Genomic DNA, 144,179 nt, shown 5'->3' with positions numbered 1-144,179 from the left:
TTTTTTATAATTTCTATCATTTTCTAGTGAAAAAAATTAGTTCTCCAAAGCATCATCGTGTATGGCTCATCAACATTACATTACCATCTCCATCAATTTCTAGTCAACAAACAAAAAGAAAGTTCTAAGATATTCAATTGTTGTTTGAATCGATTCAATCTCGGTGCAAGACTAATCATAAAAGAATAGTAAGAAGGGACAGTTTTATCATGACAAGTTGTCAAATCCCTATTAGGGATTTGTATAGGTCGTCGATAGCATCTTAAGCTCGACGTCGATTTGAGTCAAAGAGCCTATGGATCGTGAGAGGTTATGCTTTCTTTCTATTGATCGAACATCTAAATTCGTCGTGATTATGTTCGCTAAGTGCAATCTTGTCGGCATTGGTCTCTAAACCTAGAGTGTTTATGCTCGCTAAGCGCAAGCTTTTTTATTTTATATGGCCTCAATATTCGTTGTGATAATGCTATGTTTTCTCGTTACTGTTGTCCTAACTTACTTGGTTATTTGCACCTAACATATTGGCTTCTTAAATACAAAATTCATGGTCTTCGTAATGAAAAATGTCCCACGAAGTTATTTTTCAAATCTATCAGATGTAGTAAACATACTGCAGAGTTTCAGATTTCAAGGGTTGTAGAATTTCTATATAAAATTGAATTAGAAGGAATGATTTTAATGGAGGTATAAAGGAATGTCGGGAACAATGAGAAACTTCTCTGCTTACATATTAGAAAAAATTCATTTTCAGGTATAATTCCATTCAACTCTCAAGTCTTCTGTTAATTGCAAATATAAACTTACCTCATAATCTCATGTCTGGTTCAACTCTTTCGAATTTGGATAATTGTAAAATCGTAAAATGTATTTGTGTCTCTATTAATCCGATGAAGATGATGACGAAAGTTTGGAGGAAGAGAGTGAGGATGAGAAAGAACACACCAATTTAGAGCGGAATAAGTTATTCGGATTATTTTTTTGAATTTACGAGTTAAATATACATTTGTGTCACCGAAATGGGTCTTTAACCCACCCATTGTTGGGAAAAATAAGCTAATTAACTTGTTCAGGAATATGAAGATAAACGATGCGAAAGTAAAAGTAGAGACACCAAGATTATTTAACGTGGCAAAAAAACCCCTCCAAGATAGAAGGTAAAAAACCACGGGACCTAGTCCAGAAATCTTCCACTATAATCAAATAATGGGTTACACAACTCTTCACCAAACCTATGGTGGATAAACTGAACAAAAAAACAAAGAAATAAAATCTCTTACTCCTTAGGATTTGAAAAAATCCTAGATTCCTAAAGGTTGAAGAAGATAACCACAAACTAAATTGCTTCACAAGATTAATAATCTTTTTTTCTTCAAACCAATATTCTGCTCTTTCAATCTCTCTTGAAAGAACCACTTCAGAAATCTCTCTTTCTCTGGCTTCTCTTTGTTCTGGAAGTTGTTTAATCTCTCTTATCTCTCTCTAACCTGAGAAGATATATCTGAGAGGATTCTCTTGTAACTCTCCCAACTGGGAGCTCCCAACTGGGAGGATACTCTCTAACCTGAAAGTATGATACTATCATTCGATTAGTATTCACTTCCATATTTCTGAACAATAAATCCAACCTAAGCTCTGGTACCACTTGTTACAAAAAGACGGGGGAGAGGTAAAAGTAGAAAACCTCATAACCGTGATAAGTCAAGGGGGAGATCAAAACCAAAGAAAGAAGTTAGATGTTTTGGTTGTGGAAAAATGGGTCATTACAAGAGTGATTGCAGGAAACCAAAGAAGGAAAATAAAAAGGATGATGAAAAACAAGATAATGTTGCGGCAGTTGCCTCATGTGATGACATTATCTTACTCTCAGGTTGTGGAGAGACTTGCTTAAGTATGACTGAGTCAGAACTAGAAACAACATGGTTAGTTGACTCAGGTGCTTCGTATCATGCTACTCCATGTAAGGATTTCTTTAACTCTTAAAGAACTGGTGACCTTGGCAAAGTTAGGATGGAAAACTTAGGTTTCTCAAAAATCGTAGGAATTGGAGAAGTGAAAATTGAGACGAGCACAGGGAGTACATTGATTCTGAAGAATGTGAGCCATATACCAGATCTTCGATATAACCTAATCTCTACCGGAGTATTAGATGATGAAGGGTACCACAGTCACTTTGGTGATGGAAAGTGGAAGCTCACAAAAGGGTCAATGGTGATAGCAAGGGGGAAGAAGTGTTGTACTTTATACAGGACTCAAGTAAAACTGTGTAAAGGAGAATTGAATGCAGTTAAAAAAGATTCTTCCACTGATCTTTGGTATAGAAGACTCGGGCACATGAACGAGAAAGGACTTCAAATCCTTACTAAACGACAAGACTTACCGAACATAAAAGGTATAAATTTAAACACTTGTTCTCATTGTTTAGTAGGAAAGCAACATAGAGTTTCCTTTCAAAGGAATGCATCTGAAAGAAAATCCAGTGTTTTGGAGCTCGTTTATTCTGACGTTTGTGGACCTTTAAAGATCAAAACACTTGGTGGTGCTTTGTATTTTGTTACTTTTATAGATGATGGTTCCAGGAAAGTTTAGGCATATGCCATAAAGACCTAAGATCAGGTACTTGCAATTTTCAAGAATTTCCACAACATGGTAGAACGGGAGACAGGAAAATCATTGAAGTGCATTCGCACTAACAATGGAGGAGAATACATCGGGTCGTTTGAAGAGTATTGCAAAACCCATGGTATTCGACATGAACAGACAGTTCCCAAAACTCCACAACAAAATGGTGTAGCAGAACGCATGAACCGCACTATTGTGGAGAGGATCAGATGTATGCTCTCAGAAGCAAAGCTGCCTAAAAGCTTCTGGGGTGAGACAATGCGTACTGCATGTTATCTGATCAATTTATCACCTTCAGCACCATTAGATGGAGATGTAGCTGAGAGAGTGTGGGCTGGGAAAGAAGTCAGTTATGGACACCTAAGGGTGTTTGGTTGCAGGGCTTTTGTGCATATACCTAAAGATCAAAGAACAAAGCTTGATGATAAAGCCAAGCAATGCATTTTTTTAGGGTATGCAGATGAGAAATTCGGGTACAGGTTATGCGATCCAGTCGATAAGAAGATTATTAGAAGTAGAGATGTGGTCTTTCTTGAAAATCATACTATTGAGGACTTAAGGAAAGTTGAGAAGCATGAGAATCATAGTAATGATCTCATTGATCTAGATCCACATATCTCTTCTAAGGTTATGCATGATAATGCAGGTGAAGAACAAAATCATGAAGATGAAGCTCATGAAGATGTTCCTATGGGTGATGATGTTGAGCAAGAAACGGAAGTTCAACATTAACCACCAGTTGAATTGAGAAGATCGACTAGAGAGAGAGCACCATCTACCAAGTATCCTCCACATGAGTATGTGATGGTTACAGATAGTGGAGAACCGCAGTGTTATGAAGAAGCCCTAGATGATGAACACAAGAAGGAGTGGTTGAAAGTTATGCAAGATGAGATTGAATCATTGCATAAGAACAACACTTTTAAGTTGGTTGAAAAACCTAAGAATAAGAAAATTCTTAAAAATAAGTGGGTTTTCAAAATCAAAACCGAAGAAAGAAATTCACAACCACGGTATAAGGCACGCCTAGTGGTGAAAGGATTTGAGCAGAAGAAGGGTATTGATTTTGATGAGATTTTCTCTCCGGTGGTGAAGATGTCCTCTATACGGTTAGTATTGGGATTGGCTGCAAGTATGAACCTAGAAATTGAACAACTAGATGTCAAGACCGCTTTCCTTCATGGTGACTTGGAGGAAGATGTGTATATGGAACAACCAACAGGGTTTGAAGTTAAAGGTAAGGAACACTTGGTTTGTAAGTTAGAGAAGAGTTTATATGGGCTGAAACAAGCACCAAGACAGTGGTATCAGAGCTCCAGGTTAGAGAGTTCTTTGGATTGTGATAACTTCGGTTATTGGTTTATTTGTGTTAGTGATGGAAAATATGGGTAGAATGATAAGTTTGAATGGTGCTAATTATCATCTATGGAAGGGTAAGCTGGAAGACTTTCTCTTTGTGAAGGAATTTCACGCTCCGGTGTTTCATGAGAAGAAACCCGATGAGAAGACTGAAGATCAGCGGGCGACTGAAGATCAGTGGGCATTGCTACATCGCCAAGTGTGTGGTTTGCTGAGGCAATGGATAGATGATAATGTGCTGCATGATATTGAGAATGAGACTAATGCTCGTTCGTTGTGGTTGGAGCTGGAGCAGTTATTTGCTTGGAAGACAGGAAATAATAAGATGTATATGATGAAAAAAAAATTGCTCGATTTGAAATATCTTCGAGGGATAGCGGGGCTGGTTGTTCAGGACTGCCGAGGAAAAGTGGAGATGGCTGTTTCCAGGGCTGTCAAGGGGACAACAGGGCTGGCTGTTTCTCCCACCTAGTCGGAGGGGGAGTTTGTTAGGTTTTCCTCCTAGTGGGGAAACCTAGTTGGGTTTGGATTAGGAAACCAAACCCGGACCTGAGTCGAGTTTCTTTGGGTCGGTTACTTATGACGGTGGAATTAGGATTAAGGGGAAGTCTATAAATACTACCTTAACCTAATTTAGATGTGTGTGAGGAGCACCAAAGGATGCAACACAATTAGAAACGCACAAGAGAAGAAGGGAGAGAAGGATGTTGCCGAGAAGAGCGGGGCAGAACTTTTTCAGCACGCGCAGTCTTCGTTGTTCGGAAAATCCGACGGTGAGTTCTTCTGCGATTAAGCTGAAATTTGGCAGAACTGTTCTTGACATATTCATCTAGTATTTGTACGGAGGGATAGTTGATTGATCGCCGGAATCCTAGTGAATTTAGGGTCGTTTTGGACTGCAAATTTCTGGGCTGTTTTGTTCTTTCTTGTGAGGGTTTCTCCGTGTTTCTTCGTGTTTGAGATTGATTCTTTTGGAATAGTCTGAGTCTCGGGTGGACGTAGTCTGTAACTACTTTTCTTATTATAGTTGATTTGGTTGGACTACGAGTCCCGTGGTTTTTACTTCTCACATTGAGGAGGTTTTCCACGTTAAAAATCGTTGTCTTATTTACTTTCAGTTCTTTGTTTATTGCTCCCACATATTCTTCTGTATTATCCTCGTAACTAACACAAAAGGGGGGAAAACTCTTATATTTCCGCTGCCCCTAAGTGTCCGTTTTTTCCCAACACCCATAACCTAAAATAAGCTTATAGTCCAAAATATGATTTAATTAAAAGTTCTTATAATGATACCAAATATGTCATTCCCACAACTATCAAAACTTAACCAATCTTCCAGCCAAAACTATCAGTTGAGAGTTTTCATCTCTGCAGACTATATCAATTCTAACCTTCTTCCCTTCCTCGAATCATTTATGTACTTTCATCTATATCACGTGTTGTCTTTCTCCTTTTCTTTTTTTTTGTTTCTTAAAGACTACCTTTTTCATATGAATAAGATACAACCTAAATAATGTATTCTTTACATTAAAATGAGATCTAACAGGGGAATAGTCAAGATTTAGATGTAACACATATTAAAACACGTAATTAGATATAACTCGAATAGTGCAATGACCAAGTCAACTACCATTGAGTGGTTTCCATCCTTAATAGGGCTTGAGTTTTAGTGTATAAATTTGTACATAATGAACTAATTACTTAATTTTTATGCGATACTAGTGAATATATTTATAAATAAATCAATTAAAATTCACAAGAGATTGCTTGGAAAATTTTGTCTTTTGGTATTTGATGATCTAAAAAATGGTCATTAGTTGACTACGGTTAATAAGTCAAGATGAGAACAAAAGCCCAACAGGTTAACCCTTACCAAATCGACAGGGAAGTTGAATCAGAAACAAGTTTGACACTCAAGTCCAGATTGGGGTTCAGTACGATCGTCTCCGGGACTTAACCCTGTTGTGGCTCAAATACTAGGTCTGCCCTTGGAATTTAGGAGAAGACAAATGAGGTACGCATAAGTGGGGTCGATACCTTAATCCAAAATATGGGGCTGATGTTTTACCAATTAATCTTGAATCCTATCAAAGATCCGAGTGGGTGAGGATCTTAAGTATATATTAAACTTGGGATACAAGAATCCTGCAAGGAGGAAACTCACCCTACAGATTCTACAAGATCAAAAACACGACCTATCCTAAATATGAGTATCATTGAATGAGGGAACTTTATCATATCCAAAGCCTATAAAAGGTAAAGTTTCGTCTCAAAGAAGACAACACAACGAGTAAGCCACAACTCATAAACTCGCGTTCAGTCAATACTCAATTATTAACTGCATGAGCAATTTAACTGTCGATCTTGAGCGACGGAGAGGTTTCTGAGTTCTTTGCAAGTTTCGTTCCCAAATTGAGAGGAGCAAAGCTACATTCATTTTAGCAGGCTCAACATCTTAACTGATACTAGAAGGACAAAGCTTACAGTTGTTCGCCCAAGTGGTTGATAGTGTTGACATAAACTCCAAAATCCTAGAGGTCCCAAGTTCGATTCTTAGAGGAGATGGAATCCATGGTTTATTGAACTTGAGTTATTAAAGGTACAAAGCATAAGTTTGTCGGGCTTAAGACCACTTTAATATGTTGTTGGGTTTTAGACCCCTTTCATTCGTAGTGTAACTTGGGTGGTTATCGTGCTTATTACATCTTGATGATGTGTCAATGCTACGTAATGACAAACATAAATCGTAGTCCATATTCAAAAAAATAAAGGACAAAATTTGATATCACCAATATCGACTTCAACTTTCAACCTGTCACTATGTCACTTCCCAACTTCATTCCACGTTAGGATTTATGTTCTTGCAAGAATATAACATTTTATGTATTATTGTGTTAGACATTTGTCATTTTAGTTGCTGATGATCCATAAAAGAAATAATAAAATCGTCTTTGTTATTGTTCGTATGATTCATCATTTTTTAACACAATAAGATTTAAATTTATTCTCTCCAATTTCATAACATATGTTACGGTCCAACCAAACTGAACTTAACATTTTATCACTGACAATCATATATCTCCTTCATTAACATTTAAAGAAATGACCAGTTTATAAATGCAATAATATTAGGGGTGGTTTTGGGCATCCCAATATACTAAGGGGAATACTTCAACAAAAAAAATATATATACTACGGGGAATAAAGATTTTGGTCATTTGAGTCTAAAAATCAGTATATTTCCTGTTACTGTTTAATCCTTATCTTCAACTTTACATCCGACTACCAACACTTCCGATCATCATTACCACCACTCTTTCTTTTCCTCCCCTCTCTCCTTGTTCGAACGAAGAGTAGCCCTTCGCTAGAAAAACCGATGTGGTTCGGGGAAATTTCCCCAAACTAGAGCACCCCGATCTAGCGTGGGGCTGTGGGCTTTTACCCCAAATCAGATCAGTTGTTCTGGTTTGTCCTTCACCGAGAGACAGAGAGAGAGAAAAAAAAAAAATGGTAGTACCGGTCGGAGGTGGGACACAAAGATTAAAAGATAAAAAATAACAAATTGATATTAAAGTTATCTCTTAACTCAAATATGATTGACCAAAGTCTGTATTATCCGTTCAATATTTTGGATGTTCTAAAACGGTGGTGGGATTAAAGACACATAAATCTTACAAACATCCACAAGGATTTGGCTCGTAAGCAGTCAGCTATTTTGACTCATAAGTCAGCCGATTAATTCACGAGGAAAGAAAGCAAGCGTTCAAAACGTGGTGAAGCTGGTGGGAGAAATATTTAGCTCCATCACCATGACCTTGGCCTTTGATCCCTATTTAAACACCTATTACCCATCTTATACTTCTCACAAGTAGATCTTCCTCTCTACTTGTTTCTCTTTCTAGTTGTTTTCCTTTGTATTCCTCCATTCACAAACCCTAGCCCAAAACTCCACCAGAAACCACATTTTCTATCCAATAACCACTTCATTTAGCGGGAAACCTCCCATCATCATCTCAAAAAGAGATGGGTAGCCTTAACACTGATGTTCTTGAAAATAATACAGCTTTTGGTGTTAACCCACTAGACCCAGAAGAGTTCAGGAAACAAGGTCATATGATCATTGATTTTCTAGCTGATTATTATAGAGATATCGAAAAATACCCCGTTCGATCCCAAGTTGAACCGGGTTATCTTAGTAAAAAACTTCCAGACTCTGCTCCATATAATCCGGAACCACTCGAAGCAATCCTTGAAGATGTGAAAAATGAAATTATTCCAGGATTAACACAATGGCAAAGTCCTAATTACTTTGCTTATTTCCCATCAAGTGGTTCAGTGGCTGGTTTCCTTGGTGAAATGTTGAGTACTGGTTTTAATGTTGTTGGATTCAATTGGATGTCATCACCAGCTGCTACTGAACTCGAAAGTATTGTCATGGATTGGTTCGGAAAACTTCTTAAGCTTCCTAAATCTTTCTTGTTTTCAGGTAATGGTGGTGGAGTTTTACAAGGAACTACTTGTGAAGCAATTTTATGTACACTAACTGCAGCCCGAGATCGTACTCTAAACAAAATAGGTCGTGAACACATCGGTAAGTTAGTAGTTTACGGGTCAGATCAGACTCATTGTGCACTACAAAAAGCAGCTCAAATAGCTGGCATTAACCCGAAGAATTTTCGTGCTGTGACAACTTTTAAATCCAATGCTTTTGGTTTAGCTGCGGATACCCTTAGAAGTGTAATTCTTGAAGATGTTGAAGCCGGTTTAATCCCACTGTTTGTATGTCCTACGGTTGGTACTACTTCATCTACTGCTGTCGATCCTATCGGGCCTATCTGTGAGGTTGCGAAAGAGTTCGGAATGTGGGTCCATATCGACGCGGCGTATGCGGGAAGTGCTTGTATTTGTCCTGAGTTTAGGCATTTCATTGATGGAGTGGAGAATGCAGATTCATTTAGTCTTAATGCACATAAATGGTTTTTTACAACTTTGGATTGTTGTTGCCTTTGGGTTAAGGACCCAAGTGCCCTAGTTAAGGCTCTAAGTACAAACCCTGAGTACTTGAGGAACAAAGCTACAGAGTCTAGGCAAGTAGTTGACTATAAAGATTGGCAAATTGCACTGAGTCGACGATTCCGATCTTTGAAGCTTTGGATGGTCTTACGTAGTTATGGTGTGGCTAATTTAAGGAACTTTTTGAGGAGTCATGTTAAGATGGCTAAACAATTCGAAAATCTTATTGCCATGGATAATAGATTTGAGATTGTTGTGCCTAGGACCTTTTCTATGGTCTGCTTTCGACTTTTGCCACCGATGAAAAAGAGGGTGTGTGTCAACGGGGTGTATGAAAACGGTGTAAATGGAGAAGCTCATGAGAATGCCGTGGTACATGAAGAAAATGAAGATCAATTAGCCATAGCAAACAAGCTTAACCAAGTTTATTTGGAGTCTGTTAATGCAACTGGCAAAGCTTATATGACTCATGCCGTAGTGGGTGGTGTTTATATGATACGTTTTGCAGTTGGTGCAACCTTAACCGAAGAACGTCATATTAACCTTGCGTGGAAGGTAATGCAAGAACATGCTGATATGATTCTCGATAAATATGATCTTCTGTGTTAATAAGTATAAACGGTGTAATTAATCGAATGACCCATGTAAGCTCAAAGCTTGAGGAGCGTAAAAGATGCAAGAGATCAGCATTGGAGAAATTGGACGAAAATATAATTACATGTTTATTTTGATTGGGGTACCTTAATTTTTCCTACTTCGGGCTTTGTTAAACTATTTATTCATATTGCAGTAATAAAATTTTCTTAGCACAAAATTTGTTCTATGGTTATGTGTAAAGTCATAATTTTAAGCTTTATCCATGGTCTAGTGTTTATTTATGTTTCTCTCTTCTCACATATTCTGACCAAATGCGATCGACCACGTCACTTTTTAATCTGTGATTAATTCTAAAATTCGAATTTTTAGCATTTTTCCAATTTTCTCGATCTAGATTTTTCTACTTTGTTAGGGTGATGATGATAGTGATGATGAAGTAGACCGAAAAGGTAAAACAAAGTATACCATGAAACCCTACTCCCCATAAATACTTGTTTAGTTTTAATGCTATTTGGCAAGACATGAGTGAAGAGACTAGAGAGAATATATATTGATTATTGATTAACTACTACAAATTCTTTATTTTCTCTCTTGCTCTTGTCTTTATTTTATTTTATTTTATTGGGGGACGGTTGATATCCCACTACACTATTAGCAGCCTCCCATACATATTATAGTTGTCACTGTTAGCTGTACCACCTACTTTTAGATCTTGCCCTTTTTTTTTAACTTATCGTTTACAGTATTATAAAAATGCCGAAAAGGTATCCATTTCGAAAATAATAAAACGAATTTGAATCCCGAGCGATTCAGCGATTAATCACACTATGCATTTTTTTGTTCTCTTAAGATATGCAAATTTTAAATTAAGATTGCATTTCAGGGTACATATTTGATTAATTTTGGACCGATTTAAATAATGCTTCGGTTGACATAGTACATCAAGTTACTTACATTGTTTCGAGTATTATATATTAGAACTTCAAGTTACACAACACTAATTAAGATTAGTGTTTGGATCATTTCTACTCAAAAATTGGTGGAAGATTTTGAATGGAAAAACAAATGTTGCTTTGTAATCAATCTTATGATGCCCATCTTCTTCTCTCTCTTCTAAGTAGTTTCCTTATCCCTCTTACATAAAAATTGCAAGAAATATCCTATTTGGCTAGACAAAATGTAACTTGAATGGCCTCACAAGGTCAACTTGCTGACAAGTGACATCATGCTAGCATCATGCATAAATTTAGTCTTGTCCGACCATTCGAACAATTTTTCATCTACCAAATAGGATCATTGTAAAAAGTGAACTAAAAAATTTAAAATCTTTAACCATTTAGAGGACGACGATGTTACACGGTGTAGAAATTGCTCAATGGGGGTGCATCCATGGGGGTGCATCCATTTTTCTTTTCTATTTTAATTCAACCCGTCGTTTATTTTCGTATTAACATGTGCTATGAAGAGACAGAATAACTTTTTCTTATTTATATTGCGTTTCACGTTTTGGCGTTTTCAATTTTACATAATTTTTCTTTTTAAAATTCAATATTTAGATCACATTTAGACAAAAATCGGTTTGATAGAAAACCTCTAACTATATATGTAAAAAACTAATTAATCTATCAATTGAGAAAATAAGATAATGAGAAAGAGTAATCTTATTTACTAACAACATTTGATTAGTTCATTATGATATACTCAATTTCACCCTTGTATAACTAACAATAGCTCGTGCATGAAAATGAGTTCACCCACGTGACCTGCATGGGGCATGAATTTAAGTGATTCTTAAAATTATTGTATTGACCAAACTGCCTATCCAAATGACATTAATACCCCTCCACTAACTTGAATTTACTCTATTTAAGCATTGGTATTGTGTCTTTTAGAATGGTAAGTTAGTAAAAGGACATGACTTAATTGTCAAAGTCATGAAAACCAGCGTGCTCTGCCAGGAAGTTGGCTAACTTCTCTTGCTCGGGCACACCAACGTGCTACCTCAATACTTTTGTTTATTTGTATAGGTACAAAACTTCTTGGCTTGGGCAATATTCCAAAAACTCGCCGATTTTATGGTGTTCTTTTTTTGTCTGTTCAAAATTGTGAATTAAATAATATTTTGGATCCAATTTAGACACCTATATGTGGTATATAATTAGGAGTGAGGAAGTTCCCACGGGATGCCCGTGCATTAGACACTTTTGACATACAATTATTTTTTTGTGAATCTTCATGGTGTGGTTGATTTGATTTATAAAATCAAGAAAGGGACATTTTGTGAGAATATTAGAGTTTACTGTTGTTGGATACCCTAAACAAATATTTGTTGAAGAAGTTTGGATGTTTTTTTTATGCACTATAGTCTTTATCGAGAAATATGAGTTTCATATGGATATTATAGTAATGAGGTACAAGTGAGATAGAAAATTTGGAAAAGTGTTCTGAGTAGTTTCTGATAATGTATGTGTTGTTGCTTAACACGTTGGCCAGTAATGTGAAAATAATAACTCTAGCATACGGTTGTTGATATGATATTCATATATCTATAGATCTCTACCAAGGCATTAATACATCATGAAGATGTGATGAGTACGATAACTGCCTAATTTAAACCATAACGAAAGATACCTAAAGCCCGACAACATGAAAGAGACCTAAATCCCGACAAATTTATTATATTATTTACTACATATATTGCCTAATTACATGGGATAAATCTTGATGGAAAACTTCTTCCACCGAGATTCGATTCCACGACCTCATGGGCTTAAGAGGGTGTCCAACCGCTACACCAAAGGGTGCTGGACAAAGGTAACCCTTACTACACAAGTACAGGAAAGAAATAATCTTATTCACAAAATAACTTATGAAGTTTGGAAACTACCTCTAATATTACTTCATTACCCCAAAGAGTTCGGAAACCTCTCCGACGCCCAAGATAGACAGATTCGCCTTTGCAGGTAAAGAATTGAGTACTGAATTAACCTTGAAGTTCTTGTATTCAACTTACCTTCTTAGAGTTGATTTGGTGCCATTTTATAGGCTATTTTAGATCTACTTTTGAAAGGCGGTGTGGATGAAGCAGTTTTGATCCACTGTTTAGGATTGAGACTACTCTTTAGTAGTTAGGAGATTTTGGGTTTCGTCTTTGAGTTTATCTCGTACTGGGATAACTAAAAGTTTCTTTGCTTTAAGATCCTTGATATATATCTTCCCGAGTTATTGGATCTTTAGGAGATGTTTCCTCCTTTCAAGACTCTTGAAGTCCAAGTTACTTATATACTTAAGATCTCGACCGACTAAGATCTTTAACCTTGCTTACGTGGACTTCCCTAGCCTTCTCGTGAATCCCAAGGCGGACCTTGGTTGCATATTAGGCAGGGCAAAGTTGAAGCTCCTAAGATGATCTTGCCAACCTCCCAATTCTAGGCTTAAGTGGTAGACTTCTTTGGTCTCAGCGGTTCTGTTTCTTGGAGACTAGTTGACCCAATGGACTTTTGGTTTTTTCTTGACTTATTGATGATAGTCAACTGATGTGCATTTTCTTTATCATCACTAGTCCCGCCACTCTTTAGCTAAAAGAAGAGAAACTAAAGAGTAGTAGTATTTAGAAGTCTTTCATGCTGCAATAAATTAGGCAAATAATTGAAGTTTTAAATATATCTGAACCAGGATTGTTCGTGAAGCCGGTTTTCCTTTGCGTGTTCGGGATTTCTGAGCTCTGTTTGTCAGGGCTTGCTTTGTCGGCTGCCTTTTCCAGAGCAGACCTAAGCCATGCCACGTGCCGATTGACGGGTGATATGCATTAACTCTTTGTCTTGGAGAGCGAGTTTCCATGTCTTCGTCTGATTTTCTAACGTGACGGATTTGAACTTCTAATCAAGCGTTTTCGGCGTTGATCTTTTGGGTAGTTGCCCACGCGCGGTATAGTGATCTTTTGGGGACTTTTACGCTAGTCTGGCGTTTGTTATAGTGAACTATTTAGCCTAACTAACATCCATGACATAAAGCATAAATAAGTAAGTAAATGCTCGCGAGAAAGTAAATCAAGCAGACATGGATCCTAGTATGGCCCCTAACCTAGAAGATTTAATCTCCTTGGTTTTCTTCTTGCTTCGCCTTTTGGTTCGTCTTAGATCGCCATCTTTGAACCTCCATTGATTTCTCCCACTCGCCTTTGGATTTCATCCTCGAGTTTCTTCAATGGACTCATAGACCCTAAACTCTAATTACAAGACTCTAACGATTCGCATATCGTATAAACTTGAAATTAAAATTAATTACAAAGCATGCACCCATCCGTGCTTAAAACAAGAATAAGAAATAAATCTATGGCCATACTAGTTTCCCGCATTCACATCACATGCATTCATATAATATATTAAGGCTAAGAATTATATATGCATGATTATCTTGGGAGACACTTTTGTCGACATCACATGTCACATTACGGACCTTAAGTCTAAATTCGAAGAATTCAACTAATGGTGCGTTCCGGTTTTATCTCTTATGATTTCTAAAATCAACTTCAAGAAAAACTCTGTTTCGGGTTTTGAAAGCCCGGGTCAATTTCGGGAAAAAATATTGCTTCGATTCTTATTGATTTCATAAATCAATTTAAAGAGAAATCTGTTTTTTGGCCTTCTGGATGGCCCGGATTAATTTTGGAACTATTTGGTTGGAATCGGAAGAAATTTTGGCAAAAACTCCCACTCGAATGATGGTCCCTTTTCGTGGTCCGAAAAGCCTCGAAAAAGCCCGTGACAAGTCCTAGACAAGTCCCGACCCAAGCCCACAAAAGGGCTCGGACAAGGTCCGGACATAGCACGGCCCATAGGGCCGGCATGTCCTGGCCGAGGCCTATCAAGGCCTGGTCTCGTCCTGACCGGAGCTAGGACGCTAGTCCATGTACCAGACGCGTCTGGTGTTGGACCGGACCAGCATTAGGTGTCTCGGACTAGTCCGAGACACCCAGAACCTCTCAGACGCGTATGGTCGAGAGCTCTGGACGCGTCCCAGGAAGCTACCATTGCAGCTTCTGGTCGCGTCTTAAGACGCGTCCAGATGCCTCCATTGCAGCTGATGGTCGGGTCCTAGACTCGACCTGGACGCGTCTCCAAGACGCGCCCTAGCTGCTCTAGACGCGTCTTAGACGCGTCCAGCAGCAATCTGGTTACAGCTGCTGGACGCATCTCCTGGACGCGTCTCAGCAGCTGCTCTAGACGCGTCCAGTGGACGCGACCAGCAGCTTCTGTCCGGTCAGGAAGCTTCCTGGCCGGACCCTAGGGTTTCCAAAACCCTAGTTTCCAAAATTTTTTTTTTTTGTGCAAATCTCTATTTGCTAACTTCCAATTTTTAAAACTCTTTCTAAATTTTGGAATCCTTTTAGAACACTTCTAAAATTTTTCAAAACTTTTACAAACTTTTAAATTTTCCAAATTTTGTTTTGGGAGTTTCCTAAAACTCAAAACACTTCTTTTAGAACACTTCTAAATTCCAAATTTTTGTTTTTTGGGAGTTTCCTAAAACTCAAAAACAACTCTTTTAATCAACCAATTTTGGATAAAATTCTAGGTTTTTGAAACTTTTCAAGAAACAATTTTGAAAACCAATTAAAAAATAATGAAATTCAATGTTTTGAAACACTTTCAATCATCAATTTTGATTTTTAATTTAAAAACTAGTTTAATCATATTCATTGTAATCAAATCATGAGTTTATAATACCTTTTAAAACACTTTTAAAAACCTTAATAAACTCAAACTATCAAGCATATCAAATATCAATTAGTTCAATTCTTAGCAAAAACTAGTTAATTGCAAGAAGCTCTGACGCCACTGAAGGGATTTATACCCTTATACTAGTGTTTATAGCGGATAACGACATCTAATGTCTAACACTAATATCCCCAAGATCATCATGCAAAACTAGTAATTAACTAATAAGAAGACAGTAGATTACCTTCATCGCTATTTCCTTCGAGCTAGTTGAATAGATTAAAGAAGACCAAGAACTTCAAACGTAGCTCCTCTACTTGGGACACCGGATAGTGTATTTAATCTCCCTCCTTGAAAGCTCGCTAGCACTCCAATGGTGATTTGATAATAAGAAGACCTTCTTCTTGCTTGACTAGAAGATAGCTTGGGAATTAGCTCACTTTCTCCTCTCTATTTGATGTGGTAGAGTAAGAAAGCTTAGAGAGAAATTCAACACCTTATTCTCTGCCCTAAGAGTGTTTATATAGAACCCTTATAAGAATCCACCTCCTTTTAGGTTTCCTAAAACACCTTTAGAATAAGATTTCGGGGAAATTGTCGAAAATAGCAACTATTGATATTTTCTCAATTTTCTAAGGAGGTGTCCAAACACCACGAAAATTGGCAGATATAATTATTATTATATCAGCAACTAACTCTCCATAATTCAGCCCAATCCGAGTCCTAGAAGTACCCGAATCGGTCTAGGCCCAAAACCCTTATTTCGGGCCTTTTTGCTATCTTTTGCCCAAATTCTATTTAGGCCTATGAGATATGTTTATGGGACATTCCCAATTTTATATCACACTCCCGCTAGTCATATCATCCGATTAAATACCCATTCTTATGTGTAACCGGATGTAGGATCCGATCGAAGTTAGCCGCGAATTACTTCGTAATTCGACCATCGTAGTTGGTTTCTAGCTAAACACTACGACCCCTAAATCAATCGGACTTGATGATCTTCTTCATCAATTATCCTATATTGCTCGCATTGCCATCTTGGTCGAAGGACATCTCCTCCAACTCCTTCACTTAGAACACTAGGAGACACCATAACCCAACAGTGACGTCAGAACGTCTTGCAGGAACCTAATTTTGGTCTAAGTTTTAGACTAAATTTGGACTTGTTTAGATAGATGAGTCTGAACTGAGTTTCGGGCATCAATTTTTTTAGTTTTGAATTGGATTTAAAAGTTATTCAAATTGATTTCAAGATTGGAATTTGGAAAAGGTTTCAAAAGGTTTCGATTTTGAAAAAGTTTCAAAAGAGATGATGAATTTCATAAAGTTAAGAAGTTTTGAAAAACTCAAATCAGGTTAAACAAAATCAAAACAGTAGGTGGAACAACAAAATGGAAAAAATAATTATAACCTTAAAGGTTCATGTCTTGCCAGGAAGCGTTTGGGACGTGTCCGAGCCACACACGCGCGTCTCAAACTTGGATTCTGAGACGTGTAAGACTCGGACTTCCCACACGCGTCTTGGAAACCTGAGTCTGTCTCGGACTTGGAATTTGAGACGCCTCCAGCACGAACTTCTCCAGATGTGTCTAGGGTGCGTCTAGGTTGTCCTAGTGCGACTCAGACTTGGAGTCTGAGATGCCAAACGAGCTCGGCACTGACCTGACGCGTTTAGAACGGACCAGGGCCAGTGACCAGCCTCCCAACCTAGGGTTGTTAAGCGTGTGTGGCCCATGCCAATGAGAGCCTGGCTTGGGTCAGAGCATGCTGGCCCATGCCTGAGCTATGCTTAGCATGTGCCAAGGCATGTCGGAGACAAGCCTATGGGCCTTGAACAAGGCTTGTCCTGGGCCATTCCAAGATCGGTCAAGGACCACGGGTCGAGATTTTTCGGGCCTTGACCCGAGTAGGAGTTTTTCCGTCTAAAATCTGATATTTCTCTCGGTTCCGCACGTATTTTCTGAAATTGACCCGGGTCATCCGACGACTTAAACGAAATTTTTCTTAAAATTGATATTGGAAATCGTTAAGGATAAAACCGAAACGCACCATTAGTCAAAATCCTTCGAATATAGACTTAAGGTTCGTTTAGCGTAGAGATGTCAAAAAAGTATTTCCCGGAGTTAATCATGCATAATTAATTATTATGAATATTATGCGGACGTATGTGATGTGAATGCGGAAACTAGTATGGTCATAGAAAGTTGTGTATCTTTCGTTCTTGTTTTAAGCACAAATGTGTGCATGATGTAATAATTTTAATTTCAAGTTTATACGATCTGCGTATCGAATAGGTCTTGTAATTAGATGTTAGGGTTTTTGAGTCCATTGAAGAAGTTCAAGGATGGGATCCTGATTCAGGTAGGAGAATTCAATGGAGGTTCGTGGATGGAGATCCAGGCGAACAAAGGCGAAACAAGAAGAATCCTGAGAAGATTAAATCTTTTCAGGCGAGGGGCCACGCTAGGATCCATATGTGTTTGATTTATTTTTCTTGTGCGCACTTACTTATTTATTTACTTTTATGTCGTGGATGGTTAAGTTTAAAAGTTCACTATAATACATGCCAGACAAAACGTAAACAGTTCGTAAAGGAAATCTTAGGACAATGTGCGTTGACCTAAGGCAGAGGTCTACTCGGCTATATAGTTCCACTCAACGGATCACCAAAATAGTTTTAGATAATCGAGGCAAAAGGATGGATCTAACGTAATACATATGATCCATCAATCGAGAGTCATAAGAGTGTGACCAGTGAATAAGTTCACTCACCCAAGACAACGGGGTTAAGGGAAGGGCCCTAATCCGCTTAACCTTGAAGAAATGGGATCTCAGAGTCACATTATTCAACTTATGTTCAATTCTCGAGGAGGATAAATTGCCCATGGACAACTTCCAAGATTGGGAGATGAATCTGGGAATGGTTCACAAATTCCACAAAGAAAGAAAGTGTCTTGGATACCCCAATTCCAAAGATAATTGCAACCTCGATGGTCGAGGAACAAGAGCAGGCCAAAATTATCCGAATGAACTCGGTTTTAATAACATGCCTTATGTTGGCAACCATGGAACCAAATCTTCAAAAGAGATTTTTGAAGATGGATGAGCACAATCATCCGACGACTGAGGGACATGTCCTGACAAAAATCGTGGATGAGGATGTACGGGACTTCCAAGACAATCCAGAAAGATATTGGAAAATCTGAATCATAGAAGGACCTTCTTTTGATTCAGAAAAACAAATGGTTTAAAGAAGGAGGAAATAAGCGATTATCCAAGAGGAATGACAATCAGTTGTCAAGACCATCGCTAAAGGCGCTTCTTCTGATTTTAAGTGTCTTTATTGCAATGGTCTCGGCCATTAGAAGAGAAGCTGCCCTAGGCACCTGGAGGACAAAAGGGAAAAAAATTATGAATTCCAACCAAGGTATCTATGTTATTGAAATTAATTCAGCAAATACGATTGTTTCACCCTCATGAGTATTTGATACCAGATTTGGAGCTCAAATAATTTCTGATGTGCAGGAGCTAAAGAGAATCAGATATTTGACTCAAATGGTCCTACAAGTAGCGAACAAAGCGAGGGTTGCTCAGTAGCTGTAGGGACTTATAGTCTCCTTAGAAACTGGTATAGTTTTAGAAATTTATAATTGTTATTATGTATCTTATATTTCTGAAAATATTATCTTTGTCTAAGTTTTGGACAAAGAAGGTTATCACGTATTAATAAAGAATCGATGTTGTTCTCTATACAAAGGTGAAATGTTTTATACTAGTGCTAAGTTGTGCAACGGTCTCTATATGTCGAACATAGAAAATGAAATATTTAACATAGATACAAAGATGCTACAATCAAATGATTCAAACCCAAGTTATCTCTGGCATTGTCGTTTAGGTCACATTAATCTAAAACGCATACAGAAGCTTCATGCAGATGGACTTCTAGAAACGTATGATTTTGGAATCGTACGACACATGTGAGTCATGCTTAATGGGAAAAATGACGACATCTTCCTTAAAGGGTGTGTTTGACATCTCCTATTTCCATGAAAATAAAAGAATTTCCATGAAAAATACACTACAAAAAGAGTTACTCCTATATAGGTATGTCCACCGTTTGATACGAAGTACAATTCCATGGCTTTAATTCCCTAAGCTAGGAATCTATTTCTATGAAATAATCCACTTTTAATTCCTTGCTCCCCCTAAGAATTAGTTCGCGTGAATAGTAAAAAATCAAAATAAAAATATTTTAATATATTTGGATACTTGAAACTTAATATTTGTCTCCATATATGTTCAGAATGACATTTTTACCTATAAAATTAAGAAAAATATATTTTTACTTATACATTGAGCAAATGACATTTTTGTCCTTCTTACAAATGAAATGTTTATAAAGTTGCCAAAGTGACATCTTGGCTTTATATAGCCAAAATTACATTTTTACCCTTTCATAATATCAAATTGACATTTAACCCTTATGTTGTCAAAATGACATTTTTACTCTCGTATAATATCAAAATGACATTTTTACCCTAATCTGGTCCGAATGACATTCTAACATTTATCTTGTAAAAATGACATGTCTACACTTGTACATTAAAATAACAATTTTACCCTTCTATATTAGGGTCTGTTTGATACGTGAGAAAGTGGAGTGAGAAAATTGATTTTCGTAAGAAAATCGGTTTTCCGCTGTTTGATAGAACTAAATACGCGAGAAAGTGGATTTCTATCGGAAAAAAGGTAAGAAAATAAGCTTAATTATTTTACCACCAAATAGGTGGTGAAACTGATTTCTCACCCTCAATTAGAGTTGCGCTCTCTCTCCTCATGCATCTTTTATTCAGGCCCGAACTCTATCTTTGTTCTCAAGTAAAACTGAGATCTAATCTCCCTCTTTCATCTTATTCCCACAAATCTCCTATGTCCAGATCTCTCATTTTGACTACATAAAGAGTAAATAAAAACTCTTAATTGAATATTATATTCGTAGAAGTTGGTTGTCAACTAAATAACAAAGTTTGTAATTTTACGGAATAATAAATGACTACCAAACGAAAGAACTCTTATTTCCGCGGAATAAATTACGTGGAAGACTTTCCATGGAACTCTTTTATTTTCATAGAATTATTTCTCTGATATCAAACACAACTTAAGGGAAAAGAAGAACGAGTCGGTGAACCATTGGAACTCATACATATAGACATGTGTGGACCAATGAACCAGTCAGAGGCAACTACTATTACTTCATCTCGTTCACTTAGGACTTCCCAAGCTATGTAACTAAGTTTCATAAAACATTATGTTGAATTTCAGATTTCAGTATAACTCCATGGACGGTCCTATTAGTGGAAAAATAGGTCGATTTCCCTATGAGAGAGACAGAACTTGAGTTCTTGTTTAAGCCAATGTGGTTCAGGCTTAAGGATGACGCAGGTGCATTGCAATAGAAAGAGGACATAATGACTATTTTCTCATGCATGGTGATGGGTACAGTCGAGGAAAAACCATCAAAATTAATCCATAAAATAATGCAGTCTCCCAGAGAGGCCTTCCAGTGCTCTCTTTAGCTACTACATCCCCTACCAATACTATGTACTCCAGGGTGGATACCTCTAACAGTGGTAAAAGGAAAGACATGAATGTTGGAAATATGGGGTAGATCAATGGAACTGTCGGGTAGAAAAGAACTTATTCACTGTGTCGTGGTATGGAGGCCACTGCCTTGAAAGTGATTTCGGAGTAACCGGGGTGCTAATTACTTGATTCCGATCACTCCCCACGGATTGACCACAGCTTACTTCCTCTGTCTGCACTAACAGAGACAGTAATGGAGATAACAGAACTCGAAAACTTGAACAATCAGAAAGAGGAAGATAGCCGATAATGAGTTGTGTTTTTCTCTCTTGATTTCGGCCAGTATATATAGCCTCTGAGAAAAACCCTAACCGCCTAGGAAACGTGGTAGAGAAGTTAAGGGAGTGGGAGATAAACTCGGAAACTGATTTAACCCTACGAAATCAGTTAGAGATATACTCAAATACTGATTAGGTTAATCTCGACGACTTAGTCAAAATCCGAGTTTAAGTCAAAATACTCTTCGTGGCAAAAGAGTCTTTTCACTATAAGCTCCCAAGCTCCCAAGCTCCCAAGCACCCAAGCACCCGAGCACCCAAGCACCCGAGCACCCAAGCACCCGAGCACCCGAGCACCCGAGCACACGGGCTCACGGGCACACGGGCTCACAGGCTCACGGGCTCACGGGCTCACGGCCCAAAGGCCCAAAGACCCATAAGCCCAAATAGCCCCAATAGCCCAAATATCCCAAATAGCCCAAATAGTCCAAATAGCCCAAATAGCCCAAATGGCCAAAGAGTCCAAATTGGTTAATAGCCCAAATGCCTCACATGTGTGCGCGCGCGTGTGGGAGCCTTCTCCACACCACCATGTGCTTTACAATGAGTTGTCAAGCAACTTATTATAAGACACCTTTAGTTTCACTAGTTGAGAGATGTGGGACATTAATTGTCTAGAGAAAGAGAGCTTTGAATGCCATCTTCCTTCTAGAGGTGGAGCCCACCCATGTGCCAACTAGAAGACAAATAGTCTTGACTAGTAGTGAGTGGGTGAGGCTCACTCTCAATTAATTATTAGATGGTAATGGGCCCAACCATGGAATCACCCAAATGGGCCCAACCATTGTATAAACCCAACAATCCCCCACAAGATGGCTATCAAAGACTTCTGACTGCTAAGCTGGAAGTGGGACATGTACTTAAGTGTTGAATATCTTTCGATTTGAATTGACACATAGTGGAGTGAGGCAACAACCAAAAATAAAACATCCAAGTGAAATTACTCTTGAACTTGGAGATTTCTGGCTGAGACCCCCACAACACATACGATACCCGGTGAGTTCTGCGTTCTCCGCGATTCGTTCATGTTCATTAAGTAGGCCCTGAACATACCTTGGGACTGGTGAGGTTTTTAAGAAGACTGTTGTCTGTCTTCCATAGAGGGCGGCCTTACACCCTCGGGCTCACGTAGGTGATCTCGGTGAGTCTACCTCATCGTAGGCTCTGATCCCTTACTCGGGTCTGAAATCATTAAGAACTTTGGAAAGTTCATCCTCATCATCAGCAGCAGCTAAACACCATATAGTCCGTCTCAATAGGACCACCATTACGGTAATGGATATATTAGTTATCGGTGTATTCATCAAGTCCGTCTCATTAAAACCACCACAAAGGGCTATGAATACATTAAGAGCCTTAGGCTCATCTTCAGGTCAAACTCTGACCCCTCAATGGAGCTCTGCTAGTTTTATTCTAGCTGACTCCGCTCCACGTCACAAGAATGGAAAATCAACACAGAGGCTTCAACCCCTCAATGGGTCTGCCAGATTCTGTTCTGACCTCACATAATCCAAGGCTATTACACCATTTTTCAGCATATGCTTAACTGCAGCATGCCTTATCCTGATGTGTCTCTTCTTGCTATTGAACACATTATTCTTTGCAACTGCAATGGCAGCCTGTGAGTCACAATGAAGGGAAATTGGTGTAGTTTCCCTTTCCCATTGTGGTATGTCTCCCAAGAGACTCCTCAACCACTCTGCTTCCTGACTTGCCAGTTCAAGAGCGATAAACTCAGACTTCATAGTGGAACGTGCTATGCATGTCTGTTTGGAAGACTTCCATGATACAGCACCTCCACCCAACACAAAAACATAACCACTAGTTGAACTGACTTCATCATTGTCAGTGACCCAGTTAGCATCACAGTAGCCTTCCAGCACTGCTGGGAACTTTCCATAATGCAAGCCTAGATCAATTGTGCCTCTTAAATACTTAAGCAGGCGATGAAGTGCTCTCCAGTGTTCCTCACTAGGGTTATGTGTATATCTGCTAAGTCTATTTACTGCGAACGCAATGTCAGGTCTGGTGTGATTCATCAGAAACATCACACTTCCTATGATCTTAGCATACTCGGATTGTGAGACGCCTGGTCCTCCATTCTTCACCAGAGTTGTGCTAGGGTCATAGGGGGTTCTCACAGGATTCACATCATAGGAGTTGAACTTTCTCAGTATCTGTTCAACATAATGAGGTTGACTTAGAGAGATGCCATCTCGGGTTCTCTTGATTTTGACCCCTAGTATAACATCTGCCTCTCCTAAGTCCTTCATCTCAAACTTAGATGACAGAAAGGTTTTTACCTCATTCACATCTTCTTCATTGGCACCAAAGATGAGCATGTCATCAACATACAGACATATGATGACATATCCAGACGTACACTGTTTAGAATATACACATGAGTCTGAGTTATTCATAGTGAAGTCATTGCTCAACATGGTATCATCGAATTTCTCATACCATTTCTTGGGTGCCTGTTTTAGACCATAGAGAGACTTCTTCAGTCTACATACCTTGCTCTCCTGACCAGGGATTACGAATCCCTCTGGTTGAGACATGTAAATCTCCTCATCTAGATCTCCATTCAAGAAGGCCGTTTTAACATCCATTTGATGTATTACCAGGTCATGCATGGCAGCCAACGCGATAAGAGACCTAATTGTGGTGATTTTAGTCACTAGAGAGTAGGTGTCGAAGTAGTCAAGTCCCTCTCTCTGTGTAAAGCCTCTGATCACCAGTCTGGCTTTATACTTATCTATGGTCCCATCTGGCCTAATCTTTTTCTTAAAGATCCACTTACTGCTAATGGATTTACACCCTTTAGGTAAGTCAGCCAGCTCCCACGTATGATTGACTAGGATAGAGTCTAACTCACTTTTTATGGCCTCTTTCCATAAGCTTGCATCTACTGAAGTTATGGCTTCATGATACGTCTTTGGATCAGTCTCAATTAAGAAACTAGATACAAACTGATCGTTAAGCCAGTCTGCACTTTCAGATAGAAAAGCAGTAATGAAATCGGGACCAAAGGTTTTCTCAATCCTACGTCTCTTACTTTTCCTAAGTTCTGTTCCATCTTCTACATCATCAGTGGAAGAGCTAGATGGAAGCATACTGTTAGGCACTTCTTCATGTGTGGGTAAGTTAGTAAGCGACGAATCATTCATGGGAATATTCAACAGGTAGTTTCAAAGGAAACTCATGTTCAAAGAATTCAGCATCTCTAGATTCTGTTATGGTTTCATCTTCCAATAACATGAATCTATTTGCTGCACTATTTTGAGCATAACCAATAAATACAGAATCAACTGTCTTTGGTCCGACACTGACTTTCCTAAAGTCAGGTATACCCACTTTGGCCAGACACCCCCACACTCTTAGAAATTTCAGATTAGGTGCATAACCTTTCCATAATTCGTAAGGTGTTTTGTCTAGCCCTTTGTGAGGTACTCTGTTGAGTATGTGGCAGGCAGATAAGATCGCCCCCCCCACAGTTCATCGGGTAATCCTGAGCTTAGAAGCATGGCGTTCATCATGTTTTTGAGTGTCCTATTTTTCCTCTCAGCAACACCATTCTGTTGTGGCGTATAAGGAGCACTAAATTCATGGATGATTCCATGTTTTTCACAGAAGGATTTAAGGGTGTTAGAGTTATACTCTCCTCCCCTGTCAGACCTAAACCTCTTTATTTTTCTGTCTAATTGGTTTTCTACTTCTGCCTTGTAATTCAGAAAAGCTTCTTCAGCTTCATCCTTAGACCTCAGGAGGTAAACTTTCGTGTACCTAGAGTAGTCATCTATGAAGGTAATGTAGTATCTCTTACCTCCTCTGCTAGCTAGGTTTCTGAAGTCAGCTAAGTCTGAGTGTACTAGTTCTAAAAGTTCTGTCGTTCTAATTGTGACATTCTTAAAGGACAGTTTCGCATGTTTAGCTTCTACACATATGGGACATCTAGTGTGATCATCAAGATCGTCTACACTGATGATTCCATTCTCTTTAAGTTTCTTAATAGAAGCGTAATTAACGTGTCCTAGTCTACCATGCCATAAATTAGAAGACTCAACGATATAAGCAGAACTAGAAGTGTTATTAATTTCTGAATCGACGTCCACTACAAAAAGCCCCCAACTCAGATATCCCTTCCCAACAAAGACCCCATTCTTAGAAATTACAATTTTATCAGACTCAAAGACTAATTTTAAACCAGCTTTGTTGAGAAGAGATCCCGAGATGAGATTCCTCCTTAGGGTGGGCACGTAGAGAACATCGTTTAGAGACAGATTCTTTCCAAAGGTGAGTTTCAGAAGAACCTTTCCTTTGCCATTGATTCCAGCTTTTGCAGAGTTGCCCATGTAGACGCTGGATCCATCGTTCATCTCCTCGAAGGTCTGAAACATCTCTCTGTTTGCACACATATGCCTGGAAGCTCCTGTGTCTAGCACTCATTCATGTTTTCTTTCCACCAAACAAGTCTCGGCTACTGCAGCAATGATCTCTTCAGGTTCAGCGATATTCAGTACAGCAACGTTTGAGCGTTGGTCCTTCCTCTGGTTGCACTGGTATGCCTTGTGTCCTGATTTTCCACAGACATAGCAGAGACCTTTCGATTTCTGGATCTTCGAGTTGGACTTGACTCCTCCAGTCTTACTCTTTCCAGACTTCTTCTTCTTCTTATTGGTTTTTGACCTGTCTTTGTTTCCAGAGGGAACAGATTCAACCAAGTTAGCAGTAGGGGAATTCAAAAAGAGGTTAGCAAACTTATCCTTGAGGCGATTTGCCTCTTCAATCCTTATGTGACTGATCAGCTCCTGAAGAGACATGTCCTTCTTCTTGTGCTTCAGATGGTTTCTGTAGTCACTCCAGGATTGAGGAAACTTTTCCAGCAGAACATTGGCTTGAAGGATTTCACACATCTTCATGCCTTCAGCAAGTATTTCAGCAACCAGGTTCTCATTGACATGAACCTGCTCCATGATTGAAGAGTCATCGTTGATTTGGAACTGTAACCACTTTCCCACGATGTACTTCTTCCTTCCAACATCGTCAGCTCCATATTTCTTTTAAAGGGTATCCCAGATATCCTTAGCAGATTTGTAGTTGACAAACAAGTCGAATAACTTGTTATCCATATGATTCAGCAGATGTCCTCGAACAATTTTGTTGTCTTTCTGTTGTTTGACAACATCACCATTCGAAGTAGAAGACCTATCCTTAACAGGGGTAATATCGATGTCGATTGAAGAACCAGTGGATAAATCTTCGAACAGAATATAATCGACTTCGAGTTGTTCGAAGAAGATAAGCAGCTTCTGTGTTTTCTCTCTTGATTTCGGCCAGTATATATAGCCTCTGAGAAAAACCCTAACCGCCTAGGAAACGTGGTAGAGAAGTTAAGGGAGTGGGAGATAAACTCGGAAACTGATTTAACCCTACGAAATCAGTTAGAGATATACTCAAATACTGATTAGGTTAATCTCGCCGACTTAGTCAAAATCCGAGTTTAAGTCAAAATACTCTTCGTGGCAAAATAGTCTTTTCACTATAAGCTCCCAAGCACCCGAGCACCCGAGCACCCGGGCACCCGAGCACCCGGGCTCACGGGCTCACGGGCACACGGGTTCACGGGTTCACGAGCTCACGGGCTCACGGCCCAAAGGCCCATAAGCCCAAATAGCCCCAATAGCCCAAATAGCCCAAATGGCCAAAGAGTCCAAATTGGTTAAAAGCCCAAATGCCTCACATGTGTGCGCGCGCCCGAATAGTCCAAATAGCACCCGGGCTCCCGGGCTCACGGGCACACGGGCTCACGGCCCAAAGGCCCATAAGCCCATAAGCCCAAATAGCCCCAATAGCCCCAATAGCCCAAATAGCCCAAATAGTCCAAATAGCCCAAATAGCCCAAATGGCCAAAGAGTCCAAATTGGTTAAAAGCCCAAATGCCTCACATGTGTGCGCGCGCGTGTGGGAGCCTTCTCTACACCACCATGAGCTTTACAATGAGTTGTCAAGCAACTTATTATAAGACACCTTTAGTTTCACTAGTTGAGAGATGTGGGACATTAATTTTCTAGAGAAAGAGAGTTTTGAATGTCATCTTCCTTCTAGAGGTGGAGCCCACCCATGTGCCAACTAGAAGACAAATAGTCTTGACTAGTAGTGAGTGGGTGAGGCTCACTCTCAATTAATTATTAGATGGTAATGGGCCCAACCATGGAATCACCCAAATGGGCCCAACCATTGTATAAACCCAACAATGAAGTGATTGGTAACTCCATCTGTCAGTTCCTCAACAAAAACCAAAATTTCATTTTTCAGGTCTACCCCAACAGCTGGCTGCAATGTGGATGCCTGAGCCCTTAGAATCCAATTTGATATTCCATTGATACTTGAGCACATTTCACTTCTTCAACACTTGGAGATTCAAATACTCCCACCTTCAGGTAGTCAGGAGACCATTTGCTCTTTTGATCTTAGGAGTTGGGATAGACTTCAATTTTCTTACTTGCCCAGTGATCTCTCTGCTGGGCCAGAGATTGGTTCTAAATTTTGGGCCTCAATTAGCTATATTTTCCCAACCTTGCTAGATTTAAGCCAGACCTCGGTTACCTGGCTACTAGTACTGTTTTCACATTTGGGCCAGTAATTCAGTCCTAGGCTTCACATTAATTCTTGACTTCGTCTATTCTGGCATAGGCCCAGTAATCACTCTGCTGGGCCAGATACTAGATATAAGTTTTCGGCCTGAATTAGTTATAGGGAATTGAATGCGCTCACCATATTTGTTATCTACACTCACATCAAATGTGTTTCTTGCTGAAGTTTAAGGAGATGTAGTCAACTAGTCATGATTCATGAAGGTGCATATAACAAAAAATAGTGAGTGTATATAAAATTTTCCTTAGTTATTATATTCATGCATCTTAATATAAATTGGGGTCAGACTTTAGTTACCTTTTAGCACTGTTCTACTTTGGGCCTGTTATTAACCCTGGGCCCAATTAAGCAGTTCCCTTGTGACTTTGTGAGTTGTGATTTCACCAATATCATTCCCTTAGTTTTCAGCACTCATTATATCACTCCGAAGCACCTACTCTCCTTAACAAAAAAACTCTGATAATGTTTTCCTTTCGCAAACCAGAACCATCAAAAAGAACCTTGAAAAACTTATAAAAGTTACAACCTATATACTACACCTAACAATAAAGCAGGTGGGTTAGCTATTTACTACAAAAGCACGTCTCCCTAGAGGTTTTTCGTGCCAACCATAATATTATTCACACTAGTATTGACATTAATAATTAATAATCTCAAAATTCATTTCAGTGGGCTTTTACGGTTGTCCTTATAAGTATAACAAAGTCGATCTTTTTTTTGTATTGAACAAACTCGATCCCTAGGAACAACTTGCCACCTTATACGAATCTATTCAAACTCCATGGACCATCATGGGTGATTATAACTGTATTCTTCGTCCTAATGAAAAATTGGGTGGTCGGGAAAGCCTCAATTCTCATACACCAAAAGTTTAAATCTTATTAATAGAATGGGTTTCACTAACCAAAGTTTCACCGGTTCCCCCTTTACTTGGCCTAACAGATAATTTACGGAGAATCTTATTCAGGATAGACTTGACAAAGCAATAGACAATAATGGGCTTACGCATTTCCCTGATTCGAATCTCACTCATTTTGAAGGAATAGGTTCAGATAATATCCTATCATTTTATCCAATATCTTCACAGCGGCTCCCCACCGTCAAACCCTTTAAATTCATTCTTACTTGGATGACACATTGATGGGCCTAAAAGGTTACCCTAAAAGGTCTACACCCGCAAGTGCACGGGTGTCAAGTTGTATTTTCTCGGTAAGACCGGTTCGTTCCTCAGAGACTAAGTCAAACTCAATTTAATCTTAAAACTATTGTGATTTTCAAAAGTGGTTTGATTGGTAATATGATTCAAAAAAAAAAAAAAAGAATAGCAAATATAACTCAAAAGAAAATAAATAAGTTGGTATTCAGAAAAGGGGAACCTAGGGTTTTTGAATCCATCCACATGATAATCCTAAAGACGATTTATTTGCCTTAATCAACTAAGTTCTTTGTTTTACTCGGGTTCTATTACATGAACGTTCTAGAAACCGGAAGATGTTGTCATTAAAATCAATAAGAACTTTAAAATATATGAAGATTTAATCTAAAAATTGACTTGCATATAAATCAAAACAATAACATTCTCATTACAGACTTCATCTAAAACCCTAGATAGAAAATTAGTTCTTCATGATAGAGGATGGAAGCTTAACTATATAGAAAAAGGAAAGAAAAGTAGAAAAGTTGGATTTCTTACTGATTTTGTAGCCAAACAGAGCCTTAAGGAAGTGATTTCCTTCTGTTTTTCCAAGAATTCTGCCAAACGCACCCTCTGGGAAAACGATTTTCTCGTCTTCCCGGAAATATTTTCCTCTCTGAGAAAATTATTTTCTCATCTTCTTCAACTCTGTTTCTTACTGTAACCTCCTGTTTCTCTCTTTCTATCTTACTTTAATCTTCTATCTATGTTATTTCTTGCTCTCTCACTAAACAGGAAACAAAAAGAAAGAGAAAATCGAAAATCAAATCAATTTAAAAAAAAAACCCGAGTTTCTGTTTTTCTCTCTCTCTCTACAAAACTCTCTTCTTAATCTCTCTGTCTCTTTCTCTATCTCTCACGAATAAAGAGAGTACAATCAAAAAGAAAAGAAAAACAGAAATACTAAAAAACCTCTCTCTCTCTCTCTACTGTTCTATTTCTCTCTTACAACCGAGATTCAACTCTCCCTCTCTCTCTACTGTTCTCTTCCCCAAAACTCCTCCTAAAACCGTGATGATACCTCTGTAAATAAAAGCCTCCTTTCTTCAGCCGACCTCTTCTCTTTTTATAGAGTTAAAGATCAATCGAATCTCTCCTCTAGCCGACCCCCAAATTCTTCTCTATCCCTTTCTGTTTTGATTTCCAGAATATTTCCTTCTCTCTCTCGGGTTTAACCAACAGAATCCTCCTCCATCTCTCTCTCTCTATCTTCCGGGTCCATCTCTCTTTCTGTTTTGATTCTCAATAAATATGTTCCTTAATCTCTCGGTTTCCCTCTCCAATTCAGTTTGAATATCAGTTTGAGAAGATAAGGGAGGAAGAGAGAATCACGTACGGGTTTGGCTGGTGAGAAAGGTCGATTCTGTGCTTCGCGGGACAGTTTAGTAAGTTGTATCCTTCCCTCCGATGTAGCCACGTGTTGTAAGCTAAGATCAGCCGCTAGATGTAGTTGAAAACGCGACAGGAGTACGACACACCTTAGAGCGTGGTGTAAGGAATAATGCACCCCGGAAGATCCAGAGGTACCATCGTGTCTGACCGAAAAGAGCCCTCACTCCATAGAATGCACGCCACGTGTTTCGGGATGTCCTTTAGTGACTTGATTTTGACTTAAACTTTGACCTTGAATATTTTCCTCAACCGGACTCCGATTCGACTTCCGTTTTCGCCCACGAACTCGTCACGGACCCCTCTTCTCATCTGAGCATCAATCTTGACCAAGAAGTCAGAATCAACAAATGACCAAAATGCCCCTAGTCTGCATTCTTTCCGACTTTATCCGTTTTGCACGCGTAACTCTGTAAAAAGGTACCTGAACATAAAAGAGAGTAATTCGTGAGAGTAACTGCTCTAGAGAGACTAACTTGTCTAAATTAAGAGACTTAGATGGGACATTTCCATGTCTCATCAAACATCCCCAAACTTAGATTTTGCTAGTCGTCGAGCAAAACAGAGAATGAAACTAAACCCATTTCACCACTTTCGTAGGGACCCACGATTGCACTTAGCACGTGCAACAAGCCGTTAAACCTCTAGGTTACCCAAGAGGACGAGTTTTGTCTCGTGAGGGTTTGCAGTGAATATACCCACAAAATTAAAAGATCAAAAATGCAAAAGGGTCTAAATATGATGTGGACTAAAAATGTTCATCCGGTAGATTTTCAAAAGTTAATAGACATGAAATCTAAGTCGACCAAACCATACAAATGCTAAAAATCCCTTCACTAGTAATCAAGACTCGAAGTGCACGTGACCAGCCAATATGAGTATCATTTCGGTTCTGAAAAGACAAGACCTCGATTACCGTCTCGATACATTTCGCCTCAACTACTGCCTCACGGTCATACACTCAAAAATCAAAGTCACTCAAGAATGGTTCACTCTGTGTTGGTATGAATATGAAGGAAAACTCAACACATGAAAAAGACGGACTAAAATTTTGTGGACGACTGATCTCAAAGAAGGAAACAACCACTAATATGGAGTGGGGAAGCTAACCAACTCTTCTCACCTGATCTACTATCTAACAATGCTTCCTTAGAGGTCAATAGACACTAATGATGATGTGACTAGAACACCTGAGAACTCAACGTCTTCAAAACTTCAAGAACTACTTCAAGGGACTCAAACTTATAAACATTTTTTTTTTCTTTCATTTTTCATTTTTCATTTTTTTTTTTTTTTTTTTTTTTTTTTTTTGCTACTGACTCTGGTAATAAAACTCAAGATACATAACATACTTTCTTCACATTATTCTTTCCTTGGGTAAAATTCTATTCACTTTGCTTCATGCCTTATTCTCAGGGTTTTAAATGATGATGGCGTTCTATCTTTCTCTAGTTGACACTGTTTTCAAGTTTCTGAGACTACAAGAGAAGGTTTGCATTCCTGAGGACATCCCTAGTGGTTGTAAAATTTGAACTCAAGAGATCAACTGAGTTCTAATGAATACTGCGAGGTTGAGTAGCTCTTCATTCTACTCAGAATTAGCTCAGAAGAGATCACTCGAAACAAAAAGAAAGGCTCAGAATCTCACATGGGTTAAGTCTCCACTAATGATCGATTAAGTTCTCTTAGAAAAGTCTATTCTTCACCTATCTAATACTCACATGGCTAGTGCACAGACAACTTCAAGACTCGAAATTCATGGAAAAACCTTTAACAAAAGCATAGTACAACCAACTAGACTTTTTAACTATTAACAAGCAAAAACAACTAGACTCACGTTTCCAATCCAAAAATTAAAAATTTTGAACCCTTTTGAATTTTTGAAATAAGGACTAAAAATTCAATCCCCCATCCCCAAACTTAAACCGAACATTGTCCTCAATGTTCTGAAGACTATGCAAAATAACAGGATTAGGGAAAGATGTTACCAGATTCAGAAGTCCTATGCATGGGTTGCCTCCCAGAAAGCGCTAAGTTTAACGTCTTCAGCCAGACGAAACTGATCATAACGGATCAGTTTTGATAGACAAGATCTTCGATAGGAACGTCCTCTGTATCGGTCAACATCTCTAAAAATGGTTTCAGCCATTGTCCATTCACTTTGGACACACTACCATTTCTGTCTTCAATGTCAACCGCACCATAAGGATACACAAACTTGACCGTGAAAGGCCCTGTCCATCTAGAACGGAGTTTACCAGGAAATAAATGCAAACGTGTGTTATATAATAAAACTTTCTGACCCGGTGAAAATGTTTTTCTTAAAATAATTTTATCATGCAACATTTTCATCTTATGTTTATATAACCTAGCACTCTCATATGCATCATTTCTCAACTCCTCCAACTCACTGAGTTGCAACTTTCTCTCTCTACCCGCCTTGTCAAGCGAAAAATTCAATTGCTTGATAGCCCAATATGCTCTATGCTCTAACTCAACGGGTAAATGGCATGCTCTGCCATACACTAGTCTATATGGAGACATTCCAATAGGGGTCTTAAACGCTGTACGGTAAGCCCAAAGTGCATCGGTTAGTCGTAAAGACCAATCCTTCCTATTGGTGTTAACCTCTTTCTCCAGAATGCGTTTAATCTCCCTATTCGACACCTCGACTTAACCACTAGTCTGTGGATGATATGGGGTAGACACTTTATGGGTAATACCATATTTATTCATAAAAAGCTCAAACTGCCTATTACAAAAGTGTGTTCCCCCATCACTAATAATTGCCTGCGGTGTACCAAAACGTGAAAGTATGTTTTCCTTTAAGAAAGTGATCACAACTTTGTGATCATTCGTTTTGCAAGCAACCGCCTCTATCCACTTAGACACATAGTCAACTGCCACTAGGATGTACAGATTTCCAAATGAATTTGGGAAGGGACCCATGAAATCGATGCCCCACACATCGAAGACCTCAACTACCAGAATAGGATTAAGGGGCATCATATTCCTACGTGAAATGCTTCCCAACTTTTGGCATCGTTCACATGCCAGACAATATGCATGGGTATCCTTAAATATAGACGGCCAGTAAAAACCACATTGTAGAATTTTGGCAGCCGTCTTTTTACTACTAAAATGCCCTCCACATGCATGATCATGACAAAAGGAGATGATTTTCAATTGTTCCTCATCAGGAACACATCTCCTAATGATCTGGTCGGGACAATACTTAAACAAGTATGGGTCGTCCCAGAAGAACCGTTTCACCTCGGATAAAAATTTATCACGATCTTGCTTGGTCCAGTGTTTGGGTATTTGACCAGTAGCAAGATAGTTCACTATATCAGCAAACCAAGGTAATCGGGAGACACTAAAGAGTTGCTCATCAGGAAAGCTCTCTCTCATGGGTAACTTGTCTTTGACAGACTCGACTACAAGTCTAGACAAGTGGTCTGCTACTAAATTTTTGGAACCCTTTTTGTCCCGAATTTCTATGTCAAATTCCTGTAGTAGCAGTATCCATCTAATCAGCCTAGGTTTTGCATCCTTTTTAGAAAGGAGATATTTTAATGCAGCATGATCAGAGAATATGATGACCTTAGACCCAACGAGATATGATCTGAACTTCTCTAAGGCATACACTACAGCTAACAACTCTTTTTCAGTGGTAGAGTAGTTTAGCTGTGCATCATTCAACGTCTTACTGGCATAGTATATAACGTGAAGAAGTTTATTCTCACGTTGACCTAACACGACTCCAATGGCATAATCAGATACATCACACATGATCTCAAATGGAGTACTCCAGTTGGGAGGTTGAACAATAGGGACAGATGTAAGCATAAGTTTTAGTTTTTCAAAGGCTTCTAAGCAAGGACCATCAAAGACAAATTTGTTCTCTTTTGCCAAAAGATTACAAAGAGGTCTAGATATCTTGCTGAAATCTTTGATAAACCGCCGATAAAATCCCGCATGTCCTAAGAACGATCGAATATCTTTGACCGTTTTAGGGATTGGGAGGCTCTTTATCAACTCAACTTTTGCTTTATCTACTTCAATGCCCTTTTCAGAAATGACATGCCCTAAGACTATTCCCGAGCGAACCATAAAGTGACATTTCTCCCAATTAAGAACTAAGTTCTTCTCTTTGCATCGTACCAACACGAGTGTGAGGTGATGCAGACATTGATCGAATGATGAGCCAAAGACTGAAAAATCATCCATAAAGACCTCGAGAAACCTCTCTACCATATCTGAAAATATGCTCATCATACATCTTTGAAAAGTGGCGGGTGCATTACACAACCCAAAAGGCATCCGACGATAAGCATAAGTTCCAAATGGACAGGTAAAAGTGGTTTTCTCTTGGTCTTCAGGGGCTATAGGAATCCGATTATAGCCAGAATAGCCATCTAAGAAACAGTAGTAGCTATGCCCAGCTAGTCTCTCTAACATCTGATCAATGAAAAGAAGAGGAAAATGGTATTTCCTCGTGACCGTGTTCAATTTCCTGTAGTCAACACAAACACGCCACCCAGTGGTCATCCTGGTGGGTATTAACTCATTTGCTTCGTTCTTGACTACAGTAATGCCTGATTTCTTGGGTACAGTTTGAACAGGACTGACCCAAGTACTATCTGAAATAGGGTATATGATACCCGCACCTAATAATTTCAGGACTGCAGCTCTAACTACCTCCTTCATGTGAGGGTTAAGTCTACGTTGCATTTCCCTTGACGGTTTAGCATCCTCCTCTAGGTAGATATGGTGCATGCAAACAGAAGGACTTATACCCTTTAAATCTGATATTGACCACCCTAAGGCCTCTTTGTGGTTTCTAAGGACATCTAACAGTCTACTCTCCTGTTCTTTTTCTAACTCAGAAGCAATAATGACAGGTAGAGTTTCAGATGGGCCTAGAAACGAATACTTTAAGTTGTCAGGCAAGGGTTTCAATTCTAAGGAAGGTGGTTTGTCTGTGGATGTAGACAACTCTGGGATAGATGGACCACTGGACTCATTGGTCGATGATAGTTGATTTGTCTCTAAAGTTGGCGAATCAATTGGCTTTGATAAAATGAGGGGTTCAACTTTCGCTTTCCACTTATCAGTATCCAGTAATGGGGTAGAATCCAGCAAAGCATTTACCTCATTAATACTTCCCTCCTCATCAAAGTCTAAGCCAAAATGAGCCAACAGTGTTTCTAAGGGATCCTCGGATAAAGTTTCAGGTAAAGAATCCTGAACAAACATATCTATCAGATTCAACTCGGTAAAATCCTCAACATCATCTGGAAAAGTCCAGCTTTATAGATGTTCATCTCTACAGTCATGTTTCCAAAAGACAATTTTAAGAGTCCACTCCTACAATATATGACAGCATCAGATGTAGCTAAGAATGGTCGTCCTAAAATGACGGGAATCTGACTCTGGGTATCATGAACAGGGTCGGTATCCAAGATGATGAAATCTACAGGAAAGATGAATTCACCAACTTTTATTAAAACATCTTCCACTATTCCACGTGGTCGTCTAATAGACCGATCCGCCAACTGGAGAACTACAGGAGTGGGTTTTATCTCTCCTAACCCTAACTGTAAGTACACCGAGTAAGGAAGAAGGTAAACACTAGCACCTAGATCTAATAATGCTCGTTCGATCTCATGTTCTCCTATGGTGCATGGTAATGTAGGACTTCCTGGGTCTTTGTACTTAGATGGAAGGGTTTGTTGGATAATAGAACTCACTTGATTAGTCAAGAAGACTTTCTTATGCACATTCATCTTACGCTTTCTAGTACATATGTCTTTAAGGAACTTAGCGTAAGATGGAATCTGTTTAATGGCATCTAATAATGGAATGTTAATACTAACCTGTTTGAACATTTCCATTATCTCCTCAAACTGAGACTTCTTCTTAGGTTCTACCAGACGCTGAGGATAAGGGGCTCTAGGAACATATGGCTCAGGCACAATGGGTAGGTTTTCAGACTCAGGAGCCTTCACAGGCTCTTTACTAGGGGTACTAGTTGGTAAGGTTGGTGGTTCAGAGTTTTGTTCATTATCTTCGGGAACTCCTACCTTATTGTCAATTGCCCTACCACTTCTAAGGGTGGTTACTGCATTGGCCTGGTCCATTTTACCCTTCGGGTTTGGCTCTGGTTGACTAGGAAATATACCCTGTTCTCTCTGCCTAAGGGCTTCTGTAAGTTGACCTACCTCGGTTCTTAGACTAGATATAGTCTGGTTGGTCTGTTGTGCAAACTCCATTTGGGCCTTAGCTAGCTGCTTCATGGTTTCCTCTAAAGACTCTTTGTTCTGAGAAGGATATTGGGTACTGGATTGACCCTGGTTTTGAGCATAAGGATTCCTAGGAGCATTAAACCTAGGAGGGTTTATTGAACTACTAATCTGGCCCTGACCCTGACCCTTTGACCAAGAAAAATTGGGGTGATTTCTCCAACCCGGATTATAAGTGTTCGAATAAGGATCATATTTCTGACGGTTATCTTGCCTAGAGTTTAGATAAAGAGCATTAGCATGCTCTTTCTCGTCAGGAACAAAAAATAGGGTACACTTATTTCCAGTATGAGATGGGTCTCCACAGACCGAGCACGGATAAGAGATGGATTCATTTCCAACACTCATGACTTGAGTGGGATCCTCCCTGAATGCTTTAGGCTGACCAAGTTCTAGGGCTTCTATCCTTCTCATCATGGCGGCGAGTTTAAGATTTGACTCATCAACTCTATAGATGCCAGCTTTATTCGTAGTAGGATTAGCCCTAGTAGGAGGTCCTCTAGAAGTTTCCCATTGCTGGGATTTCTCAGCTAGATGTTCTAGAAAAGCCATGCAATCATCGGCGGATTTATGAGTAAAACCGCCACCACAGAATGATTCTACCATGGATGTAGTTGGGTAATTTAGTCCGTCATAGAGAATCTGGACTAGTCTTATCTTTTCAAAACCATGGTGTGGACACTGTAGTAAGATTTCTTTAAATCTCTCAAGATATTTATAGAGAGATTCGTCTTCTTGCTGCACAAAACTGTTAAGACTTTGCCTTAAAGAGGTAGTTTTGTGTTTCGGGAAGAATTTCAGCAGGAATGCACTGCTCAATTCTTCCCATGTAGTAATGGAATGGGGTTGTAAGGCATACAACCAAGATTTTGCTTTCTCCTTCAGTGAGAAAGGGAACAACCTAAGTCTCAATATTTCGTCAGGCATATTGGGGAAATTCATAGTCCCACAGATTTCTTCGAAATCCCTAACATGGTAGTAGGGATTCTCGTTCTCAACCCCACGGAAAACAGGGAGCATTTGAATAGTGCTCGGTGTCAACTCGAATTGAGTCGTGCATTGGGGTAATTGTATGCATGACGGTTGACACGTTCTAGTGGGATTCATGTAATCCCTGAGTGTCATAGGCTGATTTCCATCCCTGGCTTGGTTTAGATTCTCACCCATAGTGTCACTCAAAGAGAGATTCGCTAAAAGATTACTTAAATGTGCTTCTCTACTGATGAAACGACCTCTCTTATCACGATATCTATTGGGCATACACTAGAGCCCAACGACCAAGGATATTCGAACCAAAGAATCACTACGAGGAACCTATAGGAAAGCAAACACAATCAGTCTGACTCCACCAAGGAACCTAAACAAAATCTAGACAATAGACAGGCTTGTCAGATTCCCCTAAAAAGCTAGACAGCTCCTACTTCGCCACAACACTTGAACTTTGACTGTTTATAAAGGTTACTCGATCAGAGTAGTCAGTAAACAATTTTCCAGGAAGACAACCAACGATGAACGTTGTGATAGCCGTCTTCCTTCGGCAAACGTTTCCTCTTCTCGAGGCGGCCTTTTTGACAAGAATTGTTTACAAACTTTCCTCTGAGAATGCCTAGATAAAAGTCAATTTCCCGAGTTGTTTTTGAAGGGTCTTATGAGCTCGATACCTTAGGGGCTGATGTCTAAATAATATTTTAGCTTTTAAGTGAGGTTTGGGTTCGTGAATGTTGTTACCTATGTAGGCAAGAGAACGGTGATGAAATCCGTTTCTTATCTTGTAACTGGGTTAGTGCCCTTACTAGAATGATTACACTAAACAGTTCGGTCACAACAATTAAGCACACGAATTCACACCAAAACCCACTGACAGGATATTCGTGGGTGTTCAAGAAATTTACCTCCCGTTCAAGACGGGCGATGACCTTTGTAGATGACCCGCGAGTGTTCCGACCCGAGGCTCCGTTTTGATTTTGGTTACAATTTAATTAAGCCCTCCAAATTAGGGTCAAAACTTTAAAACCAAAAAAATAAAAAGAAAGTCTCTCTCTCACCAAAAATAAAAATAAAAAATAACAAAAATTGTAAATTCTTCTTTTTGAGCTCCTCTCCTTGTTGCGTCTTCTCCTTTGCTCCTTATTGTTTTTCAACACCAAAAAACGGAAAAGCAAGTAAAAGTGTCCAAAAATATAAACTTACTAAAAATAGAAATAAAATTAGATTAAATTTAAACTAAGTCCCCGGCAGAGGCGCCAAAAACTTGATGGGCCTAAAAGGTCTACACCCGCAAGTGCACGGGTGTCAAGTTGTAATTTCTCGGTAAGACCGGTTCGTTCCTCAGAGACTAAGTCAAACTCAATTTAATCTTAAAACTATTGTGATTTTCAAAAGTGGTTTGATTGGTAATATGATTCAAAAAAAAAAAAAATAGCAAATATAACTCAAAAGAAAATAAATAAGTTGGTATTCAGAAAAGGGGAACCTAGGGTTTTTGAATCCATCCACATGACAATCCTAAAGACGATTTATTTGCCTTAATCAAATAAGTTCTTTGTTTTACTCGGGTTCTATTACATGAACGTTCTAGAAACCGGAAGATGTTGTCATTAAAATCAATAAGAACTTTAAAATATATGAAGATTTAATCTAAAAATTGACTTGCATATAAATCAAAACAATAACATTCTCATTACAGACTTCATCTAAAACCCTAGATAGAAAATTAGTTCTTCATGATAAAGGATGGAAGCTTAACTATATAGAAAAAGGAAAGAAAAGTAGAAAAGTTGGATTTCTTACTGATTTTGTAGCCAAACAGAGCCTTAAGGAAGTGATTTCCTTCTGTTTTTCCAAGAATTCTGCCAAACGCACCCTCTGGGAAAACGATTTTCTCGTCTTCCCGGAAATATTTTCCTCTCTGAGAAAATTATTTTCTCATCTTCTTCAACTCTGTTTCTTACTGTAACCTCCTGTTTCTCTCTTTCTATCTTACTTTAATCTCTCTATCTATGTTATTTCTTGCTCTCTCACTAAACAGGAAACAAAAAGAAAGAGAAAATCGAAAATCAAATCAATTTAAAAAAAAACCGAGTTTCTGTTTTTCTCTCTCTCTACAAAACTCTCTTCTTAATCTCTCTGTCTCTCTCTCTATCTCTCACGAATAAAGAGAGTACAATCAAAAAGAAAAGAAAAACAGAAATACTCAAAAACCTCTCTCTCTCTCTCTACTGTTCTATTTCTCTCTTACAACCGAGATTCAACTCTCCCTCTCTCTCTACTGTTCTCTTCCCCAAAACTCCTCCTAAAACCGTGATGATACCTCTGTAAATAAAAGCCTCCTTTCTTCAGCCGACCTCTTCTCTTTTTATAGAGTTAAAGATCAATCGAATCTCTCCTCTAGCCGACCCCCAAATTCTTCTCTATCCCTTTCTGTTTTGATTTCCAGAATATTTCCTTCTCTCTCTCGGGTTTAACCAACAGAATCCTCCTCCATCTCTCTCTCTCTATCTTCCAGGTCCATCTCTCTTTCTGTTTTGATTCTCAACAAATATGTTCCTCAATCTCTCGGTTTCCCTCTCCAATTCAGTTTGAATATCAGTTTGAGAAGATAAGGGAGGAAGAGAGAATCACGTACGGGTTTGGCTGGTGAGAAAGGTCGATTCTGTGCTTCGCGGGACAGTTTAATAAGTTGTATCCTTCCCTCCGATGTAGCCACGTGTTGTAAGCTAAGATCAGCCGCTAGATGTAGTTGAAAACGCGACAGGAGTACGACACACCTTAGAGCGTGGTGTAAGGAATAATGCACCCCGGAAGATCCAGAGGTACCATCGTGTCTGACCGAAAAGAGCCCTCACTCCATATTTTCTTCTCGAAAAATTTGCACCCGAAATTCAAGTGTATTATTTTTTGTCAACTCAAGGTGGTTCACGCTCTCTCTGAGAAGTACCTGGGAACCCAACTCTTTATAGATTCCGATAAAGCGAAGGCCCTCCATGACCTGATTGATCAGATCCACTCAAGACTTTTAAAGTGGCAAAATTACTTACAGTCACGAGCTGGTCGCACTGTGCTCATCTCGACCGTAGTCGCAGGCGTTTCCCGATAGCGGATACAATATTTTGGCATTCCTAACGGCATTTGTAGACGCATCCCGACTTCCCACAAGTCCTTCTGGTGGGGAAAGTCTAAATATTTTTGTACTATATCATGGGGAAATATCTGTCTTCCTATGAAAATGGGAGGACTAGATCTTCATAATCCATAATAACCAAGCTTTTTCTTGGAAAGTTGGCTTGACGGATGAAAACTAAACCCAATTCCACATGGGTGAAATTATTGAAAGCCGTGTATTTGCATAAATCTTCCATTCTCGATGCGGCAAAAAAAGAACACTCTTGGACTTGGAAAGCTATTAGTAAACAATTACATTAAATTAGCCCCGTAACTATTTGGGAAGTACATATGGGTCTTAGATAAATATGTGGAACGATAATTGGGTTACTAATAAGTCACCTCCATGTACAAAAACCTTTATTACTTTGATCTCACTACGATTTAACAACTAATAACTTATAACAACTAGTGGACCGATTTACTAAGAGACACATTTGATCATGACTTGCAACCTCATGAAATCCATAGATATCTATGACGAAGGATCAGACTCTCTTATGTGGATACTCATTAACTCTAGTAAATACACAGTAGGTTCATATTCATTTAGCGACTTCGAACACTTCAGGTGACCAAATCCCAGTTAACAGACAATTTATATGCCATATTAATACTATTCTTCGTATAAAATTGTTTCGTTGGAAATGCTGCTCAGACGCATTACCTGTGACGCCCCGTGTCCCAAAATAGACACGACCACGCCCCGGCAATTCACAGACGAGACTAAAATCCGGCAGAGTCTCCTCTGTAAATCGAACCGGTCGCACCTGCAAAACCTGTCATGCAAACCATACATTCGCATAAACAAGAATAAACTATTAAGCGTAAGCTAAACAAACTCAACTCAGTTTCGGGTCGAAACCCGAACCACAAACGTACAAACGCCTCATAAAACGCCGATACAACTTATATACAACTTTAAGTTTTACGTATATACATATTAGAGTTTGGTTTCTGCAATAAATACATAACTTGAAAATAACGAAAAACCATATAAAACGACAAAACTCCACTAGCCTCGTCAGACAAGATCACCGGCTGGAATACACACTCCGCCTCGAGGCTACAATCAAGAACCTGCACACTGACAACTGGTAGGGGGTCAGAATACTCACCGACACGAGTTATTCTGGTAGAAGACCAATCCAAAACCCATCACGTTTTCAAAAGTTCGTTTAATAAGTTGTAAACATCGTGACAAAACGAGTTATCAAACCATTTACCACATAAACTATATACAAAACATTTTCCTTAATCTATCAAGCAATAGCAGTGATTAGCTGCCCACCCATGGTGCGCTCCCAATAAGAGGAGAGTTCCTCAGGAGAACCTAGAGTGCGTTAGATAGTACCAACCCATTTATGGCACTAGCTAATGCACTACGTCTCCTCGAGAAAGAAACTTACCCCTAACCGGTAAGCCTCTCTCCCACTAAAGGACTCCGCAATCATTGAAGAGTTTACCTCATGATACATATATACCTTAAGTATCTAAATACGTTTTTCTGATTACCGAGTTCGAATAAGAGAGCCGTCCCACAATTACCATGGAAGGACCTGAACCTCATTCTCTTCGGTACCCTGTCATGCATCTAATGCGATCTTTTAAAATCAGTTTCATTCATTTATCAAAACCAATATTCATATTCGATTCATTATCTTATCAAACACGGAAGTGGAACAACCAAGAGTCATATCGCCACAAAGCAGAGGGATTCCCAATCAATGTCACCTCCCAGGCGAGCGGTAAGGGTGTACAGCCCTGAGCCTCGAGCTGGAGGCACGAGCACCAATGGCCAGCAAGTGAAGCACTCTACTCCCACAGGTCTCATGACTAGTGTCGCCCACCTCACCGGTCTCACACGGGTCACAACCGTGTCCACATGTCATCCTACCCTTAATGGCTATGTGCCCGTAGGTTGACATAATCCGCAGTCGGGTACATACAAGAAAATCCCCAGTAGTTCGCAATCATCGTAAAATCAGTTCGAAAACATTTCTCATATCCCATCAAAACATTTCAAGCATATTTCAGTTCATCACATAAATCGAGTTTCATGCTACCTAAACTCTAGTTATAATGGCGCATATATAACTATAGAATCTAGCATATTCATTATCTATAAAACCATGCTGGATAAAGGATTCAGAACCCCTACCTCAGTCCTTGCATCACCAAAGACCTCCCGCCTACCAGACGACCTAATTCCTCCTCATTCGCATACTCTGAGACAAGGAAGAATGACCAAAAATCGAACAGAAACATTAGGTTCTAAACGAAGAACCTTCGTACAATAAAGACAATATCAAAGAGAAAACGATGAAAACTTAAAACACGAAAACAATTAATAACGCTGGAAGACTTCGAATAATCGATTTGATCTCTAACTTTCATAGCCATGTCCACTAAATACTTGAAATGCATACCAACTGACCAACCGACCAACCAACTTTCCATAAATTCTATTTTTCATGTTAGAGTCTTCATAAGCTGACAAATCATATAATGAACTTTATAATATAAATCTATAACCGAAATTCTTCATTTATATGAAAAACGACAAAATTTGGATAACCATCTCTATTTCAATTCATTCCCAAAACTAGTCTAAATCTGAAATTTGAGTCGTAAAATAATTCGGCAGCACCTCGTCTACATATGGTCACCCCAAAATAGTCCATAACAATCAAAACATGATCCTGAACATAAATCATTAGAAGAAATCGAATAATAATTGTCTAAATAGCTCCAAATTTCGATCCCAAATGAAATTAGTGCAACTATACAGTTATCGAAATAACCATCCAATAATCATCAAATTTGGACGAAATTGGAAATTCTGAACAGATAGATATGTAGAACAAGTCGAATAGGATTACCTGGAAGAAATTTCATTAAATTCCGACGACCGAGCGCGAAGAAATGGACGAAATAAACTCAAGAACTATTCACGACCAAAACCCACTTTGCTTCTCTAAGGCTCGGTTCCTTTTTGAAATTGATTTTCAAATCCATTGTAAGTTTGGTTTATACCATGGAATGAGGTGGGGACGTGGGTACACATGCAGAGGGTTTCATTTTAAACAAAATTGAGTTGCCACACGTGGCCATATAAAGTGGCATGTTACTTAAATTATTTTTAAGTCCTTCATCTACATTCACCTCATAAAGAAGTCCATTATATCTATTTTCAATTAATTCAACCTCAATGAATTGCCATTTAACCCTCAATTTGATTTTTTTTTCTCCCTCCTATTTTTGATCCCACAACTGAATAAATTATATGGCTCCTACCAATCCGACAATGAAGAAAATTACCGAAAACAAAATGATAGCTAAACCATGTCCGATCTTTCCACGTCACCAATCAAAATTCATTAATTCTCGATATCCATCTAACAAATATTCCTCCAAACTCTAACCCCAATTGACATGATCGAACAGAGAAAGAAGAAAAATCTGATTTTGTTTCTTTCTTATGAAAAAGTCCCAATGAAACCTCAGTTTAGTCCCTGGTTTTGTCCCGATTGCAAAATACCCCCTAAGTTTTCCTCTTTGCTGATTTGGCCCTTCTTTTGACTTCACCCAATTGCCGAATAGTCCCTAAACCAACCTTTTAAAACATGGGATGCTACAATCCTCCCCCCTTAAATAAATTTCGTCCCCGAAATTTAGATCAGCTCACAAATTGTCCTAAAGTATCCCTCGAATTAAATCGTTTTCCTTTAACGACTTCTTAACCAGATCATATCACAACTCTTCTTTATCATTTCATACTATAATGGTGAACTTCTGACACCATAGATAGATTCTTCAAGAGCTTTGCTTGTTCCAGTAACTTCTGAGCTTAATCAGATAACAACATATCTTTCACCATCCTCACATTCTTCACGCATCTGAATCTTGGAACCTCTCTACAACCCTCATGTATCCTTCCTGAAGTTATGGTCACTCCATTGTGGTCATAATACTTCTTAAGTGGTTCAATCAGTAGCTTCTTCGTTACACGATGACATTTCTCACAATTCCGGTTCGCCTAGGGTAGCTACTCCTGGCAATGCCTTCATATGAGAATCACCTGCTCGAGTGACTTAGGCTCACAAATTTGCACCACTAGTCCATCGATATCGAACAAATTGACCACACATATAATCATTTCTGAAACTACTAACTCACTGCATCTAACCAAAGTCAATCTGGCTAAACTCTATAATATAAGAAAATACCGTTGCCCATAATATAATAGGATAAAGAAGGAAGACCTCCATAATCTATCTATAAGTATAAGTTGTCGTGGATCCCACATCCTCAAAAAATATCGTTCTCAATAATATAAGAAAATACCGTTGACTCGATAAAATAAGAAAATGAAGAATGAATACATCTATAATAAATTCAAGTCAATGTTGACGTTGACACTATAATCTCAAGAAAAATATAGTTGTTGTCGATAAGATGATAAAATGAAAATAGAAGACCACTAGAATATCTATACAAGTCGTAGATAAATCAATCCTCGGAAAATTCCACAATAACTTTATAACCCCCGATATTTCTAATACCCAACACCAACTCAATCTATATAACCTCTAATATCGAAACATTCCGTCAACCCAATAAAATCCAGACCCATACTTATCTGTAATCAAACTAAAACAATACACGCTCGAAACAACATGATTAAAGTCAACCTCAACTGTCTCTGAATGATCTGATCGAAGCTCATAAATGAAGGAATGTGTATAACTACCATGAGGTCTGCATTACCAAGTCTGACTCATTTCCTCATCTACTATTCTCTTAGATGCTTCCACAACATCGATATGTCGACTTGCCCAAAATTTACCTCTGAAACCTCTTAACCCTTGACTGTCCTCCCATAGCATCTTGTACAACATTGCAAGAAATCTACAACAATCTTAAACCATCCGTCGAGTCTTCCTTTAGCGAGTAAAACGAATCAAGAAACGAAAATTAAAAGAAACAAATACATATATAGGATCTTTTATTCTTGGTCGCTTTTAATCTTGAAGCTTTTAGACACCTAATCTTGTCCAATTTTTTCTTTCCCTAAAAAGTCTAGAGCAGTCAATGCTCTATACTATACACGACTTATCGGTTACCAGAACTAACTGTTCTGATTTGGGTCACCAGAACTAACTGTTCTGATATGGGTCACCAGAACTAACTGCTCTGATACCAACTGTGACGCCCCGTGTCCCAAAATAGACACGACCACGCCCCGGCAATTCACAGACGAGACTAAAATCCGGCAGAGTCTCCTCTGTAAATCGAACCGGTCGCACCTGCAAAACCTGTCATGCAAACCATACATTCGCATAAACAAAAATAAACTATTAAGCGGAAGCTAAACAAACTCAACTCAGTTTCGGGTCGAAACCCGAACCACAAACGTACAAACGCCTTATAAAACGCCGATACAACTTATATACAACTCTAAGTTTTACGTATATACATATTAGAGTTTGGTTTCTGCAATAAATATATAACTTGAAAACAACGTAAAACCATATAAAACGACAAAACTCCACTAGCCTCTTCAGACAAGATCACCGGCTGGAATACACACTCCGCCTCGAGGCTACAATCAAGAACCTGCACACTGACAACTGGTAGGGGGTCAGAATACTCACCGACACGAGTTATTCTGGTAGAAGACCAATCCAAAACCCATCACGTTTTCAAAAGTTCATTTAATAAGTTGTAAACATCGTGACAAAACGAGTTATCAAACCAGTTACCATATAAACTATATACAAAACATTTTCCTTAATCTATCAAGCAATAGCAGTGATTAGCTGCCCACCCATGGTGCGCTCCCAATAAGAGGAGAGTTCCTCAGGAGAACCTAGAGTGGGTTAGATAGTACCAGCCCATTTATGGCACTAGCTAATCCACTACGTCTCCTCGAGAAAGAAACTTACCCCTAGCCGGTAAGCCTCTCTCCCACTAAGGGACTCCGCAATCATTGAAGAGTTTACCTCATGATACATATATACCTTAAGTATCTAAATACGTTTTTCTGATCACCGAGTTCGAATAAGAGAGCCGTCCACCAATTACCATGGAAGGACCTGAACCTCATTCTCTTCGGTACCCTGTCATGCATCTAATGCGATCTTTTAAAATCAGTTTCATTCATTTATCAAAACCAATATTCATATTCGATTCATTATCTTATCAAACACGGAAGGGGAACAACCAAGAGTCATATCGCCACAAAGCAGAGGGATTCCCAATCAATGTCACCTCCTAGGCGAGCGGTCAGGGTGTACAGCCCTGAGCCTCGAGCTGGAGGCACGAGTACCAATGGCCAGCAAGTGAAGCACTCTACTCCCACAGGTCTCATGACTAGTGTCGCCCACCTCACCGGTCTCACACGGGTCACAACCGTGTCCACATGTCATCCTACCCTTAATGGCTACGTGCCCGTAGGTTGACATAATCCGCAGTCGGGTACATACAAGAAAATCCCCAGTAGTTCGCAATCATCGTAAAATCAGTTCGAAAACATTTCTCATATCCCATCAAAACATTTCAAGCATATTTCAGTTCATCACATAAATCGAGTTTCATGCTACCTAAAGTCTAGTTATAATGGCGCATATATAACTATAGAATCTAGCATATTCATTATCTATAAAACCATGCTGGATAAAGGATTCAGAACCCCTACCTCAGCCCTTGCATCACCAAAGACCTCCCGCCTACCAGACGACCTAATTCCTCCTCATTCGCATACTCTGAGACAAGGAAGAATGACCAAAAATCGAACAGAAACATTAGGTTCTAAACGAAGAACCTTCGTACAATAAAGACAATATCAAAGAGAAAACGATGAAAACTTAAAACACGAAAACAATTAATAACGCTGGAAGACTTCGAATAATCGATTTGATCTCTAACTTTCATAGCCATGTCCACTAAATACTTGAAATGCATACCAACTGACCAACCGACTTTCCATAAATTCTATTTTTCATGTTAGAGTCTTCATAAGCTGACAAATCATATAATGAACTTTATAATATAAATCTATAACCGAAATTGTTCATTTATATGAAATACGACAAAATTTGGATAACCATCTCTATTTCAATTCATTCCCAAAACTAGTCTAAATCTGAAATTTGAGTCGTAAAATAATTCGGCAGCACCTCGTCTACATATGGTCACCCCAAAATAGTCCATAACATTCTAAATATAATCCTGAACATAAATCATTAGAAGAAATCGAATAATAATTGTCTAAATAGCTCCAAATTTCGATCCCAAATGAAATTAGTGCAACTATACAGTTATCGAAATAACCATCCAATAACCATCCAATAACCATCCAATAACCATCCAATAACCATAAAATTTGGACGAAATTGGAAATTCTGAACAGATAGATTTGTAGAACAAGTCGAATAGGATTACCTGGAAGAAATTTCATTAAATTCCGACGACCGAGCGCGAAGAAATCGACGAAATAAACTCGAGAACTATTCACGACCAAAACCCACTTTGCTTCTCTAAGGCTCGGTTCCTTTTTGAAATTGATTTTCAGATCAATTGTAAGTTTGGTTTATACAATGGAATGAGGTGGGGACGTGTTTACACATGCAGAGGGTTTCATTTTAAACAAAATTGAGTTGCCACGTGGCCATATAAAGTGGCATGTTACTTAAATTATTTTTAAGTCCTTCATCTACATTCATCTCATAAACAAGTCCATTATATCTATTTTCAATTAATTCAACCTCAATGAATTGCCATTTAACCCTCAATTTGATTTTTTTCTCCCTCCTATTTTTGATCCCACAACTGAATAAATTATATGGCTCCTACCAATCCGACAATGAAGAAAATTACCGAAAACAAAATGATAGCTAAACCATGTCCGATCTTTCCACGTGACCAGTCAAAATTCATTAATTCTCGATATCCATCTAACAAATATTCCTCCAAACCCTAACCCCAATTGACATGATCGAACAGAGAAAGAAGAAAAATCTGATTTTGTTTCTTTCTTATGAAAAGTCCCAATGAAATCTCAGTTTAGTCCCTGGTTTTGTCCCGATTGCAAAATACCCCCTAAGTTTTCCTCTTTGCTGATTTGGCCCTTCTTTTGACTTCACCCAATTACCGAATAGTCCCTAAACCAACCTTTTAAAACACGGGATGCTACATTACCAGTCAAACAACGTATTAGAAAACTCATCACTAATCAGCTTACTTGCCCAAAGTGTAATGTAACAGAATACATTGAGCATGCACTAGTTCACAAATTACTTTTATCTCTTAATGGATTTTAGTGTGGGAAGGAAGACTCCAATGGAATTGATGACACTTCAATGAATATCCATTTTTATACGATCCTTTGGTTTATGTGGAAAGCTCGTTATGATCATTGTTTTCAATATACTATATTATCAACGAAGGAGGTATCAATCAAATTGTGGCATCATACCAGATACTATGAATACTCCACAACCCTCGAAATGGAGTTCACCAACATTTTTTTTATATTAGAATAAATATTGATGCATCATTCATCGATATCAATAAACATATTGGACTTCGCATCATTATTCATGATCACTTGGCTAAATTTATAGCAATTAAAACCTCAACATCTAAAGATGGATCAAGTGAACAAAGTGAAACAAAATCAATCTTTATAGGAGTTAGATGGCCAGTTGACCCTAATTAAATATATACCAATATCTAAAGTGACAATCAGAAGATCATTCAAAATTTAGAAGACAGCAGAAAAGAACTCTATTGACATGTTATCCCGTACATTCAGGAGATCAGAAAACACATTTCTTAATTCATTAGCATTACCTTCGCACATATCAACAGATTTTGAAACAACCCAGCAGACATTAGCAAAGTGGAGAAGGAAAAATAGAAGAACAAGGAGTTGGTCTGGTGTTCCAAATCCGATTGCTAATTAGTATTGTAATAAGACACTTTTACTTTAAATATCATTCCAACAAACAAAAAAACTTGGTATTCAAACTGAACCCATGCGTTTGCTCTCCAAATTCTTCTCCTTTTCATGTTCGATCATCCTTTGATTACACTTCCACAAGTAAACTTTGTTGGGCTCAAATTAATATTTCTGCTTCCCTTGACAAACAACTCAAATACTTCTCCATAGCAACAAGGGCCCACGATTCAGATATCGGAGCAAATCCAGTGCCAGCCTGTCTGAGGCTGAAAAAAAATACTTTTTCACCCAAAATTTTCACCCTCAGCTCAGCCTCAAAAATTCAACTCCAACTTGGGTCTCTCTTGAGTGGGGCCGAAAATTTGTGCATGTGGAAAACGCATGTGTGGTTTTTTGTGGGGGTGTGGATAACGTGTGTGATCTTATGGTATGAGCGAAACATGTATTTGAATTATTTTCGAAATAATCTTTTTCCAAAGTCGGAGAATTATGCGGAGACACGTTGATGGGATGTATTTTTAATTGTTAATGTATAGAGTTTAAAAAAACATTTAAAGTAATTAAAGTTTGTAAAAAAAATTTAAAAAGAGAAAAAAAAAATTTATCTGTTGGATTTGATCCAACGGTTAGGTTCACCCCCAACATGACCGTTGGGGTTCCTCAACAGTCACGTTGGGGAACTTCAGTCGACCCTAATCTTAGGGTCGACTGAAGTGGTCGGTTGGGGCTCAACCCCAACCGACCGTGACTGGAGTGCCTGGTTGAGGCCAAAAATTTGAATTTTTGGCCTCAGCCAGACCCGCATTGGATCTGCTTCATGGAATTATAAGTTAACGAAACTTCAAATAAACTTAAACTAGAAGCTGGGACATCGAAGGTGTTGGTTGTTTGTTTTTTTACTTTTCAAGTCTGAATTGGATGTCCATTCAGATGTTTGTTGTTTTATTTGGTGAGATCTGAATATTGGTTGAATTATTTAGATGTCTGAAATAACTGAAAAAAGACCCACTAATTTCAGACTTCAAAAGTCTGAAATGATAGTCCAACAACTGAAAAAGTCCAAATGACAATAATTTCCTTATAATATCTAAGAAATCACATCTCTATCTTCTTCATCATTTTCACAGTTCACTTCGTAACATCTCTGACCACCATCACCGTCGGCCACTACCAACCACGACGACGATGACCACCACCACCAAATCATCTATTATATGTCCCTCGTCAGATCTGCACCAAAAAAGTTGAAACCAAGAAGAAGAAGAAGAAGAATAAGGCTGCTAGAACAAGATCGATTCAAATCAGCCATTACCCAAAAAGCCTAGAAATTAACATCCTTGAAGAATTGATAGAAGAACTGGGTGTTATGTATTTTTCTTTGGGGGATTGAAGAAGATGACTATTATCCACCATTAAAACTTGCTACTTCTTATTGTTCTCCTCCTTATCTCTTTGTTAAGATATTTATTCCCCATAATATACAAGGAACAATATTGGTAATGCTAAAACTTATCCACCATTATCTAAGAGACATTATCGATCTATATATAGACCATTCATTATCTAACACTTTGTTTCTTAGAGACAATGGAAAGGAATTTTAGAGAGAGAAAGAGTAAAGATAGAAAATAGAACATGAGAGAGTTTTAGAGAGGGAGAAAGGGTAAAGATAAAAAAAAAGGATAGAAGGAAAAAACAAAAAAACAAAATTAAAGAATTTTCAGGGAACCACAAGATTTTTTATGTTCATCACCTTCTAAGGGTATTAATGTCAAAGTACAAATTCAGACATAATAATTCCGATGAGGAAAAACAAACATTCTAACCTGTGAAACATTAAGCATTCAGATTCAACCAATTCAAATTCAGACATAAAAAAAAAAACAAACAACACCTAAGTCGCCAAACAACTAAAGTCGTCTAAATTGATGGACCAGATTCAAAATTAAAGGTTATCAATTAGCCATATATTTGCTTTCCTTTTAATTTATTTTAGCTTCGAACATGACGACACACCAAAAATCATAGTCGAATAAGAAACTAAGTTTCTTTCAGGCATTTCATCGAACACCATCCCAACAAACATGAAATCCAAGATTTTTAATAAAAATTCCAAGGATAGTTTCACTCACAAGAAGTGACATCCCCGTTTAGCATGACTTCCGTGAATGGAACAAATAAACAAGCGGCTCTGAAATTAAATTCAAACAAAGGTATCATCTGGAGAAATTAGAGGATTTGAAAAAAATTATCAATGAAGAAAAACAACTTAAGAAAGTTGTCAATGAAGAAAACCAAGCAATAAGTGACCAGTTTATAGATCGAAGGTGAAGAATAAAAATCTTTGTAGAAGAATAAAGAGTAAAGGAGAAGTACCTCAAAAACCAGCAAAGCCGTAAATGATCCGAGAGAAAACGCTACAATATCTAACCAAGTCAGACACAATATTAATGTGAGAATAAACGACTAAGGCTTCGCGTCAATGAAAGGAAGATGCGTGTCCCACACATGGCAGAGAAAGTACCGTAGTCAGTTACCGAAAAGACAACTCAGAAAAGGCGTGACTAGAGAATCAGTCGCCTGACGTTAGAAAAATAAAAAATTAGGAACAAGATTCCTTCTTCAGAAGCAAAGGCATTAAAATCCGCTGCATGCGAACAAACACGTCGACAAGCTCTGGAAAGAATCTTCGGGGAGCATCCCTGTAAAGTAGCCCTAGAAAACATTAATATAAAAAGATTCAACAACGCAAAGAGCAACCGGGATATTTGCACAACCCATGTTCAGGTATGTCTAATACACGGAAAATTTATTTGCATAAGTTAATTGTGCATCATCATAATTACATATTAATTACTTGCCTACAATTATTTGTGGAAATCAAAGGAAAGACTTTTAAGTTCTTCTTCTCCAGTTTCTTCACAAAGAGCGAACCAACTCTCCCAATTTACGATTAAGTCACAACTCCATAACTATAGTTCACTCAATACTCAATAATTTTAACTGTAAGGGAAATCTTACTATCTTGAGCGTGAGAGAAGTTTTTGAGTTCCTTGTAGATTTCGCACCTAGATCGAGAGGAGCATAGCGGGTTCAACGTTGAAGTTTCATCATTCTGACTTATTCCAAAAAGATTAATTATGACATTAGCAAAAGTGTCTTCCTAAATATCATCTTGAATATCGCCCTTGATTCTTCGAGTTGTTGTTCTTTCGTGTCGTCAATGAGGAGATGGGGGAAGGAGTTCCTGTAAAGACACTCTGACGCTCAAGTTAGTTCAGTGGTGCAGGTTGAAAGTCAATTAATTAAAAGGTAAGGATCAGATCCCTTTTCAAGGTAAATTTGCATCGTTTATATAGGCTTGCATGGCGATGGTGAGTCACCCGCTTAAAGGAGTCACATGGCAAGGTTGTTAATACAATCTTTAAGACCATAGAGGATATAATCGTATCTTGAGATAAGGCAAGAGGATTTGATGCTATTTAGTCTTTCTCAGGAAGAGCAAAGCTCTAGGGGTCGGGTATACTCATACAAATATATGTTATAGGGATTAAGTTGCATATCAAACTCGAAGTCACCCTTCCTTTACCCTTAAGTAATGATATATAGATCTTAATGGGCCTAGGAGACTCGTTTCGACCTCCCATGTAGAGCTTAGGTGGCAGAGTTCTTCCGAATCCACCTCTCTGTTGGTTTCATTAAAGTTTTGCTTGTGCGTATTTAGGGATCTGCCACATGCAACCATTTCAGCAAGTTGAGTCCTTGACTGGTCAAGGCTGGCCAATATTTGGCGCATCACAACCCTTCGAAAGATCTAATTTATCTTGGCTCTAAATAGGCATACCAAGGGCAAGTTGTTAGCTCATTCGTGGTTGTCAAACTCATAATAGTTACGGAGTCATTGATGAATGTCTTTGGATTTAGAGACCCGTCATTGGTCTTCAAATTTGAAATCCCGTGGTCTCTCAGCTTTTAAATTTCTAAGCAGAAGGGTGGTGGAGTTAGCTTACCCCGACCGTGAGGTCTCCTTTTCTTGCATCTTTCTTTTCATTTCTTCTAACTTTTGCACCATCAGATTTTCGAAGTAGGGTCCTTCTTCTTCCTAATACGCTAATTCAACGATAGGAATTGGTGGAGCCCCGCGACCTTCGTCTCTGCAATATAGGGTGGTTCTTCGTGCTCTGTTCTGCGACCTTTTCAATTCTCTATCTTCCTCTTATCTTTTTGTTTTTATTTTTTTTTCTGTCGGAGTTGCTATGGCCTCCAAATGATTATCGTTGGTGACGAATCAAACAAAACAAATATCAGACGTAGCAAACAACCACCTTACAGTAGATTGAAGAGGTTCCCTCCTTGCCTCAGTTTTCTCTGATTCTCATCTGATCCAATTTTTGTAATTATTGAACACTGGACTGCATCACAAATAAAGCATTTGCATCTCGCTTATTTTCTTCCTTTAAACGAGTGATTCTTGCAAGCACATCTTCGTCTCTAGACATTGATGTTGTGTTCGAGTGGTCAAATGCAGTGTAAGGGTCGGATCATGATAAGGAATGTCGTATTGATGAATTAGTATGTATCAAATGTTCAAGGTTGATGAAGTGACTTCCCCTTCCTCTGATTCCAAAGGGGTGATCTTAGAAAGTGAATTCCTAGATATCCAAAAGAAATCAACTTGTCATCCTCGACTGAATGTCCCTTCTATTTCTGCAACGATGCCTTGAGCTGGGAAGAGGGTACCTCCAAAGATACTCTGACGCTCAAATTAGTTTAGTTTTGCGGGTTTAAGGAAGCAATTGAGTGAAGAAAACTCTCGTTCTGATGGGTCATGAAAATGTCCCATCTGAGTCGTTTAATTTAGCCGAGTTAGTTCGTTTCGAGTCTTTATTATAATAAAATGGTTAAAAATGAGAAAAAGATACACGGAGGGTATTTTGGTCATTTGGAGTCAATGGTATTCTGGGAACTTTGACCAAGGTCAGTGACGAGTGAAAAGTAGAGTCCGAGACGAGCTCGTAGGAGAAAACGGAAGTCAATTCGGAGTCCGGGAGAGCGAGATATGCATAGTCAAAGTTGAAGTCAAACAATGTAGACTGGTGGGACACTATTGGGCACCATTCTGGCTGGTGGGACACAACTAGGTGACGTGGCACGTCCTGAATGCACCCAACGGACAGCAGCATGTGGTCCCTCTTTTCTCCTTTTAAGCCCTCCGGAAATTAGTTTTATGCCCCTTCTTTTTGTCTCACTTTATGTTCAACCAATAAGAAATCATTCCTTGAGTAGAAAGCAACCCTAACTTCCTATTTTAACCCTCTTTCTCCGATTTTCTCCCAATTAACTCCTAAAACCCTAGTCATCAACCCATCTATAAATAAATCTCTACCTCTTTCATTTCTCTCTAGACTTAAAATCCTTCTCAAAAGGCTTCCTTCTCTAATTTCTAAGCCACTTCTCCTTCTATCTTCTAACCCTAAATCCATTTCTTCTACTATTTCTCTAGCCGCCTTCATCTATTCTCTACAATTTCTTTCTACTTCAAATTTCTCCTTCTAAACTTCTAATTTCTCCATAACTTTTTCTCTAGAATCTCTTCTTCTATCTCTCTTCTAAATTTCTCTTCTTTCATCTTCTAAAAAGCTATTATTTGGAGTTTTGGGTAATATTCTTGGAACATTTAGGGCTAATATTGGACATCAACATGGAGCCACAAGGAGCTATGGATCTAAATCTCATTTGGAGATTTCTTTTCATTATCTTTTGTAATTCCATTTACTTTAGAATTTCAATGAATATTACTTTAGATTTCATGAGTAGCTAATTTTGTACCTAGGGTTGTAGAGGAAACCCATACTTGGGCTTATTTTGAAATATTTGATTGATTAATGAATCCTTGTATTGAGCTTTAATGTCTATTAATTGTTATTTCATATAGATCTTATAATCTTGTCTTTGTTCATGCTTCGTAGTGAGATATTTCATGCTTTTATTAAGTTATTAGATGGGATATGCTTATTAGATGATGAATGATTATCAAGAAATGTAACTTTTATGTGACAATCAATTAAAATATAAATGATTTTGAAATGTGTTATTAAATAATATCTTCCGGAATCTAAATAGTTTATTATGTTAGATTTTGAGTTATATATGAAAAAATAAATTTATTGATTGAATGCATGTTTTAGATGGTCCATTTATGTGGTGGAATCAAGAACCCTAGATTTCTTTCCCATCTTGATTTCGGAGTTCGGAAGAGTGAGATATGCATAGTCAAAGTTGGAGTCAAACAATGTAGACTGGTGGGACACTGTTGGGCACCATTCTAGCTGGTGGGACACAACCAGGTGACGTGGCACGTCCTGAATGCACCCAACGGACAGCAGCATGTGGTCCCTCTTTTCTCCTTTTAAGCGCTCCGGAAGTTACTTTTATGCCCCTTCTTTTTTTCTCACTTTATGTTCAACCAATAAGAAATCATTTCTTGAGTAGAAAGCAACCCTAACTTCCTATTTTAACCTTCTTTCTCCCATTTTCTCCCAATTAACTCTTAAAACCCTAGTCATCAACCCATCTATAAATAAATCTCTACCTCTTTCATTTCTCTCTAGACTTGAAAACCCTCTCAATCCCTCTCCCCTCTTAGCCTCTCTCTCTCTTTTAGCCTCCATTCTTTTCTAACCTATCCCTTTCTCTCTACATCTTCTAAAACCCTAGCCTCCATTCTTTTCTTTTACTACCCATTCCACCATAATCAATCTCTCTCTTCTATTCTAATTTCTTCATCTCTTCTCTTCTAAAATCTTGTATCCTCTTATTTCTTTTCTAAATCTCATCTTATCTCTTCTTCCTCTAAAAAAGAAGCTACCATTGGAGTTTTGAGACAATATTATTGAAAACATTTGGAACATTTATTGGATATCAAAATGGAGGCAAATGGAGCAATGGATCTAGATCTCATTTGGTGATTTCTTGTCATTTATCTTTTGTAATTCCATTTACTTTATAAATTCAATGAATATTACTTTAGATTCCATGAGTAGCTAAATTTGTATCTAGGGTGTAGAGGAAGCCCATATTTGGGTTTATTTTGAGATATGTTATTGAGTAGTAAATCCTTTTATTGAGCTTCAATGTTTATTAGTTGTCATTTCATATTGATTCTATGATCTTTTCATCATTCATGCATTATAATTAGATATTTCATGCTTTTATTAGATTACTAGATGAGATATGCTTTTTAGATAATGAATGATAGTTTAGGATTCTAGATTTATATGATAGTCAATCAAATATATATGATTTTGAATTGAGTTATTAAAGAATATATTCCGAAATCTAAATAGTTTATTATGTTAGATTTTGAGTTATACATGACCCATCAAACATCCCCAAACTTAGATTTTGCTAGTCCTCGAGCAAAACAAAATAAAAGAAAAACCTAACTCACTTTCGGAGGAATCCCGGTTGCATTTAGCATATGCAACAAGCCGTTGAACCCCTAGGTTGCCCTAGTGGACGAGTGTGGTCTCGTGAGGGTTTCCAGAGAATATACCCACAAAATTCAAAAACATTTCAAAAATACAATAGGGTTCAAAAACACTCAAAGTCAACTAAGACAGACCAAAAATGTTTATCTCCTAGAAAATTTTAGCAAGCTAATAAGAATCAGTCAAAGTTAACAACACTATACAGACGTTAAAGATCTCTTCACTAGTAATCTAGACTCAAAGTGTACGTGACTAGCCACAATGAGAATCACTTCAGTTCCAAGCAGACAGACCCTTGATCCCTATCTTAATACATTTCGCCTCGACTTTAGCCTCACAGACATACGCTCTAAAAGATGAATCACTCAGAAATAGTTCGCTCGTATGTGTGAGTGTGATCACGACTATAGACTCAACACATAAAAAGGGGTGAGGACAATATTTTAGAACGAATGATCTACGAAAAGGAATATAACCACTAAATGGAATGGGGAAGCTCACTTACCCTTATCACCCACTCTACCTTCTAATAATGCTTCCTAAAGGTCAACGGATACAAGTGATGAGATGAATGGTGATGAGATCTCGAGAATGTCGACGTCTTCAACAGTTAGAGAACTTCAAGCAACTTCGATACTTAGCTTTTTGCTTCGAACACTTATTTTACATGACAAACTAAAGTTCACATGAACTTTTACACACACTTTCTGTTTCTCAGAGATTTTTCTCTTCATTTTTTCATTTTTTTTTTAACAACTACAAACAATGCAATACCAACACTAGTATTCTTAACAATCAACTTTTCTATTTTTCGTACTTTGCTTTCACATTTTTCTTCCTTTACTTTTCATGCCTTCATTCTCGGGGTGTCACATGATCAACGGATGGTGGAGTATCCGTCTTCCTAAAGTTGACACTATTATCGGGTTTCATGGACTACAAGAGTAAGGTTTATTCGCTATCCTGATGTCACTCCTAGTGGCTATGGAAGTTGAGCACACGAGATCAAATGAGCTCTTTTAACAAAGTTGCGAGGTTGAGTAGCTCTTCACTCTACTCAGAGTCAGCGCAGAAGAGTACGCTCAAAGGTAATAGAAAGGCTCAGAAATCTCACAAGGGTTAAGTCTCCACTAATGATTAATCTAGTTCTCTCAGAACCGTCTACCCTTCACTTCCATAATACTCACATGGCTAGTACATAGACGACCTCAAGACTCGAAATTCATGAAGAAACTTTTAACAACCGGATAGTACGATCAACTCGACCCTCTTGAATTTTCGAAATGAAGGACTTAGCAAAAGTTCTTCCCTGTCCCCAAACTTAAACCGAACATTGTCCTCAATGTTCTGAAGACTATGCCAAAATAAAAAGATGAGAGGAAAGATATTACCAAACTCCACTGTCCTATATCAGAAGCATGGGTTGCCTCCCAAGTAGCTCTAAGTTTATCGTCTTCAGCCAGACGATGACGAAAGAAAAAGAAAAGAAAAGTTACTGTAAACATACTGGATTAAGGGTTGATGACTCCCCATACAATAGTAATCGGAAGATTTGAGGGTCGACCCAAAAAATGAAGTATCCAGGAAGGTTTAATATGACAATTTAAGTGAGACTTTCAATTTGAACGGGTTATCCCCAAACTTAGACGAAGCTACAATCATTAAGTTTGTCACTACACCCGAAAGAGTATAGACCTGATCAAAAGGGTCTATGTATGAATGAAAAACTGGGTGTGGAACTGCAAAAACATCTAGGCCTATTCCCACTGGACCATATGCACAAAAATCTAGAGGACTCTCAGGGACAAATGAACTTATACTCTTTTGGTATGTTATAGACCACCCTATTGGTTTCTCCAAAGATGGAGACGACTCTGGGTTAGGCTGACTGGAGTCCTTTTCTGATGGGTGAGGTGTGTCTAAAGTTGACTCCAAATTTGGCTCTGAGATTATGAGGAGTTTAGCTTTAGCTTCCCACTTTGCAGTATCCAGCAATGGGGTTGAATCTAGTAAAAGATTTACCTCATTGATACTGCTCTCCTCATCAAAATCGAAGCCAAAATGGGCCAATAATGCTTCTAACGGATCATCTGCTAGAGTTTTTGGTAGCAATGGGACCATTTTTTTTGTTTTTATTATTTTTGAAAAGAGTAACGAAACTACGAAGATCCTAAGAAAAACACACACGCAAGCAAGCTGACTCAACCAAGCAACCTAGACACAATCTAGACGACTGGGTAGTCTTTTTCACCTAAAAATTGATCTAGACAGCTTCTATTTCTTTCCAAAGCTTGAACTATGATTCTTATAAGGAGTTACTCCGTCACAGTACAACGATCAAGAATTGTGCGTTTGGATCGTTCCCTCTTCCTGGGAAAACTCCAAATACTAATCAAGTTCGAGATTTGTCAAGAAGGTCCTATAAGCTCGTTACCCTTTGGCCAATTTCTGAATCAATTTTTAATTTTAAGTGAGGCTTGGGATCGCGCAATGTTGTTACCTAGATGGGCAAGAGAACGGTGATGAAATCCGACTCCTATCTTGTAATGGGTTAATGCCCTTACTAATATGATAATTAAACTAACAGTTCGACAATCAATTAGGCAAGCAAAAACATCACAAGTACCCACTTATAGGAGATTCGTAGGTGATCTAGAAGTTACCTCCCGTTCAAGACGGGCGACGACCTTTGTAGACGACCGGGCCACTCTTCCCGCAAGTGTGCGAACCCGAGGCTTCTTAGTTTTGGTTACAAAATTAAATGCCATCCAATTTAGGGTCAAAACAATGAAGGCCTTAAAACAAAACAAAAAATAAAGAAATACAAAAAAAAGTTATAACACTCTCTCACCAAAATATAAAAATAAAGTACTAAAATAACTAAAATTTAAAAATGACTTCTTTGATGTCCTCTTCCTTGATGCTCCTTCCCTTTAGCTCCTTACAAAAAGAAAAGAAAAGCAAGTCAAAGTAATCAAAAGAGAATAAAAATTAAAAAAAAACCAATTCAAGATTGAAAATAAAATTAAACTTATCCTCGGCAACGGCGCCAAAAACTTGATAGGCCTAAAAATAGGTCTATTCCCCAAGTGTAGGGGTCAAGTTATAGTATAATTAGTAAATCGAGAAATCATTCCAAGGGACAAGTAATTTTATCTAAATCTTAAATTAGCCCTCCATTCATTAATTTTGGTTTGATTTTGTGAAAGCTATTTTTAAAAGAAAACAAGAAAAGACTAAAGAATAATGAAATCAAGATGGGAAAGAAATCTAGGGTTCTTGATTCTTTAGTCTTTTCTTGTTTTCTTTTAAAAATAGTTTTCACAAAATCAAACCAAAATTAATGAATGGAGGGTTAATTTAAGATTTAGATAAAATTACTTGTCCCTTGGAACGATTTCCCGATTTACTACGTCCCACTAATAGGTAAAACCTATTATGCTTATAAAGGTTTGAAAGGAGTGATACAACACCGACTTAGATGATGTGGTGATAAGACAACTGATTGATGATAGCCATGTCGCATGGCTATTAGGAGAATAATCATTAACCATGTGTGTATCTTCTAAAAATAACAGTTTGCGTATGAAAAATATATATTTGGCACTACATGGTCCTCTGCCACTAACACCATACCTCTGCCACAACCCTACTTCCACAACCACCACCATAAGTTCCACCACCACACCTCAACCATCACCACCACCAACACCACTAACATACTTCCATCACCACCACAACCTAAACACCATATTTCAACCACCACTACGCATGCATCACCATACCTCCAGGACTCAACACCACAACCCCCACCACTGCACCACCATTACCAGTATCGCCACCACCTTTGCCACAAAGTAATCATGAAAATCATAAATAAATTATTTTAAATCAAGTATCGCCACCACCTTTGCCACCATCTTTTGCCTTTTTACTTGTAAGCAACTATTTGACCAAATCAAAAGTACTTCTACTATAAGTAAAATAACTTTTGCTTTTAGTTGTCAAACAACACCTAGTTATTCTTTCTCCTTAAGAATTGCTTCATAATATACCTAGAGAGCCATGTTGTTTCAATACATATGTACATGCATTTCTCTTGTTATAATGTACGTATGTATTGAAACAACTCACATCGACTTCATCACGACAAATGTTCAAAAATCTTTCGACATAACCCTTGTGCAAGAAAGAGAAAAGTGGAAGAGAAAGTCGGTCTCTTGACTCAAAACGGTGGTTGAAAATGTCGATTTGGGAGTGAGAAATGGATGGATGGATAGTACTTTAGGATAGGGGAGGAATTAGGAGGGGAGAGAGGGAGAGGGAGAGAGAGAGAGGGAGGGAGAGAGAGAGAGAGAGAGAGAGAGAGAGAGAGGGAGAGTTTGGTAAATGTGGTTGATGAACATTGACCGAATGGGCGTGTGTATGCCACTATAACATGTGCCTTTAAGTTGTATCTTCGTCCTTCTAACACTTCTTTAATTGTTCATTTTCTTTAGATATGGCCCTAATCCACGTTCACCGTTCTGCAACGTTAGCCGGCTCTGCATACATTGATAAGATTGATAGATATCAAAACGTTTTTTTATGTTCATCTACGAAAACTCTTACCTTTCATGAAATGATTTTTAATGCTTATAAAAGCAATCCAACCCATTAATTTTTGTGTGAAATTTACATAGACACTGAAAAATAGTCAATATCTTCATGTGAAATATACATACATTAGACAACAAGAAATTGTGTTAAGAAACCTTCATTTTACCAATGAGATACCCCCAAAGACATGAAAATGAAATCTCCAAGTCCTCAATTTCTACACCTTATCAACTCCCTAAATTCTTCATCACTACTCTTAAGCATCATTGCCAAAGGAACCTTAACTCCACTCTCTATTACTTCCTTATACCTAGGCTTTATTCTCTTCTCTAAACTAAAAGCAAAATACTGTGGAAACTCTTTTAATTCCTCCAACTTCCCTTCCATTTCCTCCACAAAATACCCATACTTTGGTTTGAAATTATTTTCAACACTAAAAGTAAACAACCCAGGGCACCTCAATACCATCCCAATGGCTTCCTCTTTTGAAAACCCTAAACTCTTCAAGTATTCCAATTTGGGTATCAATGTTTTTTCTACATTTGACACTAACAAAATTGGATCTTGATAAGCAATTGATTCTAAATCCTTGAACCCAAGTCTCTTCAAATAATATAATGCTGGTTTAAGTTGATCTTTCACACTACAAACTAATAGTCTAGGGCATTTATTGATTATCCTTCTATAATTCTGAGTTGGGACATTGAGATCTTGAGAGAGAAACTGAAAAACAGGGGAGAGATCATTTTTAATGTTGGAAGTGAGAACATTAGGGCACATACCAAATATTCTTCCCATATCTTTTTGATGGATGCCTTTAGATTGAAGGAAAGAGATGATTGAGTGAATGGAATCAAGAGTAGCTGTATGAAGTAGTGGGTTTGATGATATTGCTTTTCCTGAATCCACACCCATAATTTCAAGACAGAGAATTTTTTCTTTAAATTGATCTGATGAGATTGGGAGTTTTTGAAGAAGTAGAGTTTTGGGTTTTGTTGAGAGAGGATTGTTAAGATGGGTTTTTAATTGTTCTGGTTTGGAAGAATTGTTGTGATATAAGCAGATTGACTGAAGGGCTACTGACATGGTGTGGAGCTAGAGAGGGAAAGAGATTAGTTAGAGAGAGAGGGGAGGTTGTTTGGAGATTGGATTTGGATGTGATACCCTTTTTATCTGTTTTGTGGTTGTTACATGTGGAGAAATAGCATCAACTGATTGGTTATGTTGATTTTTCGGATACTCAATTGTGATATCTATTCTTTCTCCAATGTTTGAGCTCTAGCTTGTTCATACTTTTTTGTTGAAATGGTCTAGCTTTTTTTTTTTGTTAAGTTGTTCGGATCTCATTAATAAATCAAAGTGTTATTACAGTACAAAGGAATTAAAAAGAAAGGGATTCTACTCCAAGATTCAGATTTGTTCTTCTTCCTCGCTCGCTTCGCAAGCTTGTCTGCTGGCATATTAAATTTCCTGTTAATGTAATTAAATTTCACTCTATTAATCTTATCTTTTGTTTCATGGATTTTCTTGATGTGTACTCTCGATTGCCAATGAACCTCATGCTTGGGATTCTGCATATGACTAATGATATTAATGTTATCACTTTCTATTATGATGTCTTTATAATTATGTTCAGCCGCCCAGAGAAGGCCGTTAAGGATAGCAACTGCCTCCCCTTCTTCACTATTTCTGTTCCTGGATATAGACGTATGAGCTTCTATGAAATTTGCTCCATCATCATGAATAATTAAACTTGTACCTGTCATTTCATTAACGTTTATAAAAGATGCATCTACATTGATTTTCAACCAAGAATTTTTTGGGGGTTTCCATTTCGTTTGTATGGTTTTTTTGTTTTTATTATTGGATAGCGTATTCTTAGGGAATTTATGGATCATTTTGATGATATGGGAGAGATCAGTTATTTCATATTGAAAACAATGATCACATCTAGTTTTCCATATTATCCACAATATCGTGGATAGAAGGTTCTGATAAGCCGCTTCGCTAAATTGAGGGGTGTGTTCCCATGAAAAAATCCATTCTGTTAAGTTCACTATATTCTCCGATATAATGTTAAAATGGAACCAGATATTCTTAGCTAGAGGACAGTGTAAGAGTGCGTGTTCTATAGATTCTATTGCATTACAATTAGGGCAAATTAGGTTGTTATTGATAAATTTCCCGATTCTCTCCCTAACTGGGAGGGAATTAGTACAGATCTTCCATATAAAGATTTGAATTCTAGGTACATTAGGGAGGTTCCAGATAAACTTCCAATTGGGGTTAAAATTTATGGGGGAATTCATACTCGTACAGAGGTAGTTATACATGGATTTAACTGTGAATTTACCCGATTTTGTTAGTCTCCATATCCTCTGATCTTCTCCTTCCGTACAGATAGGAATAGCTTTTATAATATTTTGTGTCTGATGGTCAAAGATATTATTAAGAGTCACGTCATCCCATCTATTATTATTAATTAACTGTGCCACTTTCGTGATATGTGTGTTATTAGTATTATTATGCGAAAGATTATTATCTGGGATCCAGTTATCTGACCAAATATTAATTTGATTACCATTATGGACTTCCCAAGTCGTTAACTCTTCAATCTGATATTAATGTTTATTTATAGTCTTCCAAAGCCAAGAGTGATGGGCTTTTAATGGACCTGGGGACTCGGCACGAGGGAAATATTTGGCTTTCAGAAACCGAACCCACATAGCATTTGGTTCCGTTTTAAGTCTCCAGGCTAATTTACTGAGCATAGCTGTGTTATCTAGCTCGGTTCGATGAATACCCAAACCTCCCAAGGCTTTAGGAAGGCATATGGACGACCACGATTTCTTACATATGCCTCTAGACTTACCCCACCAGAACGACTTTTGAATAGTCGTAATGCTTTTGCTAATGCCTTTAGGAATGGCAAAACATTGCATTTGGTATCGGGGTACGGCGGCTGCTATTGTTGAGATAACAATAGTGCGCCCCGCTTGAGAAAGGAATGAAAAATTTCATTTCTCTAGTTTATTCTTAATCTGCTGGAGGATATCCATGAAAGCATTCTTCTTGTTAGCTCCACTAAAAAGATGCGCCCCTAAATATTTATCCGAAGGAGACGCGTATTTGACTTTCAGGGAACGCATTATCATACGCTTAAACTTCGGATGGGAGTTTTTTGGGTAGAAAATGTTAGACTTCTTATAATTAATCATTTGACCTGATGACTCGCAAAAAGCTTTAAGAATGCTTTTGAGTATGTGAATGTTGTCCAAGGAGTTCTGACCGAAGATGATGCAATCATCAGCAAATAGAAGATGGGAAATGGTAAGGTCCGTATTGTTGGTAGGGAACCCCTTAAAAGTCCCTTGATCCTGATTAGCTACTAACAATCTACTAAGACCCTCCATAGCTAAGATAAAGAGGAAAAGGGAAAGGGGGTCTCCTTGTCTAATACCTCTGGTCGGATGAAAAGTGCGCCCGGGATGACCGTTAATCAGCACTGCCATTGAGGAGGTAGTGATGCATGTATTAATCATCCTAATCCAATGTTCTGAGTATCCTAGTTTCCTCATAATGTCAGTTAAGAAATTCCACTCTATTCTATCAAAAACTTTGGACATATCAAGCTTCAATCCAAAGTATCCTGCCGCTCCTTTCATCTTTTTCATGGAATGTATAATTTCCTGACCTATAATAATATTATCTGAAATTTGTCTACCCGGTAGATACGCCGCCTGGACCGGAGTAATAATATCGTTAATAGGTTTTTTGAACCTATCAGCAAGAATTCTAGTGATGATCTTATAGGTAGTATTCAGAAGACTAATAGGCCTGAAATCCGCCGGGGTCTGAGGTGTAGCTGTTTTCGGGATAAGACAGATATGGGTGTGGTTGACTTCACTTGGAAGAGAGGCTGAGAGAAAAAAATTGTGAACCAGTTGGTGAATGTCGGGGTTGACAGTGTCCCAATTAGTTTGAAAGAAAAAAGGAGGGTAACCGTCAGGGCCTGGTGTCGCTTCTATCTTAAGACGCTTAATCGCATTATTGATCTCATATTCATCAGGAATGGCTGTAAGCTTATTATTCTGAAGACTAGATATAGTAGGATGAAAAAGATTTAGAATGTTAGGAGCAGTAATAGTGTGGTCTGAAGTATTAATCTCTAAGAGGTGAGTTGTAAAAATGTCTTGAATATGTTCAGTATTCTCCTGCCAGTCACCATTACTATCTTTAATAGCCCTAATTCTGTTATGTCGATTACGCTGAATGGCCTGAGAATGAAAGAATTTTGTATTCTTATCACCCACCGTAATAAAGTTATTTCTGGATTTTTCTTTCCAGATGTTTTCTTGGTATAGGAACAGTTGTTCAAGCTGCTCATTCAACCTATTAAGCTCCTCTTTATTGCTACAGTTGTTGATTTTCTCTGTAAGGCTCTTAATATTACTATCTATGTTACCGAACACTGTTTTATTCCAAACTGTTAAGTGCTTACTTAACTTTTTTAGCTTCCCTTGGATATCCTGCTGGACACTCCATTTCTCTGCAATGAAATCATGACATTCTGGATGATTCATCCAAGTGCGCATGAATTTAAAGGGTTTAGTCTTACTATAGCTATTATTATTATCAGCCAAAAGAATGGGAAGGTGATCCGAACCCACAGCCTCTAGGTGAGTAATACTGGCCAATGAATAAGTCTGAAGCCAATGAAAGTTCGAGAGAGCTCTATCCAACCTTTCTTGAATCAATTTGACACCAGATTGTTTGTTACTCCATGTGTATGGGCTCCCCTTAAATCCCATATCTGTAAGTTCCAGCTGACTAATGATGGAAAGGATCCTAGCTAAGTGAGAGTTTGTGGCTGAGGAGCCACCTTTTTTCTCCTCTTTATCTAAGACACTATTGAAGTCTCCTATGACCGTCCATGGCATATTCTTGTCAACTTGTAGTTTGATTAGAGTTTTCCACGGTTTCAGTTTATTTTTATGATAGGGACAACCATAAAATCCCGTGACAAAAGTATTAAAATTATTACTAGTATTAATGATATTAGCATGTATCATATTCTGATCAGAGTATAAAATGGTGGTATTTAAATTGTGTTTCCAGAACATAGCTAGGCCTCCCGCTTTATTGCTAAGCTCAACAAAGTGACCATTATAAAATTTTTGAAGCTTTAAGTGTTTATTAATAATATTGGTTCTATTCTTAGTTTCCGCTAGGAAAATTATATCCGGATTATATTTATTAATGAGGTTCAAAAGGTGCTTTTTGGTGAGTAATTGGGCTAACCCCCGCACATTCCAGCTAAGGATAGTGGGGCACTGATTTGGTGGGCTCTGCATAAGGCCCACTTAAATTCAAGCTATACTACTAACGGCCACCCCCTCACTAACCCCGCCTCTGTCCCAAGGAAATAAGAGACAAAAGAGCCCACTAAAGGCCCTCACTACAAACAAGACAGGAAACTAACAAAGGTGCAAATTAAACTTATTAGTGCAAGCTAGCTAATAACTGTTGGATCAACAACAACTAAAACCTAATGGCTATAAAGATACTACACTAATATGCTACAAACAGGAATTGAAAGTTATAATCTAAAGAGTGAAATTAATCTAAGTTAGACACCCAAATGAGATTAAACCACAAAAGTTAAGAGAACTAATAATTAACTATACTTATTCAAGATGTTCTTCATGCATTACAAAGATAATAACATAAAATTAAGAAACTAAAGAGCATCTATCTTATTTTAGATGCTTAGAAACAGAATTCAAAATTATAGCAACAACAACTTAAACTAACAACCGATTAAACTATCACAAAACACCAAGAAATAATCTTCAACCGAGTAAACTAATCTTTATCCCCCTCCTCTCTGGTCTCATTTGCAGAACCAGGAGATGCCATGAGTGTATCAGCAAAGAGATGCCTGCGTCTTTCTTCTGGGCTGTCAATGGACTCCATGGGAGGAGAGAACCAGCTGGGAGGAATGGATGAAGAGTGAAGAGAGGACGATGATGACTGACCAGAATACCACCCCACTTGATTCTCCCTCAAATAAATATCATTCATCTTCTCAAACTCCAAAGCTTTCCTAAGATTAGACTTCCTTCTGACATCCTCTTCGATTTTTACCTCCATGATCATGTCTAGATCTTTCCTCTTTCCTCTCCCTTGAAAGATTTCATGGGGAGGAAGGGGAGTATTCATCATGTCATTAGCAACAGTAGACGTGACCACAGAGAGGGCCCATGTTTCATTGGAGAGGGGAACAGAGGGTTGAGTCTTACTAAAATTACCAAAAGCTTGAGGTTGAGGTAACACACAGGGGGTAATCGGATGCTCCACTATTCTACATTTGTGACAAATCGCTTTAGGAAACTTATAATAACTAAAGTTCACTGGCTTACCTCTGTCAGTGAAGATGGAGTTGAGAGTGGCTAAGAGAGGAGTCCTCACGTCGTACATGAATTGGATTCTGATGGTGGAGTTGGAACCTGAGCTAAAGTTTCTCGGCTGAATCTGGATGATATAACCCATGCAAGAGAAAATAAGTTCTAGGTCTTGCCTATTTTGGATTGAGGACGGCAGACCCGAAAAGCTACACCACATGGGCTCTAGCATGAGTGCTGGAATGATCTCTTTTGGTGGAAACTCCACCTCCTGCATCACTACCAAATAACCCCTTATAATCCAAGGTCTACCTTGGTGAATCTCGTTTAAAACAGTGAGGTTTCTTGGTTTGATTAGGAAATGATTTGGACCCGTAGCAGAGGGGGTTATTCTACATTCCCTAAAGAATCTGGATTGGCCTGAGAGATGTTTTCTAATGAACCCAATTCCATAATCATACCTACAACATAAACGAGCTAAGAAACCAGATGAAATCTCCATGAGTTCCTTATTTTCAGAGGGTTTAGGATAGCATATGGTTAGGTTACCTCCTTCTGAAAGACTGAGTTGAACAGCCATTTTCCTTGTTAAATCTTCTAGGTTCAGATCAGAAGAGTGAGTTGACATGAAAGGGGTGACCAGAAAGAAGAAGACGAAGGTGGAGAATGTCTGTCTACGAACCAGAAAGGACATGCAAGTGGGTAGAAGACAGAAGAGAACTTTAAAGAATATGATGGGTCTCTTCTTTCTTCTCCACTTTGACATCTCTCCTTCTCCTCAGACCACGTGTAATCACAAAGGGTTACATTCGTCTAAAGAAAAGGAAGATCTTCTAGAGATCCTCACCACTTGTAAGAGGAGTGTTAATACCCTCAACCTGTTAATGACCTAGACAGTCATCCAGGTACGGCGCATGCTAGGGGGAGTCGAAAAGTTTACCCGGTTGAAACTCTACTAATTACTCATGTTAGTAAACCAAGAAATTTAAGCCAGATGTAAATTAGATATAAGGTATCGAATCTTACCTAGATCTGCCTGGATATCTTTTCTTTGCTTCTTCCGAAGACTAACAGAGACTCTTGGTCTTCCTCTACTGACCGGTTAATCTCTTAGATTGCTTTGATTACGATGAAAGTGATCTTTATTACCCCTTATCTAAAGTGATTGTGGCTGCTAGCTTCAACGTGTGCTCCTGCTTTTCCTAAAGTGCAGATTAGGGTTTTCAGTGAGGGAGAAAGGAGAGGGATGACTTCGATGTGGCTGACGTCAGCACGGAGTCTCTCTCTCCTCAAAAACCCTTTCCTGGGAAAATTTTCCAAGCACTTGAAATCAGTTTGTGTGTGTGAATGTGATTGTTTATTGAAATGGTCTAGCTTGTTCATGATCGGCAGAAATCACCAATTTACTGCATCAAATACATACAACATAAATAATTTTTTTTTTTTGAGAAATTGACTACGAACTACGTTAGTCATTACAACACATTGATACATTATAAAGATGTGGATAAGCACGATAACTGCCTAAGTTAAACCAAGAAATGAAAGAGGCCTAAAGTCCAACAACTTCAAAGAGGACTAAAGCCCGATAAATTTATCACATTATTTATACCTTTAATAACCCAAGTTCAATAAACCACTGACACTACCTCCTCTAGGCATCAAACCTAGAACTTCCAGGGTTTTGGAGTTTATGACAACACTTTCAACCACCTGGGCGAACAAGTGTTGACATACAACATAAATATGTAATTGGAAATTTGGTCAAATACTGTAATAGTCTCACATCGCTCGCAAGAGTGTCTAGAGACTGGGCTATAAGTGCACGCTCAAGCTTAGTAAGTACCGAGGCCTTTTAGGGGGCTCGTGGTGTCTTAGCCAAGAACAAAACCCCTTACATGTGTCAAAGCAGGGACAATATCGATTACTGTTAAGGCTTGGGGCGTTACAAAGTGGTATCAGAGTCGAGGACGGCTCTTCGCTGAGGGTGGGGGATTGTAATAGTCCCACATCGCTCGCAAGAGTGTCCAGAGACTTGGCTAATAGGTGTACGCTACCGAGGCCTTTTGGGGGGCTTGTGGTGCCTTCGCCAAGAACAAAACTCCGTATCTGTGTGAGGTGATCAAAGCGGGGACAATATCGGTAACTGCTAAGGCTTGGGGCATTACAAATACCCTATAAATTTTTTGTTTTGTAAAAAAATTGCTCAACTTCCTATAGTCTTCAGCTCCCTATGTTTTTTTGTAATTCGCAACAGCTTGCAAGAGGTTTGGAAAAGGTTTGCGACAACTTGGAAGAAATTTGCAACAGCTTGCAAGAGAATTGCAATAATATTTTTGTTAATCACAAAATAAAATAAAAATGTTTTAATTTTTCACGAAACAAAATAGAAATCTTGAGTTTTAACCAAACAAAATATAGGACATGTATTTCTAACTTAAAAAGGTTTAAAATTGGTTCGGCCCAAATTCCTAATATTATGTATGTATACAGTTAAAAATAGGAGTTTTAGCAATTTGAACTAAAATAGTGTTGGTAAAAAATAACAATATTTTGTAATTATTTTTGGGTTAATTTCATTTGGCCCCAATTTGTGACCAACTTATCGTTTTGGTCTCGTACGTGTCCGGCAGTTCAATTTGGCCTCCGGACTTCCTATTGGCCCCCAAACTTTTTCTATCCTCCCAATTCTACCCTTGTAGCATTTCTGTAATTTAATTTGGTTTTTCTTTTTGTCCACCTCACCTTCTTCTACATAAAAAGGTCGTTGGAAAATGTCACATATCGGCGACTTATTCTGGCGACCTTCTTATGTGGAAGAAGGTGAAGTTGAAATTGTTGAGGTGAGGTGGACAAAAAATTTTTTATAAAAATGTCATGAGGGTAGAATTGGGAGGTTAGAAAATGTTTGGGGGCCAAATAGGATGTCTGTGGGCCAAATCGAACTGTCGGACATTCACGAAGACCAAAACGGTGAGTTGGTCACAAATTAGGGGAAAAAATAGAATTAGTTATCAAAATATTTTGACATAAATAAACTTTTCTATTAACAATTTGTACCTCAAATAACAAAGTAACTGAAATTTGATTTATCTCAGTTGTCTCTAATGTGTTTAAAAATAACTTAACGCGATTAAAACTAAGAGGGTGTTTGATTTTTTAGCACTTACAAGTGCTACCACTTACTAAGTGATAATCACTTAGTAAGTGATATCAAATGTAAGTGCTATGGCGTTTGTTTTCTATCACTTCTAAGTGCTTGATTTTTATTTTTATATTAATTCTAAATGTCATAAAAATGAGAAATTGTCTATTTTGACCTTAAAGTATTTACACATTAGCCTTTCATACTAATTCATTATGCTCATGAGTTTGGATACAAGAGAATTACGGTTTATGAGTACTTTGTGTTGAAAATATTAATCTCAAACAATTCAAAATTATGAAGGAGAAATAACTTACGTTGCATGATGGATTTTGGGTGGTTCCGTGATTGATGAAGGAAGAGATGTGAAAAAAAATTAGGAGAAAAACTTAGGTGAAGGATGAGTGAAGAATGAAAAGAGTTATCGCTAAAGTCATAAAAGATTTTTTTTACTTATCAATTGTTTAAGATCTTCTTTTTAGTTATAATTATATTGGTAATTATTATATTCGGTGAGGATAAAAATGTCTTTCTTAGCACTTAGGAAGTAAGTGCAAAAAAATAAGCTCCAAGTTGGAGCTTACTTTTTTGCACTTACTTTGGCACCACTTACAAGTGATATTCACTTATAAGTGAAAAAACAAACGGCCTAAAATTGCCGGCCCACACTTATTAAGTGAAAATCACTTAATAAGTGCAAAAATCAAACACCCTCTAACTTAATACTGTTAAAACCATTTTAACTTCGTTTGTTTGTGACACATTCTTAGTACTTTGAATGTTGAATATTTAACCAAATAGATCAAAATAATATTGAAAATAAGGAAAAAGAAAAACAATAAACATTTCATGACTATTATCAAGGTCAAAACATACAAAGACTTAAAAAACCCTTTTGTCATTTTATGTAACTAATTAAAAAAATTTCTTTAAACTTTAAACCTATATAACTTTTTCTTGAGATCAAATTATTTACTTAGAAAAGGATTTTCATTATCTCACTAACAAGGTCACTTTCAAACCTTTTTTTTCAAAAAAATCCTAGGAAAAAAGGCACCGATGTTTTTTCTAAAAACTGAATTTGTAATATTTCTTTTGCAAACTGAGTTTGCAATTGCAATATTCCAAACTCGGTTTGAGTTTGCGTTTTGCAAACTGAATTTCCACAAGTTTATAGTTGCAAATACGGTTTGCAAACTTAAAAGATTTGGATTTGATTATAGGGTTTCTTTGTAGAAGAAGAAAAATTGAATAAGATCCAAAGGAGACTAAGAAGTAGAAGATCAGAGACGAAGAAGAAAATCTGGAACCAAAAAATTAGAAACCCCGAAAGATATGTGGCTACTCTATGAAATTGAAAAATTCATACTCCAATACTTCTTTCCCTATAGCATTTTTTTTTGAAACCCCGAAACCATATTTTCATTCATAAGTGATACAATCACAAATTTACAGGGATAAAATGTTATTCCTCTCGGCCAGATACTTGAGAGTTACATAAGTAAGTTTGCAAAACTTCGAATGTAAAGTGCCTCATGTATTGAGAGAAAATGACTAGACACTGACGAAAATAAGAAAAAAGAAAGATGAAAGGATCCTAAAGATCACAGATTAAAAGACCCTATAGGTCAACAAAATAACAGGAAAAAACTTAAAGAACCACCGTCGTTGTCGCCAGAAAATCGTCGTCGTCACTGGAAAACCGAGCACCACCAAAAACTTGAATCCTTCTGTTTAGACCTCCATTTCTCCAACTCTGTCTCTCTATATATAACCTATAAGAATAAACTTCAATGAAGAAAACAGTTTATCATTACTCATTATCGTCGTCTTCTTCATCTGATGCTGAAGATCTCGAATCTATTCCTTCCGTTATGTATTGTATTTGGACATCAATAGTCAATCCTTCTTCATCATGAAGTGAGGCGAAACAATTACGATTAAAATCTGATTAATCGAAGTAAAAAAACGTCAATAATGTTAGTACGTCAATAATTTCCTCATCTTTTTCATTAAAAACTTCTTCATCAAATCGGATTAATAGGAAATCAATGGCTTCATAACATGTTAGTCATTACTGGAAGAACAAAGTTATATTGAAAGGAGGGAGGAAAAATCTATGGTGGATAACAACCCGGAAAATCATTTTGAGAAAAGCAATTCTCAATATTGAAGACCCTAGATACTATTAATGGAGGGAAAACAAACTACAACAGAAAGATAAACGGGTTCCGGCGAAGGGATGACCCTTCGTCGGAGGAAAATTCAGATCTGTAACCGGTTAGAGAAATTCTAGAGAGAGAGAGAAAGGAGAGAAAACGGTTCATTTACTAATCAGTATTCTTATCTATCTTCTTGGATAACTTCTTATTATGATTGTAGCAGCATATTGTTATGATAAGAAATTCAAGAGAAATATCTAAAATATGAAGAGGAAGAAACAAACACATTGGCATGATAAAGAAAGCATAAAAAAAAAATCTACAACAACTCTAACATGGTGGCCATTTTCTCGTACACGCCTGCTTTTCCATATGATTTTATCAAGATATTGAATGTCTTTATGTCTGGATTAACTCCCATATGGTGGAATCTTCCAACGATCTTTCCATCCCCTTGATTTTCCCTAAATTTCCATGAGCCCAAATGAAAGAGTTTAGTGTGAAAACATCAAGCAAGCATCCTCTTGAGCATATGGTTGAGAGAGTCCCCCGATAAATCGAAAATCTCTGCCTTACCATGTTCGTCAATTATAATATATGTCACACACTACTATACCCAATTCTGAAATATGACATCTCATTAAGAACACATAAATCTCATTGGGCTTACATATTTGTTCCTTCATTTTGAAGAACATATCAGTTTCACAAAAGCATCTATTGATAAAAACGTCATAAGAGGGTGGGTATTGCCATAATAAACTAACCTATGAACTCGTCTTCGAGGCTTCAAGCAATGGATTTAGAGAGAGAAAGTGTAATCAATTAAGAAAGGTGTCACAATGATGGAAGATCAATAGTGATTGAAGAAAATCGCAACAGCCAGTTCACCCAATCTAAAGAGAAAATCCTAGCTTCTTGTTTCTCCCAATCGAAGAAGAATGGAAAAAGAATAAAAAAGAACTAAATCTTTTTGGGCTCTTTAAGAGAGAAAGTGGGTTTTAGTGAGTAAGGGTATTTGGAAAAGGAAAAAAATATAACCTGATTTCATTTAACCTATAGTATTTTGGCAATTTTTAGTTAATTGAAATTTTTTTTTGTCTTTTTTGTTATTATGGATAATTTCTTGGGTGATGCTATAGGCAATGTCCAAAGTTGTTTAAGCAATCTCGCTAAAGGCAATCCCTAGTTTGGTTTAAGACAATGTGTGTTGAAGAGACAACACCTCAACTATTGTTTGACCTAACAACCCCAACTGCCGCAGGTCGGCACTGGCGCGCAACCTGGACTGATTTTTTTCTTTCTCTCTCTTCTTCCTTCCTTCTTCATCTTATCCTTCCTTCTCTTTTTTCTCCTTCCTTTATTCTTCTTCTTCCCTCGCATCTCTCTCTTCTCTCTCTATAGTCATCGTACGGTCTGGTTTACTAGACGACTTTACCCTGTCTTTAAGTCCTTCCCTTTTATCAACTCTTCTTCTCCTCAAGCCCTATTCTTCTTACCAAAACCTATGGTTTCAAGCACAACCCATATTCTCTTCCGCTCTCCAAGTGATGATATGGATGGAATTTTAACCACCCAAGTTTCTCAAACTGATAAAGAGCAGCAATTTGAAGAAACTGGATTTCTTGGTAAGCCTTCACCAATGCCCATAACCAATACTTCTGTTACATAGGTAGTTTCTGAGCTGAAAAAACAGTAAAAGATTTAGCTTTATAGCCATTTTTCAAGTTTTGTAAACCCAAAGATGATCCTTAGAAGAAACTTAACAAGAGAACGAATAAGAACTTTTACAAGAACGGTTTATGGAAGAGGATAAGAGAGAGTAAGAAGAACTGAAAGAGGGTTATTAATGAAGACGACAAGGTAAAGTAACCCAGATCCAGATAAAGGTCTGGTAAACCAAACCGCTGATGAAAGGTGGTCATCCCCTTAGCCGACAATAGAAAGAGATGAAGAAGAAGGAGGAGGAGGAGGAGGAGGAGGAGGAGGAGGAGAAAACTTTTACCAATCTAGCCGACGACTTTTTTCGGGTGGGTGAACTTACCCCTCAAAGATAGCATTGTCTTTAACCAAACATCGTCATAAGGAATTAACCAAGTAAAACTTGCAAAACACATTGCCTTTAACAATAAAGGGCATTCCCTATAAGATCTCTATAATTTTTTTTACCAAAACAACCATTTTCAATTAAATGTTCTCTACGATTAAATAGACAATAACTTTCGCCCCCAATTTTCACATATGCTCATTTTGAATTTTGAGCGGTTAACCTATTCAACTTACTAATAATGACCACATCAGATAACACAACCAAGTAAGAGAATATATTTTTTTTTTCATTAGTTTATGTACGATCAAGAAATTGAGTATTTTAATTATATTACTGTTTCTTTGTAAAAGTCCACTATAAATTCTCCTTTATATTTACTGACGACACATATATTTAGGACCAAGAATGTTTTGTTTAACGTTCATTTATGTAAATATATGACTACTTTGACGACACATATCAGATAACAATACTTTGAAACTATTACTAAATCAAAATTTTAAGTTGTTAATGTGGTTCTATCTAGTCGACATTAAATGTTCGCCCATTAAAATTTTTAATCTTTATTTTGGATTTGGACTACGAAAATAGATAAACAAATCAAGGTATATTGGTTTTAATTTATTAACCTAATTTAATGTACAACCTACTTAATCAGAGTTCCAAGCTTGTCACTTGTATGGTGTTTCTACGAATATCTATGTCTCTATTGGATATTTGGATCAAAGAATATTGAAAAGATTATAGCATAGAATGAAGAGAGATTTATGAAAATTGAATGAAAAAAGCTTATTTTCCAAATGACACCCTAGTTTATGACCAGCTTCCCGCCTAGCCCTCGAAAATGCTTAGATGACTCCCTTTTTGTCGTTACTGTCAAAAGTTTGTTAAAGTCGTATATTTTCTCACAAAATTACCCATCTATGTCGTCAGACACGTATTTTCAAACCGCGTCACCCAAGGGATTAATTTTGCAGACGTCATCACGTCGCATCTTCCCCACATGCGTTGTTTCTCGATTAGACACGTAATCCTTTTCCCATCCCTAAAACTGATCATCCGCCTTTTCATATTTTCTCAAATTTTTTTACTCTCTCTCTAACTCTTCCTTCATCTGATATTCTTTTGATCTAATTTATTTCTAAGTTTCCCTAAATTTCTTCCGTGGATGGCGACGATTATCATTATCTTGTAGAAGATCTGATAGAGATTCAAGTTCACTATGGTGGGTTTTGGCAGCATGAAACAGATTTGCTTCATTTTTATAACGCACAGTATATTGGTTTAGATGTAATCATATTCCAAAATATTGGTGTTCCTCTCACGAAGGAGTGGACATACTTGAAGTTCCTTGACGGAACATGCAGGGGGTTTAAGTTGTCGGAGGAAAATATTGTGCTCCATTTGTGGGAAATTATTCAAAGTGAGGGATGATTTGATCTAGTTTCAGACGATGCAACGTTAAATCAGGTGTTTCTGGAGACTAGAACTTACAGAAAGGGAAGGGGTATCTCCATTTTTTTCTTGTGGTTGAACATCTAGAAGTCCCCCCTCCCCCCCCCCCTCACACTAGTTATGTATCTTGAATGGTCCAAAAATAAGAGGTTCAAGAAGTTGGGTGGTCTAGGGTTGATGGAACGACGGGTCTTACGAAGGATGAGGAAATAGAAGAGAGAATGTATATAAAAAAGAAAACGTTGAGCGGAGTAGAAGAAAGAGGACGAAAACGTCTCATTATTATTGATTCTGATCACGAGAATGAACAGAAAAGAGTTGATGAAGGTGTCGGTTATGTTATGGGTGACCATGAATTTGGTGGTGATAGTGTTGTGGGTGAGTGCGCATCTGGTGGTGGTTGAATGTGATGGAAGAGGCGGTGGTGCGCGGAGTTGGAAGAGATGCCACAATTAGTGGACCAAACAAATATGTCACATGTAGAGGATCAATTGAGAAATAGTGTTGCAGAATCTTCAAGGGGCAAATTAAAGTTGATTCATCTTTTGAAAGGCCTCAAACAACAATATCAATCATTCATTGAGAGGCCTCAGACAACAACATTAATTCTTCTTTGGAAAGGCCTCAAACAACAATATTAATTCATTGAGATGCGTATTAGATACTTATGCTCAATGTTCGGGACAGAAAATAAATTTTACAAAATCAACAATTCATATGAATTCCAACTGTGACGAAGAGAAAAAGGAGAAGGTGAAAAACTTGTTAGGAGCGAAGGAAATGGAGGACAACGATGTTTATTCGGGGCACTTTCTTTTAAGGCCGAAGTACAAAATATCATCATATGATTCTTTTTGTGTGAAAAAAGTGGAGAATAAATTATCAGGATGGAAGAAAAGTTCTTTATCCCATGCAGGTAGGACCATACGTTTGAAGAGTGAATTATTTAGTATTCCTATATAATTTTTTATCGACAAATTGGTACCAAAGGGGGGCGATGCAAAAACTTGAAAGATGTCAAATAAAAATTTTGGTGGGGACGCAACATCGAGAAGTCGAAGATGCACTACATAAATTGGGAAAAATTACAAGCAAATCAGAAGGATGGAAGATTGGGAACACGAAAGTTAAAATTTGTTAATCGAGCACTAATAGGAAAATTAGTGTAGAGATTCGAAAATGAATCCAATGCACTTGATTACTTAAGGCTAAATGTCTTAAACATCCTAACTTATAGCTTTTTATTTATAAGTCGAATATTCCTTCCACGACTACTTGGAAGAACATACTTGAGTTAAGAGAAGAAGTGAAAAAAGGGTTATGTTATCTTATTGGTAATGGAAGAAGGGTTAAAATTTGGGAGGACCCTTGGATCCCGACTTTAAGAGGTTTTAAGCCTATTAGAACCAACAATGAAGAAGAGGTGAACCAGTTGATTTTTGTAAATGAGTTGATTGATGATATGGGTACATAGAGGAAAGAATTGATAGAAACTACCTTTTATTTTAAAGAAGCAAAAGAAATTCTAAAGATTAATCTCCCGACAAGAAGTATAGAAGATAAAATCATTTGGATTCACACGCCTAAGGCTGGATTTACAAGCAAGTCGGTTCACACAACAATGGTGAAGGATAAACCATCTACTTCATTTAGGATCAAGCTTCCATATTCCCTTGCATGGAAATCAGTTAGGTATATTTTCAGAAAAATGTCGGATGGCGAAAGAAATTTGGATTTACTCGCCATTGGAGATTAGAATGGAAGGAAGTCATGACTTCATTGATATTTTATGTGGTTGGTTTCCAAGTAATGAAGATGAAAAAGTATTGAGCTACGAATATGTACCATGTGGTATCTATGGAAGACGAGGAACAAATTCAACTTCGGGGATCAATACAATAGTAGCCGAGAAATAATAATGGAAGCTCAGAAATTAAACGAATAATTCGAACGGACAGACAAAAAAGAAGCTGGTAGAAATTTGGTTGAAGGAATAAGCAGTACTCGGTGGGAATCGCCAGACAGAGAAGATCTAAAAATAAACTTCGACGCAGGGTTTCTAGAGGGAGAGGCAAAGCTCGCTGCTGTTTGTAGAAACTTTAAAGGGGACTTTGTCATAGCTATGGTGCAATCGGCATTTGCATGTTTAGCCTTAGAAGCAGAGACAAAGGCAGCTGGATTGGCTCTACAGTTAACAAAGAACCTCAATCAATATAACATCACCATTGAAGGAGATGCTCTGATTGTTATTAAAGCATGTCCAGAACCAGAAGAAGAGATATCTTGGAAGATTCGATCTTTAATAACAGATATAAAAGAAGTGTCACATACAATATCAAATTGTAGTTTTTCTTACTGTTCTAGAAGTGCGAATGAGGTCGCACATCTATTAGCTCATTAAAAGTTTGGGAATAATTATGAGACGCCAATTGAATCAGTCGTAACTCTTGAATGTATTGCAAGTCAGTAGGACACAGATAAATCCAACATTTCTTTGATCAATTATAATTAACAAATCAAGGCTATGCCTATTTTCATCAAAAATACTAATAATAATAATAATAATAATAATAATAATAATTGACCAAAGGAAATCTTTGCCCCCAAAATTTGGAAAAAGAAAGGAAGGGAAAATGGAAGGAAAAAAAAGGTAAGAAGCGGAAAAACAAAAATATTTGCAAAAGGGGTAAAGAGAAGAAAACAATCGAAAATCTTATCCCGTAAATTTTGACAAGAGGGGAAACAGCCACACAGCCTTCAGCCTCCTCCTAAAACAATTCTTACGAAAGCTTTATCATCACCACCACCCCCTCAACCTTATAAAACTCTCATTTCTCTCTCTCTCTAAACTTCTTAAAGGTTCTGCATTTCTTAATCTTACCCAGTTTTGGAAATCAGAATCACAATATCCCTCAGGTAATATTTATCCTCCCCTAACCAGTTCTCTCTAGAAACTTTATCTCATTGTGAACGTTCTAAGTTAGTTCATTTTATCCTTGATACAATACAACTAGGGTTTCTGTTTCTAGCATTGAATCAAAACCACTTTTATTTATTCTCTTTATTAGTTAATTCTGGGTTCTGGGTTGTTTTTGTTCTCAGTTTAATAGTTAGAATTTCTACTTTAAAGATTGAATTGTGTATGGGTGTTGGATTGTAGTTGAGGTTCAGTAGTTATTGCTAATAGCTGTTCATGCTGATTCAAAGATTTTAAATTATGGCTTCTATGGCTTCCCTAGCGAGTTTGGGAAGTGTAAGACCAAGTTCTTCTTGCTATTTTGAAGGTTCTTCGCCACTAATTCGAAGATTTTCTTTAGTTAAAGGTGTTAGTTTTGTTAATTGTCCAAATGGACAGAAATGGAATTGTGCATCGGTTTGCAAATGTATGGTTACGACAAATATTATAGCAGAACAGGGAAATTCAGTTTCTCTTGAATCTGCATTTAAAGAGATTAAAGATGAGGATCCCAATCTTATCCTCAAGCCATCTCCTAAGCCTGTTTTAAAACCTCAGCCCAGAGTCGAGCCCATACTAAATTCTGGAAGTAAGAACTCTGTTACATGGACACCGAAGAAAGTTAGTGGGGACTCGGATGAGAAATCCGCGAATCTAGAGGAAAGAAATAAAGTGATAGAATCACTTGGAGAGGTGTTGGAGAAAGCAGAGAAACTTGAGACCACTACACCTGGGAGATGGGAAAGGAACAGCGCTCCTGGGAGCAGTGGTAAACCTGCAGCTGGAACAAGTTCTAGCCCAAGAGTAGGTGGGCCCGTGAATTCAGTGACTAATCGGAAGTCGAAGACTTTGAAGAGTGTGTGGCGAAAAGGGAATCCAGTTGCTAGTGTCCAAAGAGTTATTAAGGAATCTCCTAAGATCACTACAACTGAGAAGGAAGTCCAGACTGAGAAGGCAGTGAATGGGGAAGTTCAATCTGAGGTCCCTCTTAAATCTCTTGAGCCTCCTCTGAGAGCTCAACCAATGTTACAAGCGAAACCGGCTGTTGCTCTTCCTCCACCCGTAATAAAGAAACCGGTTATCCTAAAGGACATTGGTGCAGCTCCTCGACCACAGATTGCCTCTGAGGAGAAAAGTACTGGTTCCAAAACCCGAGAGCGGAAGCCAATCTTGATTGACAAGTTTGCATCAAAGAAACCAATTGTTGATCCCCTAATTGCTCAGGCGGTTTTAGCACCTCCTAAACCTGGGAAAAATCCTGCTTCTTCCAAGATTAAAGATGAACAACGCAGGAGATCTGGTGCTGCTGCTGGTTCCAGGAGGCGCTTTAATAATGCTGAGATTCCTGATGATGAGACTTCAGACCTTAATGTATCTATTCCAGGTGCTGGTAGGAAAGGAAGAAAATGGAGTAAAGCAAGTCGAAAGGCCGCTCGGCTCCGGGCAGCAGCTGATGCAGCTCCAGTAAAAGTAGAAATTCTAGAGGTGGAGCCAGAAGGAATGCTGACAGAGGAGTTGGCGTACAACTTAGCTATCAGCGAGGGTGAAATTCTTGGATACCTCTACGAGAAGGGAATTAAGCCGGATGGGGTACAGAAATTGGACAGAGACATAGTCAAGATGGTATGTAAAGAGTACGAAGTTGAGGTTATAGATGCTGCTCATGTTGGAATCGAAGAGAGAGCAAGAAAAAAAGAAATTTTTGATGAGGCAGACTTAGGAAAACTAGAAAGTAGGCCTCCTATTCTTACTATAATGGGTCATGTGGATCATGGGAAAGTAAGTACTACAATATCCTTCTCTTTCTTTTTCTTCCTTGGGACCTTTTCTCCTTCGCGTCAATGCTTCTAGTAATAGAAAAACTGCATTTACTTGTTCCCGATTTTGCTAATATGTGCTTCATGTTCTTCATTTAACAGACTACCCTTCTGGATTATATTCGTAAGAGCAAGGTGAGATGACGTCTGTTGGAATTTCTACATTAATCTATGTTTTAACATTTGTTGCGTAGAGTTTATACTGCAGATGTCATGTAGGGATAGTTTCTTCAAGCCACGGCACTCATGCTTTATCTGAGAAAGGTTTAAAATAATAGTTAGAGGCTTAGAGCGTGAGTGCCTCAATGCTGAAGGATGCTTTTTAGTATTGAGGCATGCATATCTTTGTGTTTTTTAGAAGATTCAGAACTTACAAAGTGCTTTTCTAAAACCTCGCAACAGAACTTCAATTACTTCTTTGTGTTTGCTTGTTTCTTAAATTCTTGCAAGTTATTATTATTATTTTAGCAGGTAACAAACTATACGCTTTATATGTATTTGAAGTTTTTCTAATAGATCAATGTTTTTTTTTACTTCCATAAGAGGCTAAAAAAAGTTACTGAACGATGCTTCTAAGTTATACAGAGTAAGTTATATTTGTAGGCGATTGATTGTCTGACATAATTTCACCCGTCTAAAGAATGTTAATAGATCATTTCATTAGAAATCTGATGAATTGCTCACTTCAATCTCAAACTACAACTATCACTCATTATCATGGTCGGTATTTGTCGAGACCCTGCATGACACTCTCATTACGGTTTTTTGTTTCAAGAATTCTGTTTTATGTTGGCTCTGACCAGGCATAGCATAACTAATATGTGGGTTTTTGTTATGGCATAGGTAACTGCATCTGAAGCAGGTGGGATTACACAAGGAATCGGAGCATATAAGGTGCTCGTACCTGTTGATGGCAATCTTCAACCATGTGTTTTCCTTGATACACCTGGCCATGAGGTAGAATCTGCAGTCTTTTTAGATGTTCTTACTTTAGGTCTGACTGCAACTTCTATCTGTATTATGTCCCTCTTACAGACCACTTAGAATTTTCCTAATTCACACTATTAGTTATTCTTGATTGTTTGTAATATAATTCTTGTATCGCTCCTGTAGGCATTTGGTGCAATGAGAGCACGTGGTGCAAGGGTGACTGACATTGCTATAATTGTGGTGGCTGCTGACGATGGGGTCCGTCCTCAAACAAGTGAGGCCATAGCTCATGCTAAAGCAGCTGGGGTTCCAATTGTTGTTGCAATCAATAAGGTATATTCACTATATTAATCTTATTTAATAGTCACTTCAATGCGTCAACTTATCCTGTTGCTTTCTGTTTTTTCAGATAGATAAGGATGGAGCGAATGCCGAAAGAGTCATGCAAGAGCTTTCTTCAATTGGTCTAATGCCAGAAGATTGGGGTGGTGATGTCCCAATGGTTCCGGTATTTAATTCGTCAAACCTATAGTTGTCTATATATTATTGTTTGATGCTTTAGACATGGAAGCTGATATGTGAATTTGTAAATCATTTCCTCCATCAGATCAGTGCTCTCAAAGGGAAGAATGTGGATGATTTGTTGGAAACAGTGATGCTTGTGGCCGAGGTAAATCCATATCCATTGTTCCTTTCTTCTCAGTCGAGATTGACGTTGATTATTTATGTTGTGAAGCAGCCTTAGAGTCTAACCCTTCTTTGCTGTCTTAGATTGCAATTAGACATGAAAGCAGAGATTTAATGTGAGAAATATACTCCTAATGGGAGATGGGTCGTTGTCTCTCGAAAAAACAATCACGTGAATGAGAGTCTTTGTTCTCTAACAAGTAACAACCCTATCAAATACATGGAAAGTTCTACTATTAGTGTTTTTTCGTTATTTCCAACAAAAAGGGCAACATACACAACCTGGTCACTACATTGTCTATTCAGTCCTTTGCTTTTGTGACTTGTTTTGCATATCTGAGCTGAGATTTTAGAATTCATTGAAGAAGATAACATAATTTACTATGTGTAAGATATTTTTCAATAAAGTAGTTTCCTTTACATTAGTGTTTTTTCATTTTTTCCAACAAAAAGGGCAATCATACACAACCTCGTCACTACATTGTCTATTCAGTCCTTTACTTTTGTGACTTGTTTTGCATATCTGAGCTGAGATTTTAGAATCCATTATTCCATTGAAGAAGATAACATAATTTACTATGTGTAAGATATTTTTCAATAAAGTAGTTTTCTTCCCAACTCTGTGCATGACTGTTATAGATACTAATACAAAATCAGATATTTTTATTCAATTATATACACATACGCGCAGGACTACATTTTCCCTCGTGGAAATTGTCAGTGTGCTTTTCAGAATAATCTTGTCTAGTAGACACAAAAGAATCATTATCCTCACCAGTTGGTTCATTTGAGATGTCAAATGTTGCAATGTTCTTCTCAGAATATCATGGCTTGTAGATATATATATGTGTGTGTGTGTGTGTGTGTGTGTGTGTGTGTGTGTGTGTGTGTGTGTGTGTGTGTGTGTGTGTGTGTGTATTTCTTAGATTGATTCATAGTAAAACTATAATGTATATTCTGTCCAAGACCCGAGAACTCTTTGACATATATAATGTTTTCTAATCATCCAGTCTACGAATATACTGATCTTCAATGTGATTGTCAATTACAGTTGCAAGAGTTGAAAGCTAACCCTCACAGAAATGCCAAGGGCACGGTAATTGAGGGGGGTCTTCATAAATCAAAAGGGCCTGTAGCTACGCTTATTGTACAAAATGGCACCCTAAAACAAGGGGATGTGCTAGTTTGTGGTGAAGCATTTGGAAAGGTTTGTTATGGTGGTCGAGAGTACTTCTTTAAGTTTAACACAAATTTCTGTTCTTTTCTTTTTTACAACTAATACTTCAGTTCTACTGTAATTGATTATTAATTAGTCCTTTTGATGTGCTGACTATTATCAGGCAAGAGCCTTGTTTGATGACAGTGGAGCTCGGGTTGCTGAAGCAGCTCCTTCCACTGCTGTACAGGTCTGTTGTCAATTTCCCTGGTTTGTCTTTCATGCAAGATTCTCATATTTCTCTGGTTATATTATGGAGCAATAGTGGCAGTACACAATTTTCATGAATCTGTACAAATAACATGAAATTTATCAATTGCCTCTGTTTGTGCTTCTCTTGATAGAAATGGATAAATGATAATTATAAAATTGTCACAAAAAAAGAGAAGACGTTTTTGTGTTTGGAGCTCAGGTTTTATTATGGATATCTGCTGATGCCATAACTACTGGAACAGGTGCTTGGCTTGAGTAATGTTCCCATTGCTGGTGATGAATTTGAGGTTGTCGACTCGCTTGATACTGCCCGTGAAAGGGCACAGGCACGTGCAGAGTCATTACGAGATGAAAGGATATCCTTGAAGGCTGGGGATGGCATGGTCACCCTTTCTAACTTAGCTGGATCAGATTTGCACCAGCTGAATATTGTTATGAAAGTTGATGTACAGGTATTGCTAAAAACTTATAAAATCCAAAATAACAAAAAAAAGAAAAGAAAAAAAAACATGATGTCAGGGCAAGGAGGAAATTACCTCTATAACATAACAGAAAGATCACAATCTCTGCCTGAAGGAGATACATTACATAAAACGTACTGAAAAAAGTTTCACTTGTTCAGAAATCAAGGAATCTAACCTTGAAATCTTCAAAGCATTTCGATAACGTGGAAGCAATACTCAGTAGCACTAATAAGACGGACCAGAAATGATTTTATTCTGGTAACCAAATGAAAGAAAAACTGAAATTTGGGACCATGATTGCGCAAGGTCAATTAGTGGAACACATGATTAGATTACACAATTATCAACTTTGGTGCATATCCACTAGGATAATGCGATTGTTGTGGCCTTCAAGGCTGGAAATTTTTCAAAGCGGAACTTTTTCGTGCTTATTGTATTAATCTTCTATAAGTGATCTATTTTTTTTTTCCTAAACTAATTTTGCGTCACTATTAGGGATCCATTGAAGCCATCAGACAAGCCCTTCAAGTGCTCCCACAAGAAAATGTAACTTTGAAGTTTCTCCTGCAAGCAACAGGGGATATAAGTGCAAGTGATGTTGATCTTGCTATTGCTGCTGGTAAAGCTATTATAGTTGGATTCAATGTCAAAGTACCAGGTTCCGTTAAGAGCCATGCAGAAAACAAAGGTGTTGAGATTCGACTTTACAAAGTCATCTACGAGCTCATTGACGATATAAGAAAAGCAATGGAAGGACTTTTAGATACCGTCGAGGTAAACTAATTATAATATCTATTGTTTTATTATAGTCCAACCAAGATATCCTCTAAATTTAGAATTGGACCAGTTGAGGGGTAGTACTCTCTACTTTTAAGCAACATTGTGTCTTCTTTTATCTGAATTCTGAAATCTATTAGATGTGAGCCATGAGAATGCTTATTATTGGCCTGAATTTCAGTATAGATATGTCTTAGGTTTTACCTCTTGCTTCATTGGCCTTCACCACGGGTTCATACATGTGATCCACTGTCAGAAACATAGATAGATACACATGTCTGAACTTTATCAGTTCTAATCATTTACAGGACCAAGTACCAATTGGAGCAGCAGAAGTCAGGGCAGTGTTCAGCAGTGGTAGCGGTCGTGTTGCTGGATGCATGGTAACGGAAGGAAAAGTAGTGAAAGGCTGTGGAATTCGGGTATTACGAAATGGAAAAACAGTCTATCTAGGTGTTGTTGATTCATTGAGAAGGGTTAAGGAAGCTGTGAAAGAGGTGTGCTTCAAAATCTCAACCAATACAAGTAACCTATAAATATTGCAATTTATTATCAAATTATCTGTTCTTAGTTCTTATAATATTGCAGTTGATCTGAATTTGGTTCAGTATTTAGTTACTACCTAATTTGATATCCAAATTTCGAGCATCTTCCACGTAACAGTCATCTTTTAGACTAGAAGTTTTAATTTTTTTTTATTAAGGGTACATAAAATACGATTTACTAACTGGTTGATTTAAATTTATGGACTAGTTATATATATAATTTATTCGATCTAGCATATCAAACATCTCTGTTATGTTTCCAACTGAGCATTTTTTTCTCATTATGAGCAGGTTAATTCTGGACTAGAGTGTGGTATTGGGGTGGATGATTATATTGATTGGGAGGAAGGAGATGCTATTGAAGCCTTCAACTCCGTTCAGAAACAGAGGACTCTTGAAGAGGCATCTTCTTCCATGGCTGCTACACTAGCAGGAGGAGGATTCTAGGTTTGAAGCACTGATTTTCGAAACAAGCCTTGACAGGAACATATGATTGTCAGATGGAAATATTTTGACCTTCCTAACTTTAGGATACCACTATTCTCACCTCTTGTTTCCGAAAGTTCATCAGGTACACGGGATCTTCAGTTCGTGGTTATATTCCAAATAGTTGAGTTTCAGAGGATCACAGTTATGGTTATCCGGTTAATTCTTGTATGCAAATGATGTATATAGACTGTCTGAGATGACATCTTCTTGTTGTAAAGAATGAAACATTGATTACAAGACTGGAAAATCAATCTCAAAACCCACTTGTAATAGGTAAGATAAAATGGAACTATTGAGAAAGCATTCTTCTAATATCTTGATGAATCATGGTGGCGGCTTTGGTGCATCCTGGAAGTCTCTGGGAAATAAAGATTTTGGTCAAATTATATTTGAGGAAGGGGCATCTTTAGTTTAGATTCAAAAATTGACTTTTTTCTTTTTGCCCCCTAATTTTGATCTCCTCATGCCTTTCTCTTGGGTTGCTCTCTCTTTCTCATTGTCTCTGTGGCATTATCTGTCTCTCTTCTCTCCCTCTCTCCCTTTGGTTTTTTTCTCACAGTCTTATTGTCTCTCTCTGTCTCTCCCTTTCGTTTTTTCTCACAGTCTTATTGTCTCTCTCACTCTCTCTCTTACTGTCTGGCACTCTCTCTCTTAATGTCTCTCTTTCACTCTCTCTATCTCTCTTTCACTCTCTCTATCTCTCTTTCACTCTCTCCATCTCTCTTTCGCTCACTCTATCTCACTGTCTATCTCTCTCCCTTCCTCTCTTTCTCTTTCCCACATACAGTTCTCGGTGTTGTCACTGTCTCTCTCGCCTTCTCTCACAGCCTTTCTTTTTATGTCGATCTTTCGCTCTCTCTCTCTCTCTCTCCCTCTCTCTCCCTCTCTCTCTCACGTAGTTTCAACTGCTCTGTCTCTCTCATTGTATCTCACTATCTTTCTCTCTCTGTTTTACTATCGATTTCTTTCTCATTGTTTTTTTCTCTCTTGTTCTTTCTCTTACTATCTCGTTCTCTCTCTCTCTCTCTATATGTTATTGTCTCTCTCTTATTGCCTTTCTCTTTCTGTCCCACTCTCTTGCTTTATTTCTCTCCCACCCTTTCTCTCTCTTACACACACAGTTCCTTCGCCAGAACCATACCTCGAGGAGGGTTTTTTCCAAAACCATCAATCCTTTATTCCCGAAGTTTTTATTCCCTATCGTCAATCTATTGTTGTTTACCATTTCTTCTATTTACCACAAAGGTAGATTTGTAAGTCATGAAAACATAATATGCAATTCAACATATAGAAGGACTCTTGTCATGTTGATGTTCAAACATAGTTTTCGAAATTTTGGCCCGACGTTTAGGGTTTTAGAGGCACGAAGAGAAAGAAGTAACCCAAATTTCTAACCAACGCAAAGTCGGGCAAGTGGTTATGATCCTTGATAAAGCCCCATTGGTGTGTTGAGATCCGGGGGCTCTGGTAGCCTTTGAAGCAAGTTCGGTAAACTCTTCCGGGTAAAAAAAGGGGAATTGTTAAAGTCACTAGTATATATATACGAGTCAAAGAAGAGATTTGAATATTTACTTATTAACAGTTAAAATTGTAGGATTTATTATGAACTTCCAATGTGGGACTATATATCAACCCTCAACAAACTTGATTTCCTTTAGTACTGGTCACTTACAAGTAAAAAATTTATTGCAAGGTCTATAAATTAGTAGGAGACAGAGAACCAACATGAAGTTGGGTTAGATGCTCGGTTGCTAAAGCATGAAATGGTATTAAAGTGCTTGTGCCTTATTATCAATGCTTAGCTCGATGCCTGAACCCGACATACCCGAGCCTCTTAACGGGTATGGGTGGCAAGTCCCTAGTCTACTCAATCCGCTCGAGCCTGAATTAATTTTATCCGTTGGCGTTGTTGGATTATGGTGTTGGTAGCGGAATTTCAGAAATCTAGTATGTCTAACACAAGAAATAATGATCTCATACATAAGCTAATAATGAACTAAGAGTTAGAGATTACCCCATTTAATACTATGTTATCCATATGAGAGTTGATACGAACATCGCTTAATCTTGTATAGAGTCTCGGGTATCTGGCTAGGTTGTGTTCCCCAAGGAGTCATCTGCTACCTTTTGCCCCTGGTGTAGAATGATTCACGCCCTTTAGTCTAGGAGTTGAATCCACTTTTTCAGACCATTATTTCTTGAGTCGTCTAAAATTTGTGCGTGATGGATGGTGTTGCTTTCCAGCTATTTTTGTCCCCTAGTTGATTTTCACAGAACCATCGTCCTCTGGTGCCAAAGTAACTTTTGAGGCAAAATTTTGGAATGTTGGAATGTTAGAGATACACCTGTGGTGAAACAGTCGTCTGGGTAAGATACTCTAACCTGTAAGAAATTCGAGCCATAAGATAGTTAGTGGGGTAGCCACCAACACTCTGATGCGCCACTGACTCTCCGATGCTTAGTCAGTAAGTTTAAATGTAATTAAAATTTAGAGTTTAGAAATAGTATAACTTTAAATGAGTTGCGATCAAACTTTATTGATGGTGAGTCCATCTTTAGTTTACATTTATATGCAGCCTGTCCTACTACTCTAGTTATCAAGTAAGGTCATTCCCAAGTGGGTGCTAATTTTACAGCTCCAATTTGTATAGTGTTTTGGAACACTTTTCAAAGTATCTATTCGTCCACTTTGAAAGATCGAACTCTGATATTTTTGTTGTAGTGGCGAGCCGCAATTCTTTTGACGGTAGACTGCATTTCTAATCACAGTCATATCAGTAAGTCATGTAGTGATGTTATAAAGGTCGGGCAGGGCCAGTTACCGGGTCGGGCCTAGCCAACCGGGGTTGAAAATTCTCGGGTCAGGGCTCAACCCGAGTTGGTAATACAAGGGCCCAGCCAGGGACTGTTAACTGGCCCGGGTTTGACCGGTCCGGGTCAGGCCGCCCGTCGGCGGGCTTCAAAAGCGGGCCAGGTAGGGCCGTGCCAGGCCTCAGAGCACTTTTTTTTAGAAAACCCACTTTTCTATTTGAAAACATTTTTTCTTTCCATAAAGCCTATAAGTGGTGTATTAGTTTCTTTACTCTTTCGCAAGACAACCAAATTAATTAGAAACATAAATGAAAGATATTCAAATGGTAGAAATAAAGTTATTTCTTATTTAATTAAAATAAAAAGATAAAAAATTACAAAACAAAAGGTAGATAATTGATTAGTAAAGTAATTAATTGAAGTCTTCAATAATTGGTCACTTGACTCTTGAATAATAGTCCTCTTTAATTACTAAACCAATACATGAAAATTTTGAAATCTTGAATCTTTGTAGTTTGTAAAGAATGAGAGGTAAAATAATAAAGATGATAATTTTTAGAACTTTAAAGCTTGAAGAATATAGAGCTTGAAGATGAAGTTAAGAGAAGTAGAGAAGATGAGATAGTTTTGAATGGAAATTGAGTAAAGAAGAGGGGATATGTAAAATGACACTTTTTACCCCCCCCCCCCTCCCCTCCCCGCCTCGCCCCGCAACAACTAGAAAACGCCTAGTTGGGGGGTAGAAATGGTAAAAGCCCCAACTAGCCGTTTTTGTACTTGGTTTAAAAAGAAATTTTTTTTTTGAAATCTGACCGTTGAGACGGACTGGATAACCCGGCCCGTCTCAACAGATTGACGGCCGGCCCGAAACCCGAGTTCTTCCCGGGCCGGACCATTATTGGCCCCGCGGGCCAAAACTATAGGCCCAGCACGGGACCGGTTATAAACCCGAACTTACCTGGCCCGTTGCGTACAGGTGATGTGGTGTGAATTCACCACATTTATGTCACTTAATTTAAATGAGTTAGTCTATTTTATATTTTTATTTTGATTAGTTATAAACTTCTCTTGATTAGGTACGATCTAGGGAGTTGAACAAGAAAAACGGGTAAAAATGGAAGAAAGACGCTCGAAGAGCAATTTGGTCATTTGGACCAGGGTGATTCAGTAACTTTGTCTAAAAGTCAGTGGACCAATGAAAAGTAGAGCCAACGATGAGTCCAACGGTGAAGACGAGAATCGAATCGGAGTTCGGATGAAAAAGTTGGCAAACCCAAAAACTTGATACACCCGAAAAGGTTGCAAACCCAAGCGGAGGTATCAAGTAGTAATCCGGCAAAGCCGGGATCGATCCAAGGATAGGAATGTAGCTTGGATATCGAATGGTCTTATTCGTCAGTTTAGATATCAAAGGCTTACTTAGACAAAAGCGAAAATAAACGAAGATAATGTAAGGTTTATGATGTGACACGAAAATGTCACATTTGGAGAGCCTAACTTAGACTAATTAGTCCCTTTTCGAGTGTTATCAATAATATTTTATGTGTTTTTCATGTTAGGTACCTATTTTGGAGTTAACCATGTAAATCGGAATAAAGGAAACGAATTGTCACTATCATTTCATGTGTCGAAAACGAGAGAAAAAGGCTTCAACCAAATCAAATGACAAGAAGAGTCAAAGACGAGTCCAACGGTGAAAACGGAAGTCCATTCCGAGTTCGGACGGGGAAGTTGTGAAAGAAAGAAGTCGAGGTTCGGTCTTAAAACAAAGATTCTATGAAGGCACCCCCTTGATTTCCAAGTGTAGATTAAAGCCTAAGTCTAAAACCCAAGAGCCTAGATATGAAGGAATAAAACCCAAGCCCAAAGAAGATGAAAGAAGGAAGAGATTTTGGAGGCACCCAATGGACCCAAGTTTGAATCAAAGTCAAGGTTGACTAAGTCTAGGGTTTGGGTCAAATACACTATTCATCTTCTTCCTCATTTATCATTGAACAAACAATACACAAGTTGGAGGGGAGAGAAAAGAGGCTAGAGAGGGTGGCTAGGGTTGAGTGTTCTTGAAGCTTGAAGTTGGGTTGAGTGAAAGAGAGAGAAAAGGGGAGCAAGAGGAACCGGCCTAAGCTTGTCCGGCCAACACATTAGGCCGGCCTAGCTTAGGCCGGTCGAGCAGCAGCTCGGGAAGGAGGAGCTCGGGAGCTGCTCGGGTACGGGATCTTCAGCCACAGCACGGGACGAGAGCAGCCGTTGCACGAGATTTTCAAGCACAGCACGGGACAGCACGTCCCCAGCTCGGCCGGAACTGTGGCTGCTCGGGCTTCCAAGAACAGCTCAGGCAGGAAGCTATCACGGCTCGGACGTGCAAGGACAAGCATCTCACGGCTCGGGACAGTGGCCTTTTGGCCGGGACACACATTTTGGCCGGATTCCATGGATTTTGACCGGATTTCTTCATATCTTGGCCGGACTTTTCTAGGGTTTCCAGGCACTTTTTTGGCCGGAAACCTTAGGGCTTTTGCTCCCCATGTCTTGATCTTGCCTCCCATGTAGTTTGATTTGATTTTGGACAAGAAATTTCTAGAGAGAGAAGCTAGGGTTTAGCTTTAATGGAGGTTTGTGATAAATGGAGAAGATGATGGTGGTCGCTATGGGGAACCCAGAATTTGCTAAGGGGAGATCGGCTGCACCTTAACTACTCAAATTTTCCGACGAACCTAGCCTCGAACCACATCGAAAAAGGGGGATTCTCTCATCATTTTCTTTCCATTTCTTATTCAATCACCATGTTTAGCTAACTTTAGTGTGACGATTATATGAGATGAAATGTGATGAATTCGTGATTGTGTTTAATATGATTTGATGTTTTGATTATAAATTGATGTTCATTTATTTCGATTATCTTTCGATGACTCGGGATTAACCGATTTAGACGTTTGTTTGACTAAGTATGATCTCCGGATATACGTAGTACTTAGAGACATCTACTTTAGGAGTCGAATATCGATTGTATTTTGACACATTAGATTGGATCATACGTAGTCATAGGTTTATCATTATGGATTCCCGGACTTCGACACCTCTCTCGCTTATTTGTTGCCCGAATCGAGTCTTACCGTCTCCCGACTCTTGTTCCTCCGACACTTCTCTCGAATCTCTCTCGCCCGTTTACTTTATTGTTTAGTTTTACTTGCTTTAATTGTTTTCTTTATTGTTTATTCAATCAAAACCCTCGTTTACCTTTGTTTTTCTCCTTTTAGTCTAAGTTAGCTTTTAATATCTAGACCGAGGGATAAGACCCTTCGATATCCAAATTGCCTTCCTATCCTTGGATCGATCCCGGCTTTGCCAGATTACTACTTGATACCTCCGCTTGGGTGTGCAACCTTTTCGGGTGCATCAGTTTATAATCGAATAAGCAATAAGAAAATAAAGTAAGTAAAACAAACTAAAATATCAATGTAAGAGGGCGAGAGAGATTTGAGAGAAGAGTTCGGAGGAACAAGAGTCGGGAACAACAAGTGAGAGAAGTGTCGAGGTCCGGGAATCCGATGTGGTGAACCTACAACTATGTATGGTCTAATCGAATGGATTGATACAAACCTAGTCTCGATTCCTAAGGTGGATGTTCATGAGCACTACGTATGTCCGGAGATAATACTTAGTCAAATAAACTTCCTAAACGAATAAAACCGAATCATCGATCACATTGCCTAATTGATTAACTATGCGAAGTACTTGATAAGACACATGAAAAACGATTGAAACAAGTAATCGAAATAAGAGATCATCAATTTATTATCAAACACATTAAATTATCACAAACACAATCACAAATTCATCAAGATTTCATCCCTAGACCTCAACAAAATGATTAGCTACTCATATTCAAGTAAATATTGAGATTCGAAGTTAAGGAATAAACCACACACATGATTTTATGCTTTTGGAACACTAAAAATCTCAATTAAATTGATAGAAGTAGCTTAACACAAACTAATATGCTCTTGGAATAATTGAATAAGATAAAGAACAAGTAAAAATGGAAGAACAAGAGAGAAAGTAGTAGAAAATGGGGTTTCAAAGCTGCTGGAAATTCAATCTCTTATGTAGCCAAATAGCACCTTGAGGAACTGAATTTTCCAGCCAAAAAGATCAACCAAACAGCACCCTTTTCTCTAACAACCCACCAGCCTAAACCACCTCTTTTATTTCCAAAACCGCCTACTAAACCATCCAAAACCACCCAGCCAAATCCTAAAAAAAACTCACTTAATATATCACCAAAACAGCCAAGTTTCTCACCCTCTCTCTCCACAATCTAGCTACCTGGTGTCCTCCTTTTCAAATCCACCAAAATACTTTGAAAGCCACCCTTTTGATGATCCAAACCAGCCAACCAAAACCACCAATACAACCCACAAAAAACGTGAAGAAAATCACCCAAAACCGCCTCCTTCCACTCTCCAATCCTTTCTCTCTCCAGTACCCGAGAACTCACTCTTTGAGAAGAAGATGCCACCTCTATTCAGCCTTCCTCCTTTCCTTTTTGTTCAAAAGACCCCCAAAAACCCTAGTCAAATTTGACTTGGTCCTCATTTGACTTGGGCCAACTCTCAAAGAGTCCTCATAAAATTTATACTTCTCTATTCTCTTTTGAATTCTTGGGCTTCTCACTTAGATTTAAAGGAAGTGCCTGTAACTTTGTCTCTACATCTTCTAACTTTTCAGCAAAGACCGAAATATCCATCGACTTCTTTCTATCACAACTTTTTCATCCGAACTCCGATTCGATTCTCGTCTTCACCGTTGGACTCATCGTTGGCTCTACTTTTCATTGGTCCACTGACTTTTAGACAAAGTTACTGAATCACCCTGGTCCAAATGACCAAATTGCTCTTCGAGCGTCTTTCTTCCATTTTTACCCGTTTTTCTTGTTCAACTCCCTAGATCGTACCTAATCAAGAGAAGTTTATAACTAATCAAAATAAAAATATAAAATAGACTAACTCATTTAAATTAAGTGTCATAAATGTGGTGAATTCACACCACATCAACATCCCCAAACTTAAAATTTGCTAGTCCTCAAGCAAATAAACAAAACAATAAAGTAAAATCCTAACTCACTTTCGGAGGAATCCCGGTTGCATTTGGCGCATGCAACAAGCCGTTAAACCCCTAGGTTACCCCTAGTGGACGAGTGTCGTCTCGTGAGGGTTTCCAGTGAATACACCCACAAAGTTCTAGATTTCTAAAAGACATAAGAGTCCAACTATCGATGCAAATAAGGTGATGATCAACAAGTGAGAGACTTAAGTATGTCAAACATATGAATCAAACTAATAAACACAAAAGCATGCTAAGAGTCTCCTCACTAATAGTTTCATACTCAAGTGCAAGTGTCCCACCATCATGAGCATCATCCAAGTCTAAAGTAACAAAACCTTGCTTCCTATCATAGCACATTTCGCCTCGACTTTGGCCTCACGGTCATACGCTCTTAAACATGAAATCACTAAAAAACGAATTATAATGGTTTACTCTCATATGTGAGCATGGAATAAAGTAAACTCAACATATACAAAAATTAAATGAGGATATCAAGTTCTAAAACGAAATGATCTCTTAGGAATGGAAATAACCACTAACGGAATGGGGAAGCTCACTCACCCTTCTCACCCACTCTACCCTCTAATAATGTCTCCTAAAGGTAAACGGATACAAGTGATGGAATGGAAGATGATGAAATCCCGAGAATGTCGACGCCTTCAATGATAAAAGAACACTCAAACAACCTTTAACTTGACTTTTTGTTTTGAATACTTTATTTTCCACAACAGTCAAAACACTTAAAAGTTCACATGAACTTTTGCACAAAAACAACTTCCTTTCTTTTTCCTTTTTCCTTTTTCTTTTTTCTTTTTTCTTTTTTCTTTTTTCTTTTTTTCTTTTTTTTTTCACTTTCTTTCCTTTCTTTGCTTTTTTTTTTTTTTTTTTACACACATAACCAAACACCAAAACAAAAATACAAACTAGTATTCTCAACAAATCACTTTTACCTTCACACTTTGCTTTCACATTCTTTCTTCTTTACTTTTCATGCCTTCATTCTCGGGAGTAGTATGATGAATGGATGGTGGAGTATTCGTTTCCCTAAAGTTGACACTATTATCGGGTTTCATGGACTACAAGAGTAAGGTTTATTCGCTATCCTGATATCAATCCTAGTGGCTAAGGAAGTTGAGCTCATGAGATCGTCTAAGCTCTTTTGAAAGTTGCAAAGTTGAATAGCTCTTCATTCTACTCGGAGTTAGCGCGGAAGAGTACACTCAAAAGCAATAGAAAGGCTCAGATATCTCACATGGGTTGAAGTCTCCACTAATGACTATTTTAGGTCACTTAGAAGTGTTCCTTCTTCCTTAAGATGCTACTCACATAATAAGACACCAACACCAAAGGACTTAGCATTCATGAAAAGACGAAGAGCATGCATAAGATTTATCAAGAAAGAACCACATGTATCAACATACTTAAAAATACCACTAGAGTCATACCAAATCTACCCAAAAATTTTCAAATTTGGTCAATTTGTTGAACCCTCGTGTCTTTTGAAATCTAAGGTCATGATGTCATGCGACCAAAGGTCGTATCCCCATCCCCAAACTTAAAACTAACATTGTCCTCAATGTTCTACGCATATGTTCACTAAAATATAAGAGGTACAATAAGTTAAAGAGAAGAGTGGAAGGATATTACCATAGCCGAAGGAGATAAAAGATAATACTACCAAGACTTGTGTATTCGAGTGCTAAGTTGATGATGAGCCCTACACCATCCCCAAACTTGGAACGAACCACGTTCCAAAAGTATACAAATTGAGAAACGCTCCTAACACATCAATAATAGAATAAGAATGAAGCATAAGCATGACCATATAAAAATGACCACTCACGCGGGATCACTCGATTGCATCAAGCTATGCAACTAGCCTTTGAGTCTCTCGTGAGCACGAGAGCACGAGTTTTGTCTCGTGGAGGGTTTCCAGAGATGATACCCACAAACATCGACTCCGAGAGGTTTGAGTATGAGAGGGGGGTCAACCTTGATGTACAAGATTGACCAACATGAGAGGGAGATTGATCCTGGTACACCGGATCAACCAATGGGGTAGTCTCAACCTCCGGGTCTTCAAGGTCCAAAAATGGTTTCAACCGTTGGCCATTCACTTTAAAAGAATTGCCATCTTTGGGATCCTCGATCTCAACGGTACCGTAAGGGAACACAGTCTTCACAATATATGGGCCAGTCCAACGAGATTTGAGTTTACCGGGAAATAAATGGAGCCTAGAGTTATAGAGAAGAACTTTGTCTAAAGGTTCAAACGTCTTCCTAAGAATTCGTTTATCATGAAAGGCCTTCATTCTACTCTTATAAATCTTGGCACTCGTGTAAGCCTCATTCCTAATCTCTTCAAGCTCATTAAGATCAAGCTTCCTCCTAGCACCTGCTTTGTCTAAGTCAAAGTTGAGCCGTTTTATGGCCCAATATGCCTTATGTTCCAACTCTACTGGTAGATGACACGCCTTGCCATACACAAGGCGGAAAGGGGACATTCCTAAAGGGGTCTTAAAAGCTGTCCTATATGCCCACAAAGCATCAACTAGTCTTAAGGACCAATCTTTGCGATTCGGGTTTACCGTCTTATGCAAAATACGCTTTATCTCCCTATTAGACACTTCCACTTGCCCGCTTGTCTGAGGGTGATAGGGGGTAGCCACTTTATGCGTTATTCCATATGTCCGCATCAAGCTTTCAAATGGTTTATTGCAAAAGTGACTACCTCCATCACTAATAATAGCCCTAGGGGTGCCAAATCGAGCAAAAATGTATTCTTTCAAGAACTTTATGACCACCCTATGGCTATTATCCTTGCATGGGGCTGCTTCTATCCATTTAGATACATAATCAACTGCAACTAAGATATACACATAACCAAAAGAAGAAGGGAAGGGGCCCATAAAGTCAATACCCCAAACATCAAATAACTCAACAATCAATATAGGGTTAAGGGGCATCATGTCTCTACGGGTCATGCATCCTACTCTTTGGCATCTATCACATGCTTTGCAAAATTGATATGCATCCTTGAAAATTGAAGGCCAATAGAAACCACATTGCAAGATCTTAAAGGCAGTCTTCTTACCAGATAATTGACCTCCACATGCTTCAGAATGACAAAAATTAAGTATACCTTTTTGTTCCCATTCTGGGACACATCGTCTGATAATCTGATCAGGGTAATACTTAAACAACAACGGGTCATCCCAAATGAAGTTTCGCACCTCGACAAAGAATTTCTTCTTGTTCTGAGCACTCCACTGAGAAGGCACATGTCCTACAGCAAAGTAGTTAGCAATATCTGCATACCAAGGACACTGTGAAGCTAAAGAGACCTCAAACAACTGCTCATCGGGAAATGTCTCGGTCACTGGTATAGCCTCTATAGCAACAATGGTCATCGGGAAATGGAGAAGATGACAATGGTCGAGGGAGTGAGCAACAAGGGTCATCGGTCTGTTCAATCTCAAATGGTCTATCAGGAGCTTCATCGACATTTAACTTAAGACTAGAGTTAGGTGTATTACCCTCACCATCATTCATAGTCTCTTCTTGAGTTTGGGGTGTGCAAACCCCTTCCTCGTCGATGATAGGCTCAGACTCAATTCTATCAACAATATTGAGAATCCATTCCGTGATCTCTTTTATTTCTCGATTGAATCTAGTTTGATACTCTAAAACTAATTGGAGAGTCTCTTCAGATATCTCCTCGTAATAAGGCACATGAGTATAACTAGACGAAGACTCTCGCGGAACACGGATCATGGGACAATAGTCGGTCAAATGGTCTAAGCTCGCACAAATAGCACAAACCGGGCTAATGGTCTCCATGGTCCTTTCTCCACTACCTTCATGTAGATACCTAGATGTTGGGATTTAAACCCTTCTACTAGTGTTTATAGCGGAAATAAGACATCTAATGTCTACACTAGTATTCCCAGGATCACATGCAAAACTAGTAATTAAACTAACGGAGATAGTAGATTACCTTAATCGCTTTTCCCTCGAACTAGTTGAATTGATTGAAGAAGACCAAGAGCTTCAAGTGTAGCTCCTCTACTTGGGACACGAGCAATCAATTTGATCTCCCACCTTGTTGTATAGCTAGCACACCAATGGTGGTTGGAAAGAAGAACACCTTCTTCTTTGACTAGATAGATAGTTAATGGGAATTAGCTCACTTTCTCCTCTCTACTTGATGTGGTAGAGTAAGAAAGCTTAGAGAGAAATTCCACACCTTATTCTCTGCCCTAAGAGTGTTTATATAGAACCCTAATAAGAATCCACCTCCTTTTAGGTTTCCCAAAACACCCTTTAGAATAAGATTTAGGGAAATAGTCGAAAATAGCAACTATTGGTATTTTCTCAATTCCCTAAGGAGATGACGTCCAAACCCAGCCAGAATTGGCAGATTTAATTTTCATAACATAAGGAAACGTCACTCCAAAAATCAGCCCAATCCGAGCCCTAGAAGTGCCCGAATCAGCTAAGGCCCAAAAACCCTGTTTTTGGCCTTTTTGTACTATCTTTGCCTAATTCCTTTTTAGGCCTATGAGATATGTTTATGGGACACTCCCATGATTATATCTCACTCCCACTAGTCATATCCTAGATCAATTTGTCACTCTTATGTGTAACCCGTTGTAGGATCCGATCGAAGTTAGCCGCGAATTACTTCGTAATTCGACGATCGTAGTTGGTCTTTAGCTACAACTCTACGATCCCTAAATCAATCGGACTTGATGATCTTCCACATCAATTGTCCTATCCGACAAATTGTTCGCATTGTCACCTTGGTCGAAGGAGATCTCCTTCAACTCCTTCACTAGACTCGACTCCTTGAGTGGAATCATCGAGTCGGGAATTGCCATCACTAAATGAACCGTTCATATATTCTTGTCGATAGTCTCGAAGACTCTTACGGGGTCGATTACCCTCATGCTCATAATCCCTAAAACCATATTCAGGACGAGTCTGACCGACTCCATACATCCGTCGATATTCACCCATGGTTATCCTAGGTCGGTCAGGCTCAACTCGCCTATTCCTATCACTAGTCGGAACATTCCTATGTAAATTTGAGTAGTCCTGATGACTTGTAGATGGTCGACTAGTGTTGGAAAGGGTTCGCGTAAGGTCATTCTCATTAAATGACCAACTTGTCATGATCTCACAATGTTTAAGGATACTAACACACAATCGCAAAATGGGAACAAACACTTATAGACTAACAATCACACACAAGTAAAAAAGGAAGAGATAGAATGTGATACTATCGAGTGCTCCTCTCCTTTCGTTCGCCTTTTCCTTGGCTTCTCGATTCCTTCCTTTTCCTTCGCCTTTATGTCACTTTTGGCTCTTTTCTCGAAAACGGTACCTAAAAAGAAGATAAAAAACTACAAAAATAAATAAGGAGAAAACGTCTGAGAAAGCAACTAACACAAGACTAATGAACAAAACAATAAACGCTATCCTAACTACTAAACCTATCCCCGGCAGCGGCGCCAAAAACTTGATGCACCCGAAAAGGTTGCACACCCAAGCGGAGGTATCAAGTAGTAATCCGGCAAAGCCGGGATCGATCCAAGGATAGGAAGGTAGCTTGGATATCGAAGGGTCTTATCCCTCGGTCTAGATATTAAAAGCTAACTTAGACTAAATAGGAAAGGAAACAAAGATAAATGGGGGTTTTAGATTGAATGAGAAACAAAACAAGAAAACTAGTAAAACTAAACTAAACAATAAAATTAAACGGGCGAGAGAGATTCGAGAGAAGTGTCGGAGGACAAGAGTCGGGAGACGGTAAGACTCGATTCGGGCAATAAATAAGTGAGAGAGGTGTCGAAGTCCGGGAATCCATAATGATAAACCTACGACTATATGTAGTCCGATTTGATGTGTCGAGGTACAATCGATATTCGACTCCTAAAGTAGATGTCTCTAAGTACTATGTATATCCGGAGATCATACTTAGTCAAACAAACATCATAATCGGTTAATCCCGAGTCATCGAAAGTGTCGTCTAGTCGCCTAACTATGTGAAGTGCATGACAAGACACATGAAATTATGACTTAGACTACTATCGATATCGAATACTTCATTTCGTCTATTAACTATGCGAAGTGCTTGACAAGACACATGAAAATACGATCAAAACGATAATCGAAATGAATGAACATCAATTCATAATCAAAACATCAAATCATATTAAACATAATCACGAATTCATCACATTTCATCTCATATAATCGACACACTTGATTTAGCTAACATGGTGAATAAGTAATAAATGAAAAGAAGATGATGAGAAATCCCCCTTTTTCGATGTGGCTCGAGGCTAGGTTCGTCGAGAAAAGTGAGTCTCTAAGTGTAGTCGATCTCCCCATAGCAAAATTCTGGATTTCCCTTTAATAGTGCAATTTGGGTGTCCCCGAGCAAAAATCAGATCTCCCTATAGCGACCACCATCATCTTCTCCATTTTTTACTCAACCTCCATTAAAGCTTCATTAAGCTTTCTCTCTCTAAAGATTTTTCAACCAAAATCAAATCAAACCACATGGGAAGTTAGCCAATGATGCATAGAGTAAAAGCCCCATGGTTTCGGACCAAGAAGATTGCCAGAAACCCTCGAAATTTTCGGTCAAAGTTGGTGAAGTTCCGGTCAAAACCAAGATTCCGGCAAACTTAGCTCGGATCCGAGCCGTCCCGTGCTAGGCAGGTCGCGTCCCGTGCTGGAAACAAGCTGCAGCCGCGTCCCATGATCTCCTCGTGCTGATGAAGCTCCTGTGCGGCCATGAAGAGCAGTCCGAGCAAGAACTGCATAGACGCGTTTGTGAGGCTTCAGCCCGTGCCGCAGCTGCTGCTGTGCGCGTCTGTCCCGTGCTCTGATGACGCGCGTCCATGGCAGCTCCCGTGCTAGGCTGCTGTTTGCTTCCAACCCGAGCAGCCCTCTTTCCCATGCCGATCTGTGGTGCCGGCCAACTTGGCCGGCACCCCTCCTTCTCTTGCTCTCTCTTTCTCTACCAAACCCTCTTTCAACCCTTGCTTTTGGTGATGAAGAACCAAGAAAACCCTAACTTTCTGATGAGATAATAACCGAAAATGATGGCTCTTGGCCCAAATATGAGTATTTCAATTCACTCGGTAAGGGCTTCAAATCAAGTTTCGGAAACTCTATTGAAGACGGTTGTGGTTTAGGCTCCTTGATTGGAAGTGACTCAAATCTAACCTTCCACATCTCCGTGTCCAATAAAGGTGCCGAATACATGAGAGAGTTCATTTCCGATATAGTTATCTCATCATCAAACGTAAAGCAATTCATAAGACTAGTCTCTAATGGATCTTGGGTACCTAAAGCAAGGCCTCCCTGAACAAAAGACTCAATCATGTGCAACTCCTGAACATCAGACTCATCATAATCAACATCAAACTCATCATAATCAGAAATAGGATGCTTACAAGAATTGAAAATGTTAACCATAAGAGTCATATTACCAAATGAGAGTTTCAGAGCACCACTCCTACAATCAATTAAAGCCCGTGATGTTGCAAGGAAGGGTCTACCTAAAATGACTGGAATTTGAGATTCACCATTCATCACTGGTTTTGTGTCCAAGATAAAGAAGTCTACTGGAAAAATAGAACTTATCTACTTGGACCAAAACATCCTCAACCACCCCTCTCGGTATCTTAATCGAGCGATATGCAAGTTGTAAAACTACTTTGGTGGGTTTTATTTCACCTAAGCCCAATTGCTCATAGACCGAATAAGGTAGAAGATTAACACTCGCACCTAAATCAAGGAGTGCCTGGTTAATGTGAGTCGCCCCTATAGTGCATGAAATGGTGGGGGATCCAGGGTCCTTGTATTTAGGTGGGAGGTTCTCCTTAATGATGGCACTCACATTCTTAGCCAAGAAAGCTCTAGACTTCACATGATGTTTCCTCTTCATAGTGCAAAGATCCTTCAAGAATTTTGCATAAGTAGGAATTTGCTTAATTGCATCCAAGAGAGGTATGTTGATCTTAACTTGCTTAAAGATCTCAAGGATATCACTATTATCTCTCATTGGTTGAGTAGAGACCAATCTCTCAGGGAAAGGCACACTAGGCTTAGGAATGTGGTTAGGCCTTGAGGTTTTGTCTGATGCCTTGTTATGACCACTACTACCCTCAGATTGGTTAGGCTCCTCAGGTTCAATAACCCTCATAGGATCATCTTGTCCTATCGTTTTGCCATTTCTGAGAGTAGTAACTGCCTTAACATGTGCAACCCTAGGGTCAGATGTATTACCCTCACCGTTTCCCCTAGGGTTTTCTTGAGTTTGAGAAGGTAGTTTGCCTTTTTCATCCACACTTAACCTTGCCTCAATCCTAACCATACTCTCTCGAAGGCCTTGCAACATTTGCTCATGATTCTGAAGCATTACATGGATTGGATCCTCAAGGTTCCTCCGTGGAGGTGGCACATAAGCATTGCTTGATGAGGGACCTTGATGATTATGCACATCATTTGCAGTAGGACCATTCTTCCAACTCAAGTTGGGATGGTTCTTCCAACCCGGGTTATAAGTGTCAGAATAAGGCGAGCTAAATGGCCTTTTGTAGTTGTTCATGGCATTTGCTTGTTCATGGACCAACAAAGGACAATCTCTAGTGGAGTGGTCCATGCTATCACAAACATCACAAACAACTATACGAGCTTCCGGTGCTCTAACAACATTAACCTTTTGCACCTTTAAGGCCTCCACCTGTTTAGTCAAATTGGCTAACTTTGCATGCACATCATCACTTTCATTTAAAAGGTACATCCCTCCCCATGAGCTCGTTTGAGCCTTGGATTTACTTCGATCATTTGTATCGGATATGTCCCAACTTTGGGCATTTTTCGCCAAGTGGTCGAAATAATCCCAAGCATCCTCGGGATCTTTACTCATAAATTCCCCATTACACATCATTTCTACAAGTTGTCTTTGGGTGGAGGATAGACCATCATAAAAGAAATTGATAACCCTCCACACCTCATAACCGTGATGTGGGCAAGAATTTATGAGCTCTTTGAATCTTTCCCAACACTCATAAAACGACTCATGCTCCTTTTGTGAAAAGTTCATGATGCTCCGTCTCAATGTGTTCGTTTTATGAGTGGGAAAAAATCTCTTAAGAAAGTGTGTGGTCATCTCTTTCCAACTCCCTATTGATCTAGGGCGTAGAGAATGAAGCCATTGCTTAGCTCTTTCCTTTAATGAAAAAGGAAATAGTTTAAGCTTAACGATGTCCTCGGGCACTCCATCGAGTCGGAGTGTCGAGCAGACCTCGTCATATTCCTTTAGATGAAGGTAAGGGCTTTCAGACTCTAACCCATGGAACTTAGGGAGTAAGTTAATGACACCATGCTTAATCTCAAAGTTGCCAACATGCATAGGAAGGACAATGCAAGATGGTTGACTAGTTCGGTCGGGTTGCAAGTAATCTCTCAAGCTCCTCATAGGAGGGTTCATCTCATGACCCTCACTACCATGTGTGCTCTCTTGGTCCTCCATAGTGTCCGACCGATGATTGTTGTGGTCAGACTCAGACGTGCTACCAAGCTCTATGTTCCTCTCTAAACGATTATGACTATTCCTAATCCAACTATTCATGCACAAAAAGAGAGAACACAATGCACGCACAAACACACACAATAGTCAGACAATATGACAGATAGAACTTCGTTACCCCCCTTTGTTGTTTGATTTTGAAGTCGGGTTTCCACTTTCCTCCGAAATCCCCAAACTTCTTCCTTTCGATCTCTTTTTGTTATTTTTGTTTTTCTGAAAAACACAAAGCAAACAAAACTAATTAGAATCTAGGATAAAAGAAAATAATACTTATATCTAAGCTACACGTCGCTATCCCCGGCAGCGGTGCCAAAAACTTGATGCACCTGAAAAGGTTGCAAACCCAAGCGGAGGTATCAAGTAGTAATCCGGCAAAGCCGGGATCGATCCAAGGATAGGAATGTAGCTTGGATATCGAATGGTCTTATTCGTCAGTTTAGATATCAAAGGCTTACTTAGACAAAAGCGGAAATAAACGAAGATAATGTAAGGTTTATAATCGAATAAGCAATAAGAAAATAAGGTAAGTAAAACAAACTAAAATATCAATGTAAGAGGGCGAGAGAGATTTGAGAGAAGAGTTCGGAGGAACAAGAGTCGGGAACAACAAGTGAGAGAAGTGTCGAGGTCCGGGAATCCGATGTGGTGAACCTACAACTATGTATGGTCTAATCGAATGGATTGATACAAACCTAGTCTCGATTCCTAAGGTGGATGTTCATGAGCACTACGTATGTCCGGAGATAATACTTAGTCAAATAAACTTCCTAAACGAATAAAACCGAATCATCGATCACATTGCCTAATTGATTAACTATGCGAAGTACTTGATAAGACACATGAAAAACGATTGAAACAAGTAATCGAAATAAGAGATCATCAATTTATTATCAAACACATTAAATTATCACAAACACAATCACAAATTCATCAAGATTTCATCCCTAGACCTCAACAAAATGATTAGCTACTCATATTCAAGTAAATATTGAGATTCGAAGTTAAGGAATAAACCACACACATGATTTTATGCTTTTGGAACACTAAAAATCTCAATTAAATTGATAGAAGTAGCTTAACACAAACTAATATGCTCTTGGAGTAATTGAATAAGATAAAGAACAAGTAAAAATGGAAGAACAAGAGAGAAAGTAGTAGAAAATGGGGTTTCAAAGCTGCTGGAAATTCAATCTCTTATGTAGCCAAATAACAGGCCAGGTCGGGCCTGTACGGAACGGAACGGGCCGACCCCAAGCCCAACCCGGCCTTTATAACAACACTAATGTCATGTAACTAAGAACAAATAGGGGCGACAAATTTTGGAGTTGTTCACAAATTTTTGGCCAAATTGGTGAAATAACATTTTGTTGTCTTATAGAATTGGAGCTCCGTCCACCCATACCACTTTTTTTTTTTTTGTTGGAATGGTCGTTGTATTGGTAGGTGAATACTAGGGGTGGGAATTGGACGGGTATGGGCGTCCATGGGCACTTGAAGCATCGGGCTGGGCGGGTCGGACACAAATTTTCAATGGCTATTAGGGTAAGCGGGTTAAGTGGGCGGGCAATTTTGAAATTCGCCTTGCTCATTACCCGCCCAAGCCTATTAAGAAGTTCGGGTAATTCGGGTATGGGCGGGCGGGTAGCGGGTAATCTCATGACTTGAAAAAAAAAATCACTTTTTCCTCTTTTTTTTATAGAATCTGGAAACACCATTCCTGATTCTAAAGAGACAATGTGAGATTAAAACTAAACGTTATTTGTGTTGTTCCTTTTAGGAATTTAATCTCACATCGAAAACTAATGAAGAATTCTCATGAGATATAATATAAACTTACCCCACTCTTTGTTCCCTCAAAGCCGAAGACTACTTCAGTATTCTACTAAGAATTCTCTTGGCCCATTGCAAAGCAATATATTGGGTTCGTGTGATTTCCCTTAAGCATATTGTTTACCATCTCAACTAAGCCTAGCAACATAGACAGCTGGGGCTTCATCAACCCATAAAGTTGATGTAATTTGGTTGGTTATCATTGGGTGAGGTTAAGTGGGTGCGGGCATGGGCGGGTGCACGGGTAGAGGTTTTAACCCATGCCCGCCCACTAAAATTTGGCGGGCTGGGCGGGTTGTGCCCGAGACGGGCGCGGGCGTCCATGGTCATCGTTGGGCTCGGGTGCCCGTGGGCGGGTTCGGGCTCATGGGCAAAATTCCCACCCCTAGTGAATACTAACCACATTTATCTCCTTCCCATTGAAAACACCGCCGACATAATTGGATAACTACTCAGATTCTCTCTCTCTCTCTTCTATCTCTTGCTCTCCCTGAGAATCTCTCTATACTCGGCCTAATTCCTTCATTTCTCAAGTCCTTTCTGGTTAGTTTCACTCTACTTTTCACTTCATTTTTTCTTTCTCAAGTCTTGTTCATGGAATCATATCTCTCTGGCTCTTCCATTTTGGTTGTGGATATTACTGCATTTAACTTCATTTGAGTTTGTTTAGTGCTAATGATCAAAACGACTAGATCTCTTGAAAAAAAATACTAGTTCCGTTGTTACTGTTCTTTATGAGTTACTTCTGCGTTCTTATTTCGATTTTATAGTCCATAAAACGAAAGTCAAGGACTTCCCCACACTTTTTGACATAATACTTCCATTCTCTTTTTGCTACTTTACTCTTTCTAGGGTTTATGTGTTCCCCAGTTTCAATTGTTACTTTTTGGCATATTGAATGATTTCTGAGTTTGGGGTATTAAGGTGGATTAGTTATTGTTAAGTTTGTGGTCATCCAACTCAAAAAGAATCGGCTTTGAGTGGAGAGAACTTAGATGTTATATTCTTGGTTATTAGTTCGCTCTTCTCCCATGTGGGACTATTCTTCGAGTTGAAGTGATAGTCTAGACTTCTTCATTCGGGGCTTCTTTTGTTATTTATTGATGTTTAAGTTCTCTACTAGACCCTTTTGAGCTTATAACGGCTATACATTTTCTTTTCCCTGAAAAGTCTCAAAAGATGAATGAATAGTATATATTATAATTACAAAGAAAGGAGGCTAAAGGCCCTTGAAAAACATAAAAAATAAAAAGATGATTATTATCATTGCATCCCAGCTATTTATATAATTACTGTTGGAATAGTGATCTGCCCAATGCATCTTGCATTTCTAATCAACGTCCACCATGCCATCGTGAAAAAAAAAAGATTGACTTTTGGTGAGTTACCCATCCCCTTGTTCAAATCAAGGAATGAAATTTTGGGTTTCAGTGGAAATTTCGGTAGACATAGAAATGAATATATTTTGGCCATTTGGACCGAAATATTGCGATATTTATTTCTTGACAATGCATTGTTAAGAGAAACTTAGTCAAATTTTAGTTTCGATGGAAATTTTGGTAGGCATGGAAATGGAAATATGTTGCTCATTTCGGCCTATATATTCCAAAATTTAATTCTTTGATTAAAATGTGACTTGATTACATAGGACGTTAAGAAAATGTTCCATGGAAATATTGATGATTGTCGTCTTTTTGGAATCCTCTCTGTAATATTTGTAAGGCCCGAGGCTTATTGGTAAACTACGAGCTAAATACATCTAGTATAAATCATTAAATCCTTTGGTGTGATGTGAATATTTGTTAGTTTAAGATGAATATGAGAAATAAATTATGTACAAGTGTGGATAGTTCCGCAGGCATGAACCGTAATCATAAATAGAAATGGAATCATAAACCGTAATCGAATATGAACAAAATTTTAATGAAAATAGAATCTTCAATTCAAGAATGACATAAATGGGCCCGTGAATCTTCGGTAAAGGATCTTTTGAATATTTCTTATGCTTTTTAGGCTAACAAGTGCATAACCTGTCAACAGCGAATTTGCCGATATTTGTCCCAGTTAGTTAGGTTATTCACTCTCTTCTATTCAATTTTTATGAAAATGGCAACATAGTCTAGTATCTAGTTAACTATCAGACTGTTACTCCTTACTTATAAAATAGTATATAACATGGAAACAACAACCTAAAAGACTCTAATATGGGGTAACTAAAATACATAGGTTGCCTTGTCTTATATATTGAGTCATTTTGTTACCTTACAATCATGTACTTTCGGGTCTACCATTATTAAATTATACAAAAATTACATTAATTCGGAGTCACGACTTTGTGACGCAAGATATGCAAACAAAAATTCAGATCATGGCCATATTTGAGTATATGAAAAGTTTCCAAATATATTCATCCTACACGACGAATATATACAAAGGAGAGAATAATTTTTGAAATTTCATATTTATTGTAGCGTAGTTAGTCTGCTACTAAAATTGTTCACTAACTGAAATTATACTATCAGTCTATACCTTTGGAGGGTTATGAGAGAGGCAAAGGAGACATTTTTATGATGTTTCTTTCTCACGATGACTTGACCAATTTGAGTGTTGGAGTCAGCCATGAGCATGAGATAGAATTCAGCTAAGTTGGTCAACCATGAACACAAAAAAATACCTGATAATAGCTTTAGTATTTAATGCTTCCTTATCTTCTCTGTTTCAAATTAGGATACCTGCTTGGTTTGATTCCAAGTCCTTTTCCCTTCTGATTTCTAGAGTTGGTGCTTGTATGCTTGCTTCAATATCATAGAGTGGTTTATCTTCTTCAGGCATGTGGTGAATCCTGAGTTAAATATTGCGTTTTTTGAGAAGTAAGATGGGTTATAAGCAGGGTCTACCTCTACCGTATCCTTTGGCTGTTCAAAGCGGGATTCGGAAATTGGTGTCGTTTTATGCATAATGAAAAATAGGAGTATATTTTCAACTAATCTCAACAACAGAAGATTGGTGTGCAATGTAAAGAAGAAAAATAATTTAAGAGAGCCAAAAATTATGAAGTGAAAAGAAATACAATAGTATGTTTAATAATGGCAAACAGTTCCTTATACTCTTTGGTGACCTGGTCACTATTATTATTTCTACAACATCGTTATAGCCGTCTTCTTAAAACACTACAGGAAACGATTCTAATGGTATAAAGGAAGGTAAACAGAGTTTCTTTATAAGGGTCTCTAATTCTCTATAATGTAATTTAAAAATATAAAAGTTATTTAATCGTAAAAATGTTTATAATGCTAACGTGGTAGAAAATGGATGTTTTGAAATAACGAAGAAGCCAACATCTGTGATTGCTGTAGGAAGTTGCTTTTATTTGTGTACTAACTATAATTTCATGAAGCAATATAACTGATGAAAAAATATCAAACTATAGATTTGTTATTTCTGTGAGCTGTTATTTGACAAAAAATATTTCCTTTAAAGGTATAGGGAAAATGGCAGAGGGTATTACAACTGATAATATTTTGAACAACATCATGGAGACCCTTGCAGATAGTGTTTCAAAGCATAAACCAGTTTCATTCTTTGAAGAAGAAAAACCAAATGTCTCCTACCAATTGAATAGGCTATTTGGCCGCCAGAAGCCAGTTCATGGAGTCTTGGGAGGTGGCAAATGTGAGCTTGTTTTCTATATTACTCCATATCATAATTTAGTCATCATTCTTATGCTCTTTGACATTATTCCTTCTTTGATTATGTAGCTGCTGATGTTTTGTTATGGAGGAATAAGAAGATTTCTGCTGGTGTTTTGACTGGTGCAACAATCACTTGGGTGCTCTTTGAATGGCTGAATTATCATTTCATGACGCTCGTTTGCTTCGCTTTAGTTTTTGGCATGCTTGCGCAGTTTGTTTGGACAAATGCATCAGGCATGATGAACAGGTAATCAACAAATACACATCTGTCTTTCTTTATTTTAATTCAATAATCTGTTCCCTTATACTGGTATTTGTTTTCTCCGACAGGTCTCCATCTAAAGTACCTCGCCTTGTTGTGCCCGTTGAACTTTGTAGGAGCTTAGGCAACAGAATTGGTATTGAGGTTAACCGTTTCTTGGGGTTTCTTCAAGATGTTGCATCTAGAGGAGATTTGAAGCAGTTTCTCATGGTATGCTTATGCTCTTCTTTGCTATTATGATTTAAAATTTAAGAAGTGATAATGCAATACTGCAAGATCTACTCTCTTTTCAAGCATGGAATGCCAAATAGTGGCATCTGTCTAGGCCTTTTATGGTTAACGTTGACTATCTCGTAATATATAGGCATAATTTAAGAAAAGTGATAGTACTTCGAAAAGTATGTGGTTAATCGTGACAACCTAAGGGTGGGTCTCACACCTTCCGAAAGTACAACAAGGAGCATTTTTTTCCGTGTTATTTTTATTCATAAATTCTTTTAGTCGCTGCTTTACTATTTTTGGTAGTTCTTATCTGTTTCCTTGTATTAGTGGCATCCTATTTATGGAAAGTTTTTTTTATTAGGGTTAACTACTTTTTTTAATTGATTTTCACAACGTAACATACTATCCTTAAAATATCTTATGCCAAATTAATGACCTAATGTTGATAATTATGTCAGGCACATTTCTTTAGTGTTAGTACGTTCGGGGTATTTTTCTTGGGATTATATATGTAAGGAGCCTTATTACGAATTTCCTGTTCAACTTTGATTGGGTACATTTTATTTTAGTCTAAACTTTGGAGTTCAAGAAATTTGTTATGAGGGTTGTTTTCTTTCTATAATGGAGTAAACTTCCTCCTACAAATTTACGTCAAATTAGTTGGTTTTCTTTGTGTTCTTACGTTTTTCTGATTTTTTAATTCCTTTTTTATTTGCTCTAGTTGTTTACCTTTTGTCAGTTTAAAGAGACTCCGCTATGCTACATGAAAGTTTGTATTTTATTTTGATTCAACAGATTCTAATGTGCTAGGCTTTTTTTTTTCGTATATTTTTTCTAATAATTCTGATTAGGTTCGATTTGATTTGTTTTTTGTATTAGTTTCCAATGGATAAAATCTTCTAAAGTAGTTGATTATCATGTCCCCTAGTTTACTAGTTAATTTAGGTTTAGCAACTTCAGATTTAGTTCAGGACAAAACGTGTGAGATCGACCTCATAAACCACAGCATATTCACATATCATTTGTGAACTTGTTAGTAATATTGTTCGAGTCTAACTTTACAAGAAACTCAGGATCATTTGTACCTATTTGTGGTGCAGTCTGCAATCCGTTTGATTCATTACCTGACGATATTTTTAAATTAGATAATGATTGATATTATTTAAAGAGATGCTTAATCTGATGGGAAATCAGGTCGTGTTGAGCTTGTTTGCTGTTGCGGTGATCGGGAGTTGGGTCAACTTTTTAACTGTTATATATATCGGTAAGTACTTCTTCACACTGATTTTTTTAATCGTGTTTTCGGAATATAATAACACTTTCAAATGCATGTTTTGGGGTCAAGGGTTTGTTGCTGCACATACTCTTCCTGTCATCTACGAGAAGTATGACGACCAAATCGATAAATTCATTTACGATCTTCTTGGACAGCTTCAACACCATTCTGGCAAAGTGAATGCAAGTTTTCTAAGTAGAATCCCCACACGGAATTTTCAGCGAAACAAAAGTGATTAAATCTTGTTAATCTTACTTCTCCCACCATTTCATTGGAGCATGCTGTTTATTATGGAAACTTAACCTTATCTTAAAACTAAATCTGTATATGAATACTGTATTAGTTTCCTTTAGAATGCTAGTATTGTGATAATAGTTGGTATTAGTTGCAGGGAATGAAATTTCGGTTTCCATTGTCTGTGAATATTGGATCATTTCTACAAAATAGTTACGTGGAAATATGATGCAAAGAGATGGATGTCTAACAATAAATAAGCAAAACAATACATGCTATTTTACGATAATAATAATTGATGAAGGGTAAAATTAAAGTTTTGCATTTCTTCTCTGCTATGGAATGCTTGAAGCTGAGAATAAATAGTTGCATTATTTTTTCATCCGAAAAATGATCTACTTTTGCATTATGGTCGAAACAAGAAAACATAATATAACAATAAATGCAGTCATATTTTTCGAGCACAGTAGTTTGACGTCGGAAGACAAAATATCTGACCACTTCATTCTCATTTATGTCATCAAATAGTTGATGACCTTGGGAAGATAGAAAAACTTGTAGTGTTTGATTTGTAGTGTTTGTAGTTATTTCTTTGAGTACTTCGATTTATAGTGGTCGTTCTGATGATGATGAATATGATGAACCAGAGAGAGAGAGAGAGAGAGGGAGGGAGAGAGAGAGAGAGAGAGAGAGAGAAGATAAGCCATATGCACAAGTGGTGGTTCAGGGTTTCACACGAACCATTTGGGATATTGAGTCTTAAACTATTTCCAATGCACCTAATGCATCTATCAAGGGTAGATGAACTGTCTTTGGGACAAGAATTTGTCAAAGTCAATAAAGTCAATAAAATTTATGGACATTTTCCAAGTATCACTCTTCCTTTGGACCCACTACGTTGACCAACCAGTCGGCGTATTATACCTATCTTACAGTCTCGACATCAGAAGCTTCCATACTTGTTTAGCAATATATGTTCCTTTCTCTTCGGCGAAACTCCTCTTCTTCTGTTTGACCGCTTGGTGCTCCGGCTTAAGTTTAGTCTAAGGGAGATCACAAAGGCATCTATGTCGAGTTCCTTTCTCTGCGTTGAAGGCAAGGATGTGCCGATATCTTCTTAAGATCTCGCTAGCTTTTGACTCTCTTTTTGTCAAACTATTGTCCACATAAGAGACCTTTGGCTCTGAGGTCCTTATCCGTACAATTATCATCATGTCTTGTGACATGGTTTTTCCCTCGTCTCCTTCACTCGACTTTAGCTAGATAAGCATGAGGCTCGCACATCTCTTCATCTACGACAGTGGATTCTGCCTCAACAACAAAGTTTGACTTAACTCGGACATGTGAATTTTTGGTGGTGCCTCTAGAGGTTGGGACTTCACTATTGAGCGTTGTTAACGCTTTCATCGAGCACCCTGATGAATAGTCTTCGTCTCCAAATGTCATAGCGGTGAGTTTTAGTGTTTCAGATACTTCTTAGATTGCTGGTGTTGTGGGAACGAATATGTGGGGTTGCAGAAGTGATAACCCTTCCTCTAGCACCGAAGTGATAAGGTCGAAAAGTGGCTTTCCAGGAATCGCCTTTGAACCTTCGAGTTACTGTTTTTTCGTGCTGCAAGAAACCGCAAACTTGTGGATTTTATATAAGCTTGCATGGTGGTGTTGAATCACCTGCTTGAAGGAGACCACGTAGCAAAGTCATTAATAGATTTTTTTTCCTATCGTAGCGTATACGAATGTATCTTGTGATAAGCAAAATCGATTTATGGAATTTATTTGGTTATCCGTGCAATTGACGTTTCTCTCAGGGTGAGCAGAACTCAAGTTCTCAAGCTTACTTTTGTAGACCTCCAATTCCAAGGCCTAGGATGCAAAGTTGTCGCGGATGTACCTTTCTGGTGGCCTTTAATTTGTGACACAGCTCAAGGTGCCTAAGAGACTTGTGCCTACCTAACTCTCAACTCAGGGCTGAGGTGGTAGAGTTTTTTCTCCACCTCTATGTTGGTTTAGTCAAAGTCTTGCTCTTGTACCGATTTTGGCACATGTCGCCAGGTCAATCAACTGACTTCTTAAACTGATTAAGATTGACCAATATTTGGCTCAATAGATAGGTAACGAAACTCTAGAGAACATGTGTCTCAGTCTATGGAGAAACTTGAATAAAAGGAATTGTCGTTTGCCAGATTATATACTAGGTGTTGGTAGTCTCGGGACGTAAAACCTGTGATTAAAGAGCACAATAGCACATCCCACATTGATAGCTTTCTCGAGTTATCAAATAAACCATACTCTTACAACTCAAAAAAAAAAGCTTTCTCGAGTTAATTGGAAAACATCCCACTATTAATCGAGAGTTGGATAACATGAAATATAAATCGTCTAAGGATGGTAATATTTATTGTAGAGTCTTTGTATGATATTGCTTCTAATACTAAAATCGCTTTCTTTTTATGAACTTGTATCCTTAATCTAAGCCCCCACAATGGACATTCTTCAAAGGAGGAGGTCTCTAATATCAGAACAATGCCTTCTGTGCAGATCAACTCAAGAGAATGCCTCCAACTTATTCATCCCTCGTAGTTTCACCGTATTCATATGGACACACTTTCGTCTGGTTATTGATTTTCCCTTTCGAATGCCATCCTCATTAGATACTTTTTTTTTTCTTTTTCAGGTTAGGTAAGTTTGATAAGTCAATTACTATCAAACGGTTTTGAGCCGATCACACCCTTTGCCGTTTGGTGGTATGTTTAGTTGGAGAGAAATAATAGTGCTTTCCAGGATTTAATGTTAACCTAGACCATCATTTATAATTTGGGCTTATTGACAATATTTCGAGAATTTCTCTTTGCGTTTTCTGTTAACTGGAGGATAATAATTTCTAATTTGTGAAGTCTCTCGGGCCATGTTTGGCGCGCGGAAATGACGTGGGAATGGAATGTGATTCCTGGAAATCACAGTTCAGATCATTGTTTGACTTGCGGGAATGACGTGGGCCCGGGAATGTGATTCCCTCAAAACGAGGTAATAGCAAACCCACGGGGAGGTGGGTTTGTGATTCCCATTCCTCGGAATTACATATATTGATATTTATTGACAAATATATCCTTACCAAAATATGGAATTACCAATTTTATTTTTTTGTGGGTTTGACATTAACAAGTACTATGTATGTTTATGAATAAAATTTAATTTTAGATAAATTTCTATTCTGAGTTTATGAATAAAATTTTATTTTAGATAAATTTTTATTAATACATTTAATTACTATCTTTAAGTTCTAACCATTTGGTGTATCGTGCTATTATTTCATATCTACGAATTTGAATGAATAATACTGATTTTAATATATAACAAAGTTGATGAGTATTTTATGTAGCTTAAGTGTAAAATTGAACTTTTACAAATATTTACATTTTTATTCCTATACGAACCAAACAAGTAATTAGGAATATGTCTGGAATCAAATTCCCATTCCTAGTCAAACCGAACATCAAACTACAGTAATCCTATTCCCAGGAATCACGTTACGGGAATGTGATTCCCAGGAATCACATTTCAATCCCGCGCGCCAAACATGGCCTCAGTACTTCGATGATTCCATTTCGCTCAATCTAGTCTTCCGGGGATGTCGACAAACAATTTCCACTTGGATTAGGATAGCCACATTGTTAAATTCAGAACTCTTTGGGATGAATTAGATTCTTTTTTCTCACCATAAACAATTTCCACTTGGATTAGGATAGCCACATTGTTAAATTCAGAACTCTTTGGGATGAATTAGATTCTTTTTTCTCACCATAAAATGTGTAGGGAGCGACTAAAATCTTTGGCCCTATACGATTCTGCAGAAGGACCCCGTCTATCGTCTTGTTCTCTCTTCGATCCTTCCCTTCCTCTCAAGTTAAAACCTGCAATCTTCTTATACACCGAAAAACAACAAAAGGGTTCGATCCCCTTACTTGCTTATGAAGATCATGACCTTGCTTATGAAGATTCCAGACGTAGGGCTTTCAAACTTGAAGAGACCTTGCTTTCGACCTAGGGTATGATACCTTCGGACTAGCGCTTTTTAGGCATTTTTGAGCTTGCTTTCCTCCTTGGGTTTTCCAGCTTGAAGAGAGCAATGGAACCTTGCTTTCGACCTAAGATTTTAGTTGTAGGGTATGAAGGTGTCCAATTGGCCCAGTCCGAGGCCTTGTTTTGGCCCTCCGATGCAAGAGAGTTATAACTATCCAAAGTCAAAAAATATTGACTTCAGTCAATCTACCACGAAGAGCAATAATTGAGGCACCTAGGCACCTTTAGTCTCTCTCAAATGTGTATGTCACAGTCAGAATTTTCTAGTGTTTTTTTTTTACTTTTTTTTTGTTGACAGAAAATTCTGCTCAAGGGAATCTAGGGTTAAGGGTCCTTACTTAGAGGCTCTTTTGCCCCCAAATGGATTGATCTACTTCTTCATCTGCTCAAGGGAATTTGATAAACAAAAAAATGGGGTAAGATAACTCTAAACCAAGATTACCAAATGACCAGACTGAGGCAACCAAATTATAAATGGGTAAGTTCAATTCCCTAGGCATTCAGCTGTTCTGCTTTTCCTCTCCATATATGTATATATACACACACATTTAGGTTGAAACCTTAAGCAGAGAGCAACTCCTAGAGTCCGTAGATTCTCCCGGCATGGCTGGGTTGGTCGCAATCCCAACAACCGACAACATAACAAAACTAAACAATAGTAGACTGAAGTTGCAATGGTGAACTTGAACACAGAATGATGGATTGGATATATCTGAATAATTTCATATTGCATAAGCATTTATCTATCTTTCAAGAAGAAAGCATTTATCTATCTTTCGAGGCGAAAGCATATATCATCTTTATCATACATGAATATCCATTTGTGCAAAGAATATGCCTTTCAGTTTTCCCTACTTAAATAAGGAAGTCTCTAGAGATGGAGACTTTTCTAGCAACCTAGTCGTGGTTGGGGGCTTTTAACCTTCAACGTACTTTCTATTGAGCCATGTAAATGAAAATCACGAACAGAGTTGGAATTTCACCTTTCTTCGGAACTAAGTCAGAAAGGTAAGATCAATCCTCATTGCACAACAAGGAAATGCATGCAGTAACTCACTAAGATTGAGCTGGAGCGACCAAGATATGACTTGGAATCACGGGGCAGTCGTTAATCTTTCAGTTGTTCCATTTTCACTGTATATAATCATCATAGTAGTTGTCGCTAATGACTGAGACAAATCTCTCTAGCCAAGGAAGCTGGTGGAGATCTTTAATGGTATCAGCGTAGGAGTCTACACACCGAGGAGGAGATTGGTAAGGTCGATGGTCACTCAGACTGAACCCCCCAGCGAGGAACCTCTGAATAAGTGCCAACTGAGATCGTTCTTGATCTGAGTAGGCATCATCTGTGATGGTGGGCAGAGAATGGAAGGAAGAATCCCATCCCCAATGCTCCAGATTGTGTTCTTCTGAGTGAGAGATCTCGGAAGGAATGTCATGATCTTGAAAACTCTCCTCGTCCCAAAAGACACATTGACATGACTGCTGCCCATCCCTATACTCAGCCCCACAGGAATAGCAGAATTCATGCCCGCACCTGCATACAACATGTTTCTAAGTCATACTAGATTTCAAAGAAGAGCTGCAATTTCTGATTTTTCCATCACAAGTATATATTATTGATGAGTGATGACAATCAAAAAATCCAAGTGATTGAAAAGAAAAAGGATCTTTAGTGATCGGTTAGAAATTGCAATTTTAAAAAAGAAGACAATGTGGTTAGGAGGTGAATATCATTAGATTCCCTTGCAAATATGATTAAGTTCAAATAACTGAAGAACTTAATATAAAATATCAGGAAGGGAATAGGGTTCTGCAGAGGCTGATCACAACCTGTACACTGACCACTAGTTATCCTTGATATGTATCTCTGTAACTACAAATACTCCGAAGTTCCAGTTACTGTGTTCACATTTCTATCAATACTCCAAAGTTCCACATACCGTGTTCACATTTTTAACTCATATATATATATTAACGACATTATTTGGCTGAGAAGAGAGGTAGACATGTACTTTTGCCAGGTCAGATGATCTAGCAATGTGAGAAAAAGCATGCTTAAGAATTACCCCAGGTTGTATCCTATACTTCATAACCATTGTAAACTCGCAAGAAATGATTCTGGGGAAACAAAGGAATGTCACACAACAGAACTTGCCAAAGGGATGCGATTTTTGAACTTGTGGATAGTATGAGATTGGGATACATGATCACACTTTACAGGAACTCATTTGGTTTTGCTATGGTAATCACTTCACAGAAAGACATATACCCTATATCACTATTCGTGTTCTCAAGTTCTCTTTCTTTCCGAATATTGTAGGTTAAGAGAATAAATGTGGTCAAACATAGCCCTAATATTGCTCATCAGAATCCCAATTTCCAAGCCTGTATCTTAGCAGAAGGGTACCTAACACAACATTATAAAAAAGTACAACTAAGGAAGACCTACCAAAAAAGGATTATGTCAGGCAATAATATAAACGATAAGAAAAATGGATAAGTTGAGAGCCATGATTGAATAAAAATATTTTGATCGTAATATTGATATTATATTTCTACATAAAATTGATCTTACCAACAAGTCATGTGGTAGCATCCCTGAGTGAGCTCAATCATTCTTCGGCATTGCTGGCAGCGTCTCCATTGGTTATTTTGTGCGAGGCGATCCAAAGTAAGGTCTGCATCGTCCCGTTCCTCTGCGGGCAGGTTCTGATAGTCAGCACAGCTCATTGAGGAATGCCATGGTACCCCACAATCAACACAGATAAACCTCTCGCAATCTGGGCATTCAATACAGCTGGAATCTGTCTGAGTTGATGAGCTAGCTCTCGCTGAAAGACACTGGAGGGGATTGAGTAATATTGAACAATTTGGAAAAGGACAGTAAATCTTCTCTGAATAAAGAATATTAGCTTCAATAAGAGCACTCTCCAACAACTTATAGCTGGTTACTGGAAGAAAGGTTCGGCACTCACTTGCCGAAATGTAATACTTGCATCTCAACTGAGGACATCTGATGGGTACTTGAGAGGTCTGTAATTTTCCTTCCACATAAGTTCTCATACAATGGGAACAAAAATTATGCGAGCATTTCATGGTGACTGTCATTGATTGTGGCTTTTCCTCGCAACAAATAGAGCAATCTTCAGTTAATCCATCTTTGCCAGCAGAAGAAGAGACAATTCCAATTGCTACACGGGCTAAGTGCGATGGCCTCTCGAGATCAACAGCAGGAACAAGTTCAAGCGAAAAAGATTCCAAGTTGTTGCACTGTTCTAGAATCCTTTCCCTTAGAGCTATCAAAAGCTGATTCTCAAGTTTCTCTCCAAGAACAATCTGTCGAAGTGCACTGTCAATCATGAAGGAAGCCAAGACCATAACTAGAAAATGCAAATGTCTAGCAAATGTATACACTTTTAGTTATGATTTATAACGTGGGCAAAATGCATTAACCTGGTTCCACGATTCTGAAACAGAGTTCTTAATGTAACCCAGTAGTTCGTTGACATTCTATATATTTTACAAAAATATGATAGTACACATAAGAATAAACACTCACCATTGATGTATGCGTTGCGAAAGATTAATAATAGTGCCAGTAACTAAATATAGTAAATGTAATTTCAGCTGTACTAATTGTCGGGCATAAACTCTTAAACTTATTTGTCTAGCCAAGAATAAAAATGCTACACGGTCTAGATTGAGAAATAGATTAAAGTCAGAAACCTCAATAGTTCATTTCTAAAGACTGAGCTGTTTTAATTTTTAAAATAATATTAAATCCATTTTAAAAGATACAAATATGTATTCAAATAGAAAGTAGTTCCCTGACTCATTGACCTTACCAATTGTTAAAATGAAACCTTGATGAGAAACAAGAACACCAACTACCAACATAGATTGTAAGAAAAGATTGTAAACGAAGAATGCCGAGCGAAATAAGATTCAGATCTTACTTAAATTTAACTACCTGAAATACTTTTTTTTTAGGTTTAAATTTTAACAATGGATGAGCAGATAAATATCAAACTATGTTGAAAAAGGCGGGACTAGTCCCCTGCTAGTCCTCGACTACTCCTCAGTCCCCACTTTGCCGACTCGCCTAGGGTTGAAAACCCTAGTCGGGCCTAATTTTGCCTAAAGCCCCGACTCGGCCCGACTAGGTCGAGTTGACTAGTCCGACTAGTCGGGACTCATAAGGGGCAGCATGTATTTTTTATTTTTTTTCTATTTTCCAACGAGAAGACTGCTCTAGGGTTTGAAGCTTTGCCTTCTTCACTCATCTTCTCATCTCCAAACATCAATCAACAAGATTCAAGTAGATTTTGAAGCTATCCTCCTCTTCAAACAAGATTTGAAGCTAGTTTCTCTCTTTATTTTCTTCATTTTCTTCTAACTACTCTTTCGCTCTCTAGAGACCATACGTTGTTGTTTTTTTGACTGATTTCTTAGTCTTTTACAGTTGAAAGCATGTTTATAATTGGAAATTTGGAATGTAGTTATTAGGGTTTGAATATATCCGTGATTGTTGAATGATTTCATAGCGTTTCATCTAGAATGATGCTAGAATACTTTGGTAGGTTTGAATTTGTCTCAAATGTTTATATTTATACCTATAATAATTACTTATACAAAATAAATTATATATTTATGTTATACGACTAGTCCCGTGTAAATACGACTATTAGCGACTAAGCCCAGTCCCGGGTCCGCCGACTAGTCCCCGTTGCCGACTTTTTCAACATAGATATCAAGACTAAGGAGAACTCACTTGATCATAAACACTAACGGAATCTGTGAAAGCAATGACACGGCGAAGTTTGTTCCGCAAAGCCTCCACCAGACCGTCCATTAAAGCCAAATATTCAGCAACCGATTCCTCAACATAAAAATCGAGTTTTTTCTGAACTTGCATAACAGGAAACTCCCCTCTTCGTTCCATGACTACACCAATTCCTGAAAAGCCCTTACCAGAATTGCCTGCCTCAAGAATCGATAAACCTTTAAAGAACATGTTCATAGAAAATTCATCAACTTTATCTTCCAATCCCACCACACTGCTGTTTACAGATTCCTCTGTAGTTCTCCATTCTTCCTCCTCTGCACAACAGCTCCTGAATTCTTCTTCCTCTTCTTCCAACCCTTCTTCTCTGATGAAATTTACTAACCGAACACCAAAACCATTTTGATCCTCCATTTTATGCATAGATTTCACACGATGTACCTAGAGACTGTAAGAATATTAGGTTAGAAAGCAGCAAGAGTTAAACAGAAGCAAGCAATTCAAAAGATATGATTCAAGTTATGCACATAAGGAACTAAAGAAACAAGAGATGTAGCTAATGACAATGCTTTATCTCGGTTAGCTGACGCAAAGGCCACGGCTGGTATAAGCTCACTCGGGTTTACTTGATATATCGCAGTCAAGGGATCTTGCGGAATTTTGACGGTTTACAATTAATAAGAACCCTTATTCCATCCAGGTAAGAGCTCCCGAAATTCTACCTTGCCTCTAACAACCCAGTACGCAAGCACGGAGGCTTGATTAAGTATTGAGTCTCCCCCAATGAATTCCCAGGACTTAGTCCGAACACATCTTGATTTCAATCCACCATAACAGAAGTACTGTCTCGCCACAGATTCAAATACCAAACACAAGGCCAGAGTGCAGATGCTGCTTCGCAAATATCCTCCATCAGAATCCGTACACTGTCGTCACCATGGAACTCTCTCGCAGTTGAGAGATCACCTCAGTGGTACAAATATAAGTACATAATATACCTAAGTGGTTAGTTTCTATGTCCTATGCCAATGCAGCTCGAAAAGGAACACAGAAAATAATCTCAAATTTCTTCTTATCCACAATCAATCAGTAAGGAACTTTTTCTAACCAAAAGCTTGTTTCTAGAAAATTCTCGACATCAAATTCTAGCTTGACTATTTCACTCAACCCAATTAAGAATTACACTTTCACAATTCTTTTTTAATCTAAGATCAGAGAAACATGTACCTTACACTTCAAGTGAGATTTTCTTCTAAAACTCCAAGCAGCTCCAATATTGTAGTCAATCAAAAGAATTCATTTCTACAGAAAAAACCCAATTTTCATTAACAATCAAAATCAACAATTCATTCATTTTATTAACTTTAAATTAAATTTGTTGGATCTTACTTACCTCAAGTATACAAGTGAAGCTTAAAGGTCATAAATTTCTAGTTCTTCACTTCAAATATTACGATCTACAAAACCAATCGACTTCATCAAGCATCAATTAATGGCGGATCTTCTAACCTAAAGTAATTCAAGAAAACTCTAGCAGTCATGCCACTTTGAAAAGAATAAATAAATTAAACCCAATCAAAAGGAATTGAAACCCATATGAATTTTATAACTAATAGAGAAGAATGTTACCTTTAATCCATACTTATTTTAGGGATTTTCTCTGGTTTCCATCCCTTTTGTTTGTTTGCTTCTTAGGACAGAGTAGAAAACCCTAAATCTGACAACAAGTACATTTTATTTTCTTTTAATTATATTACAAGTTTCATTATTTGAGCAGGTAAATAAGGGTAGAATGGTAGTTGGCATTATTTATAGAGAGAGAAACTAAAAGAAACGAAAAAGGAGAGAGAAAGAAAGAATCAAAGATGGAGTAATAATCAATTAGTGTTGACTGTTTAATGCGTAAAGAGAAAGTTTTATCTAAGTGGCATTCTCATGTTAAGACCAATAATTAGGGTGCCTCTAAATGCCCCATCTTTTTGCTCTTAGCCCAGTTCTTGTTAGGCACTCTCCATGATCCGCCGATTGAACAGTCTGAGATTCACGAATTGGGACAGTCTGAGGTTTACGGACTGAACCTAGTCTATGATGTTGATATCGAATTATGAACCGTCTGTAAATTCTCGAAGTTTCAAAATTCGTGGGACGTGAAAAATAATAGAAACCCCAAAATAAAATAAATGGTGCCTAGCTATAGACCCGTCTTAATAACTTTCCCCCTCTTTTCAACTTCAAGGAGAAAAAAAGAACAAAAACAAATTATTGGTTAGGGTATTAAATTTAAGCACATGGGGTGCCCCATGATTAGTTCTTATTTTGACTTTTTCAACGCTTCACATAATATTTTTATGGAGAAGTGGATATTATGTTTTATGAAGTTCTTAATTTATGTACTATAAAATTGTTGAGCTAAGTCATGGTTTAGTTAATTTTACACTTTTGTTGTTTAGGTAGAAAATATGGTATAAAAGGAGCCGCATGTGGTTTGGTCGAACGTCTCATGCAATTTTTTATGTCCATTATCTAATCTGTCCAATCTGAATCCTTCCTGCTGAGTTGTATTCGTCCGTATGTTTTGATAATTTTTAACTTAGTCTATGTAGCATAGGGGTGGACTGTTTTGGGTTGTAGTGTAGATGGAAAAAGTTGGCTAGCGATTTGAGGAAATAAAGAAATTTGGGGTACGCCAAATTATGAAGAATGTAAGCAATAATGAAGCCAATAATTTAGATTAAAAAGGTAGCAATTTTATTTATCTCACTAAAGGAGTAATTATAATGTTAGGTTAGGATTAATACTAGGGTTACAAAGATAATTACAAGAATGAAAAAGATAATTACAATATAGAAAGATGTACATTGAAATTTGGGAGGATCTTTGGTCCCTATCTTCTCTTTTCGTCGGTTGGGTGGAGGGTTACCGTTGCTCGGGACACCCTCATAAGATTCACACGTCAATACTAAGACGCCCCGTGTTCTACTTAGCACGACCATCTCCCGACAACTTACAAACGAGTCAGGAATCTGGTAGCATCTCTTTTGTAAGTCGAACCGCTCGTACTTCTAACTTGTCATAGTCCATAACTCTACATACACAAACAATCTAAAAACAAGCAGAAGCAACCCGCCATTAAACCACAACGAACTTCGACTACTAAAACTATTTACAAATCTAGTTTAAGTTTACACCATTCTATATGCAACTTATGTTTTAAGTATATACTAGGGTATAGCCCGTGCCCGTAGGACACGGAAATTTCTATATTTATGTTATAGGAGTGGGTAGTTATTTTGACTGTTAAATATCTATCTTTTCAAAGACTCTTTAAAATAAAGGGTCATGATTTACAAAAGAAAATTGGACGACCGAGATTTATAAACCAAAGTTATGACATGGCACCAAAACCTATGTCATTTGTTATATAGATATTTTTTGAGTTTGAAATACACAAAATATAACTTAAAGTAGTCCCCAAGAACAAAACGAGCGAAATTCATATTGACACGTAGCTTTTCTGTAGCAATCCATTACCAAGAGGGTATCTACGCAATCCGACTAATGCCACACACCGCGGGGAAGAACTAGTCTCCAACTAATACCCTGGTAGGGGGTCAGTAACTCACCAACACGAGCTAAGCAGGTAGAGGAGTCTGAAACAAAACGACATTGAACCTTTTTCGACAGTAAAACATGCACACATATAAATATATAAAATTCTTGGACTAACATTAAATAGCAGACTTAACTGGCAACCCATGATTGACTCCCAATCGACGGAGAGTTACCCGGAGAACTCTATAGTACCCTGGCTAGTACCGTCTCATACCAGCACTAACCAGGATACTAACATTCTCTCGAGAAAGTATCTTACTCTTAAGTAAGTCACTCTCCCACTAAGCAAATTGACAGTCACTGATAAGCTAACTTAAAGATACTTCACCTAGCTTAAGTAAACACATTTTTAACTTCATCGAATTCGGATAGCTAGGTCGTCCCTCAAACTTCAAGTAAAGTTGTTGGATCTTGCCAACGCGGCCAGTTCATGGGCTACCACATTGCACCCTCTACGGCAGTGAGAGTAGTTGAAGTTGACGGTTGAGGCCAAAACACGTGTTTCCTCGAGATGGTGTACTAATCGCCAAGGGACTGTAGGATTTCCATCAGATAAAAACTCTATGAGCACTTTGAAGTCTGACTTCATTATAAAAGATGACAACCCTTGATCAGCCGCAATGAGAAACCTTAACTTAATACCCATAAGCTCACCCTGGAGAGGTGAGATCCATTCAAATCCAATGGATCTGGTGTGAAGAGTAGTGACGGAGAAATCTCTGGCAATAGCAACCGTCGTTGCTAAATGATCATCAAAGGAGCCATCAACATTGATTTTTATCACATCTATTGGGGGTGGAAGCCACTCTTTGACCTGTAAAATATTTAAAGAATAAGAGGGAGTCAAGAAATCAGGTAGTACCTTAGTTTCATGGAGGTAGACCACCAACACTTTCAAACATTGATTTGTCTAAAGCCTGATATGTCTAAAGCTTTGATTGAAATAGAATGAAAATACTTTATCCACATCCTCCTCAAACTTGACTTTTTAGAACCCTTATGCTCACTTATCTCACAATGTATTTAAACCACTTCAGCTATTGTACTTCTCATTGGACATCCAGGTCCTTCTTTTTCTCCCACTAGCGGTCTAAGACAAGGGGATCCTTTGTCCCCTTATTTGTTTATAATCTGTATGGAGGCTTTGAGCTTAATGTTAGGGAAAGCCCAATCTAATCATTCAGGGTTTCAAGTTCTTAGACTCATCAGCCATTCTTACTCATCTGTTCTTTGCTGATGATTATTTACTTCTCCTCAAGATGGACATCCCTTCAGTACACCAACTATTAAAACTTTTGAACAATTTGGAGAAGCATCTGGCCAGATGATCAACTTCCAAAAGAGTGGCATCTTCTTCACTGCAAATTCTCACCATAAACATTGCAAAATAGTTTCTAAAATTCTTAAAGTTAGAGCCATTAACAGAGAAGAACCATGCTAAGGGATCAACATCTTTATTGGCAGATCTAAAGTTAAGCCTTTCCTTCCTCTCCTAGATAAACTCCATAAAAAACTTAGTGTTTGGAAGAAAAACCTTCTCTCTCAGGCTGGAAGGGGAGAATTGATCAAATCTTCCCTTCCTACCCCTAGATATCAAATGGAAATCTTTAACCTTCTTATCAAGATCAATAGTTCCATTATTTTCCTTCAAAGGGAGTTTTGGCAGGGATCAAATGATAACAAGAAGAAAGTTTATTTTAAATTCTGGAATGCTATCTGCAAGCCAAAGTCTCTAGGTGTTTTGGGGCTGAGAAACATCCACACTGATAACTTGGCTCTAAGAAGAAAATTAAACTGGATCATAAAGACTAAACCATATACTCATTGGGTTAGATTGATGGAAGCCAAATACTTTTTCTCTTCAAGACTGTACACAACCAACTCTTCCTGGCTCTGGAAGACAATTAGGAAAAACGAAGAAAGAGATGACAATTACATTTCATGGGATATTGGGGATGGCACTAGTGTGAACATATGAACAGACAATTGGATTCCTGGAATTCAGAGCTTAGGTATGACAGACTAAGACCATGGGTACACAATGGTCTCAGAGCTTATTAACCCAGATCATAAATGGAATATACATACTCTATCTCTCCTTTTTCCTATTCATATCCAACAAAGAATACAAACTATACCCCTCACTGCTCACCATGATCAACAAAAGTGGGCTCTCTCGAATTCAGGTGACTACTTTGTTTCCTCACTTTACAAACATTTGATACGCTCCCATAACACAACCTGTAGCAGGCTTTTAGGATTGGAAGCAACTGTGGAACCTTAGAGATCACCCAAGAGTTCTCCTATTTCTCTGGAAAATAGCTAATAATATTCTACCATTAAACCAATATCTTGCCACTTTTCTCTCTAACTCTCAAACCCTTTGCCCTCTATGTGCTAAGGATGAAGAAAAAATAATGCACTTCACTCAAAACGGTGAATTTGTACAAAGGATTTTAGGTGCATTTCATGAGATCCCATTACCCCTATCCCTTGCAGCAATTTTCAAGAATGGTTTCATCACTTTCAAAAGCTTAATTCAGAGAATGAGCAATCGAATACACTTAGGATTATTGAAATAACAACTACTGCTCTTTGGCACATCTGTAAATGTCGATGTGAATTGGTCTTCAAAAGGAAGCAACCTCATATTGCTTCATTAGTTAGAGAAATCCAAAGCTTTATCCAGTCACAATCTGCACTCTTGAAAGCTCATCCTCTCAGTCAATTATCCAACCCACAACAGTGGATTGCCCCACCAACAAAAATTATTAAAATCAATTATGATGTTTCTTGTATGAAATCCAATCTAAAGCTTTAGCCATTATCATATATAACTCCAAAGGAAACAAAATTGGCGGAGAATCACTCCTCACCAGCTCTAGATCAGTAGATGAAGGAGATTCTATCAACATCAATAACTTTTTTTAAGCAGTAAGGCATGGTGTTCCAAAGCTTATTTGGGAGGGAGATATTATCAACATCAACAACGTTTTTAATGACTTCTCCAACTCGATGCATTGGACAGCTAAGCATGTGCTTAAAGATGTCAAAGACTCAATCTCCTCTTTTGAAAGTATAAAATTTTTGTATGTAAATAGAAGCCTAAGTACCACCGCAAACTCTTTAGATGTTAACACAAGGAAAAGTGGACTCATCTTTTTAAAAAAAAAAAGGAAAAGAGGACTCAACTTTTCAAAAAAAAAAAAAAGGAAAAGAGGACTAAACTACTCTACATGTCTTCCTACTTGCTCTCTTTCTCTGTACCTAACTATCTTTTGAATGAATAGATGCTATGGTTGTTTTTTTTTAAATGGTTCATTTTGCTGTAAAGAATGGTTTTGTCACCATTTTTATAAGAACCGCATGTACCCATGCCAGAGCCTAATAAAACAATATTGGAGAGTTCTAAGGGCACCCTTATAAGTTTTATAGGCGCCTCCCTTAAGGCAAATTTGGGAGGGAGTTTGAGTAGCAAGGAGGCGCCTATAACGCTTATCGTAGGGCCCTACAAAACTTCCCAACGATATTTAAGTGCCTAGCCTCGATTAATTAAATCGCTTAACAATGTTAAATGGATATATTTTGGATGAGCAGTCACAAAGAGAAAGCTTGATTTAGGGGAAGGTTATTATTTGTTAGTATTTGTTAGATTCATCATCTAAACAAAATATCTTACTCAACTCTGGAACTGAAAATTTTCCTTCCAATCAAAATTACAAGAACATACACTTCTTTTAATCACTATCTTCATCTTTATACAAACAAAAAAAAGGATCGAATGAATGAAAGAATACTCTATCTATATATGTAAACCGTGGAATGTTATACTTCTAATTACATTATGCTCACACTTTCCCCCATTTGTACTAAAAGAAAACAGGAAAAAGAAAAGAGACCTCAAAGAACAACAAAACTTCATCTTTTGAACAGAGATTTTCCTCATCTACGTCGTCTTTATTTGAGTTGTCAGATCTTGGTCTGGAACAACTTCTCCTTCTATCTCTTCTCTGTTTGAAGACATCAAAACTTTCTACTTTTAAGTCATTAACCAGTGTTTTCAACTTGATAACAACATCATCAAATCATTCTGGATCATTCGACCATCATCAAAATATACTGTTTGTTTCATCTGCAGCAAAGCAATGGCCAACAAAAAGATTTTAGATTAGGAAACATATCAATAGCAATAACATTTAATGGAATAGAATCTAAACAGAGTATTGGTGAAGAAAAATACCTTCTCTAATGAAAGTCGAGCTGCATCTCTTTTCCTCTGCCGTAGTATCTGACAAAATTCCCTTGCCGATTTCATTGCATCTGCATACATCTCTGTACATATTTCCAAAAAAGAACATCACATTAGTAATAATAAAACACCCTAATTTTAGATCAAATATTTGTGACTTTGAGCAATCCAAATATTTGATGTAGAGCAAATCTAATAAATGGGTTTTAGGTAAGAGCTCAAATAGGTTTTAATAGACAACTATGCCTGGAGTAGACATTATGTGCTAGTATTTCAAACATAAACTGCTTCATCAAAGTAGCTAACTACGTTTTTTTCATATGGTCAAATTAGATCTCTGAATAATTTAATCCGACTATATTCGGAATACAACATGAGTTTAGCTTCTCATACAATTTATCTCTATACCAACATCCTATGTGTCCTAACCTATAAAGCAAGCACAAGAATGTTAACAAAAATTAGCCAAATACCTTCTTGTTTCTTCTTTTCCGGGACTTTTATCTCAAGTTGAAACTTTGGAGAAGCATCTTTTATACCCTGAATGGTCACAACAAGAAACAATTAAGTCTAGAAACAAAACTACAAGATTGCTTTCAACAAATCTCAAAGACAGCAGTTTTTCATAACCAATAACAGAGCAAGACTTACATTGACTGAGCAAAAACTCCTTTCATTAGTATAAGCTCTCTTCATTGAACTTTTCCCATTACAGTTAATACCCTTTCTGCCTAAACCCACTGAAAAGAGAACATAAAAGAACGTAAATATAATTCTGGGACAAGGATACAAAGTAAAACGAATAGTGATTATTTGAAGTATATGATTCGAAATAACTAACCATCAGCAGAAGTAGCAATCTTCGCAGCAGTGGAAGGCCGAACGTTTTCATCATTAATGAATAGTTCACGGAAACATCGTTGTTGTTTCAATTCTGAAAATTTTATCTCAAGTTGCAACTTTGAATAATAATCTTCTGTACCCTGAACGGTCATAACAGAGAACAAGTTAGCCCGTGCTAGGTTGAAAAGTCACTATAAGATAAAGAATTTTATAATCAATAACCGAGCATAACTTACATTTAGCGAGTTCAAGCTCATTACAACTTCACGAGTATACATTCTCGTTGTTACCGTTTTTCCATTGAAACCAATGTTTTTTCTACCTAAACCCACAGAAAAACACACGAAAACGTATCAACGTAATGCTCAAACAAGGAGATAAAATGAATACTGATTAGTTCAACTTTAAATATATGATTTAAGACCACTAACCATTAGTGAAACCAGCAGTCTTGGCAGGAGTTGAAGGCCGAACATTTTCATCATTAGTAATCCTTTTGCTCCCTGCAAATTAGATCAGAACATAAATCAAATGGTAAGAAATGGGAAAAGAATCAAACCATCAATCGTACACAATGAGAGGTCGAACTAACACTCACCATAAGAATTAGGGTTTGGTTGGCTTGTTAGGACAGGCTTATCAAGCTTGACATTCTCATATTTTGGCTTTTTTCGAATTCCATATGTCAAATCAGATTTTCCGTAAGCTATTTTAGATAAATCCCTCTTTCCCTTATAACAAGTGGTTGTAGAATCCATAGTTTCTTTGAACATATCTGCACAAGAATGATCCAAACCATAAAGATCTGAAATAAGTAAATTAGGGTTTCTGGAAACCCTAATTTACTTTTCAAAATTAGGGGAAACCCAAAAAACAGAGGCATAAACTAGGGTTTTCAAGATTTTGAAATCAAGAACGATCTTTAAATTTTATGTCGAAGGATTTTGCGTTTGGAGAAGTTCTCAGTACTTCATTAATCGTTTTACAAAATCAAGCAAGAAACAAAACCCTAAAAAGCATAAACTAGGGTTTTACAGATTTGCAAGAACTTTTGACCACAAATGAACAAAAGAAAACCCTAAATTGAGACTGATCAGAAAACTAGGGTTCTTAATATGATAAAAAATTAAAATCAAGAAAAACCCTAGCCAAGATTGATCAGAATGAGAGAAAGAGCGAAAGAGTGAAACCCTTGACGTACCTGTTGTAGATGAAGGAAATGCTGAATTCAGTCGAAGAAAACCTAAACTTTCTCTTTGAAATCTTGGATTCTTGAAATTATGGTTTCTTGAAATCTTGATTTTCCAGTCGAGAACTCTCAGTCGAAGAAAATGATGAAAAGTAGGAGAGAGAGAAAACGCGGTAGTACGGTATATATAGAAGGGCGCGGGAGTTATAAGTGCCTGAATTTTGAAAATGGAATCTTAGGGTTTACCCCCTCCCACTATCGTGTGATTAAGACAAATACCCCGTTTCTTCTCGGATTATGGTTACCCCCTAAGAATTCATCAAAATTGTGGTTAGCTCCCACGTGACACACGGATACAAATGAGCTATTGTTAGTTAGAGTTAACTGACGATTATTTTCCTAACTTTAATCATTATTATTTAAGTGTAATTTCGTTAATAGAAATAAGATATATGTTGCAATTATTTTATAGAAAAGAAGTCTGTTCATTTTCCAAAATAATGTTTGATCGAAAATCCTTCCCAAGCCCAGAAATGAGACTGCGATTCACTCCAGGTAAAAACTAGGCGAGAAAGTCTACCGATGGAAAATGATGTTTTACCCCATGGTTTTGACATGACCCAGAAATGGTTTTTATAATCATTTTTTCCCAAGACATGACTAATTGCCCATTTCATAACACCTAATGATTTTTTATGACTATTTTTTCTTTTCAGAATTAAAAAGAATATAAAAATAAGAAAATGAAATTAAAAAATTAGCATAATAAATGTTAAAAATAACAAACATCTAAAAGATGCAATGAAAACAAACTTTGCAATTTAATTTCAATGATATAATCCAACTAAAAGAATAACAAAATTACGAAAATGACAATAAGAAAGTAAATTAAGTAATGTTTTTAAAACAACACAAAAATCTGAAAATAAATTGAAAAAGTCTATAAGTAACATAAGAAACTAAGAGCTTCTCCAATGCAAGACTCAGACTTAAAATCTCACGTACCACCTATGACTTTAAAGTTTTTCTGTTAAAAACCTCCCAATGCAAAGCTCAATTGAGCTCTTTTTTTTTATGTAGTAATTGAAATCTTAAGATGATGTAGAAGCATTTAATTTTGAGATGTCTTAACTAAAAATTCTGTTTTTGAGATCTCTTTTGAGTGTCTTAAGTATCTTAGTCATCAAATTTAAAACAATAATTAATTATTTTGTTTAGAATTTTTGGGCTTATAGCCCTAAAAACGGGTCCTAATAGCAGATGTAGTCCTCTCTAATCCTATAAAGAGTTACAAAACCAAAAAAATAATATAAATGGATATCTAGTCCATTTGGTCTCATCTAGAGAGAAAACACAAATCCCTTGATTACATATTAATTTATAATACCTATACTAACCTTCTTTATGTATAAAATTTGATTTACATTTTAAAATCCAAAATATTTTTTTTCCATTTTTATCTCCACATTCTCTCTCCAATCACGTTTAAATTCAATATCTTCCGTAACTGAAATCTGGAAACTTTCTCTCTCTCTAAAAACGAAAGCTCCAATAAAAACCTCTATTAAGCTCACCAACAGCAATACAAACCTCCATTGTTTCATCTTCATTACAGCAACAGTCTAAAAACCTCCATTGTTTATCAGGTTTTAAACTGTGAAACTTTTTGTTCAAACCATTGATAAGATCTAATATTGCTTCTCAGGTTAAAGAATCATATTCTCTCTCTCTAAAAACATCATATTTTAACAGAAATCTTGTTTGAATCTGTTTAACTTTGATTACTATTTTCATTAACATACTCGATTTGCTGTTTATTTTCTCTCTCTAAGATATTCATAACTGTTTATGATCTTGATGTTTAATCCTTCTTTACTAATTCCTTCAAATCGATTATGTTTTATTTTCATCCGATTATTATATCATTTTTCATTAGATTTAGGTTTAAGCTTCTAGATTTTCTAATATTTCTTCACCTTAGATCTTTGGTTTCGTACAATTTTATGAACCAAGTGTTATTTCGTACCTTTATCATAACAGAATATACAATATAGGTAATTTACAGTAAGTTTTCATACTTTCTAGTACATTACGCAAACATCTTCCGAACCATGTTTTTATAAGACTATGTAAAATACGCGTAATTTGTTATACATTATATATAATTTATAATAAATTCTAAAACATCGTATAAGTGCACATGAATTATGTATTATTTATTTACCATTACTACTTTTCACACAAAACAATAGCCTTGTTAAGCTTACCAAACTACTCAAAACCTTCAAATATTGTCAAAATTTGACAAACATTATACATAACTTACGGAACTGTACATGTAGTTTATAATACAATAAATGATTTTTTTTAATGTATGTGTATTTAGTGTGTAGATTTGATATAACAGATGGAATTTCAAACAGAATCATCAAATCAAAGTAAGTCAACGAAACTAAAACCTGATGGCTCGGATAAAATATTTACTAAAGTTGGTCAGTTATTTCCTGGTGGTGTAAAAGCATTTGGATATGCTCTTCGACAATATAGTGTAACTGTTGTTTGTCCTGCTCAAGACTACAAATGGAGAGCACATGGATGAGCACCATTTTTGAACCAGAAAAGATTTTGTAAGTTTTTTTAGTGACAGAATGTAAACGATGTGTAATGTAAAAGAAATTATTTGTAATTTATTGAACAAGATCCACATACATTTGATAAATTACGTTGTATACATGACAAATGATGGTTTCCTTGTCATAAATAACACATAATTTACGTACTTGTTTCATAATTTGTATTCGATGTGTATTTATGTATGAGTAAAAACGAAAACAAATGCTGCTTTAATGCTCCCTGAAAAATATACTATTTTCAAATCTGAAAGTTAAGTGAGAGAAAGTGATATATATGTTTTGTATATTAACCCCAAAATCACGCTAAATTGATCCCAGGAAATATACTCTTTCCAAATCTGAAAGTTAAGTGAGAGAAAATTGATTTGAATTGAAAAAAAAAAATTTACATAGTAAGATAGAGAATATTGATTTGGTTTCCAAATCTGTAAAGAAGAGAGAAAATTGATTTGGAAATATCCGTGGTGATGGCGTTTTGTTTTGGTTAGGATTTTGGTTTCTGATTGATTCGGATAATAGGAAAGAGAAAATTTGATTTCCAAATCTGTTTAGAGGAGAGAGAAATTATGATTTGTTTCAATCCATTTTTTTACTAATAAATCCCCCAAATCACACCAAAATCTATCTTTCCAAAACGCGCGAAATTTGAGCGTGGAACATTGACGGTTCTGTGTTTAGAAAGTGAGGGTTTCCATGTCCATAATATAAAAGGACTAAATATCGATATTTTGGGAAGATTGGATCATAAATCTTTTTTGAACATTATTTTGGTCTATATACCCATGGACCCTTTTGTTTACTTATATGTGGTAATGATTTTTGTAAAACAATAATTAGTTGTTGTGAGAATGTGTTAAGACTTGATTTCTATTGGTTCACACTCAAATATTGATGACTTAGACAATTAGAGATGTCTCAAGATGACACTCTATTTCTAAAGTGTCCTCTTGATATATCTCTATTTAACTACCTCCACATCATCTTACAGATATAAATTGAGTGTTGCATTGGAGAGAGATTTTAAGAAAATACTCTAAAAATATAGGTACTCAAATTTTCTAAGATCAAAGTGTTGCATTGGAGATGCTCTTAGTCTTCAACTTGAAATTCAAAAGTATGATTTTGTCACCATTTTCATATCTTACCCCCTAACTGTTCATTTTGTTCTTTTTTTTTTCGATGAAGAGAAATACCATTAAACTAGAGCGTTTATTACAATCCAACTAGAAATCAGAAAAGAAAGATGCAGCATCATTCCATGTTTTCTTATACCCATGAGATCGCCCCCATTTTGCTAAGGCGTCAGCATAGCTATTAACATTTCTAGACACATGAGAGAATATAATTCCCGAAAATTTATCTTTAATGTTCTTGATCTGTTGGATGATACTTAGAGATTGCCATTGAATACATCCTTCATCACCATTGATAGCTTGGATTATTGACTTGTTATCACTTTCTAGATGCACGTAAGAAATTTGTAGTTGCATCGCTCCTAGAAGCCCAGATAATATCGCTAAGCTTTCACATTCTTCCGCATTCTGCCCTCGTACAGTATCTGCTACTGCCATTAAAAGATTGGCATCTGCATCACGCATAATGTAACCAATCCCTGCCAGTTCGGTAAGGTTAATAAAAGAGGCATCTACATTGATTTTAATAAATGGTGCCGCAGGGGGTCTCCATGTTTGTATAACCGTAGTTTCCTTACTCTTATTGTTGATGCAATCTCCTGTTCTGAGTGGGGTTGTAGTGGTGTTGTTTATCCTTTCTATCGTTTGGATTGGGTTCTGTTTATTCGTCGTAAAGCAGTTTTCACATCTGGATTTCCACAGTAACCAAAGAATTTTAGCATAAAGATTAATAGTTTCTTCCTCTAGGGACTTCCATTGTTGAATCCATTGAATAATAGTATCAATATGATCCGTTCTAACATGATAGTGAAACCAGATTGCCTTCGCGAAGGGGCAATGAAGCATGACATGATTGATAGTTTCCTCCTCATTACAGTTAGTACATGAGTAATTATTTCCAATGAACTTGCCAATTCTAGCTTTGACTGGTAAGCTATTCGTACAACATTTCCACAGAAAAAGTTTAATCCTAGGGATGGTGTTCATATTCCATATAAAGAACCAATCCATCTGGTCATTAGTGCTAAACATTGTATTGTTGCGTAAAAAATTGTACATGAATTTAAGAGAGAAATTACCTGATTTAGTCAGTGTCCAAATGGCTTTATCCTCTTCATTGGGATTAAGATTGATGCTGAGTATTGCCCTGCAAATATCATTATTGAAAAACATATTAATAACATTTAAATTCCAATTACCATTCGTAATAAGTTGGGAAACCCGATTGAAAGTGCATCCTCTATCATTCGTAATAGGAGGTGGGTGATTAGGTATCCAGTAGTCCGTCCAAATATTGATTTGTGCTCCTTTGTTAATGTTCCAAAAGATCAGACTCTCACTTTGATGATAGTGTTTAGATATAGATTTCCACGGCCAAGAGTGATGATTCTTGGGCAGTTTAGGTTTATTTGATTTGTGAAAATACTTCCCTTTAAGCACTTGAACCCAAATAGCCTTCGGATTGTTGATTATTCTCCAGTTCAGTTTGTGCAAAAAGGCTTGGTTATCAAGCTGAGGCAGACGAAGCCCAAGACCTCCAAATTTGCGAGGTTTACAAATAGAGTTCCAATTGATCGTATGAAAAGTTTTGGATTTTCCCCACCAAAAAGTCCTTTGAATAGACTCAATGCTGTTGCTAATGCCTTTAGGAAGGGCAAAGCACTGCATCTGGTATCGGGGAACAGCCGCTGCGATAGTTGAGATGACTACCGAGCGGCCAGCTTGCGAGAGGAGATTAGTTTGCCATTTGGCAAGCTTATTTTTGATTTGAGTGACAAGAGAGTTAAAAGCTTGTTTCTTGTTACGATCGATAAAGAGATTAGTGCCAAGGTATTTATCCCCGGATGTCGAAATATGGACTTTAAGTTCTCTGATAATCATTCGTTTGAACTTGGGATGCGAATTTTTAGAGAAGAATATGTTCGACTTCGCATAGTTGATCATCTGACCAGAAGCTTCACTGAACTCCTTAAGAATTTGTTTAAGGTTGTAGATATTCTCTAGAGAGTTTTGCCCGAAAATGATGCAGTCATCCGCGAAAAGAAGATGTTGGATCGAGAAGTTTGCGTTAGGGATAGGAAAGCCGATGAAGGAGGTAGAACTATGATTATTCTCGAGAAGCCGACTAAGACATTCCATGGCTATGGCAAACAGGAAAGGGGAAAGAGGATCTCCCTGCCTAATACCCCTGCTTTGGCAGTTCATTTTGCTCTAAAGCATCAATTGACAACCTTAGAACCACATCTAATCTACCCATGCCAAAGCCTAATAAAACAGTATTCAGCTGTTTTAAAGGCACCCCTCATAAGTGTTATAGGCGCCTCTGTCAAGGCAAATTTTGGATATATTTTGGATGAGTAGTCACAAAGAGAAGCTTGATCTAGGGGAAGGTGATACTATTTGTTAGTATTTGTTAGATTCATCATCTAAACAAAATATCTTACTCAACTCTGGAACTGAAAAGTTTCCTTCCAATCAAAATTACAAGAACATACACTTCTTTTAATCACTATCTTCATCTTTATACAAGGAAAAAAAAGGACCGAATGAATGAAAGAATACTCTATCTATATATGTAAACCGTGGAATGTTATACTTCTAATTACATTATGCTCACACTTTCCCCCATTTGTTCTAAAAGAAAACAGGAAAAAGAAAGAGAGCTCAAACAACAACAAAACTTCATCTTTTGAACAGAGAATTTCCTCATCTACGTCGTCTTTATTTTGAGTTGTCAGATCTTGGTCTGGAACAACTTCTCCTTCTATCTATTCTCTGTTTGAAGACATCAAAACTTTCTACTTTTAAGTCATTAACCATTGTTTTCAACTTGATAACAACATCATCAAGTCATTCTGGATCATTCGACCATCATCAAAATATACTGTTTGTTTCATCTGCAGCAAAGCAATGGCCAACAAAAAGATTTTAGATTAGGAAACATATCAATAGCAATAACATTTAATGGAATAGAATCTAAACAGAGTATTGGTGAAGAAAAATACCTTCTCTAATGAAAGTCGAGCTGCATCTCTTTTCCTCTGTCGTAGTATCTGACAAAATTCCCTTGCCGATTTCATTGCATCTGCATACATCTCTGTACATATTTCCAAAAAAGAACATCACATTAGTATTAATAAAACACCCTAACTTTAGATCAAAGAACAGCTATAGTAGTCCAGTATCAAATGATATTGTGACTTTGAGCAATCCAAATATTTGATGTATAGCAAATCCAATAAATGGGTTTTAGGCAAGAGCTAAGATAGGTTTTAATAGACAACTATGCCTGGAGTAGACATTATGTGCTAGTATTTCAAACATAAACTGCTTCATCAAAGTAGCTAACTACGTTTTTTTCATATGGTCAAGTTAGATCTCTGAATAATTTAATCCGACTATCTTCGGAATACAGCATGACTTTAGCTTCTCATACAATTTATCTCTATACCAACATCCTGTGTGTCCTCAACTATAAAGTAAGCGCAAGAATGTCAACGGAAATTAGCCAATTACCTTCTTGTTTCTTCTTTTCCGGAACTTTCATCTCAAGTTGAAACTTTGGAGAATCATCTTTTGTACCCTGAATGGTCACAACAAGAAACAATTAAGTCTAGTAACAAAACTACAAGACTGCTTTCAACTTATCTCAAAGAGAGAGTATTTCATAACCAATAAGATATCAAGACTTACATTGACCGAGCAAAAACTCCTTTCATTAGTATAAGCTCTCTTCATTGATCTTTTTCCATTACAGTTAATACCCTTTCTGCCTAAACCCACAGCCAAAAGAAAACATAAAAGAAGGTAAATATTATTCTTGAACAAGGATATAAAGTAAAACGAATAGTGATTATTTGAAGTATATGATTCGAAATTACTAACCATCAGCAGAAGTAGCAATCTTCGTAGCAGTGGAAGGCCGAACGTTTTCATCATTAATGAATAGTTCGCGGAAACATCGTTGTTGTTTCAATTCTGAAAATTTTATCTCAAGTTGCAACTTTGAATAATAATCTTCTGTACCCTGAGCGCTCATAACAGAGAACAAGTTAGCCCGTGCTAGGTTGAAAAGTCACTATAAGATAAAGAATTTTTAGTTTTATAATCAATAACCGAGCATAACTTACATTTAGCGAGTTCAAGCTCATTACAACTTCACGAGTATACGTTCTCGTTGTTACCCTTTTTCCATTGAAACCAATGTTTTTTCTACCTAAACCCACAGAAAAACACACGAAAAAGTATCAACGTAATGCTCAAACAAGGAGATAAAATGAATACTGATTAATTCAACTTTAAATATATGATTGAAGACCACTAACCATTAGTAAAACCAGCAGTCTTGGCAGGAGTTGAAGGCCGAACATTTTCATCATTAGTAATCCTTTTGCTTCCTGCAAATTAGATCAGAACATAAATCAAAAGGTAAGCAATGGGAAAAAGAATCAAACCATCATTCATACACAATGAGAAGTCGAACTAACACTCACCATAAGAATTAGGGTTTGGTTTGCTTGTTAGGACAGGCTTATCAAGCTTCACATTCTCATATTTTGGCTTTTTTCGAATTCCATATGTCAAATCAGATTTTCCGTAAGCTATTTTAGATAAATCCCTCTTTCCCTTATAACAAGTGGTTGTAGAATCCATAGTTTCTTTGAACATATCTGCACAAGAATGATCCAAACCATAAAGATCTGAAATAAGTAACATAAAACAGAACGAAAATGAAAGATATAAACTAGGGTTCTGGGAACCCTAATTTACTTTTCAAAATTAGGGGAAACCCAAAAAACAGAGGCATAAACTAGGGTTTTCAAGATTTTGAAATCAAGAACGGATCTTTAAATTTTATATCGAAGGATTTGCGTTCGGAGAAGTTCTCAGTACTTCATTAATCGTTTTACAAAATCAAGCAAGAAACAAAACCCTAAAAAGCATAAACTAGGGTTTTACAGATTTGCAAGAACTTTTGACCACAAATGAACAAAAGAAAACCCTAAATTGAGACTGATCAGAAAACTAGGGTTCTTAAAATGATAGAAAATCAAAATCAAGGAAAACCCTAATCAAGATTGATCAGAAGTCAGAGAGAAAGAGCGAAGGAGTGAAACCCTTGACGTACCTGATGTAGATGAAGGATATGCTGAATTCAGTCGAAGAAAACCTAAACTTTCTCTTTGAAATCTTGGTTTCTTGAAATCTTGGATTCTTGAAATTATGCTTTCTTGAAGTCTTGATTTTTTCAGTCGAGAACTCTCAGTCGAAGAAAATGATGAAAAGTAGGAGAGAGAGAAAACGCGGTAGTACGGTATATATAGAAGGGCGCGGGAGTTCTCAGTGCCTGAATTTTGAAAATGGAATCTTAGGGTTTACCCCCTCCCACTATCGTGTGATTAAGACAAATACCCCGTTTCTTCTCGGACTATGGTTACCCCCTAAGAATTCATCAAAATTGTGGTTAGCTCCCACACACGGACACACATGAGCTATCTTTTTTAGCTAGAGTTAACTAACGGTTATTTTTCTAACTTCAATCATTATTATTTAAGTGTAAATTCGTTAATAGAAAAAAGGTATATGCTCCAGTTATTTTATAGAAAAAAAGTCTCTTCATTTTCCAAAACCACGTTTGATTGAAAATCTTTCCCAAGCCTAGAAATGAAACTGCGATCCACTCTAGGCAAAATCTAGGCGAAAATCCACCAATAGGAAATGACGTTCTTGGCCCACATTTCTTACATGAACCGCGAATGGTTTTTTAACTGTTTTTCCCGTTACAGGACTAATTGCCCATTCTATTAACACCTCATGGTTTTTATGACCATTTTCCTTTTCAAAATTAAAAATTATATAAAATAAGAAAATAATACTTCAAAAATAGCATAATATTTTCTAAAAATAGCATAATAAATGCTAAAAATAACAAACATTTAAAAGATGCATGAAAATAATTTTCCAATTTAATTTCAATGGTATAATCCAACAGAAAAGACTAATAAAAAAATGACATAAAGAAAGTAAATTAAGTAATGTTTTTAAAACAACACCAAGATTTTAAAATAAATTTAGAAAAATCTATGAGTAACATAAGAAACGAAGAGCATCTCCAATGCAAGACTCAAAAAAAATTCTAAAAATCTTATGTGTCAAGTGTAAAAAATGGATTTCTAAATGTTCTCTTTCCTATTTGGTCATTTAGAGACACTCTATTGCAAACCCTCTCCAATGCAACACTCAAGAGAAACTCTAAAAACCTATATTTTGGTTTAAAAATAATTAATTTGCTTATGTGGGACTTAGAGATCCTCAAGAAGACACTCTACTGCCTTGACCTAGGACTCACATCGGTTTAGAGTGTCCTCTTAAAGATCTCTAAAGTAAATCTTGACACATCACTTTAGAGATTCATGTTGAGTTTTACATTGGAGATAAATTTTAAAGAAAAACTCTAAAAAGTCCTATGTGGCACTCTAAGATTTAGAGTTTGAGTGTTGCATTGGAGATGCTCTAAAAAACAAAAAAAGTCTAAAGTATATCTAAAATAACTTAAAAGATCCACAAATATCTAAAAAACTAAAAATAACATTAAAAACATCCGCCGATTTATAAAATAAGATAAAATAAAAATTTTAAGAACCATATTAATTTTATTTTTATAAAATAGCTGAAAAGCATATTTGGTTTATTTAAAGAAAATTTAGAATTCACAAGATTGTGGTAAGTTATAAAAATAACAGCTAGTTAACTCTAACTACCAATGCTTGTTAGTTCGTTAAATATTAAGTAACCGTGTGTCGGTGTCAGTTAATTCATTAGCGGTCAAAGTTAGTCTTGCCGTCTTGAAATTAAATTCTCAAGTTATGCAACTACTAGCAGAATAAATTACACCTACTATTTAGATATACGTTCATCCTCATCAAAAAAGAATTTTAGATATACGTTTTGTAATTTCTGGCGAGTGCTTAAGAAAGAATACTTGCAGAACATTCTACAAATCTTCAGTTTCCACTTCCATTGAATTGTTCATGAGAAAGGAGGTGCACTTGTATTACTTTAGAACCATTTAAAAATCCCCAAATCAGCAAAAATATTTTATCGAATAAAAAAATAAAATATACAAATTTTAGAAAACCCACTCTCATCCCATACGATTTCGGAGAAGATATTTCATGTCATATGACACCATTTCATCGTAAGTCGTCCTTATGTCAGAATTTCTTCTATTTGAGATTGGTGAGACAGTTTTGTCCAAAGAATCCTTGACTAACCAAATCCTCAAACTAAACAGGGCCATCCACAACAATGAGAAAGACCTCATTCTGTCCCAGCCAGGTAAGTTGCATAGAACTAGTTCAGTACTCTTGGGATACCGGCTCTGGTCGTGCCAAAGAACAGCTGCAAGGGAAGAAAATCTAAACAACTTTTAAGAACTCTAATATAAACATAGAGTGCTTGTCGAACCAACAAAAACTATTCGGGTGTTGTTTGTGCACACATGGGTCAAGACAGAAACAAAATGGTAAAATCCATCCTTTGTAGGGTACAATTCTTCTAAAGCGCTGTCATGCCATATCACGAGTTCTTTGCTTAACTGAAGATCAAAGATTGCTACTAAAACGTTTTTCTCTTAGAACCTTATACAAGAGACTTGGACTAATTAGTTTCTTCGTTTCTTGTGGTTTTTATTAAAAGAATATATTACATTAAAAAAAAGACAGATTTTATGTCTAAATGACAAATTTTAATTATTGTAGCAAAGTAACAAATTTTGTATTGTTTAATGCTTTGCAAGTATAAATTTTACATTGTTCAACAAAAAAAAAAAAGTATAAATTTTACATACTTTTTACTTTTCCATTTTGAGGCTTTCACTTTACAATTCTCTATCCGCCGCTAGATTGTAACCCTAGAAAAAATTGTTGAAACTTGAAAGAAGTCAAACAACATTACCCTCCACCCTCTTACCCAATAGAAGGGCGACAATTGGCATCAGGTCACTCATTACCATCTATTTTTACACGTTTCCTGCGTGTTTTAAGCTTACACCTTCAATTTACAACTTCTTACCTTCTTTTCTTAGTTTCTTGTCTTCTTTTTAAACCCCTCAATCCGCTTAAGCCTTTCATTCAATTCTTCATCAAACCCACCCCCAACTAAAACAACAATTTCTCTCTAGAAATCACCTCTTGTAAAAGGCATAAGAAAGAGAAGGATATATAGTTTTCATATTCAACCAATAAGAGACTTTTCATCCTTTATATAGGGAGTGAAATGGCAAGAAGGATTAAAGCATCATGGATTGAAGTTGCACCGGCTATCCTTATTTCTCCTCAAAAGCCTTCTACTTCTTCACCTAAACTCGAGACGATATTGGAAGAAGGATCGGAAGGTTACGAACAAGTGACACAAAAACGAACACTTTTCTTTATTTTCCTCTCTTCTTTTCTCTTGTTCATTGAAATGTGGTTTCGTGGTGTGATTTCAATGATGAAAAATCGTCGATTACTTAATTGGGTTCGAAAAATGGAGCCCATTGAAGTAAGACGGTCGAAAGTAGACACTATTATTGCCAGGAGGAACGGAACTAAGTTAATGTAGATGAACATGATTAACTTTGTGAAAAATGTCAACCAATATAATCACAATTCGAATCTGATGTTCCTTTAGTTCTTGCTTAGAATATCAACAACTCAACTAGTCCTATGTGAATGTGAAACAATTTTATTTTCCCCCGATTTGGGCATCAAAAAAAGTTGTGGGGGGAATACAAATTTAACCAACCAAGATTCATTTAGGAGGCATTTTTAATTATTTTGTATCTAAAAGTTTACTTTATCGTATTTTGCCCCCTAATTTTAATCTTGAACTCTTCCCCATCATAACAACTTCCGTCCGCCACCCCTTAGTGTAGTGGTAAGACATTCCTCTTAAGTCCATGAGGTCTTATAACCATCTGAACAACTTTCATCCCCAAATAGATAATTCTCAAAACCTCACTCTCATTACCATTCTTCTAGAAGATGAAATTCGTAAAGCAGTGTTTTATCTGAAAGCGGATGCCGCCCCGGGCCCGGATGGTTACGCACCTTTTTTCTACAAATCCAATTGGGACACAGTTAAACCTGACATTATCAACATGGTTTCAGTTTTTTTTTCAGTCTGCCAGCCCGACTCAATCTAATCATACCCACATCTGTCTCCTCCCTAAAACTAAAACCCCCCAAACTCCAGGGGATTTCGGATCCATTAGCTTACTGAACACTACTTACAAAATTCTTACCAAATTCTGGCTAATAGTCTTA

The 144,179-nt window shown here is 37.6% G+C and overlaps 5 protein-coding genes, 1 long non-coding RNA gene and 2 pseudogenes across 9 annotated transcripts; 3 read left to right on the top strand and 5 right to left on the bottom strand.

The window, feature by feature from the left end:
- Positions 1-7,734: 7,734 nt before the first annotated feature.
- On the top strand, positions 7,735-9,805 carry LOC147548756 (tyrosine/DOPA decarboxylase 2-like). The gene has a single exon (XM_086669769.1). The coding sequence runs from the start codon at positions 8,002-8,004 to the stop codon at positions 9,598-9,600; it is 1,599 nt and encodes a 532-aa protein (XP_086525895.1). The 5' UTR covers positions 7,735-8,001; the 3' UTR covers positions 9,601-9,805.
- A 25,176-nt stretch (positions 9,806-34,981) lies between these two features.
- On the bottom strand, positions 34,982-36,772 carry LOC147548755 (uncharacterized; annotated as a pseudogene).
- A 25,247-nt stretch (positions 36,773-62,019) lies between these two features.
- Positions 62,020-63,143, bottom strand: LOC147548754 (Mitochondrial transcription termination factor family protein). The gene has a single exon (XM_086671265.1). It carries the CDS (start codon positions 63,077-63,079, stop codon positions 62,204-62,206), a length of 876 nt encoding a protein of 291 aa, XP_086527391.1. The 5' UTR covers positions 63,080-63,143; the 3' UTR covers positions 62,020-62,203.
- Positions 63,144-79,808: 16,665 nt separating this feature from the next.
- On the top strand, positions 79,809-87,615 carry FUG1 (Translation initiation factor 2, small GTP-binding protein). The gene is made up of 12 exons (XM_086670368.1): positions 79,809-81,944; positions 82,085-82,117; positions 82,826-82,939; positions 83,096-83,245; positions 83,322-83,420; positions 83,520-83,582; positions 84,651-84,806; positions 84,940-85,005; positions 85,271-85,480; positions 85,988-86,266; positions 86,578-86,766; positions 87,106-87,615. Exons 1-12 carry the CDS (start codon positions 80,427-80,429, stop codon positions 87,259-87,261), a joined length of 3,033 nt encoding a protein of 1,010 aa, XP_086526494.1. The 5' UTR covers positions 79,809-80,426; the 3' UTR covers positions 87,262-87,615.
- LOC147548753 (uncharacterized) lies at positions 80,041-85,535 on the bottom strand. Its single transcript, XR_015238041.1, has 2 exons — positions 84,069-85,535; positions 80,041-83,881 (listed from the first exon to the last, which is right to left on the bottom strand). It is a non-coding gene; the product is annotated as an uncharacterized LOC147548753 (long non-coding RNA).
- A 14,688-nt stretch (positions 87,616-102,303) lies between the features above and the next one.
- Positions 102,304-105,310, bottom strand: LOC147548751 (uncharacterized; annotated as a pseudogene).
- Positions 105,311-106,151: 841 nt separating this feature from the next.
- On the top strand, positions 106,152-112,603 carry LOC147548750 (reticulon-like protein B8). The gene is made up of 7 exons (XM_086665284.1): positions 106,152-106,273; positions 107,050-107,203; positions 110,141-110,332; positions 110,419-110,599; positions 110,683-110,824; positions 112,031-112,100; positions 112,182-112,603. Exons 3-7 carry the CDS (start codon positions 110,152-110,154, stop codon positions 112,349-112,351), a joined length of 744 nt encoding a protein of 247 aa, XP_086521410.1. The 5' UTR covers positions 106,152-106,273; positions 107,050-107,203; positions 110,141-110,151; the 3' UTR covers positions 112,352-112,603.
- A 4,506-nt stretch (positions 112,604-117,109) lies between these two features.
- LOC147548749 (RING/U-box superfamily protein) lies at positions 117,110-123,401 on the bottom strand. 4 transcript variants are annotated; one of them, XM_086665282.1, is made up of 6 exons: positions 122,842-123,401; positions 122,606-122,721; positions 122,440-122,514; positions 121,201-121,660; positions 119,005-119,765; positions 117,110-117,963 (listed from the first exon to the last, which is right to left on the bottom strand). In XM_086665282.1, the coding sequence occupies exons 4-6, from the start codon at positions 121,633-121,635 to the stop codon at positions 117,558-117,560; spliced, it is 1,602 nt and encodes a 533-aa protein (XP_086521408.1). In that variant the 5' UTR covers positions 121,636-121,660; positions 122,440-122,514; positions 122,606-122,721; positions 122,842-123,401; the 3' UTR covers positions 117,110-117,557. The 4 variants fall into 4 exon arrangements, with proteins under 4 accessions (XP_086521408.1, XP_086521407.1, XP_086521406.1 ...); XM_086665281.1 differs by having other exon boundaries at positions 122,445-122,514; positions 122,842-123,101; XM_086665280.1 differs by having other exon boundaries at positions 122,606-122,669; positions 122,842-123,016.
- Between the last annotated feature and the right edge of the window lie 20,778 nt (positions 123,402-144,179).

The sequence above is a fragment of the Eschscholzia californica genome, unplaced genomic scaffold (genome assembly GCF_041429995.1).
Source record: "Eschscholzia californica isolate CP2 unplaced genomic scaffold, dmEscCali1.0.p SCAF_3, whole genome shotgun sequence".
Taxonomy (NCBI): Eukaryota; Viridiplantae; Streptophyta; class Magnoliopsida; order Ranunculales; family Papaveraceae; genus Eschscholzia; species Eschscholzia californica.
Note: the sequence above shows the minus strand (reverse complement) of the source record. Positions and strands in the feature narration are given on the sequence as shown.

What these genes read in the sequence shown, in the direction of transcription:
- LOC147548756 (XM_086669769.1), top strand. Translation starts at nt 8,002, where the DNA reads ATGGGTAGCCTTAACACTGATGTTCTTGAAAATAATACAGCTTTTGGT.
- FUG1 (XM_086670368.1), top strand. Translation starts at nt 80,427, where the DNA reads ATGGCTTCTATGGCTTCCCTAGCGAGTTTGGGAAGTGTAAGACCAAGT. An exon ending in GTCATGTGGATCATGGGAAA is followed by an intron (nt 81,945 to 82,084) that starts GTAAGTACTACA and finishes TTCATTTAACAG; the next exon opens with ACTACCCTTCTGGATTATAT. An exon ending in GACTTTTAGATACCGTCGAG is followed by an intron (nt 86,267 to 86,577) that starts GTAAACTAATTA and finishes AATCATTTACAG; the next exon opens with GACCAAGTACCAATTGGAGC.
- LOC147548754 (XM_086671265.1), bottom strand. Translation starts at nt 63,079, where the DNA reads ATGTCAGTAGCCCTTCAGTCAATCTGCTTATATCACAACAATTCTTCC.
- LOC147548749 (XM_086665282.1), bottom strand. Translation starts at nt 121,635, where the DNA reads ATGCATAAAATGGAGGATCAAAATGGTTTTGGTGTTCGGTTAGTAAAT. An exon ending in CCGTTAGTGTTTATGATCAA is followed by an intron (nt 119,766 to 121,200) that starts GTGAGTTCTCCT and finishes GCACTTCGACAG; the next exon opens with ATTGTTCTTGGAGAGAAACT. An exon ending in TGCTACCACATGACTTGTTG is followed by an intron (nt 117,964 to 119,004) that starts GTAAGATCAATT and finishes TGTTGTATGCAG; the next exon opens with GTGCGGGCATGAATTCTGCT.
- LOC147548750 (XM_086665284.1), top strand. Translation starts at nt 110,152, where the DNA reads ATGGCAGAGGGTATTACAACTGATAATATTTTGAACAACATCATGGAG. An exon ending in ATTTGAAGCAGTTTCTCATG is followed by an intron (nt 110,825 to 112,030) that starts GTATGCTTATGC and finishes ATGGGAAATCAG; the next exon opens with GTCGTGTTGAGCTTGTTTGC. An exon ending in TTTAACTGTTATATATATCG is followed by an intron (nt 112,101 to 112,181) that starts GTAAGTACTTCT and finishes TTTGGGGTCAAG; the next exon opens with GGTTTGTTGCTGCACATACT.